This window comes from Borostomias antarcticus (genome assembly GCF_949987555.1).
Source record: "Borostomias antarcticus genome assembly, chromosome: 15".
NCBI classification, from domain to species: domain Eukaryota; kingdom Metazoa; phylum Chordata; class Actinopteri; order Stomiiformes; family Stomiidae; genus Borostomias; species Borostomias antarcticus.
The window spans coordinates 13,892,122-14,036,300 of record NC_140248.1 but is presented as its reverse complement, the minus strand read 5'-3'; the positions used below and the strand labels follow the sequence as shown (position 1 = coordinate 14,036,300).

Here is a 144,179-nt window from a genome sequence, read left to right as displayed (position 1 = left end):
ATGTACAATGCAGTAGCCAATCACATCCTGGAAACACTGTACCTTTGTTTGGACTGTACATAAGCCACAGCTAGAAGAGGCTGACTGCACTTCTCTGACTTAACCACCCTTGCTGTGTTTTGCAGGAAGTCCTTGCGCAAGTATTGTGTTTCACAATAAATCAGACTTAACCTTTTGAACGAATCTTGGTAAATCCTTTAAAATCCACTACAGTTTGGCGACGCGGATGATCTGGGAGGACTACCTGCGTGTTGCCGGGATTCCAGTGGATGAACTGATCGACAGACGTGTCGGTCCATATGGGCTTGGAAAATCAATTTTCTCTCTTGCGCCAGAGGGCTAGCCGAGATTATTTCCTCAGTTCTGCCACTGGCTTCCTGAGGCTCACAGGTACGTTTAAACGAACCCTCTTATGGTTTTGAGTTGTATTTGCCTTGATTTGGTTCAGCTTGTTGGTCTGGATTGTTTGAAAACAGGAACCCCAGCGTGGGTATTTAGTCCTACCGAGGGTAGGAAGAGCATGGTTGATGTTTCGTTTCAAGAACGATACCAACTAGCTTAAGCCTCATTGTTGATGTTTCGTTTCAAGAACGATACCAACTAGCTTAAGCCCCGTTGTTGATGTTCGTGTTAGCACGATTGCCAACTAGCTTCGAAGTGATTGTTGATGTTCGTGTTAGCACGATTGCCAACTAGCTTCGAAGTGATTGTTGATGTTCGTTGAAGAACGATTACCAACGAGATAGTAGCTACAGGGAGTGATTGGTGTTTCCAATCCGCGTTTCTTGGAGAAACGTTTTCCCATTTGTTCCTGGGTGACTTGGTAAACCTAACGAGCGTTAGTTTTCACCAAGTGGCTGTACATATTTGGTAGGATCTAGACATCATGGTTTAGCCTGGACCAAATTGCTAGTGCAGCCGAGAATGATTGTTGTAAACGTGGGCCTTTTGTTTCATGTTTGTGTGTTAAGTCGTATATTAGTCGTTTTTGGTCGTCGTTTGGTCGTCCTTTGTTTGCGTTCCCGTGTGTCTGCTACGTTCTCTCTTGCATGTGCACGGGGGGTTGGTCGTCTTATGTGTTCACTGTTTGAGCCTCGGCTTTTGATTATTGTTTGTTATGCGCGCCATGGATCCAGGTAAAGTATTGTTTTGTACATTTTTTACACTGTTAAAAATTCTGCTAGATTCCCAGTAGGCTAGCTAACTGGTTGCCTAGGAGACGCAGGAAAACTCTCGCGGTGTTCCGCCATTGAGCCAGACGAGAACAAAGCACTTCGCTGACTGGGTGAGTACTAAGCGAATTTTAATGTGTCTTTGTTTCCTTCGAAATTGTATTCTTTCCCGCCGGATTCGAACCCACGCGTGCAGAGCACAATGGATTAGCAGTCCATCGCCTTAACCACTCGGCCACCTCGTCTGGCGTTGTCGGCAGGATTTCGTTATGTGCTAAAGCATTTTCGATTTCTTACATCCACATCTGACATTTTAGTGTTACATTTTTAGCTAAGATTCGGGCTCAGCTAGAGGTGGTTGAGATGATTAGGTTAAGGGAAAAGCCTGTTAATTCTGTAGACTGGTCTGTTTTTAAGATTTGGGAGAGAGTAGCACGAGAGCGGGTTTTTAGGTCAGGAAGGAAAGATAATGAGGTTCAGCAAACAGTCTCTCCGCCATTTCCCCAGCAGACTAACTCTGATTTAAAATTAGATTTCCCCCCCCCCTCGACTCGATGCTCCGTGCTCACACCCAACCAGGCTGTTGCTGCTCCCGCATTTAGCCACGCCCCTTCTCTCTCCCCTCTACAATACGAGTTAAGCGCGCCCCTTTCTACGAGGTATTCGGCCGAGCAAAAGCAGGACAGGAAGAAAGAATTGGCTGGAGCCATATCTGAGGCTAAGTTAAAGTTGGAACAACTACAAATAGCTAGTAATAGTCTGGAGGAACCGCAACTCCTAGCCCCAATGGTACGATGCCCGAACCCTAATCCCCGACCGTCTCAAACAGATGATGAAGAGGGCCACGCGGCCTGGACCCCTGAAATCAGGGTGTACAGACCGTGGCGTTCAGACGAACTCCGTGATGTTGCTAAAACCTTGCCCGATCCAACCAAAGACATGAACGAGTTCGAGAATCTTTTTAACAGTTTAGTTCGAATGTATGAGCCTCACGCCGAGGAAATCGCCATGATCATGCGACAAGTACTTGGGTTAAAATGGATCGAAGTAAAAGACCCGTTTGATATAACGTTGCCTTTTTCTCATGTCGATTTTACTGCACAAAACACTGCGCTGTTGAACAGAATCAAAACTCGATTCCCTAAAAAGATGGATTGGGACCGTATCACGTATTGTAAACAAAATTCCGATGAGCAGTTCGAGAAATTTTGGGAAAGACTGGAATCAGTCTTCGCGTCACACAGTGGCATGGACAAAGCGAACGCCGATTATAAAAAGATTTTGAAACAACAGTTAATGAATAACTCTCTCTCCTCTTTGTCTGACCAAGTGAGGATGATATGCCACACCTGGGAATCAACTTCTCTCGGGGAAGTTGTTGATCATTTCCGGTATTCCGAACGCCTCCGACATTACATTGAACAACGGAATTTGAAAAAAGTCAAGGATGGTGCCGCTAGACTTCAGGCTGCTCAATTGAGACAATTAGACATTCAAAATAAAGGTGCAGGTCTGAAACAAAAACGGGGACGGCGACAAAGGGAGAATAGGCAACGTAGCAGTAGGTCTAAGCATGTTCACAGGTACAGACAGAGTGGGAAAGATGAGGCATGTTTTCATTGTGGTCAATATGGTCACTGGATTGAACAGTGTCACAGTTACCGCAAGCTAAATGAAAGGGAAGAGCCTCCGTTTTGGGGTCGAGCGCCACCTGCTGGACTTCCCTTGAACAACCCATAAGGGAGATTTAAACTAGCCAAGATAGAGAGATTTTTTTTGACAGGGTTTTGAATAGGTGTTTGATTCAGGAGTTTTGTTTCAATAGTCAATGAATGGCCATAAGCTGTTCGGTTTATGCATTTCTACTGTATGAATTTCATTCATATAATGATGTGTTTTTTGAGGAGTTGGCATTAGGCCTTCCCCTCTGCTATTGAACCCAGTCTGTGTTTGAGTCTTATTTTTCAGGTGCTATAAACCCTGGGCGGCAGATCTTTGAGGAGCCCTGATCATGCCTTCCTGGGGACTGCTTGGAACCTGCTGTTTAACTGTTGTTTGTTTTGTCTCTCTTTCTGATATGTAGCTTAAGACATAAGCGTTGTGCATAATAGTGGGGGGAATAGATAAGGGTTGCTAGTGTCTTAATCTGAATGCAGCATCTCATAACCCAATTATATATTTTTAAATGGTTATGTTAAATATCTCATGTTTATAGTTTGAGGCACATTCATCGGGCCTGAGTGTTTTTTCTGAGTGTTTTTTACAGACAACTATCGTTCCGGGAGTGATGGGTGAATGCCGAACCAGGAGACGGGCACAGGACACCGGAGGTGGAGATGGAGGTTACTGGCCTGTTTCCCTACAGATGGGCAATCTGGGGTTCGTAAGATACAAGGCCAACGCCATGTCACCAACTCACTGTGAGCGACAGATAAGTATGAAACAGAGAAGAGACCATTTTGTCCGAGGCAGTGCCCAAATACTCTGTCCTCAAATGCAGAAGAGGGAGGGTTTTAGAGATACAAATTTTAGCTATACAAATGAAGCTTTGATGGAGTTTTTGATTAGTTAATTGTAAATGAAGCCAATACATTTTAGTGTCATTTTCTTTGCCTCATCTCTATTTTTATCCTGACTTCAGGAAATTTTTGCTTTCACCCTTAGAGGGTGTTGTTTTGTTGAGACGAGAATATGGGTTATTTTCTTTTCATAAAATCGCAAGAGAACTGCTAGAGCCAAATCCAATTGCCTTGATCATGACTGGGGACTGGGCGTGTTGAAGTCATTCTAACACTGCCCCTGATCACTGTAGGCTACTGCAGACTGGCTCTAAATGACACTTGAACAGTCACCCTGTTTAAGTTTTCCTGACAGAATAACAACATTTTTTCCCCAAAGCAGGAGCTTGCGCTTAACCATGTTTCTGAGTATCTCCTACAGACTGTTGAATAACCGTTCCTGACCAAAGAAGGGAACAGGGAGACCAGACCAGAGGACTCTTTTTTGCTCTTCTGTTTTGTCTCTGTTTGTCTCTCTCATCTGTGGATCCACAGACGGAGCACTTCATCAGCCTGTGCTGGAGGCGGGAGCGCCGAGGTGAGCCCTCCAGCAGCACGACCCGGGCCGGCCCTAAGTGGAGCAGTACAGGGATGGACCGGGTTCAGTTCAAGAGCCTGTATGTGCTGCTGGCGCCCTGGCTGTGTGGTGTCCCACCGCACCTTCACCCTGCTGAACCAGGACAGAAACTCCCTCCTCACCCTCCGAGAGCTCGCTGCAAAAGCTGCAGCTGTCTCTGCTTCCTCCCCTGTGCTTTCTATACTCTCTGTAACATCCACAGACCCTGACAAGATTCCTCCACTGTCCCTGGCAGACATTTCTGACCTACAAGCATCTGCTCCACCTGCGGAGAAAAAGAAATGAAGGACTAAGTGCACATTTCCACCACCAAACTAACCTGTATCTAGGGCCTAATGCAAACCTGTACTACCTCGTTCATGTTTTCATTATGCTTTCAAACTAGCCCACGGGCCAGATCATGTTTCAAAAACAGGGGTGGCGGAGGATGTTAACAGATGTCTCCAACAGAGTGAGGACCGCCATTTCCTGAGGCTAAGGAGGGGTTCCTGCATCACATCTCTCCTGGGGATTGGGTCCTGGTCCACGACCACAGACGAAGGAGCTGGAACTCGACGAGGTGGCTCGGGCCGTACCAGTTTCTACTCATCACGCAGACAGCGATCTGAGAGGACTTCGTGGACCCATGCAAGCCATTGCCGACGGGTCCAAGCAGCAGAGGACGGTCCACCAAGGGATAGCAAACACCAGGAGATCAGAATGCAGCTGAACCAGAGGGCTCAGAGGCCAAAACCATGGGCCATCACACTGTCCTCTCCTCTGACGAGGAATCGGAGGAAAAATGACCTTGCTGGTCACCTCCTCACAAGATGCACCACACACGCACACACACCTGCACACACTAACATTGAACATAACTGATTTCAAGCAACGCGACATCGAAGTTGCGATCTAGAAGAGAAGACGCCTTGCATTCCCCAGATGACATTCTCCTCTGATGAGCAATCGGACTGCACCTCTGATCGCACACACTGGAACCTACATTAAACATTCAGCGACGCACACATGGAATCTATGTTCCATAGGACATCACATGCAATTATTCACAAGAGTGAATGAACTTTGAAATAATCTGGAAAATATCATATTTGTTTACAAGAGTTGCAATGGTTGAAACATGAGTTGATAAATAAGTTTGGGTTTTTCCTCTAAATTGACCAAGAGGTTTTTTGCCCCTCTTACACTGGTAACCATTTTATCTTTTTTTTGCCTTGTTAAATCAAGTTTGTTTTTTGGTGAATGGTTGTCCACTCTTAGACTATAAATAGTATATAATCATGTCATTTTTTTTATCTTGTTTCCTGTCAAATTTCTGAAGCAAGGGGTTTTGGTGTGTGATTTTGCACGTTGAGAGAAAATAATTAAAAAAAAAAAAAGAAAAAAAAAAAGAGATTTTTTTTTTTTTTTTTGCTCCACCTAGTGGAGAGATTATTTCCTTTCCACATGTATAGCATAGCTGACTGTTTACACTGTGTTTGGATTTTATATTTTATTTTTGTGTGCCTGTTCAGGCACAAATGAGGGATTGTCCAGGAATTTACATCCAAACACCTTAAACCTTTGTCCTGGTAATTATCACCTCCCCCCCAAGTCCCCTGCAAACCCCAAACACCTTAAACCTTTGTCCTGGTAATTATCACCTCCCCCCCAAGTCCCCTGCAAACCCCAGTTTCAGTCTAATGTAAAACACCAACTCTCCCCCCTTTGTAATTGTAAACACACTCTGCATAGCTCTTCCTCATCTCTTTGTTTAAGTCAGAAGGGCCCCACCTTAGTCTTCCTCGTCCTGATTCAGACCTTTGTTTTCTTTGTTTTCTCATGTCACATGTCTTTACTCTTGGCCACGCCTGCCATTCATGTACAATGCAGTAGCCAATCACATCCTGGAAACACTGTACCTTTGTTTGGACTGTACATAAGCCACAGCTAGAAGAGGCTGACTGCACTTCTCTGACTTAACCACCCTTGCTGTGTTTTGCAGGAAGTCCTTGCGCAAGTATTGTGTTTCACAATAAATCAGACTTAACCTTTTGAACGAATCTTGGTAAATCCTTTAAAATCCACTACAGCGGTATCCTTGGATTGAGAATATTCCAGCCAAGGATGCTCTTTATACCACTCACTGTGGAAAGATCTTCTTGCCCCTCCCCATAATGTTTGTGGAAGGGCGTTCAGATGTGGCTGCATCGGTCCATCAGTTTTATATTTCGATACTTCTGAAATGAGAGAAAAGAAGCAATTAGGGCAATTAATTTACTACTGTATCAGTACTTACTAAACAATTCAACTGTCTCACTCAAATCCCATTCCCCACTCACAGCCTAGTGTGAAGCACCTTGCATTAACTTCAACACCAGCCTAAACCATGCACAATTCTGAACATGTAGGCTACAGTAAGAACCCAACTCCACAGGCTACACTAGCCAATATCCGAGAACATGAAAGCCATGTTGTTGTATAGAAATCTGTTAACAGTGAACTAATATAGGCCTACTGTACCATGAAGTCCAGCTGGACTTGTAGTATGGATCTGAGTGCCACTGCTCCTGTCGGTCTGTCCATCATTGTCCCTCTCTTCATCACTGTTCTGCTCTCCCCCTCTTTCTGATTCACTTTCTTCTCTCTCAATGGCTCTGTCTGCTTCTTTCAACCTATCCCCATCTCACTATGACAGCCTCATTATTGTCTCACTTGTTAACGTAACACACCTACTGTGCTACTGACTGCTAGCTACACAACTTTGCGTTGCAACTTGTTTCTGTGAGCTCCTACATTCCTTTTGTAACGTTTATTGACAACAGCGCGCGCTGAGGAAAACCATGATGGTCTCATTTCATTAGTGCTAGCTAATCGTTTAGCAGGCTACCATTTGACAACAGCGCACGCTGAGGGAAACAATTGTCTCATTTCTAGCTAGCAAACGTTGATGTGAAGCTAGACCCCCCCCCCCCCTCCCCGCTTCAGTAGGCCTACGCCAAAGAGTTTAGAATAACTACACCAGATATGTGGTTGAGCTCTATCACATATTTCACATTGTCAAACTTGACAGAACATTTTAACATTTTAAACATAGAACAACAAACAAATGATAGCTTGCTTACCTGACTGTCACTCTGTAAATATCCTGTGGTAGTGAGGATCGCTCCAGTCACCACGTAACGTTACGTTAGCTTGGTATTGTTGTGGTTTCGGCAGGTCAGTCAGGTGGGCGGGTCACGGGTGCAACCATTTTTTTCTTTATTTAGGAGGGGGGCAAAGCGGGCAAAGTTAATTGTAAACTGGTGAGTAAAACGTTTACATGAACTACGGAGAAATATCACCAACATTTATAATCAACATACAATAATATTATTAATAGATTTATTGCCTACAGTTAGGGTGGCAACTGGGGTGGCAAGGCATTTTTCAGAGGTGGCACCTGCCACCCTGTGCCACCCCGTAGAACCGCCACTGCCACTACATCACCGCAGACCCCTTTAAATGGGAACTTAAAAAAGCCTAGTTGGGGAAAAAAACATAAAATGCAATTCTAGATCTTGCAGCATGATCTTGGTTAAAACAACCTGATTTAATTAAAATTTAGTTGAGTTTCAACCCTGTACTGTGCATTCATCCATCACTTGTGCAGTGCATTCTTCCATCCAATGCACAGCTAATTCCTAGCATCCTGCACACCGAGAGGGCTGTGGAATCTATTTAAGTTCTACTCACAAATAGATTAAGCCAAAAAAAAAAAACATTAAAAAAATGTATTAGAACAGTTTGTCTGCATGTCTGCTTATGACAAAACAAAATGTTTATATTTATGTCTGTTTATGACAAGGTAAATACAGTTGGTATAAATAACCCCAAAATTCCCAGTATATTCCCGTTAATTCCCATAAATTCCCCTTAATTCCCATGGAAAGTTAACAACTGTGAATATTCCCTGAGTTTTGCAACCCTAATTGCTAGTAATTATGTCACCAGCACATTAATTGATTGGTGTAACATTAATTTATTTTTCAGTTTAATACTTGTTAGGCTGAAAATGAAAGCAAAATTATCTTACACCAAAATCCTGTTTATGGCGTTAATTGCAAACAATTGGAAAATACCCATTCATGTAAGGGATATATGACACATAGAAGAGGCCTTTACAAAATATATTTTGCCATATGGTAGGCTACATATTTTTAATTGATGAATAGGCCTATGTGACTGCTTAGATGCCAGTCAGAATCAGTTTCATGACAATTATCAAACTTGCGTACACGGTCTGAAACTTGCCTTGAGATTTGGTCACAGTCTCCGCTCACATCCAAATTTATGAATGCCGAAATTGGTGTAGAAATGACTATATGCCCAGTTTTCTTTCTTACAATCGCCTAGTAAATGAGGGCCTGTATCTTCTAGAAAAAGGGGTTGGTCTGATTGGAAACAAACTCAAATGATTGGTCACTCATTCTAGGGCAGGAGGGCTTTCTTACTCCCCCTCCCGGGATCAATGAAGACTGACCTCCAGTTTTCCGAATTTCGCCCCAATCATTTAATCCCTGAATATTTGATACCATTCACAACACATTAGGCAGAAATCGGGGTACACGGCATATTCATATACAGTACGTTAGACAGAGTAACCAAGAGAGGTCCAAACATGCCATCTTTAATCACCCAAGCATGCTGGATTCACAATGAAACATTTCACACAAGACCATTCTGTCCCCAGGACAATGTTACCCGTACCGATAGACTTCACAGTATGCACTCAATAGTTACACATAATTCAGTCCCATCATGGAATTAGCAGTTTAAAACCAGATTTCATTTGTACTCAGTAACATCTGTGTTCTGGAATGTCACTGTGAAAAGGGGGGAGGGGGGGGGGCAGAGAGGGAGCAGGGCAGGTAATACATTTCACTCTCCAGCCTTCTGATCTGAAGGGAGCTCTGATAGTCCCACTCAGATCTTTGATGCTCCCCACAAAGAATTTGGATAATCCTTTCACCCGGTCATAAAGTACTCTCTTCCTGGTCTCAAGGGTCTGGTTGTTGACACAGAAAGAAAATATCTGATTGCTTTGACTTTTGGCCTAATGGGCCAGCACAGAGGAAAGGGTGGTGAATGAATGGCTAACAGTGAGCTGTTTGCAACCTTTTCTGTGACCCCCCTGGGGTTCGGGGGTCACAGCTCCAAACCTGATGGCTTGGTCTGGCACATCTTCTCACTGGTAGAACCATATTCGTCATGTCCCATCTGCTACAATTTGACATAAAATAGTATGGAAAATACAATGGAATATACAGTTATAGTTCTAAAAACAATTAAAATCATGTAAAAATAATAATAATAATAATAATAAAAAACATCTTGTGGCAGGCAGACCGTTGGAACAGACCGTTGTATCCCCCCCCCAAAAAAAGATTTACAAAAGTGCCATCCTATCAGGCCTCCATCCTGAAATGGGAGAGGCAAAAACTGGTATTGCTGGGTCTTCAGCAGCACGTAACTACAACAGTACTTCAGCACTTTGAAAAAGTCACTTGATGTTATGCAATGTTCCTTGGCAAGAATTTATTCAAGGCTTGAACAGATACAATTATGGTAATTAAGTCCCAGTGACCTGATAACAGAGGAAGCAATTTAATCTTTGACATTTAGTCTACCCTATAACTCAGATTTGCTTTGTTTGCTTTGTTTGCTTTGTTTTATGCTCAGCAGTTCCACTTCAAAAATTAGAGTGGCACCTCCTGGTGGAAGGAAGTAGTAATAGACAAAATATTGTCAGCAACACATATCTACTTTTATCTTCAGTTGGGTGCTGGAGATACATTTACTGTATATTGAAGAAAATTGTATGAAAATAGTGAGAAAATATAAATTAACGGGTTACAAAATGCAAAACATGTAAGATACTGAATTACCTGGGATGCTAGGAGGTACTCCCTTGTCTCCATATGCTTCAAATGAACCAACACATTTAAATTAACAGACATCAATGGTTTGAAGTGATGCACATGGTTTTAGGCAATATGGTGATCTACCATTTTACCGTCATTAATTAGGCAGTGAGGAGGGACAGGGAAAGTGAGAACATTAAAATTATGACATTTTAGTTATAAAAGTGCAAACTCACCAAGATCTGGGGGAATGACAAGTGCCCTCTTCTCACCTTTGCACATTCTGATAAGAGGTAGGAAAAAGGAAAATGAGAAATGTAGAAATCAATGAACCCTGAATATAAAACATTTCCACTCTCCCTTCTGTCTTTCATGTACTGTACATAAAACGAGCAAAAAGGCACGAACCCCGTCAGGCCCTCGTCCCAGCCTCTGATGACCTTCCCTGCCCCCAGCTTAAATTTGAAAGGCTTGTTCTTTGAAATGCTGCTGTCAAACTCTGTTCCATCCTCCAGTGTTCCCTACAGAGAAATACACAAAGCCACCATGATCATAGTAGTGTCTCCTGGCATGTGCACCTTGTTTTTAGTTGGGGTTGTGTGTTACTCACTGTATAGTGAATTTTCACCGTATCGCCTTTACGGGACTTGACGTTGCAGCTGTGTACACCTGACTTGTCAATTTCTACTTGCAGCATCTGCTTTTCTTCGCCTCTCACTGCCGGTGCGAGGCTCACCAGTGTGACCGCAACAAGTAAATACAGCCTCATTCCTAAGGAGCAAACAGAGAGGGAAAATTAAAGAACTGCTTAGTACTATGGCAGATATACTCCATCATCTCTGGCTAGATCCACCATGCACCACCATCTTGCTTTCTTTACAATTTCCCTGTCAACCCCTAGCTTAGCCCCTTGTGCCAGCAGAGACAGAAAATTCTCTGCCAGCTCTATAGGGGTTGCCTAGACCTGTATCAGCTCAGTGATATTATACAGAGCCCTGTGCACCACATGCTTCTTTTACAAGTAACACCTGCTACACGATTATCAATTCCCACATGGCCAGCCCCTGTACCACTCGGTGCACGCCCAGTCCAAACCCCTTGTTGCTCAAAGCTTTGTTTTATGTCAAGGATCTGCACCGTGATTTGGATCCACTCCAAAATATTATGGGTTCCGCCACCGAGTTTCATGAAAATCTGTCTGGTGGTTTTTGCGTAATCCTGCTGACAAACCAATGGACGGATGGACAAACAAACCCCCTGCTCTTGCTGGGGCGGAGGTAATAATCATCTAGATATTTCTATATTAAAGGTAGTTCTATATTAAAGGTAGACAGTTAAATTGCCAGCATTGAGTTGTGATGATTAAAACCTTACCTGGTTTCAGATGATCAAATTGTAGTCAGTCAACTCTAGGCCTAAATGTTCTTTTCAGAGAGGAGGAGGAAGTGATTGATTAAATGAATAGATGCTGAATGACTTTGGATCTAGTGATGGGACACGTTTTATATGTCTGTGTCGCCAATGTAAAGCACACTGTTTCAGAACAGTGTGTCGGAGCTTGGATCAAATTACGCTTACGGGATTGATGATGATCTTTGAACGTCACTGAACTACCAGGAAATGTTTGAGAGTTTTGGCGCAACCACTACAGATCGCCCACAAGGAAACTGAGTTCATTGTGTCTGCATATTGGCATTGTTTCAAAGGGGGAGATAACATCACCTTTTTATTTTTATAAATCCATCCTTGGATTGCTTGCCATAGCCTATGCTCCCAGGACTTAATCACTGTCACCATCCCCTCAGAATTTGGTAAGAAGGCCTTCTCCTACTCCGCCCCCTCAACTTGGAACACATTACAGCAAGAACTGAGGCTGTCCAGCTTGATTCCCTTAGGGGGTTTTAAGGGATTGAACCAGTACACTTTCATCGCCTTCTTCAAATATAATTATCCCTCACACGGTTATCCATCTCTATACTAATAAAAGACTTACAACTAAAGAAATACAGAACACAGTAGCTGGCGGCTAGGCTAAGGTTACGTTATGTTTGTATACAGCTTTACATTTTGAACCAGAATTTACCTGACCTGTCCTGACTAGGCTGTTCAAGACTACCCTCCAGTGACGGTTGCAGGCGGAATTTTGACGGTATCCCAACTGAGTTCCACCATGGGAAAAGGGACAGGGGAGGGCGTGCCATGGGCGCTTGCTGTCTGGGTATAGTCCCATAAAATCATGAACCCCGATGTCCCTGGTGGGAGTCCAATACTTTCACCGCTACTCTACTTGTGCAGTGGAGATTACTTTCACTGCTTCTCTACTTTTGCAGTGGAGATCGGCAGGTTGATTTTGGTGTCCTTTATTTTGGTGTGCTGGGACTACTGCCAGTGACAAGGGCAATCATCATCAACCGACAAGGCAGTGATCTTTCAGATATACAGTATATTATCAGACATAGATACTTACACAATGGCTCTGTCTCAATGTTTTCGAGACGAGCAGCCGCCTCTCTCAATAACTCGGATACCGACCAACGTTCCAACATCTCTCATCTCATTACTAGCTATCATTGCAATCTGGCTCCGCCGAATCACCCGCTCTGGGCTTGATTGAAGTGTCTGAATGTAAGCCACACCCCCTCATTATCATATGGACGAAGAAATCAAGAAATTAATAAATAAATAAATAAATATACAGTAGAAATAAATGTTAAAGGAAATAAATATAAATAAATAAATACAGAAATAAAATTAAAAAATAAATATATACAGAAACAAATACATGTATAAATACACATTTATTTATTAATTGAGTCATTTATTTATTTATCAAGTCATTTATTTATGCATTTATTTATTTTTAATTGTGTTACTTTTGGTCTTCCATATCAAACATGTATCCTGGGCCCAAATGTAAAATATTACATCTCTCTTACAACAAACTTGTGGTCCCACATATAAAAGTACAGATGGGACTGGAGATGGTAAATGGACTGCACTTATACAGAGCTTTTATCCAAAGCACTTTGCAATGGTCTTTCATTCACCCATTCACACACACACACTCACACACCAATGGCGGCAGCTGCCATACAAGGTGCTAGCCTCCTCATTAGGAACAGTTTGGGGTTCAGTGTCTTGCCCAATGACACTTCGATGTGTGGACAGGAGGAGAGGTCCTCAGGGTCCTCTGGGGGTGCTGGGCCCGCTCCCATTGCTGGTGCCATCTGAGGGTGGAACAGACTCAGCAGCAGCTGGTGAAGGGTCCTTAAAAATATACACAAATACTAGACAGGGTGCTTAGAGAGCACAGGCCTCCGCGCATTATTGCAACTCCATTGAAGTGGTTAAAATCACACCTCAAGTTTATATTTAATAGCTTACCACAGGATCCAGGCTAAGAAAATGTCATTTTTGTGCATGTCTGTAAGCCAGCACACCATAGATAGCATTTGTCGGGCTGTCACTCCCTCCCTCCTCCCCTCTTTCCCTCCGTCCTGTTGTTGACCTGCATTTCTATGTTGTCACCACAAGAGGCAGTGGTCCCAGCACACCAAAATGCATATGACATCCTGCACTTTCAAGTTCCTTGGAAGTGTAGTGGAAGAAGCGTTCGATTCCCATGCGGAAGATCATGGGTTCGATTCCCGGTTGAGCAAGAGCCTGTTTGATTTTTAACTTTAGCCAGAACCTTTCTTCCTTTCCTCTCTGACCCCTTTTTTCAGACGGACGGGAGAGATCCCATGGGAACAAAAGATTTTTTTTAAGGAAATGTACAGTCTGTTTTGCAGAATAATTAACTGTGTCAAACTGATTGCAGAAACTGGGTGACCAATTAAGTGACCAATTACAAGTCACATTGATATACTAGACTTGTAGACTTGCTTACTGTTGTTTCTCTGTGTATGCAACGCTGTGTTTTGTTTTCTGCTCCTCCTGTTCCCAGCACACCAAAATAAAAACACTATGACATCCCGCTGTTCCAAGTTCCTCGGTAGTGTAGTGGATAAAGCGCCTGACTCCGACTCCCATGCGGGAGATCAGGGCCCCATACTACGAAGCTTGTTCAACATATCCAGGATAACTTTTCACGAGCTTGCGCGAGTAAACCGGAAAACCGCAGTCACAGATAAATGGTACTACGACGGTGGCTATCAACTCGTTAAGTCTACGCAGCTGGTCCGGTAAAAGGGGAGGTATGTGCTCGAAATGACCAATCGCATACCTTAGTATGGGTATTCGGATACGGCCATGGACAAGGCAAACAATATGCATAACTAGGTTCCGTTCACCAGCAGTCCATCACCAAAGACCTGGATTCCCTGCCCCCCACAGAGACCTGGCATAGTGACATTTATACTATATATATATATTTATATATATTCTATAAACAAACTTAACCCACCTGAATATGCTCTTCAGTGAATTATCTCCCACCGCACCCCTATTACAATAAGGAAACAGTCAGGTGATTCTAATGTGAAAAACCTGATATCCGTTCCAGTGAATATGCCATCCAGGCCTACCAGTCAGGCAAGCCAGTCCCTCTCTCCGGAAGCGATTTCAATGGCGATCCTGAATGGCAGGTCCCTACCAGGCAAAACTTTTCTCATTAATGATCTTATATGAGAACATAAATTAGACTGTATGTTCCTAACTGAAACCTGGCTAAATATAAATGGATCAGCAGCCCTCATTGAAGCTTCTCCTCCCAACTACAGTTTTTTTTCAATCTGACAGAAGCGTGAAAAAAGGTGGAGGAACAGCCGCAATAGCTACAGATGCTCTGAGCTGCAGGACCATCTCCTTTGATGATTTTACCTCCTTTGAATACAATGCTATTGTCCTAAAATGCCAGCCCCCAGTTATTGCAGTAACCGTGTATAGGCCTCCCAAACAATGCCCTGCCTTCTCTACAGAATTTTCTGAACTCCTGTCCATCATCCATAAAAACTATGATAAGATTATTATCATTGGAGATTTCAACATACACGTGGATAGTGAGGTGGACTCGAAAGCTACACCCTTGATCTAGTGATTACAAAGGGTTGTCTCCTCTATCAGTGACATCGCTCTCTCTGACCATTTCTGTATCGTCTTCACTGCATTGGTTCCTAAAGTCAAAAGTAGTACTGAACGCATTGTCAATAAATTTTATTTTAACTAAAGCTGTTTATTAGCATTTTTAGCAACTCTTAGGAGTATGGCACGCGCATCCCCATAAATCTGTGCGTATGTCATTGTGGCGCCATGCATCTCCGGATACGGATTCATTAATTACTTTATCTTCTCTATTTGTTGATGGGCAGCAGTTCCACTTCGAAAATTAAGGTGGTACCACCTGGTGAAAGGAAAATATTTTAAGTGGAGAGCAACATGAAGGTACTTATATTGTAAGTGTAAAATTGTAAGTTGGCAGCAACATGGAGGCAAGTGTTGCATCATCCGCGTCATGCTCTGAAATGACGTAGTCTACACTTAAATATAGGACTCGAGGACTTGAGCCTGCAGCAAAAGATGGGCACTGACTCAAGTCAAGTCAAGTCAAGTAACACTTTATTGTCTTTACAGAGATTTTGCTTGGGCTACCTACCCGCGCTGCCAGCCAAACATTTAACATCAAAACAGACAGAGATATACAATAAATAAAAAGTGTATAATACAGCAGCAGGAATAAGTACAATCATATGAACAGTGTAGTTATTTCACTTCGTTCAGAGGTTTTATGGACTCTGCTGTCCTGACGTCAGTGGGCAGTTCATTCCACTACTGCGGGGCCAGGACAGAGAAGAGCCGTGACAATCGACCACAGGTGCCTCATAGTGACGGGGCAACCAGTCGCCCCGATGTAGCAGAGCTTAGTGGTCTGGAGGGTTTGACTATGGCCTGGAGGTAGGAGGGAGCTGTTCCTTTCATTGCCCTGTAGGCTAGTACCACTGTTTTAAACTGGGTGTGAGCTTCTACATGGACCCAGTGTAAGGAACGGAGAAGGGACGTTCAATCAATCAATCAAAGCTTTATTTATATAGCGCATTTCATACCCAGAGGCAACACAATGCGCTTTACAGAGAACAAGGGAGGTGGGCAGACATCCCACCCCTACATATTCCAGAGGGAAGCAAAAAAACAGTAATCACCCGGGGGCCAGATAAGTGAGCTGTAAAAATTCTTCCCTGACCCCTCTCAGCGAGGCGATCGAGCAAGCTCCTGGAGTATGTTTGTCTACCGGCTAAGAACATTTATAGAGCAATAAATAACATTAAATTACATTTTCAAAGTAAGAGAGGCTAATAACATCATAGGAGAGACATGGCAAACATTGGTGTATGTCTGTGTGTGCATAAATGTGCCTGGGCCCAGATAGAGGCAGGGGTTGGGGTAGGGTGGGGGGTAGGAAAAGGATACAGACCCGGGTTAGGGTGAGGGGAAGGGGATCTGAGCCCAGGACTGGTGTCTGTCAGTGTGTGTGTGAGTGTGCCTGGGTCCAGGTAGAGGCAGGGGTCAGGGGTAGGGTGGGGGTAGGAAGAGGATACGGACCCGGGGTAGGGTGAGGGGAAGGGGGTACTGGACCCAGGCCTAAGGCCGGAAGTGGACTGTTGTATGTCTGTGTGTGCGTGTGTGTGTGTTAACTAATTTGCTACGACATCTGCAGCAGACACAGGGGTATCTATCGGACTCAGGGTGGTCTACTGGTGACAGTGGGGCATCCACTGGACCTGGTTAGAAGATAGGAGGGAGAGAGAGACGCACTAGGGAGAGGGGAGGCAGAACAGGGTTAGTAGCACACGGAGCCATATATAGAGCAATACATTACGTCAAACTACATTTTCAGAGCAAGAAAGGCTAAGAGCATCATGGGAGAGGTGTGGCAAACACTAATGTGTGTGTGTGTGTGTGCGTGCCTGGGCCCAGATAGAGGCAGGGGTTGGGGTAGGGTGGGGGGTAGGAAAAGGATACGGACCCGGGTTAGGGTGAGGGGAAGGGGATCTGAGCCCAGGACTGGTGTCTGTCAGTGTGTGTGTGAGTGAGTGTGAGTGTGCCTGGGTCCAGGTAGAGGCAGGGGTCAGGGGTAGGATGGGGGTAGGAAGAGGATACGGACCCGGGGTAGGGTGAGGGGAAGGGGGTACTGGACCCAGGCCTAAGGCCGGAAGTGGGCTGTTGTATGTCTGTGTGTGCGTGTGTGTGTGTTAACTAATTTGCTACGACATCTGCAGCAGACACAGGGGTATCTATCGGACTCAGGGTGGTCTACTGGTGACAGTGGGGCATCCACTGGACCTGGTTAGAAGATAGGAGGGAGAGAGAGAGGCACTAGGGAGAGGGGAGGCAGAACAGGGTTAGTTGCTCACAGAGCCATATATAGAGCAGTACATTACATTAAACTACATTTTTAGAGCAAGAAAGGATAAGAGCATCATGGGAGAGGTGTGGCAAACCCTGATGTGTGTCTGTGTGTGTGTGCGTGCCTGGGCCCAGATAGAGGCAGGGGTTGGGGTAGGGTGGGGGGTAGGAAAAGGATACGGACCCGGGTTAGGGTGAGGGGGAGGGGATCTGAGCCCAGGACTGGTGTATGTCTGTATGTGTGTGAGCGTGAGTGTAGGTGTGCCTGGGTCCAGTTAGAGGCAGGGGTCGGGGGTAGGGTTGGGGGTGGGAAAAGGATACGGACCCGGGGTAGGGTGAGGGGAAAGTATGGAAGAACTTGGGGTGGTTGAACACCAGGTGAGCAGAAACTTTCTGGACAAGTTCCAGGGGTTTAATGGCTGAAGCTGGGGCCCCAGCATGGAGGGAGTTGCAGTAGTCCAGGCAGGAGATGACAAAGGCCTGGATGACCACCTGTGCCATTTCGTCAGTGAGTTTCCAGCATGGAGATATATATATGTATTAATATATATATATATATATATATATATATATATATATATATATATATATATATATATATATAGGCCTATACGAAATCCATCCATGGAAAGATCCCAGAAAACCATCTTGCATTTTACAATTTTATTTTAAGGGGTCAGAGCTGGGCAACTTCCTTGTTTAATGTTGCCAAAAATCCCAAAATCATTGTACATTGCTGTCAATTTGATGATTTTTATTATTAATAATAATAATAATAATAATAATAATAATTTTAATAATAATAATTTAAAATAAATATATTTTACCTTCCATACAGAAAAATGTATTATTGTTACAATAAAATACATGGTAACAAAATCTCAAATTAGAACTAACACCTGTGTTAATGTACTTATCCTATTTCAACCAGTAGACCTACTGTATAGAAACGGGTGCGCGTCAGGTTAATAGCCTACCTCGCTCGCCCACTCCCCTCACCTTGGCTGAACGATAGGATGTGCATAGGTCTTCAACAGTACATGGCATTACCAATATAACTGTCAAAGCTCTTATTTAAATACATGTAAGTAGCTGAAGCCTACCCATTGGTTTTCATTTGTTAATTTTGATTGCGAGTAATAATGTCACCAGGATATTGATTGGAAAATAGCCGTTTATGTTAGGGATATATGACACGTAGAAGAGGCCTTTACAAAATATATTTTGCCATAGGGTAAGCTATGCTGTGTATTTCAAAAGCATAATCTTCATGTGGAACAGAACTTCAAGGAGGCCAAAACCGTCGAATCAACAATGTATTGAGCATGCCTAATATAACACAGGGGCCAGAACTTCGGCAATACTGGCGTTCTCATGGAGGTGCCGAGCTTTTAACCTGGCTTCAAGCCAGGAATCACATGACAAAAAAATTTGCATACAAGGAATGTTCATTTAACACAGATATGGTCACAAAACGGTCAACTGATCTTCTTGAATGGTCTTTGCATCAGCTGAGCTTTTGCCCCGCCTTCAGACACAGGGGCTGCTTGGGTCCTCCTAGGATAATGTTACAAGATTGTTTTAGAAGTGACCATTTTCTATAGACAAAGGATCATGCTGACTCAGGGACAAAGGCCATCTGTTGTACTCACATGTTAAACTCCTTAATTAACACAGTTCCAACTAAAGTGAAGTTTATTCATTATTCTAATAAAATGATTACTACACAAGAGTAATACAGATGTGATTAATGTAATATAGTATAATACAGTATAAAAATATACTACAGCTACATATTTTGAAGTGATGAATAGGCCTATGTGACTGTGCTTAGATGTCAGGCAGAATCAGTCTCATGACAATTCTCAAACTTGCGTACAAGGTCTGAGACTTGGTGTGAGATTTGGTCGCAGTCTTCGCTCACGTCCAAAATGATAAATTCTGAACTTGACATGGAAATTATCATACGCCCAGTTTTCTGTCTTACAATCGCTTAGTAAATGAGGACTGGCATGTTCTAGAAAAAGGGGTTGGTCCAATTGGAAACAAACCCAAATGATTGGTCACTCACTCTAGAGCAGGAGGGCTTTCTTACTCCCCCTCACAGGATCAATGGAGACTGACCTCCAGTTATCAGAATTTTCGCCCTAATCATTTCATCCCTGAATATTTTATACCAATCACGACACATTAGGCAGACATCGGGGTACATGGCATATTCATTTACAGTATGTTAGATGAGTTAATAAAGTCCAAACATGCCATCTTTAATCACACAAGCATGATGGATACAAAATTAAATAATTTCAGACCATTCTGTCCCCAGGACAATGTTACCCGCACTGATAGACTTCACAGTATGCATTCAATAGTTACACTTGGCATAAATCAGTCCCATCATTGAATCAGCAGTTTAAAACCAGATTTCATTTGTACTCAGTAACGTTCTGAAATGTCACTGCAAAAAGGGCGGGGGGGAAGGGCAGAGAGGGAGCATGGCAGGTTATACATTTCACACTCCAGCCCTCTGACCCAGGAAGGGAGGTCTGATAGAGTCTCGCTCAGGTCTTTGATGCTCCCAACAAAGAATTTGGATAATCCTTTCATCCAGTCATAAAGGACTGTCTTCTGGGTCTCACGGGGTTGGCTGTTGACACAGGAGTCCTGAAAATGTCTGATTGCATTACGTTTTGGCCTAATGGACCAGCAGAGAGGAAGGGGTGGTTAATGAATGGCTGACAGTGAGCAGTTTGCGCCCTTTTCTGTGACCACCCTGGGGTCCCGGGATCACAGCTCAGCACCTGATGGCTTGGTCTGGCACATTGTCTCACTGGTAGGACCATATTCGTTATGTCCCATCCGCTACAATTGGACATCAAATATTATGGAATATACAGTGGAATATACAGTTATAGTTATAAAAACAATAAAAATTATGTAGAAAAATTAAATAAAATGAACATCAACAACAAAAAAAACTCTAAAAAATGAGTTTACAGCAGATATTGCTAGGTCTTCAGCAGCACGTTACTACAACAGTACTTCATCACTTTTAAAAAGTCACTTGATGTTATGCAATGTTCCTTGGCAAGTATTTATTCAAGCCTTGAACAGATACAATTATGATAATTAGGTCCTAGTGACTTGGGAACAGAAGAAACAATTTAATCTTTGACATTAAATTGACCCTATAATAAGTGTAAGTAAAAGTTAAATTGGGATTTGTGGGGGCCCTGTGTTAGCGGGGTTGGCAAGGGTGCGCAGGGGTGCAGGCGGGCAGTGGCAGCAGTAATACTGTGCAGTACTACTTCATAAATAGCAAATATCAAGTGTTTAATGATCTAGCTATCTTAAATAAAGTATTCTTGATTAAATACAATTCTAACACTTTGCTTCTCAACCCTATTTACTGCTGGGTTTGGTAACTCAATCCTAGAATATAAAACACTGTACAGTTGATCAAACTCAGCCTATGATAGATCAAGCCATGGTCAGATTACCTAAGGCTAATAGCTAAAATAATAACTTCTACATTCCTTAAGCATCTGTATGTTTTCTCATTTTAACTCCACCCTGTCTCATTTCTGTTTTAGCTATGAAAATAATGTAATTTATGAAATAATTAATTTCTGCATTGATGAGTAGGACCAAAACATTGAATAATTTAGCCAGCTTCCTAACGGTAAACTATACTACAGTACATAGGTAATGTAGCTAGCTAATGTGGCTAATGTAATACTGTAGCTTGCCATGTTAGGTGGCTTGATTTAGCTAATGTATACTCTATCTAGCTGGCTAAAGTTAGCTAACTGGATAGCTTGCCAGCGATTCCTGGCAGAGTAAAATCTCGGTCTTGGTAGAGAAAACATTGTTTAATCTGAGTATCAGATGAACTCCAAGGTATACTCACTCATAAAATAATAAGGGCTCCCTACCCCATGCCACGAGTGTACAGCACTTCTAATCTGACAACTGACTGACTGACAAGCAGAGCGAAAGTGAAGAGTACCCAAGCTAGTGAAAGTGGCGACGCAACATCATTTTAAACTTGAAAAAACACTAACTAAAATGAATTGTGATTTATTTTAATGGTGAACATGAAATGGCTACATACTTTTAACAAGAAAGACCGAGAAAAAAAGTAAAAAATAAATTAAATGTTGATGATAGATGGGGTTGGCCTCCGGCTGATGACATTTGGGAACCTATGTGCCGGGGCTGAGCCCCAGATAGCCCCGGCCCAATTTAAGCCCTGCCTATAAATCAGATCTTTGTTCCATGCTCAGCATTTCCACTTCAAAAGTTAGTGTGGCACCACCTGGTGGAAGGAAGTAGTAATAGACAAAATATTGTAAGTGGTCAACAACATGGATGTACTTTTATCTCCAGTTGGTTTCTGTATATTGTTCTGTATAATGTACTGTGTATTGAAGAAGATTGTATGAAAATAGTGAGACAATATGAATTAAAGGGTTACAAAATGAAAAATATGTAAGATACTGAATTACCTGGAATGTTAGGAGGTACTCCCTTGGCCCCATATGCTTCAAATGAACCAACACATTTAAATTAACAGATATCAATGGTTAGCAGTGATGCACAGGGTTTATCTTTATCCCAAGATAGAAACGGACATTAATTAGGCAGTGAGGACAGGGACAGTGAGAACATTAAAATTATGATTTTTTTTTGTTCTAAAAGTGCAAACTCACCAAGCTCTGGGGGAATGACAAGTTCCCTTATCTCACCTTCACACATTCTGATGAGAGGTAAGGAAAATGAGAAATGTAGAAATCAATGAACCATGAATATAAAACATTTCCACTCTCCCTTCTGTCTTTCATGTATCTAAAAGGAGCAAAAAGGCACGAACCCCGCTATGCCCTCGTCCCAGCCTCTGATGACCTTCCCTGCCCCCAGCTTAAAGGTGAAAGGTTGGTCCTGAATGTTGCTGTCAAACACTGTTCCATCCTCTAGTTTTCCCTACAGAGAAACACACAAAGCCATCACAATCATAATAGTGTCTCCTGTCATGCGCACCTTGTTTTTAGGTGGTGTAGTGTTACTCACCGTGTAGTTAATTGTCACCGTATCACCTTTACTGGACTTGACGTGGCAATTGTTTATAGCTTTCTTGACGTCAACTAACATTTCCAGTACCCGTTTTTCCCCGCCTCTCACTGCCGGTGCGAGGCTCACCAGTGTGACTGCAACAAGTAAATACAGCCTCATTCCTAAGGAGCAAACAGAGAAGGAAAATGAAAGAACTGCTTAGTACTATGGCAGATATACTCCATCATCTCTGGCTAGATCCACCATGCACCACCACCTTGCTTTCTTTACAATTTCCCTGTCAACCCCTAGCTTAGCCCCTTGTGCCAGCAGAGACTGGATATACCTGGGTTGGATATACCTGTATCAGCTCAATGATATTATACAGAGCCCCGTGCACCCACCACCTACCTTTTACAAGTAGCACCTGCTACACAATTACCAATTCCCACATGGTCAGCCCCTGTACCATTCGGTGCACCCCCATCTCAAACCCGTTGTCTCTAGCGCCCCCACACAGGGAGCTGGCTTCGCTCAACGTTTTGTTTTAAGTCGTGGATCTGCCCGATGATTTCGCTCCAAAATATTATGGGTTCTAAGTTGGCCCATGCCACACTCCGCCTCCGAGTTTCATGAAAATCTGTCTGGTAGTTTTTGTATAATCCTGCTGACAAACTAACAGACAGATGAACAAACCCCCTTCTCTCGCTGGGGGGGAGGTAATAATCAACTAGATATATCTATATTAAAGGTAGCTTTATAATAAATGTAGACAGTTTAAATGCTAGCAATGAGTTGCAACAATTAAAACCTTACCTGGCTTCAGATGAACAAGTTGTAGTTAGTCAACTGTAGGACTAAATGTTCTTTTCAAAGCAGAGGAGGAAGTGATTCATTAAATGAACAGACTCTGACTGACTTTGGATCTAGTGATGGGACAGGTTTTATATGTCTGTGTTGCCAATGTGAAGCGCACTGTTTTGGAACAAGGTATCGGAGCTTGGGTTAAATTACACTTACATGATTGATGACGATCTTTGAGCGTCACTGAACTACCAGGAAAGATTTGAGAGTTTTGGCGCAACCACTACAGATCGCCCACAAGGAAACTGAGTTGATGTGATGAGTTGATGATGTCTGCATACTGGCATTGTTTCAAAGGGGGAGATAATATCGCCTTTTTATTTTTTATAAATCCATCCTTGGATTGCTGCCCACTTATCAATACACTTTACATGTCATGTAAACAATCTTGCCATAGCTTATGCTCCCAGGACTTCATCACTGTCACCATCCCCTCAGAATTTGGTAAGAAGGCCTTCTCCTACTCCGCCCCCTCAACCTGGAACACACTACAGCAGGAACTGAAGCTGTCCAACTTGATTCCCCTAGGGGATTTTAAACTACTTTTAGGGAAATTGGAGAGAGTGTATGTGGGGGTTTGCCCTTGTACTTAATATAATATGTCTTTCACTTTGGCCCTTATGCATTTTATTTGTGTTTTATTTTGTTTCTGTATTGAATGCCCTGTCTTTACCTTACATTACATTACAGTCATTTAGCAGATGCTTTTCTCCAAAGCAACTAACAATAATTGCATTTAAAGGACAATGCTAGTTTTTGACAACCTGGACCTTATTTACGACATATTATAAGACGTTTGACTCACCGAGATCACTTTGGTGTAGTTCGGAGGCTTGTAGAAGAAATTTAAAATCCAGCGCGAGCCAGTATATCCATGTAATGGCGGTGGTCGGGGCACTTAGAATGCAGTTTCTAAAAATCTATTTTCTGCCGCGAAACGGTTGTTTTCATCAATCTGTCTTGATGAATCGCTAGTTGTGCTTACATAGAGCATATAGGCCTGTTGTGGTATTTCACATGCCTCTGTAATATGATCTTTAGAAACGTCTTTAGACAGGAAATAGCTTCCTCACTTGCTCCAGCACGCATGCGCACAGCGTGCTGGAGCAACGATTGTTAGTTTTGTAAACACACAAAACAGTTTTAGTTAGTTATCGTTTTTTGTAAAGCCTAGTTTTTATTTTTATTTCATTTAACTAAAATGTTTTTTCCCACTTAGTTTTCGTTTTTTAGTTAGTCTCTGAAGCAGCTCTCACTAAAGTTCCAAGTAAATCCTGTCCACCCTTTTCAGTGAGCTCCTGGGCTATTTTGTGCACTCTGGACGTCTCATGTCATTGAATCTTGTTTCTTAATGAGGCCAGAGATGTTGATCTGTTTGCGCTTGTTGAGGACTGTATTTTAAAGGACACCCACTCCTCAGACATGGACACTAATTTTTCTCTGAGGACGCCAGTTGATTTTGTAGCGCTCCAAACACCCTACTAACACACGCAGGTTGCGCAAACGTTCTACATACGGCCGCTATAGGTGACGATTCATCTGCGCCTCATGCGGAAATTACACGGCCATTTACGGAAACGCGAGATCTGCCGTTTAGTAGACGCTACGTTAGAACGACACGTCATTCCGAAGTTGCGGCCGCGTGCAAAGAACGCACGTGATCACGTGGGCAGGAACCTCCGTTATAAACTCACTTGGCTGACACTAGATTAACAGGTATTTATATGACTTGGTCTGCACGTCTTTTTCGCACGGTGCAAATATGGTGCGGCCGCGTGCAAAAAACGTGGGCAGGAACTTCCGTAATAAACTCACTTGGCTGACACTAGATTTACAGGTATTTATATGACTTGGTCTGCACGTCTTTTTCGCACGGTGCAAATATGGTCACTTACTGACCACTGGCTATATTTAGCATTTGCAGTACCACTGGCTATATTTAGCATTTGCAGTACCACTGGCTATATTTAGCATTTACCAGTACAAAAACGAATTAATGCTATATGGGGATATAGCAGCAAGCATTATGATACAAACCAATATAAGACTGAACAGTTTAGAACATTTTATTACACAAAGTACATTACAAATTAAAAGTATACATATTTACAAGGATGAGGTTTACGGTCTGTCACATTACGCATAGCCAGAAAAGCAAAAAAAAGCATGTACAAGCTCTGGCTAGCAACCCATTATCTGACAATTGCAAAAGTTCTAAAAACAAAAATGAAACAGTGCGCATTCTGTGGCAGGCAGACCGGGAACAGACCGTTGTATCCCACAAAAAAAAGGTTAAAATTTACAAAAACTATTTACAAAAAAGGCATCCATCCTGGCAGGCTGGAAAGGCAGGTTTAGGGAGACGGGCTGGGGGTCACCCACATCTGAATCGAGGGTCTGGGCAGAAGAGGTCATCCTCATCTGAATACTCCACTGTGGTCAGGGCTGGAGCTGCGGTCAGGGGCTGGGCTGGGGAGGTCAGCTGGGCTGGAGCAGATGCCTAAGGACATAATGAAATGGCTGTAAAAGCAAGTCGCATACGTTCATTGGAAGCGTGCCATGTCACTGGATACGAGAAAATTAACTGCCTGACATCACATACCTTTTTGCATCGAGCAGGGGCATGTTTCAGCATCTCCTGCAGCTGGGCAGACACCTCCGTCACAGTGGTGCTTGGCTTACAGGCCATAACTGCACCTTTTAACCAAAAAGGGAATGGTTTCAATGCACATGGCATGAAGCAAAGACAATGTATTATTTTGCGAAAATATGAACAATCCCTTACGTAATATGACATTGTAGAGGGTCATATTCTTCAGAGGCTTCTTCCCCCTCTTCCCATGGACGCTGTAGACACCACACTCTGTGTATGGCAATGGCTGACAGCACCCGCCGGACCACATCTGGCAGATCTTTGCCGCCAATGGAACTCAGATATCGTGTCTGCAAAACATAAAGACAATCATTTACTTTTACATTTCCTTAACACTTCCCTGCAAAAATAAGGAACAAAGTTCTGCCCTGAAGTTACTCACCATCTTCCTTTGATGATCCTTGTCCTTCAGCTGCTCCTCCAAGACCAGCAGCTCCTCCTCCGTTTTAGCAGGGTGCAGGTCATCCAGTACTGCTCCCCGATAGCTGTCTGCAGACTCGCCGGACAGTCTCTGCTCCAGTCTCTGCTCCAGCCTCATCATTGTCTGTGCCATCTCCCTCAGACTCTGCATGACGCTGGAGAACTGCTGACGCATCATCCTCTGGAAGTCTGGATATTAAACACAGATGTGGCTATAAGTAATTGTACGGTCCCATAATGGATATTCAGCTCAAAGTATATCCCTACATGCAGCATGAAGTAGTTCACAAAATTCAGCATACCAGCATCTGCAGAGCTTGATGGCAACACTGCTGGAGCTGTTGGTCTCACAGGCGATGGCATCAGAGAACTACCTGAAAACCAGAGGATAAAGGGATGAGCAGGAAACTATGGTGCTGGCGGCGTAGTGATTCTGGCATAAGGGGAAGAATCAACTCGACATGAGACATGTCAGACCCTGACCTGGTCTGGCCGGGGTGCTAATCGCTGATGCATGCTGCTCGTGCCTGGACGTCTGAAGGGCTGAAGGGCCTGGGCTCACAGCGCCTTGGCTCAAAGGACCCGGGCGATGAACATCTACTGCCGAGTAGTGAGATGTGAGATGAGCGAATTAGTGAACTGAGTACATGAGTCTTCAGAAAGTCCTGAGTTAACTGTAAGTGTGCAAATATGCATAGACATTTCACCAACACAAACATGCATGGATACCTGCATTGATAACTGGCAGAGCAGGCCTTCCGGCTCTGGCACCTGGCATAGCTGGTCTGGTCTGAGTTCTGCCGACCGGCTGCCTGGGCACTGGAACATATAGTAGAGGTAAATTAGCTCAGATTAGTCAACTCAAGTAGTACTCTTTTGGGACTGTTGAATGCACTTTATTATATTACCTTCGTCACTGGAGTCATAGCGTGTGTTGCGCTGTCTCTTCCTTGTGTCTTGGGAGTTAATCCATTGATGACTGCTGCTCAAACACCTTCGCCAAGGCACTGGCTACTTCATAATGCTCTGTGTGTTCCTCAGCAGAGACAGAGGTTGTCATGGCTCCTCTTGATGTGCTTGTGGAGGTAGATCTGGGAGGTATAGGAGAATGGGCACTCAGAGCAGGAGAACACCCAAGTCTTGCACAACTCTAACATCACAGCTAGGAGAGCGAATGAGAGAGACCATTAAAAAGGATTATCTCACCTGTAGTACAAGTTCAAATATAGAGTGATTATACGTCATTGTAAATGAGAGCTTACTCTCAATTGATTCACGAGGTTAAATAAAGATTGAATGAATATGTAGCTAGTGGGGGGTTACAACCACACAACTGTGGAGAGAGAATGAGACACTTGGTTCCCTCCTCTACTGGTGTTCATGGCCATGGCCACACACCTGGAATACTCCAACCCTGATTTAAAGGCATAAAAGTGGGGAACACATTCTTGAGACGGTTCCTAAAACTGGAGGGAAAAAAAACGGGAAAATGATCTTCCCTCTCCTCATCACTCACTTCTGCATGGGGCTGAGCTCTACCCTGTCAGCAGTGGCAATACATGGGATAGCGGCTCAGCACACAGGAGAACTGCACAGAGAGGAAGGAGGAGAGAGAAAACCAACAACAAAAAAGGCAAGAAGGGTTAATAACTGAGCGAATCTTGCAAGTTTGCACTACAGGGAAGCAATTGCTCAATTCCCCTGATATTGTGGCGTCACTGGCATCAGTGATGCGTCTTATGAATCTCACATGTCTACCGCTAACATTAACTCAATATCAATATCCCCATTTGTTTATCCCATCTATGGAAACGTATGTGCATTTGTACTTACGTGTGCCTGCCTTTATTGATGATCAGGTGTTTCTCCACCTAAGGGCTGGCCAGACAGAACCATCAGAGACCATTGGGCTGAGCTGAGGAGAGAGCGACATGTTAGAGTGTATGTGTGCATATGTATATGGTGCTCTTCTGTTAATACTCATGAGGGCATTCAACTGAACAAGACTCACAGAGCCTGTGGTGCAGTCCCAGGACTGCCCCTGGCCACGCCTGTCCCCGTCTTAGCGCCTCTATTAGTCCACATCATGAGTACCTATTATGCAAAATTTGGATTTGTATGTGAGTGAAAACGTAGTACACAATTCTTTACCCGTTTGACAGAATGAGCAACCATTTCAACAGTTAAGAGTAACATGAAATCCACCAAGATGGCTGCTGTAACCAAATGAGCCAAGATGGCTGCTATAACAAATCCTGCTAGCTAGCCTAGCTCCGTTGTTGGGGCTTCTAGTATTCTGTTAACGTTAACTTCGGAAAAATGAATGCCTAAAAACAAACACATACTAACGGTGTCATGGGTTAATGCGAAATCAATGAGTAAGCTAATTATCGCATTTTATTCCAAGCGATGAAACAGTACGAACGTGCAGGAGCTCGCGCGAGCCTGCTAGACTCGAGAAGACTCCACCATTGCCCGAAAAAGGCTAATCACGTTAGTTGGCTAGCTAGTTAGCTAACATTGGAAAGAGAGCATCTGCATATAGATAATCATTACAAAAGGGTAGCTTGCACATAACGTTGGTGTTTTATCTGGGACGATACCAAAATACATAGTATGTATGTATACATACTAATGTATACATTGAAATTGAGATACTTACAGGATCTGTGTTGTCGCGGGGACAAAGACAGCGTGTTGGTCTTTCTCAATCGCTTCTGTTTCAAACGGGGCGGAAGTTTAACCCGTCCTCGTTCTTCTTCTCCTTCGCTGGGTTTAGTGGCGGATCGCAAACAACTTTAATGTGCATACAGCCACCTACTGGCACAGAGTGTGTAACTTGTTTGTCTAGTTCTTCAATTGTGTCACCTAAGAAAGTAGCCCAATGCCTTGCATTCTACGTTCACTGCTCAGCGTTCATTGCTCACATTTAGGTTGCAAAATTAGGACTTTATTCATAGGCATATTTTTTATCATTATTTTTATTAGGCCTAGACTGCAAATCTTTAGTGTTAATATTAACTGTAAATGAGAAATTACACACAAAACAGACATGCAGGATTTCTCCTCATTATTACAATTCTGTAACTGTATGACTTCAAAATTTATTTTAAAACCTAAGTAATTTACAAATGTTCTGACCCACTGTGACACATTTCCAATAAAGTCAGATTGGGACTGTGATCTAACCACATTGTCACGTTATTTAATTACATCGTAGTTACGGATTTAAGCAGCAGTGGCGGCTACGTTCCCTTACAGTGTCCTTGAGGACGGCTATTTTGGTTATTTTGCGACTGAAAAGGCAAGTGTCAGCTAGGTGTCAGCTAGGTCCGCTGCTGGTGACGTCGCAAAGTTACCACAATTACACCAATGTGTCCCGTCAGTTTTACGTACTGTGTTAGTAGGGAAACAGCACAACCTGGAAGTAAAAAAAACATGACTATCTAGCATCATCATAAAAGCAAAAAAAAGCTATACAGGGCCAAAATTTACTCCAAAGTATTTAATAAACTGTTTATGAAGCAGACTAAAGGAGGTGAGTGTTCTACTTTCAATAGCTAATTATTTGACAACAGTGATAACTAACAAGTAATGGTGTAGCACATCTTAAAATAATGCACATTTAAGATGACCATGAATTAACTCTCATTTGCCAAGTCATTGTTTTTATGAATTTCAATTGTTTATGTGTGCTGATATTTAACGTTACCAAGCTTTCTGTTCCTCCACTCTAGCCAAGGATGCCTGTTTTTGATGTATCATGCAACTCAATAATATAAGTAAATTAGTAGATTAATGATAATGCTAGGCCAGCTCATGGAGGTATAATATAACTGGAGACGGCATTGAAAATGGCTGCCTATTCATTTCAATGAAAGTTGCTCACCGGCGCATGAAGCCATTTGACGTAGTGGCCAAAGCCCGGTATTGCAAGTCATGTCACGGCATGCGGCCCAAGAACCCTTATTTCCCATGTTAGTGGATGATGATAGATAGGGCTAGAAAAGGAAAACAAAATTTTTCTGGGTATCATTCAGCATCAGAGACCAATCTTATCAATATAAACTTTTAATTCAAAAAGTTTTGGGGTTTTTGAAGCCACCAATACCTGTATCGAGCCATTTAAACATGTGCTGTGCACGAGCCTCGGGGACGCGCTGGTCGCGCGTTCGTGAGTCCTGCGAACTCGGGAAAGCACGTGACCATAGGAAGACCCGCCCTACTCTGCCTCTGATTGGATAGGAAGTCATGTAATGACGTCGCTAACATTTGCTATGCTTTAGCAATGAAGCTTATGATCATGCTAATCAGAACGTATGTCTATGATGCAAATGATCATGACATGTGGTTACTTTAGGACATCGTTGGAAAAGATCTAGAGGGTAAGTGGGTCAATGTTGAATAACTTAGCTAACATTATCTAATGTTACATTTCTTTATATTAACATCAACTATATTGATAGGCTAGGGAGCTATGCTAACGGTAGCTAATGCTAACGGCTTAGGGTTAACGTTAGTGAATGCTAACGTTACGTTCGGAGGTCTCAGATGTATTTCAATTTTAACAATGTTGAGCATGATCAATGTGACATTGTTCATACATTGATTACAGTCTGTAATCTTGTCTGGCATTATTTAGCTATAGTGGGCTGATGCTTGCTGCTGCTACTATAGCATTTGCCACATTATACATCAAATTAATCAAGCATAGTGTTATTACCTGAAGGCATTATTACCATTGCAAGTAAGCATGCCATGTATATGCCATGCCTGGAAATCAAATTAATAGTGTAATTATTCCCCATCATAGCTCATTGTACACTGATATAATCATTCTCCTTGCCTTTGCTAATACTCATCTCTTTTATCAAACTTTGTGCTAGGAAAGAAATCTGGCTGTGATTCGTCGCTAGTGCTCATCCAGGCTGTTGTCATCTCCCGCCTGGACTCCTGCAACTCCCTACTTGCTGCCATCCTGCAGCGTTGGCCATCAGACTCCTGGAGAAAGCTGCTGCTGACCTGGTGTTCAACAGCCCCATGCTCTTCCACAAAACTTCCCTACTCTGTTCTCTGCACTGGCTCCCTGCGCTGTCCCATCCAGTTTAGGACTGTGGTTCAAGCCTACAGGGCAAATGAACAGCTCCCTCCGACCTCCAGGCTGTGGTCAAGCTCTGCTGCCTTGAGGTGATTGGTTCCCCAGTTGCTCCAAGCCCCCCTACGGCAGATTGTAACGGCCATGGCTTTTTTCTGTCCTGGCCTCACAGTGGTGGAATGAACTGTGCACTGATGTCAGAACAGAGCCAATAATACACACTGTTCATAGTGAGCCTAGTTATTATTGATTAACTTGGACTGTTTCCTCTCTCCTTGTCAGTCATTAAAATATGTTCAGTGTTTCACAATACTGATGTATAACATTTCATTATTTTGTCTCAGACCATTTCTGAAACAATCATCAGTGTCAGTATACATTTCCCTCCAATGTTATTGCTTGCCCATTTTTAACCATGTAACTACTAGACTGTACAAACGAATTGCACAACTATAGTATTTTCTAGGTATAGCCTACTTCTCCACTTTCTCTTAATGTTGGTATGAAATGGCAGTCAAACTATGCAATGATGTTCCACACTGTTTCCACCCAAATTCCCAACAAATGTGGCCACCACACTGTTCAGGACATTCACAGGTCTTGCTCTCAGGGATCGGTAAAAGAAAGGGACATGGTTCCTCCATAATGTGCTAAGGCTCTGCTTAGATCAAAGGCTTGGTCATCAGAAAATATCACAAAGACAGTGATCACAAAACAATTAAAAACATGTCACCAGTGTATGCCTTAACCCTAGTCAAATTTCTAGTATGTGTGAACCATATACATGGCAGTAAACAGATCTTGAGTCATACAAACTGGAGGATGCTTGACCCATACAAACTACTTTAACTCAATTTCAATAAACAACTCCAAAATATGGCAGACAGAAGAGCTGAGCAGACTTGGTAGATGACTGGATGATCTTACAGAGAACCAAGGGAAATTGACTGGTATTAATGCTAAGAGTAATGAGGGATGAGGTGCAGCTGGGCAGAGTGGAGACAGGTGGCAGGTGATGCAGGAGATGGGAAGGTGAGTAGGCAACAACCAAGCATGAACAGGAACTGGACCACTGGCTCCCCTTGACTGTCCAACCCATCCATCAGCGCCAGCAGAGTGGACACGATAGAGCCAGAGAGAGAGAGACAAATGCAACGCAAGGTTAGTTTAGTTCCAATCGCCCATGTGCAACATCAATCAAGTACGCAGCCAAGCTGAAGAACCGAGTTACATCAGAGGCGGAGCGAGGCGGTGGCTCCGTGACAGACAGGCCTCACCTGTGTATCTGGTCCTGTCTGCTGGAGCATACTGGGGCCAGCCGGTCTATCTTGTGGAAGAAGATGAAGGAGGGTCTCATTAGGTTGACCTTGGGAGAGACCAACAAACAGCCATCACAAGCTCTCAGTCAACACTGAGGATGATGGTCAGGTGTCCTGTCCAATAATTATACCCCCCTCCCCCCACCGCCACAGTTGCCCCATTGGCTAACCTGGTCAAAGAGAAGGCAGAGCTGATTATGTGTTCTGATTCACCAACCCACTTGCTAAGGCAGTCAGCTCCTTTCCTTATAGACACCTTTGTGTTTCCCTGCCTACACTCGTTAGTCTGCACCCGCGCCACTGGGGTCTTGCCTGTACTTGGGGGACTGTAGATCAGAGCACTACACATCTGTAGGTGGGGGGGGGGGGTTGGGGGGAGTATGTGAAAAACAGGGACTTCACAAGACAGCTCAAATTAGACAAGACAGCTTAAATACGGCTGGGTCTTCATATGTTTACTGGAGCAACGTACTGTAGTGTGGTCTCACCTAGGAGGTTCTTCTATCAGGTGATCGAACAGAGAGGGGTTGCTCTGCTTCCTGTTCACTGACTGAAAAAGCAATCACAGTGGGATTTAGTGACATCATTATGCACATCAGGAATTCATTATCTCATCTAGTCAGTCAAAAAATGATTTTGTCCTCACCAATAGGTGGCGCCTCATATCACTGCATTTATCTTTTAAAACAGCAAACACTATGTGTAAATAAGGTTTTAAACTTCATCAACATCATTATAAATAATCAGCCCCTATGGCTGGATACAGGCGCAGCAGAAGTGGAGGGTGACAGTACTAGGTTTTTTAGCTGGCAGGTGCCTGTCAGGCTCAGTGAATATCTGGTTGAACTGGTTTAAACTCTGTCCTCAGTATTAGTACTGCCCATGTGCACAATTGATTCGCTAGCTTTTCATTGGGATAGCTGGTGGCAGTGTTCTAGAAAGGTGGTCATGTGCGTTCCTAAGTCAGAGGACCCGGGTTTGAACCCAGTGTGGGCAAGTGTGGTGGAATCAATACACCTGTTACAATCGCAGGAATTTTATGGGAAGGAAGGGGCTTCTTTTTTCTTTCTTTTTTTAAAGGTTTTGTACCTTCAATATTAGACACTTAAGCAAACAGAAAAACACAAAACACAACTATAAAAGGCCTGGCTTGGTTTAAAGCCCACTCACCACGTCAAGGTGCAGGCCAAGAGTGGGGACACGACAATCACTAACAGACAAACCCTGACAAATACACATGTAAAGACATGTAAAGAAACACGTAAAAACATATAGACTATACATATAGGAGTAGGGAAGTTGTGTGGAAGAGCATGGGGCCGTTGAACACGGGATTAGCAGCAGCTTTCTACAGGAGTCTGATGGCCAACGCTGCAGGATGGCAGCAAGTAGGGAGTTGCAGGAGTCCAGGCGGGAGATGACAACAGCCTGGATGAGCACTAGTGACGAATCACAGCCAGATTTCTTTCCTAGCACAAAGTTTGATAAAAGAGATGAGTATTAGCAAAGGCAAGGAGAATGATTATATCAGTGTACAATGAGCTATGATGGGGAATAATTACACTATTAATTTGATTTCCAGGCATGGCATATACATGGCATGCTTACTTGCAATGGTAATAATGCCTTCAGGTAATAACACTATGCTTGATTAATTTGATGTATAATGTGGCAAATGCTATAGTAGCAGCAGCAAGCATCAGCCCACTATAGCTAAATAATGCCAGACAAGATTACAGACTGTAATCAATGTATGAACAATGTCACATTGATCATGCTCAACATTGTTAAAATTGAAATACATCTGAGACCTCCGAACGTAACGTTAGCATTCACTAACGTTAACCCTAAGCCGTTAGCATTAGCTACCGTTAGCATAGCTCCCTAGCCTATCAATATAGTTGATGTTAATATAAAGAAATGTAACATTAGATAATGTTAGCTAAGTTATTCAACATTGACCCACTTACCCTCTAGATCTTTTCCAACGATGTCCTAAAGTAACCACATGTCATGATCATTTGCATCATAGACATACGTTCTGATTAGCATGATCATAAGCTTCATTGCTAAAGCATAGCAAATGTTAGCGACGTCATTACATGACTTCCTATCCAATCAGAGGCAGAGTAGGGCGGGTCTTCCTATGGTCACGTGCTTTCCCGAGTTCGCAGGACTCACGAACGCGCGACCAGCGCGTCCCCGAGGCTCGTGCACAGCACGTTTAAATGGCTCGATACAGGTATTGGTGGCTTCAAAAACCCCAAAACTTTTTGAATTAAAAGTTTATATTGATAAGATTGGTCTCTGATGCTGAATGATACCCAGAAAAATTTTGTTTTCCTTTTCTAGCCCTATCTATCATCATCCACTAACATGGGAAATAAGGGTTCTTGGGCCGCATGCCGTGACATGACTTGCAATACCGGGCTTGGCCTGAAAGCCCATGGTGGCTTCAATGCGCCAAGCTGATCCTGGGGGCTTGGGCCAGCTACTATCTTACAACGTTGTTAGAATAGCATCAGCCTCGTTTTCTGCACTGCATTGTAGTAGCAGCCAGCGCCGTTGTTTATCGGTGAAAGGTGATGATGATTAGGGCCCACAAGCAAGCAGGGCCCACAAAAAAACAAAAGGTCCCTCTTTCTATGACGAAATTATTCTGCATGTAGATCAGTCACACTAATGCTGCATCAGAATTCAAATTAAGCCACAAATAATGCAATACAGATTTAAAAAGTTTAATTTCCTGAGCAATATTCCCCTTCTTAAATGGTTTGGTCCATGCCATATGGTTCATGCTGGCAAGTCTCAACTCTTTAACTTCAATATACCGGCGGGCTGTCAAATACTAGCACTAATAGCCTAACGTTAAATCATAAACATCATGCCCAAACATAAATCCTGGCACCAGAAAAGAGTGGAGAGAGAGGCCAGGAGAAAAGGCAGCAGAGCGGGAGCCCAGTATATAAACAATTTTTTCCACAAGAAAGGTGAGAGTAGCTATGTTGCTAGCTGAGACGGTCGGTCAGTTGCCTGCGGTCTCACATTAACCATGACAACGAGAGCCGTTAGCCTAGTGTGTGAAGAAAGTGCTAAGCTAGGTAGCTAACATTAGCTAGTAAGCTTACGTTTTGGTAAAACTCGATCTGGTTAGCTAGCTGCTAGCTAACGTTAGCTACCATTAACTAGACAGCTAGCTACAGTTCTAGCAACCAGCCAACTACTGTCCTGGTAAGCTAGTTGCTAGATAACGTTAGCTACCATTAACTAGACAGCTAGCTACAGTGTTAGCAACCAGCCAACTACTGTTCTGGTAAGATAGCTGCTAGATAACGTTAGCTACCATTAACTAGACAGCTACTACAGTTCTAGTAAACTAAATGTTCTCTAGCCAGCCTCAACCACTGCACTGTTCTAGTGAGGTGGCTACTGTTAGCTAGCTTGCCAGCTGGCACACTTGCAAATACTTCCTGTCCAAATAAATACATAAAAGTCCAGTAGCAGCAGCCAGGACACGTTTCCATTCTCATGAATGCTTAAATTATAATGTGCTATATGCTAGCTAGCCGGGCCTGTTGACATGTCTTTTTAAAACCTTTATGTGCTGCTACTCACAGAATCAGCTGTGGCCCCCTCTGATCTAGACACCCACCCCCAGCCCCCAGAAGATGTTTTAGATGGTGAGTGAGTGACTGGTAGACACTGGTTGGATATCAAACTTATTACTAAACTACTGTACTGCTATGAATAGCAAAATGTAAATGTAAGTTAACCCAGGTTAAGATAGCCTACATATGAACAAGTTACATTACATAAAGGAATTTATGGTTAATAAATAAATAAATAGCGTTAAGTTAATTAATAGAAATTCATATAGAGTTGATTTCTTTGTAAAACCTTTATGTCCTGCTACTCACAGAATCAGCTGTGGCCTCGTCTGACCTAGACACCCACCCCCAGCCCCCAGAAGATGCTTTAGATGGTGAGTGAGTGAGGTAGACACTGGTTGGCTAGTTAAACTTATTACTGAACTACTGTACTGAATAGCAACATGTAGATGTAATCCATGTTAAGATAGCCTACATATGAAACAGTTACATAAAGAAATTCATGGTTAATAAATAAATTGTGTTGTTAATTCATAGAAATTCATATAGAATTGATTTCAGTTTAAATGCTGATTTGTTCAGTTCATTTTTGTTATTTTAGAGAGGGTATTTGCTCTTGAAATAAGAGATGCGTTTATTAGCCAATCAACAGCCGCCTAGCCAGCTTCCTGTAAACTCTACAGTGCTACATAGATTTATTCCCAAGTCTTAAGAAGACACTGTTCTGTTCTTACTGTCTACAGAGCCAGGTCATAACCAGTTAGAAACAGAGAGTGAAGGGAGTGAAGAGGCTCATAGTAGTTCCAGTCATGAAACTGCTGCAGACAGAGACAGTCCAAGCACAGATAATACACAATGCATAATTTATTTATATAATTATACACAGTGTCTATGGAGAGGTTAATTTGAAAAAGAACAGAGAAACAGAAAAATAATTACAAAATGATACATAATAAAAAATAATAAAAAAAGGGGTCGAAAAAAGCGGTGACGAAAAGTTGGAGGGGTAGGGGCCCACACCAATATTCTTTAAGGGGGCCCAGAATTCCTAGCAGCGGCCCTGGTAGCAGCACACAGCTCATCAGTAACGTTAGTTTCTGTCATGTCACTGTCACTTGCTGCAGATCTGTCATCCGAAGGCTTTCGAAAACACTCAGAGTGTTGTTTGCTTGCGTTTCATATCTAAACCTGGGATCTAAACGAGTTTCGAGATTGAACGAGCTTCTCGGCGCGAAAACGTTAGGCTACTAGTGTACCAAAAACTGGAGCGCTGTAATGCTGTGTTCAGACCGGGCGCGGCGGGCCACCCAGTTCGCCTGAATCTCGCTGCTGGATCCAGTGACACAACTGAAGGGGTTGCCGCCCGGCGAATTCGCCATGCGGCGAATCCTGGCCGCCGCGTGGCGGTTCGCCTGATTCGCGCCGCCCGCCGCTCAGTTTGCGTGAATTGTATTGACTTTCTATGTAAACTCGCCGTGCGAACGGGAAAATTTGCACCCGTTCTGAACACAACATTAAATGGGAAACAGGCTTCTCATGACGTCAGACGGCACAGGCCGCGGAAGGCTCAATGGTCCAAAAGTCAGTGATTTGTTACACAGACAGTGTGAATTTAGAGTGACGGCCTGTTGTGGTTGGTTGTGGTTGTTCACATGCCTCTGTAATATGATCTTTAGAAACGTCTTTCGAAATGAAATAGCTTCCCCACTTGCTCCAGCACGCATGCGCACAGCGCGCAATCGTTGCTCCAGCACGCTGTGCGCATGCGTGCTGGAGCAAGTGAGGAAGCTATTTCGTGTCTAAAGATGTTTCTAAAGATCATATTACAGAGGCATGTGAAAAAACACAACAGGCCTACGCTCTATGTAAGCACAACTAGCGATTCATCAAGACAGATTGATGAAAACAACCGTTTCGCGGCAGAAAATAGATTTTTAGAAACTGCATTCTCGGTGCCCCCACCACCGCCATTACATGCATATACTGGCTCGCGCTGGATTTTACATTTCTTCTACATGCCTCCGAAGTACACCAAAGTGATCTCGGTGAGTCAAACTTCTTATAATATGTCGTAAATAAGGTCCAGGTTGTCAAAAACAAGCATTGTCCTTTAACAGGTCCAAGAAGAGCGTATGGTGCGGTCATGAAGCTCCGCTTATGCCAATAGGAACTTGCCCTGTGGGGTGGAGCTCCACAAAATAGAACGACGGTTACTTATTGTAACAATAGTTCTATGAGTGGAGCGTAACCTCACAGGGCACAAACTTTGCTGTACCCCAGTCTGCTCGCTGAAAGTTTCGGCTAGGAGCAGATGTGTGGGCGAGGCCCACTTATACAGCGGTGCACCAGACCTTGTTGGCCACAGGTGCATGTATGTTTTTTTTCTTCAGACAATGTAGCTGGCTAGGGTTTCTCAAGCCAATAGGAGCTTGCCCTTTGCGGCTATGCTCCACTTATAGAACTAGGGTTACAATACGTAGCCGTCAATTTAACATCACACACTCACATCACAAACATACACAAACTCACATAAACATTACACTTTGCGCACTCAGTGCCAGCGACGGAGACAGGTCTGGCTGGACATATTACCATTCTGCAATAGGGGAGGAAAAAACGCAGTATTTCTTTAAAACAATTACAGTCGTCCGCGACTACGCGCCGACAGGACTTCAGGACGGATTTTCTCCACTGCATCTCCCTTCTCGCTACTGGACGAGGGTTTGAGTTTTTCAGAGTTTCCAAGGATAAGTGAGTACTGAGAAAATACTTTTCTTGAGTATTCACATGAGCTCCAACATGCGCGCCAACGTTTGGTACCATAACTGACTTATAAAAACCCTGGGTATTATTATTTTGTTTTATTTTCATTAATGGATCCAAGGGTAACTTTAAAGGGTAATTACCCTGTTTTTTTTGTTAATAAATATTTCATATGGTAACATTGAAATATTTGTGTTTGATGCATATTCATGTTGCAGTTTTTTACGCCCAGCTCTGCATCAGGTGATCACATCTGAACTTGGAAGTCGACCCTCAATAGCCCTGTTTCCATGTTAATCCTAAATGGAGAAAACTGTCTATATCCAACTCTATCTGTCATGTTTCTCCTCAACGGGTTGATTGAACATATAGACAGGGACTGACGGAGCTGATTTTTAAATTTGTCCTAAATTACACTCTATTATATGAGCATTTGCAAGCATTTTGGTTAAGTCTGTGCGGAGTTGTATTTAGCGTGCGCATCCCTGGAGCGCGCCCTAGAGGCTAATTGTATAGTCGCTGGGATTTTTTTCATCTGTCTGCTACTTCTATGCGAAAATCACTAGGCCTACACCTGATTAAAAGACAAAAACTACATTGGCCATTGCTTTGCGCATAATTTACGTCTACTTTGTTGTTTCCACAATACCAAGGACACTGTTGATCATCTGATAGACCTAACAAAAAAACGTATGCCAAGATTTGCAAGTCTCACACATTAACGTCAATATTTGAAGGGGATTTCATCTGCATGCTACCATGGAATACCCAGCTGGCACACGGCCGACCTTCAACTTTGAAATATAGTTGGATTAATGTCAGTCGTCGTTTCAACCTTGAAACAATCTAATCTAATGCTCAATGGTTGAAAAAGGTTGATAAAATACTTAGAAATCAACGTTGAAATTCTGTTGAAGATCTGTACGTTGATGTACAACAACGTCAACATGATGTCTTCAACCTGCCTTATAACCCTTATATGCACAATATGGGTAAAAAGTGGCCCAACAAAGGTTTTGCATAATATATCTTTGCAATAAATACATTTTATTGGTCACAAATCCTTATTTTGCGCTTGCACAAAGAATGAGATTCGAATTTCCTTTCGTGCACATCCGAGGATGTCCTATTATGGACACATGGTGCATCGTGTGTAATGTTTGTCTCGCACTAGCTGGACGTAGCTAGTATCTACTTATATACAAGCTGAGCAATGTGCCAGTCATTCCCTTGTTGTCCAACTTTTGCCTCTACTTGTAGATTGTAAAATTAATATATTGTTTAGCTTGCTAACTAAGTTGGTTTTGCTTTTGCGTTTTAACATAGGCTACATCCTGGGTTGTATTGTGCTGCAGAGGTTGTATAGAAAGCTAAAAGCTGTTACCAGCCGGCAGATTGAATGTGAATGCCTTTTTCTGTAGCATTGCTGTATACTGTAGAAGTATGTCACAAAATGTTTGTGTGTGTGCATGCCAGTGCCACAAACACTTATTTTTCACATTATTGTTGGATTGATGTTGTTGCTATTTGCACAGTTGTCAGTGTTGCAACCCCATTCACTGTTGTAGGCCTACATGTGCATCTTGATTCTAATGTAAAATAAAATTGGAAAAGGTTCACGCCTTTGTTCTCTGTGGCTACATGATTAAGAAGTTGAAACAAAGTTGCAGTTTCAACAGTGATGCAAAGTTGACTCAAAGACCTTAATTTACCCATGTTGAAAAGTAAGCCGTTGAAACAAAGTTTTCAAAGTTGATTCACCTTTCAAATTCAACACCTATTCAGCAGTAATTTTAATACCTTAATTCACCCATGTTGAAGAGTAAGATGTTGGAACAACATTGCGATATCAACGTTAATTCACCTTTCAAAATCAAAACCTAATCCAACGTTGATTCACATAGTCACATGACGTTGAATAACCCGTGAATCAACGTTGAAATGCCAGCTTGGTATATAAAGTAATAGTAAGCAGAAACATTTGAGGATGATTAAAGCTGTTTATTAGCATTTACGCGCATGCCCAAAAATCTGCACGTATGTCATTGTGGTGCCACGCATCTCCGGGTACGGATTCATGAATAATTTTATCTTCTTCTCTATTCATTGATGCGCAGCAGTTCCACTTCGAAAAATAGGGTGGCACCACCTGGTGAAAGGAAAATATTGTAAGTGGAGAGCAACATTAAAGTATTTTTTATCTCCACTTAGGCTCTGCAGATACATGTTTACTACATGTAAATACACTAGGCTAGATACATGTAAATACAAGTAGGCTAGATACACTACTGTATATTGAAGAAAATTGTATGGAAGTAGTGAGAATATATGAATTAAAGGGTTACAAAATGCAAACTATGGAAGATATTGAATTACCTGGGATTACAGGAGGTATTCCCTTGTCTCCATACGCTTCAAATGAACCAACACATTTAAATTAACAGTTAACAAATTAACAATAAATTAATTAATTTTTTTTGCAGTGATGCACATGGTTTTAGGCAATATGGTGAGCTACCATTTTACCTTTACCCAAAGCTAGAAATTGTCAATAATTCGGCAGTGAGGACAGTGACAGTGAGAACATTAAAATTTGGAAATTTTAGTTATAAAAGTGCAAACTCACCAAGCCTTGGGGGAATGACAAGTGTCCTCTTCTCACCTTCACACATTCTGATGAGAGGTAAGGAAAATGAGAGATGTAGAAATTAATGAACCATGAATATAAATAATTTCCACTCTCCCTTCTGTCTTTTATGTATCTAAAAGGAGCAAAAAGGCACAAACCCCGTCAGGCCCTCATCCCAGCCTCTGATGACCTCCCCTTTCCCCAGCTTAAAGGTGAAAGGATCCTTCCTTGGACGGCTGCTGTCAAACACTTTTCCATCCTCCAGTGATCCCTACAGAGAAACACACAAAGCCACCACGATCATAATAATAGTGTCTCCTGTCATGTGCACCTTGTTTTTAGGTGGGGTTGTGTGTTACTCACCGTGTAGTGCACTTTCACCTTATCGCCTTTACGGGACTTGACATTGCAGCTGTGTACACCTGTCTTGTCAACTTCTATTAGGAGCTTCTCATCCTCGCCTCTCACTGCCGATGCGAGGCTCACCAGTGTGAGCGCAACAAGTAAATACAGCCTCATCCTTAAGGAGCGAACAGAGAGGGAAAATGAAAGAACTGCTTAGTACTATGGCAGATATACTCCATCATCTCTGGCTAGATCCACCATGCACCACCACCTTGCTTTCTTTACAATTTCCCTGTCAACTCCTAGCTTAGCCCTGTGTGCCAGCAGAGACAGAAAAGTATCTGCCAGCAGTGCACTATAGGGGTTAGCTAGATCTGTATCAGCTCAGTGATTTTAAACACCTGCTTTTCAAAGGCAGATAAATTTCACTGCAAAACAGACGTGCACTTTACCCTGCACATTCAACGGAATACTAATCACTCTCTTTGCGCATAAGGTATATTCCAGGGTTTCTGTTAGCCGGTAATTACCGTTTTTTGTCCGGAAAAATCTGTTGAAGTCCGATATATTAAAATCTCTCCGGTCATAATGTCCGGACAAAATAATTCCCCCTAATTGTATTAGGCCTACAATAGGCTAAAATTAAATTTCCATATATTATGATTCCTTTTGAATATAAAAAAACAAATAGGCCAATTCATTTTGTTCCGTTAATGTGTAGGCTATTGGCTAGTAGGCCTATGCGATGAAAAAACAGCCGTAAGATAAACCTGCTTATAGGCTAGCGGGCCACCATAGCAAGCAAGAGGGAGCCTGATCGAGGTACAGAGCGCAGAGAGTGGATTTCTTCCACGTGCGAGCAGGAAATCCACTCGAGCAAAATTCGGACTCGCGAGGAGCTTTCTTATCTGCGCGTGGTCGAAACATGGTTTTCTCCTCGCAGAGGATCCGTGCGCGCGCGTGCCACTTTTACTTACGCGAGCAGAGATTCTGCGCTCGCGGGGATCACATTTATGCTCATGAACTTTTACTGCTCGAGTAAGTAGACAAATTGCACAGAATCTTTGTCCACGCGGATCTAATTTCTGCTCTCGAATTATGGCACTGATTTGCCGCAACTTCTGCGCTCCTGCGCCAGAAAAAATGTGGTTTGACCCATCTGTTCGTACATACCATACCATGTTGTCAGGCACACATTGAGATGAAATGACACCAAAAACGGGCACTAACATGTTTGTACATCTGCCCCTAATACTTAATTTCAAATGACAAATTTACAAGTTACAATTTTCTACATTACAATTATACAAATTAACACAATTTACAGAATAGGCACCTTTTCTATAAGTATAGAATTAGCTGGGATGGGATAAGAAAGGGTACTTATTGTGTAATTTGTAAAGTTTTAATTTTTGTAAATTGTAAATTTGTATCCTGTAAATTTGTAATTTGGAAATTAAGTATTAGAGTTTATCTGGATTTGATTGGATAGTCTTTATTATCCCCAAGGGGCAATTTGATTTGCATCAGTAATAGTAGCATACATGACAATATACAATAAAGACAAATTCATTAAAACATACAATAAATCATCATAAAGACTGCAATCACGTATAAATAAGAACACAGAGTACATATTGTTAAAGTGTATGCAGTAGCAGCTAAGCCTAAAGCTTATTTAAGAATCCAACAGCTGAGGGAACAAATTATCTCAAATATCTATTTGATTTGGCCCTCCTATGGGAAGTATACCTCCATCCTGAAGGCAAGATTTGAAACTGCATAGAGAGGGTGCTGAGGGTCCGCTAGAATCGCCTCTGCCTTCTCAGTGGCTCTCACTTGATAAACATGAATAAGATCATTCAAATGAATGCCGATGGTCTTCCGGCATACTTTAACGATGCCTCCCAGCCTATTTTATTAGCCATGCTGAGGTTGCCAAACCAATAAATCATTGCAAAAGTTAAAATAGACTCAATAAAAGAAGAATAGAACATTTTCATCAGTGACCTATCGACATGGAAGCCCCTAGACATTCTTTAAAAAAAAGATGTACAGATGTAATCAGTGTTGGCATCGAAAGTCATTTTGTCATCTAAAATGGTACCCAAGTACTTACACTGACTTACAGTCTCCACGGCTATACCATCAATAAGAGTGGGTGCCGTGACGAAGAGGTTTTTGGCGAAAGTCAATAAGCATCTCTTTTGTTTTTGAGACGTTGAGTTTTAAGTGAGAAAGTCACACCATTTTACAAAATTGTCCAGAACAGGACCATGATCCACCTTGTGGTTCTGCAGGAGGCTGACTATTACAGTCATCTGCATACTGACTGAAATCTGTAGCATAATCTTGGAGCCGGCAACAACATTTCACTGTGACTGTACACCGTAGATTACATGTGACGAATAAAAGGAATCTTGAATCTTTCAATCCTCCCCATTGACAATGAATGGGGTGAATTTTTCGCTGCTGAGCCCAAGTCCAAAAATTTAATCGGCTCGGTGGAGTCCAGGGCTTCCCCCAGTCCAAACCCCTTGTTTCTAGCAACCCCTGACAAACCAACGGACGGACGGACAAACAAATCCCCAACTCTCAGAGGTAATAATCAGCTAGATATCTCTCTATATTAAAGGTAGCTCTATATTTAAAGTAGACAGTTAAAATGCCAGCAATGAGTTGCAACGATTAAAACCTTACCTGGCTTCAGATGACCAAATTGTAGTTAGTCAACTCTCGGCTTAAATAGTCTTTTCAGAGCGGAGGAGGAAGTGATTGATTAAATTAACACAGGATACGTTTTATGTGTCTGTGCCGCCAATGTGAAGGAACAGTGTCGGAGCTTGTGTCAAATTACGGTTACGTGATTTATGACAACCTTTGAACGTCACTGAACTACTTGGAAAGGTTTGAGAGTGTTGGCGGAACCACCACAGATCGCCCACAAGGTGCTTTCTCCCCCCTCCTACCCAGACCTGTTTCAGGTGGCCACACAGTACAGTGCCATGCACACCAGCATCATTGCCATGTGAGAGGATCTTCTCTAAGCCTGGCTGGCAGAGAATAAGCTGTCACAGCACAGTTGCAGTGACACCCAGCACAATGGAGCTGTTCTATAAAAACCTGTTAAAACGTGCAGGTGTTAAACAATAAATATGCTAAAAGATTAGATGCTGTACTAATATACCTCAATGAGCATAATACAGCAGGTTTAGGATGTTTCCAAAAATGCAAGACATGGAGCGCTGCCCAACAATTTGTTTTGCTATCCTGTTTCGTCTGGTCCTGTGTTTTAAATAAAGGAGTATTTGTATATTACGCAAGTTGTCTGACTGGTTACTTTAAAGAGGCCCCGACCTGCATCTGCCCTTATGGTTACAAAAGAGTTTAGTAGACTACTCGAAATGTGTTGCAACGTGCATAGTCTGCATGTAGAGGCTACTAATTAAACGGGTACTTGACTATTTTGGACCCTATTTGTAGTCTATCTACCATGAACCTGGCATGTAGAGACCATAATTTTACTGATCAATTTTTTTTACATGCTTGGCATGGCTTGGACATTCCCCTGGTGCTTGTTTGCGCTGCTCCAAACAGCACAGTGACTACTTTTCACCCTTTAAATAGGCAGACTGACTGATTACAAGTTTGAAGACACCTGTGATGCTAATTAGAGGACACACCTTAGTTTAACATGTCCCTATGGTCAAATTATTTTCAATCTTTTCTAGGGGTACCATCATTTTTGTCCAGGCTAGTTTCATTTGTGTGTTTTTTTTATGATTCTGTTGAACCACAATTCAAAAGCAATGGCTGATTTTCATAAATTAATTTTCCGTAATTTTTTGTTTATTATTACGTTTGTCAGTTTCAAATTATTTCAGTGACCATTGTGGGTTTTTCTTTGTTTAACGGAAGGGTACCAACAATTTTGTCCATGTCTGTACAGTATGTGCAAGCCATGTCAAGCATGTAAAAATATTAGAATTGCGATACATTTTATAGGAGAGCATACTGAGACTGGTAATGCCGCGTTCCAGATAGGATTTTGGGCCCGTAAGTTACGACTTCAAGTCACGACTCACGACTTCATAGCATTCCAGGTGAACTGTCTGAGTGCGTGGAATTCTGGATAAATGTAAACAAGCCAATATGGCAAAAGCTTGACATTTGGCACATTGTCAGAGCTGTCAAGCTAAACATTGTCCGCCTAATTTCGCTATGCTAAGAAATCTTACGTTACATAATTGTATTTATTGACATGATCGACTTTTGGCCATTTGCATGGTCAAGTTCAGGTTTACCTTAACATTAGCTAGCTAGCGCTGGCTAGCACTAGCTATCTCTTGTCAACATATTTGGGCATCATTACATACACATAGCAGATTGTAGTGCATAATTGTTTGTATTATTTTGATTACAATGTACAAATTTACTTTACGTTTCCCTAAAGTTATCTTTGTCGCCGTACCCATGTGGGCTGCCATCTTGTTTAGAAGGCTGTGTGACGTCAGAGAGCGCAACTGGGAGTACAGCGATCTGGTACGAGTTCACGGGTGGGAAGTTACGGGTTTGACTGCCATTCCAGTGCATTTTCACGTGTAGAAGGTCGGAAAAACACGAGTTATGGGTTGCCTGGAACGCGCCATAAGATATACCCTGTGCTTCCCGTCTCGGAAAAGCATGTTTATCATAGTTTTTCCTATGTATTTACGTATGCCCCATTGACTTTCATTATAGCCCAGTGAGAGCCTGCAGAAAAACTGCAGCTAGCTCAATACTGGAATGATCAGTGAAATTATGGTCTCTGCGTGTCAGGTTCAAGGTAGACAGGAAGACAGAATCCGCACACTAGATATGCTCCCACTAGACAGACTACAAATAGAGTCTAAGGTCCAAAATAGTGAACTACCCTTTAAGCCTGTGTGTGATCCAAAGTCTGGCCTAATGTTTTACTCTACAGGGGCTTCCCTCTTAATTTCTTTATACAATTTACCAACAAGCTGAATTGTTGCTAGAATAAATTCTATTTTTGAAATTTTTATTTGGACTGTCCAAATCATAATCAGTCGATTTTTACTCACTATTATCACCAGGAAATAATGAGAGAAAGGTATGTGGAGAGAAAATCAATGACTATATGATAAATTGAACAAATTGTTATATTACACTGTTGTTATACAACTGTACTATTGAATAAGGAATTTGTTAATCTGTTGTTAAAGTCTCTGTGTGCAGCAGAAATAAAATTGGAACCAGACCAGTCGCGCAGCAATGGAGGTCAGGATACCAACATGAACGTCTGTATGGTAATTAAGAATTAAGCGCAATCAATTATCATCAATATCAGTACCAGTGAGATTGTTGTATTTTTACTTTCATCTTAGCCGTGTACTAACAAAGTATTATACTGTGGTGTTAATTTGTGTGGTTTTTAATTAAATCCAAAGGAAGATAGAGCAACATGGCAGAACCAAAACAGAGCAATACACTAATGCCAAGACAAGTGTTGAGCACACATGCGGAAATTGTCCTGGAAGAAAGGAAACTAGATCTCTTTCTAGCCTGCATTTACCACTGGATAAAAGCCAAGTGTGATTGTTGAACAATGTTGTCTCTCTCTCCATTACAGAGAGGGGGCGGGGTCAAGGCAGTAGTGAATGGAGACAGGCCACAGCTACAGGAAGCAGGTAGAGTAGAGAGCGTCAGAAATTATCGACTGTTCATTGTTTGTGAAATCTCATCATACCCCAAAGGCCAGGTGTGACCATGAGACATGCTGAGGTCATCGCCCAAAAGAATGTGTACCCCAACGAGGCTGGCGGGACCCTATTGTATTTGCCTATGTTATTATTATTATTCATCTTCCACTGAAGTCTAACTTCTCGTGGACAACACATCAGGGCGAAATTGTCATAAAGGATAGATGTAGTGTGATTTCTTTCAGAATTTTATCTCAAAAATTGGATTTTTGGAAAATGTTTAATTCTGTCCTCTGAAACCAACACTACATTACCCACAATCCAACGCAAGCTCCACCAATCGGAGACATCGCTGTTGGCAACCATACCTAGCCCCTGCCGAGGATTACAATGACTGAATTCATTGATTGGCCAAACTGAGCGACTGCTGCTGAAGTAAATGTTAAATTATGAAGAAAAGCAAACAAACTGGCTACATTAGATCTTCAGACTGTCATTCACAAACTCATTGACCAGATTGTCATTAAAATTGAGCAACAATGCATCAAAATGTTTTACAATACACAGTACTGACAACAGCCGTCTCTTTAATTTGTTGAATATATTATGAGACGCTGATCACTTAAGCCACTCATCCACAGTTCAAAGAGCAGACCATCATTATATGATGCAATGTCTATTGTTGTATCCTTTGTTTCAGTGTATACTTTAATCAACAACGATATTTCATGGGCTATTGCATATACCACACGTTCAGTGTTTTATGATGACACAGACGGCTTAGTCTATTTGTAAAACCAAACGTCAGTTGTTGTTAATTAGCTCAGTGAGATAGAGGATGTTGCTTGGTGTCAGAAGTTACAAGTTCAATCCTCAACTGATGCAAAATGGACATTTGCCTTCATATTCTCTTGCTCATTGCTCCAAAACTTGCCTGAAATTGCCTGGCCACGCCTCATCGTTGCGTAGCAACTTTAGGTGTGGTTTGATTTTGGCAAAGGTTTATTTAAACTCAAGTTAAAGTTTTAAATAAGTTTTATTTTAATACCAACCAAGCAGCAAGTTTAAGTTAATGTACAGACAAGGCGCTGGTCCGAAATTTATCTGCACAACAATTTTATTAGAAATGTATAATAACGTTAATTTTTAATTGGAACAAGAAAATTGCAAATGTTTTTGCTGATAAGGAAAAGGAGTAAATGTGGTTGGAATTGTACCCTAACTCCTACGCTATGCTGAGTTCCAGTCTCCCCTCTACCCAAAAGTGAATGTGGACATCTGTAACCTCTGCATGGTTCCAGTAAAAAAGGAACAAAGTGAGCCAAAGACCATCAAGGAAAGGCGTCTATGGAGTGCCAGTCTACCCAGTCTCCTCTACACTCTACTGGACTGATCGGACATAGGACACTCCTATGCCAGGAAGTGTGGGTGTTAAGGATCAGACGGGTGGTAAAGGACATTCCTATGGATGCCATCAGACGAGTGGCAGAGGATTTGACGGTGACCATCAGACGGGTGGCAAAAGACTGGACGTGTGCCAATGGATCAGACGGGGGAGGAGAACGAAGGACCTCAACGGACATCGCGAGGAGGCAGAAGAAATGGCCGTGAGAATGACTTGTCTTAATGAATAATCACTAATATATACATATTGTCATTAGTTATCTGTAACAGGACAAAGCAGATTATTTATCTGTCAATGTACGAATTTTTGTTTGTTTTGTTTAACAGTCTTAAAAGTGTTTAACCGTTTTATGTTTCAAGTTTAAAAAAAAAAAAGAAAAAAAAAAAAGAAAATGGTTAAGAACTGTGACTAAAATGCGGGTTTCCTCTCCACATGTGTTCGAGAAACTCTCTCTCGCGAGATGGCTTGGCTGTGGGATGTGGACAAGGCAGTGGAGACTGGCGCCAACTGTCCCCTGAAAATTGAGGGCAAAAACGCAGGACTCCGCTCCCTACTCCAACCTACAGACAAAGCTAATGTTTTCTGAATAACAAACACAATTCTTTTGAAAATTGACTGTGTTTTTGAGTTAGCATCTATTGTCTAAAGTTATTGTTTAATGTTAATTGTTGTTTTATTGACATTTTTGAGTTAAGCTAGCAGCCGATGGTGAAGTGTTCACTGTGACAGTCTTTAGACTGCCAGACGGGGGTCTGAGGTGGTTTCTGTAAGGGTTTTTGAGACAGAATGCCACCAGTTTCACTAATTTCATTTCTGTCCTTATAAAGCTAGTTCAGGCTACAGCGACTCTGATACCAGTGTATATTTAGATAAGCTGCCCAACGTTGTGACCAAATAGGTCATAGAAGTTGAGGAAAGGTCAGAGGGGTCTCAATTGACTTGGTCAGCAAAGAGCCGTCAACAACAGCTGTAAAGTTGCTTAATCCGGACATTAGATATAGTTCAGTTTCCCTAGCAGGTCTAATCTTGAACTGGTTTTGTGCCATCATTGCTTCTCACCATAACTAAAGAGTTGTCAGGTGACCAGCCTCTACTAAGCACCCCCACTAAACAGTATAAAAGAAGAACCACTGGAATGGAGGGGTGCGCTTAACCTCGTAGCTCATGTTGGCTTAAACTATCTTACGCTGGCTTTAGCTTAGCATGCTAGCTCACATCTGTTGCCAACGTCCTGCTCGTCTGCTGTCACGGTATGGTAAAATGTCTATTCCTGTTACATAACTGTTTTGTAATAAGCTATGTGTCAAATCTATATTGGACCATGCCTAAAGCTTGATTGCTGTATTGTGTTTTGATATATGCTTATTCTCTGTTAAATAAACATCAGAAAGATTTCTCTTCTCAACATTCATTGATCAGTAAGGTTTTAATCAAGGTTCCTCACATCAACCCACTTATCACCGGGTCAAAGACCCAGGGTGACGGGGCTCATGACTACCAGTCAGATTACATTTCATTCAGGAAAATAAGTATAGGCAAACATTTTCACACAAATTTACAGAGCAGATAAGATTGCATCAACATGAAACATAGGCTTTAATAGATTACATTTTGTTCAATTTGGTAGAAATGTAGTTCCCTACCGTCTTTATTCCACCAGGTGGTGCATTGAGTAATATGTAATATGGTGAACTGGATGGAGAGGATGGCAGGATGTATTACCTGAATATGCATAGAGGACTGCTGAATGGAAATACAATGTTCATTATCACTTAAAGTCCCAGTTAACCAAAATCAGAGATTTGCTTGAAAACACATTCTATGTGTTAGTGATGCATTGCTGATAACATGTAAAAATGGGATGAACCATGTGTAGTACTGAATTGTGAAGTTAGACCAGTTTTGTGTTTTTGACCAGTTTTGATTTCTGGATTTTCTGGGCGGGCTTAAAACGGTACCGGATGACGTAGAGCGGTGTTCTTACCATATCCCCACCCTAACACTATATAAAGCTAGAATGGATTTGAATCTTCGGTTCTCCTGCTCAATCTAGTCTAGAATTAGCTAGTTTTAACCAACAGTCTAGAATTAGCTAGTTTTTCTTAGTTAGCAATGCCTATGCATAAAACTAAACGAAAATGCATCCTTCCTGGATGCCAGCAGGAATGGGATGATAAGGTCTCCTTCTTTCACTCCCGAGTAAAGCTGAAATGAGAAGCAAACGGTTAGCATTTTTGAAGAGCCATGGTGTTACAGAGGTGTCACCGCTAGCGCCCGCCTCTGCAGCAAACATTTCACTCCCGAAAGCTTCTGCAATTATAATATGAGGCTTTTGGGTTTCACGGACTCACGACTGGTCCTGGTGAATTCGACGGAGCCAACCATCTCCCTCCCCGGCCTCCATTCTCCTCCTGTCAACCATCTCCCTCCCCGGCCTCCATTCTCCTCCTGTCGCATCAACCTTTGGTGCCGACACCGCTGCCTTGTGTGCTTATAGCTAATTAACGTTATACCGTTAGCTAGGTAATGTAAGCAATAGGAAAATACACTGCTACGTTAATCTACAAAATGTGTCTTGACATTTATGTGGTAATGTCAGCTATGATGAATTATATGTAATCTTAGGAGGAATTATAGCTAACATTAGCTATGTAGCTTGTTGCAGATGGGAGTGTGTATATAACCTTAGTCTAGCTAACATAGCTAGCAGCACCGACCAGGCGACCACCCACCAAATAACGTTACGGATGATATATTATGACTATAAGCGTTAACTATACAGAAACTGCCTGCCATATTTGTGGCACCTGATGTGCGTATGGGTTCACCGGTAATGGTTACAGTATATTTCTCCAGCGGGAGACTGGGAGGCGGGAGCGAGGGGGATGGTTAGGTAGACCAGCTGCAGCTGGAGAAAGACGCACCCTCTCCCAGTGAAGCGGTGCTCGGCGGCTACTGGCTGAACATTCCAGTTCTGTTGGATATGAGAGGGAAAGTTGAAGCCGAGTGCTCGTTATTCTCACACATAACATTGCCAACGAGAGTGGATGAGTCTGTCCCGATTATCAACTCCGGTAGTACGCTTCTTCGCGCTATCAGCGCTGTTCAAGCCAGTGACTAAAAGGGACATTTGAACATTTAAACGACTTTTTCCATTGATCCCAAGGGACGACAGGATCGCCTGGGAGGGATAGGAATGGGTCCGGAGGTGGCAGGGAGAAAATAGGGACAGACTCATACATTCCTCGTTGCCTGTTTTGGTATTTTGCATCTAAGGGCAGTAACACTGGCGCGTTGGTATAGAGTAGCTACAGTTTTACCTGTGTTGTTTGTTAGGAGGAAGCATCTGTGCGTTTGACTCATTAGATAAGTGTAATTTCAACTCCTCTCTGTTTTCACAAAGCTGTGCCTTCCTACCACAAAAGAGACGGCGTGCCAGTGTGACAATATGCAGACCAGAGAACGGTACTATTTGACAGGTTCTTCCCTCCACACCCCCTCCCCACGCAATTGGGTGTGGCTTCGGTGCCTTCAGCAGACACGCCCCCACAGTCTCAGACCAGAGAATGCTGCTGATTTTTAACCGATTTTGAAGCCTTATTTTATATACTTAGCGACATTTTTAATCACTCAGATTTGGCTGGGTGGTTAATGACATGTTTTCCTGTGGTGTGTGAAGCTCATAACAAAAATTTGAACTGGGTTAACCTGGACTTTAACAAAGAGTTTTTAGTATGGGATAATTATTAATTAGTATGGGAGAGAGAGAAAGATAGTTTGTTGCTTTGGAGCACCAAAGACAGGCAATCTAAAAATGTGCTTGTTAATTAAGATCCCTGCAGCTTTCCAAAAATAATTACAGCTATACCTATTACGCTGACATTACAGTAGCTGTATATGTTTAGGCTACAGTACAGTCTATGAATAATTTAGAGTTAAAGGTGGACTGACTCACTAGAGGCTTTGCAGTCGCATTAAAGCACATACTGTAGAAACCACACCCAGCAATAATAAAATATAAAGGCTTTTAGTGATACTAGCGTTTTGGCACTGGAACACCTTTGCTTCTTTATTCATACAGACGAGTAGGTCCAATGGGAGGATAACAGGTGTAATTGATCAAATCATTTAAGGTCCCAATTTATTCAGTGTGTCACAGCCATTCCAGTGAGCCAGCATGCACAATATCAGGGCCCTGCCCCACCTAAATCCTAAATGGAACAGGGTTAGGGTTAGGGTTTTTAATTACACCTGTGTTTGTTTACCCTGCAATGTCATGTCTGATCATTCTGCATGAGTTAGATGCTGTGTGTATCCTATAGTGCATGTTTATATATTCAAATGTGTGTTGTTTATGTGGCTCTGCATGCTACTAACCCTGTCTTCCTCTCTCCTCCCTAGTGTCTCTCCTCTTACTGTATATTCTAACCACGTCCTGTGGATGCCCCCCTGTCATCTGCAGGCCACCCTGTGCCCGGTAGAAATCCATCGCTGTAGAGGTCCAGTGCGGCTACTAACCCTGTCTTCCTCTCTCCACCCTTATATCTCTCCCTCTTGCACTATACCCAGGTCCTAGAAAGTCCTCCTCAACCCCCTGTTCCCAGACTAGGTCCTCCTAAGGTCCCCATGGCTACCGAAGCGGCCCCCTGCCTCGTGTCCAGCCCCATCCCACTATGTGTCGCCAGCTGTCCCTAACGAGTCATCAACCCCCCTTTCCCTTTCTTGGCTCTCTGCATTTTGTTTCCCCACTTCTGCTTAGCTGCTATACCTAGTTTACTACCTAAGTCCTCACTGAGCCTTATTATGAGATATACGTATATATCCTATTATGGATTTCAGGGATAGCTAACACATAATGGCCTACCATGTAGGTAACATCTCTGTAACTATTTATCTGCTCTACTGTACTTATAGTCATGCTTCTTATTATGAAGTATTTAGCCCATGTTTAGTGCTCTGTAAAATGTTCCTAGCCAATAGACATTTTCCATGAGTTTGCTCGATCGTCTCATTGAGAGAGGTGAGGGAAGAATTTTTACAGCTCACCTACAGTATTTTGGCCCTCTGGGTGTACTGTTTTTTTGCTTCCCTCTGGAAAATGTAGGGGTAGGATCTATGTCCATCCCCCCTTTGCTCTCGGTAAAGCGCATTGTGTTGCCTCTGTATGAAATGCGCTATACAAATAAAGTTTGATTTGATGTCAAAATGGCTGCTTGGAAAAGGGTCTATTGGGCTAATGCTGCATTCCAGTTGCCTGGGAAGTAAGAATTTGTTGTTTGGATTGATGTCACACCCGAGGACACCGCGTTCTCATGGTCAATTAACCCACACCAATTGTCTATGAGGCGAGCCAGCTCCACGCAGTATCCTGCTCAGCCCTCCACTCCGTACCTCCCACTGAGACCTAATAAAATAAATATAAATAACTACAAGACAAGACCAACAACAGACAAACAAACAAGAAAGTAATGAGAGGATTAAAACTTCCCTCTGGAACAAGAGCGACCCTCCCCTGGGGTCTGCGCTTGGCACTGCGTCGACTCCTATGACCCATTATATTGTGCTTAAACCAAGGGTAGCGTATCTGTCAAGCAGAAAATGTCTATCAGAAAAGCAAGTGGAACGCTCTGCACATGTCAGGTCATTCTGAGATGTAGGTCTGTCAGAACACCTACACCGGCCATATGATTACGAGGCCTGACCCGCTGACTGTCCCTTCCCTTCTTCATCCCTACTCGCTGAGTCGGTGTCTGAGGTCGTCCAACCAGGGCCTCCTGGCGGTGCCCCGGACCAGACTAAAAACAAAGGGTGATAGAGCCTTTGAGGCGGTGGCCCCAAGGCTCTGGAATGCTCTTCCCCAGGACCTGAGAGTTGCACCTTCTGAACGTATATTCAGTAACGCATTTGGGGGCAAAAAGATTATTTCCCATAGACATTCATGAGGAATGAAACGACTAGGTAAAGAAACAAACATTTTGTTTGTTTTGCTGTTTCTTTGCCCATGTATGTCTATGGTAGCAACGCACTGGTCTATGGGAAAGAGGGATAGGCGGGACCAAGAAAAACAGTACTGCGTAGTGTCGAAGTAATTCGGTCTCTTGAGCCTCGTCCCCATGAGTCTCCTCCTAGACCTCGTGAGGACAGGAGAGTGCTACCTCCTGTGGCCCAAGAGGTCAGGGGGGTCAAACCAGAGGCCGGTGAGGGATGAAGGAAGTCTTCACCTGATCCTAAAAGAATGAAATCTCCTGAAACTGTGCTTGGGGCACCTATGGGGTCCCCAGTTCTTCCGCATGATGTACCATGTGAACCCCTTGAAATCCAGCTAGCACAACTTGGACCGAATAATTCTGAAGATTGCGGTAAAGCTGCCGGGTCAGCAGAAACCACAATTTCCCTGAGGGCTGGAATTTAGTTAATTTTAAAAAGGTCATTCCGCAAGGGCCGGAATGACCAGTTCTTCAGAAAATACAGGGGGTAAAATGGTTGCACCAAGAGGACTTAAGATTCTGTTGTATGAGGATCGACAGGTCCTGGATGACACCCCAATTGAGGAGGCTTTTGGGTCATACTCTGAGGATTATTTTAGGGATATCTGAGCAGTAAAGTAACAAAGTGATGTCTAGATTAATTGAAATGAAATAACATTAAATGCTAGCAGTTAACCTAATGTCTTTTTATTTTTGAAGTAGATATATTTATCTTGTACTAATCACATTAATAAAAGTTAGTATCTTTAAGAGTAGAATGTAACTAACATTTCTGACTTTATTTTGAACTCTGTAACTGAATCAAAAGAGTAGGGACGAGCCTGAACATGATCAAGATCAAGATGACCCTCATGTGATTATTCGTAGACAACTACAACTTACTGTATCTGCATAGTGTTCATTTGGAATGGACTAGAGGGATTTTGATAGATGTCAGGATGACTTTGCAACAATGAAGCGTGATGAAATATGTATCACGAGGAGTTGGTGAGCATGTGATTGGTTGATGATTGGTTGAACAATGAACATGTGACAACCATGAGATGATCACTCTATGAGGTTATGATGTGTGCCTTGGATTGGTTGAAATTGATTTAATGTTTTAAGAGATGGAGGAGTTCTTACTTTGATTCGTTGAAATTGATGTAGCGCATGATGTGATGGGAGGAGAGAGAGGTGAGAGAAAAAGTATACAAGCTAGAGAGCAAGAATACTCCGGGGAACTCTCTGAACTGGGGGCTATGGCCTGCAACCCAGAAGGAGATTTGGAACCAGAGTCCCCCAGACTATAACTAGAAATTGAGCTCCTGATTCTACAAGAAAGAAACTCTCCAATCTGAACTGAAAGAAAAGAAGCTTCAGAAAGAAGAGAAGACTCCTTGAGCTTGAGTCGTCGCTACAAGGGGGTGTCGAAGAGAGTGGCTGCAATTGGCTGATAAGAAAGAAGAGGCTGAGCCAAAGAGGCCTATTTGGTTAATCTCTCTCTCTCTGTCCAAGATTACATATTTATGATTTTATTTTACTTATCACTATTCATTTAATAACTATTGTCATTCATTTATTATTTTTTGCTTTCGCTTACTGCCCTGATAAGCAGTTAGTTAATAAAAATTGCATTTAAAGGTACAGTTCTATTGTCACTTTACTCTTCCTAGAGATGGGCTCAGATAGGGAAGCATATAGCTCTCTTGTATTTGTAAGTAAAGTAAAAGTTAGTTTTATGCATGGTAAGAATCTGACAGGTTACCTAGAATTAGATAAGATATATAAACATTTCCCTAGAGTAAAAGTATACTTACTGATCAATTTAATTTAGCAACCACACCAACAGACATCTCACATGAGTAGAGCCACAGTTAACCTGTGTGGTTTCAGAATGTGTATCCAATCTACCAGGTCACAGGAGGTCGACAGTGGGCGAGGCGCAGGGAAGTATGTGGCTAGAGGCTATACCAATCTACTCGATCCCAGCTTAAGAATTATTTATTAGAATCCCAGTGAGGGTGAGACCCTGTGTGCTGAAGAATTAAGACCCGTTAGAGGAAAGCTGGAGCTGAGCCCTTGTACTGGATGTCTGGTAGACACTACTACTACTAAATAATTTCTTGATCCCGATTTAATTGTGCCAGGACCATCACATGATGTTTGTCAATTTAAAAACATAAATTTGACTAATCTCTCTGAACTGGCAAGTAAGCTTATATTAGCTAACCAACATTACACTCGTTTAACACTTACCAAAACCTTGTAGGCTAAAGACGATCTTGCAAGCCAGCTCTTACAGAACTGACTAACTCTCCTTTTGCATTCCTGCAGCTCTCAACTTAGCCAGACTAATAGTGGTTTTCACCTCTTTACATCATTTTAAACTCGTTCTGGAATATATGCTTTACAGTATTGTGACAAAATGCAACTTTCTTGACTTAAAAATAATGTTTTAAATTAACAAACATCATGTGTATGGTCATGGCACAATTCAAATGGTAGCCTATCAAGAAATAATTTGTCTATCACCATTGACTACCGTACATTTTTTTCTGAATTAAGGTCCCATGGGAAGGCTCTTCCTACTTCTGCTTAGGCACTCTATATGAAAACTACAAATCATCTGTGGAAAAAACTAAACCAGTACATGTCCATAGCTTGCCTTTCACCGGTTCCCCAAAGATTCTGACAGGTAATTGTTTGTTTAACATGTTCACAAAAGTGTAGAAATTGAAAGGTATCTTTGGTACCTCTGTACTTTTAGGGTACTTTGATGGATAATTTACGTTTTTTTTTTTACAGAATAAACTGTGTATCCATTACATTGAAAATAACCCAAAAACATAAAACACAATGTGTTTTATTACCCATCAAGAAGAGACAATTGACTGTTCCATCACCCTCTAGTAAACCTGAGAGTGTGATTCAGGCGTTACACTTGCCTGGCTCAGGACAAGGTAGCAAAAAGTGAAACCTGGAGAACAATAATTTAACAACAATAACACTTTTATTCCAGATCACAGGAACATAGTGGTCGATGATCAGCCCAGACAGGAATGAAAGTCACATGTGGGAAAAGACAAAAGACACAACCCATGCATTATCAATTTTGTTAGACTTACTGACATGAAAAGCAGACACTACCATTGCTTAAAAATATGTACACTGTATAAACTTGTGATCATGATAATGATGCTGAGTCCAGTTTCTTAAGTGAGAGGAGAGCATACTTGCGCTTGTTGCACGCAAGCTTTCCTCAGTATTGTGACAATATTACTACTTTTTAAACCCTTAAGCATTATTTGACCTTTCAATTGTCTTCACTTACATAAACAGACAGTGAGTGTGTGGTCTCTGAAATAATAAAGAAATAAAATATATAACTAACAGAAATTCTTGCACAAATAACTATATAGCCTAACTCAAATACTCATTGAATTGCTGAAACTGAACAACGAACAGTCTATCTAAGCCTGTTGCTGCCCTCCTGTGGCCGAAAACTGTAAATGCAGTCTATTACCGATAATACACGTTTGTAGCCAACTAACAAGAATGTGGACTAAATCATACTTGCACAAAAGAACATAATGAACATAAAAATCAAACAAAGTACAGTTACTCTTAGCTACCAATAACCTATAACCAGAGATTACATAATAGTATGAATAAGCTATCAAAATCCCTACCAAAGCCATAGCAACATAGGGCTAATGCTAATATAGCTAGCAACATAGGGCTAACACTAATCTACCAGGCATTTCTATGCAATGATAAAACATTGTGGTAGAATCTCACCATTAAGGGATTGAACCAGTACACTTTCATCACCTTGCTCAAATATAATTATCCCTCACACTGTTATCCATCTCTATACTAACTCACTTATCTGGCCCCTGGGTGATACTGTTTTTTTGCTTCCCTCTGGAATATGTAGGGATGGGACGTATGCCCACCTCCCTTGTTCTCTGTAAAGCACATTGTGTTGCCTCTGGGTATGAAATGCGCTATACAAATAAAGCTTTGATTGATTGAGTGATTGATAATAAAATACTTACAAATAAAGAGCTACAACACAGTAGTTGGCAGAGCTACCAACATAGGGCTAACGCTAATATAGCTAGCAACATAGGGCTAACACTAATCTACCAGGAATTTCTAAGCAATGATAAAACATTGTGGTAGAATCTCACCATTAAGGGATTGAACCAGTACACTTTGATCACCTTGATCAAATATAATTATCCCTCACACTGTTATCCATCTCTAACTAATAAAATACTTACAACTAAAGAGCTACAACCCTGCCTGTGCTTATCTTAGTTTATGGCAGGATAACCTCTCCAGGGGCTGGATTAAAACAACACCTCCGTTTATGATCCTAGTGTTTATTAAACTGTGGTCTCCCATTGTGTCATTGTCTTTCCAGAACCATTTGATCATATCACTCTGTTGTACCACGTGTTGAACTTTCGACCCTGTTAGTTAGCCATTGTTGATGTGTTCGCTATTGTTGATGACGTGTAAATGATGGATTAGCCAATCAGATCCTAGAAATGTTATATCCGGGCCTACATTTGAATTTAAGACCGTGCAGAAGGCAATTCTTCAGTTCTTGGGTGAAGCGCTGTTTTGTGTTCCATTCAAGAGCCCAATTGCAACTGTATGTATTTTTGGAATAAATAACCAGTCTTTGAATGGTTGGATTGAACCTCGACAAAACTTTTTACTCTTTATTAATTTCTACATAATCCAAATTAAATCTAGCATTCACACTAACTAGTTAGCTAACTTAAATGTGTCAGCTAGCTAAGATAGCTGCCGTAAAGTGAAGTAGCGTTAATATTTGAGTAGCTAAGTAATGCTTAGTAATGCTCCCTCAATACACCGGACATTTTTAAAAACATGTTTTAGGTGATGTTTGTGTACAGCTTTACATTTTGAACCAGAATTTACCTGACCTGTCCGGGGCGTCGTGTTGAGCTGGTCGTCAGTGACTAGGTTGTTCAAGACTACCCTCCAGTGACGGTTGCAAGCGGAATTTTGACGGTATCCCAACCGAGTTCCACCATGGGAAAAGGGACAGGGGATGGCGTGCCATGCAAGCAGAATTCCGACGGTATCCACATGAGTTTTACCATCAGAAAAGCGACAGGGCAGGGCGTCAGCGCATGCGAATGTGAGTGGAATTCCGCTCAGAGACCGCTAATACTTTCACCGCTACTCTACTTGTGCAGTGGAGATTGGCGGGTTAATTTTGGTGTCCTTTTTTATTTTGGTGTGCCGGGACTACTGCCTCTTCTGGTGCCAACAGAGAAATTCAGGTCAACATTGACTGGAGGGAGGGAGGGAGGGAGTGACAACCGGACAAACGCTATCCTAGGTACAGCCACGCACAAAAACAAGGTCACAGGCCAAAAAGGGGAACAGCGCCACCCTCAGGTCCACAAAAGAAACGTAACACAGGGTGGTCAGGGAGAGTGCTCAGCTGCAGCCAGGAGAAGCTATCCATGATATTTGGTGAGAGAAGTGCCAATTATGACTTAAGACTAGCACCCTGAGGATCCTCTACAGCAGGGCTATTCAGCTCAGGCACTCCTGTTGGTGCTATCGTTCATTTCACTTGTAATCGATTAATTTGTAAAAGTTGTAGCGATATGTTGAATCTTGACTTGATTTGTATGTATTTTGTTATTTTAGAGCAGTGATGCTGTGCAGCTGTCTCATGTTAACCCCAATGAGGGTGTCCTTCCACAACGTGTGCTGGACTTGCTGAGAGTGATGACGACCGATATCAGCACCTAATTGACCATGATGGCAACGTACTAGTTTATATAGCTGAGTATATAGGTAGAGAAGTATAGTCACTGTGAAGAGTGTAATAGATGTCCCTGACCACGGTACACATTTCTGAGTTACAAACAGTACGCTGCTCTCAACCTAAGAAAAGGGCCTTAAAGTCGCACAGAAATGAAAAAAGCATTCTGTCCCAATTTGGTTCACATAATTGGTCATAGTGTTCACCTATTCAACGATGTATGCCAAAAAAAGGACACAATTCTACTTTTGTTGTAATCTTATATCAAAGTATATCATTTCTTATTCCCTGGAAAATGGCAGGTCACGTGTAATTACGACACCAGGTACCTTAGATTTTAGGCCAATAATATCACGATATCCACCCTGTCAATCAAAATGTCAACTACTCTGCAAGTGTTGAATATTTCACCCACTCGATAACGTTCCAATGAAATTAATCTAAACGTATGTCCAGCCCTTGCAGTCCGTTTCAGGCGGAAATACGTCAAAGTACGTAAGCAAGATGTTCTCCAACGTCCCTTTCGGTGTATCTTTAAAGTGCCAAACCTGGCACAGGTTGATCTAATCACAGCCATGGAGAATAACTTTTAAAAAAACATGACCTCAGTTACACACACAGATGGCTTAGGGAGGAAGTTGTTTACCAGTAGGCTAGTATTAAGGTTCTGAGTGAGTGCAGCAGAGTGGTGTGTGACAGGAAGAAGTACCAAGAGGCTCTCATCTACATGCTCAACTTAATGTTACGCATCAGAATCCATCACATTGTGCAGGAGGAAAACCGACGTATCTTTCAAACCAGAAGAGAAACAACATTTCTCAAAATCAGTCATCAATAAAGCAAACATGTATTAGTGTACTGTAGCTTTGTTGTAAGATAAGAGGCTATTTAAGAAAAACTCTATTGTCCATTAAATGTACATGTGATGAAAATTTGTCTTTGGCTTTCTGGCAACAGTATAAAACTGACAATAAAAAATAAAAGCGCATAAAAAACAAACAAAATTAATCTATTCAGTGTTCTGTGTTCCTCGGCTTTGGGGGCGAGACTTATTATATTATAGTATGTCCTTGTTTAGAATGGCCACAGCAGAGGGCACAAATTATTTTTTTCATCCATTCTTCCTGGCTAGTGGGACCTTGAATCCCCTGCCAGATGGAAACAGCTGCAATGATGGGTGGGTGGGGCGGGTTCCCAATACCAGGAGACAATGTTGAAGGTGAGAACATTCAGTGAGTGACCTGTAGACCATGGTCAGGGTGTGTTTACTGGCATTGAAGCTCCTCAGTCTCCTGAGAAAAAAGAGATGCTGCCTTGCCTTTTCATAGATGTAGTCTGTGTTGGTCTGAAAGGTGAGTTTATTGTCAATGATTGTTACCAAGTATTTAAAGTGAGTGGCCTGTTCCACTTCTTGATAGTAGGCTTGAAGGCAGGCCCTATGCTACTGTTGGTAATTTCTGATAGCACAAAACTCCACAGGAGTCCCAAGTCGTTCAGCCTATTCGGGTATTTATTACTGGAACACACTCAATACAGCTTCACAATTCTGATGTACAGCCCCCAGCTGTCAACTGTCACTCGCGTCAATTTCCGCGTCCAATTCAAAACCAATGGAGAGCGTTTGCCGGAAGGTGGAGTTCTGCCATCAAATCACGATTCTGTCAAATATATCGTTTCGAAAAAATATTTATTTATCCAGGCATCTTAGTTTTAACAGTTTCATTATAGCGGAGCAGGTTATATTTGCTCTTATGTGGTATTCATTTTGTTCACAAGTTCGCGATCGTACAGCCAGGCTACAGAACTCCAGGAACCCCTATGCCAAGCCGAGCTGCATCACATTCTGGGCCGGCCACAAACGCAGCCTCTGTCTGTTGTAGGCTAGAGTCCCTGGCCGAGCATGAGTCACATGTGTTGGCATCTAGCACAATTAGTCCTAGTAGGCCAGGTGATTAGGCCCTATCATCAAATAAATTAGTCACAACAGGATCACACTAGTCACTGCCTTAACGTTTGTTTTTCCTTTGCTGAATTTGAAACATGTAGGCTCTTATTAAGCATGAAATTTACAAACTTACAAAAGTGAGTAATAAGGCTTCTAATTTCTCCTGCGAAGTCATTTTTCCTGCTACATCCTGCATACCCCTCTGCCCCCTGTCGCTGCACATCAACCATCACATCGCCACATTCAGCACCCTCAGATATTCCGATGCACACGGAGCCATCAATCAACGCCCACAAACATCACGCCCCCATTTCTCCTACAAACGAGCGCCGAGGTCCGTCATCCATCACTGCAGTAATGTCATAATAGTATGCTGCTGAATGTGAGATTACAAGTACGAGTTGCAGGGGGAAATCTGAAATGAGGCATAACTGATAAACTCTCAATATTGAGGTGAAGTGTCAGCCTTGGAAACATGATAGCCATGCCAGGTAAGGACAGACACAGACCAGACTAGGTCACATGGTTTAGTTAGGAGGATCAGTATTTAGTACTGTAGGCTATTGTTTCCAACAGAGGGGGGCGCAAGGACTGGTCCTCTGTATTTTAAACCAAACTACAGTATTCAATCATACTGTAGATATTACTTCAACTGTTGCAATGTTACATATGGTTTTTTAATAAACTGATAAACTGCTCTGTTTGGAAGGAGCTATGCATCATTGCCCACAAAATTATCAAAACAAAGGGCTAAACAAATCTATTACCATATACTTCTTTATTATTTTCTGTTTGTCACATTATAAAGAACATGAGATTATGGTTAATTAGGCTACTATTTGCATATCTTAAAACTGATGTTATTAAAACATGTCAAAAACAGGCCTACGTCTCTCAAAAGATGAACAAAGACAATTTCCGACCCCCAACATGACATTTAAGTACATAAAAGTATACATATGCCATTGCTATAATTAATCTAATCTCAATGTTGCAGCTTCCATCTCATTTGCCCACTTATCTCACCAACATTCTTCTGTCTTATCCTCCGCATCTCAAATCAATTTCTTCCGTTGAATATTCTATGCAGTCACTAGAAAGCTTGTCATCTATCTACTTAATATTTCTAGGTTTACTGTAGGTCTATTGCACTTACAATTATGAGACAAACTGGTCATGACTGGTTGATACTTTTTTTTTTTTTTTTTTTACATTCTAGGGGAGATCACAGTGAAAAATCAGTTTAGTAGTAGTAGTGTGGTGAAAAACATTTTCAGATTTCAAATAATTTGTTTCACTACTTGATTCTCTAGATGTATCAAAATCCAACATCAATCAATGACCTTCCCCATTTTGCTGTGTGCTTATGATCATCAACACGCTAGGTGGTTACCATGACAGCCATTGTAGAACTAGAACAAAATAATACCAACACCAGTGAAGTATTGACTAGACTCTGCACCAGAATGTACAGTCATGCCAGATACAGCAGTAAACTTTCATCACACATTTCTTGAGCTGCACTGAAAAAATGGCCCGAGATGATTTTATGATACATTTAGATCTTCTTAGATGGAGGGTCACACTTCATGGGGGGCAAGAACAACACCACCACAAAAGACAACCAAATCACATGAAGAAAGGTAAGAAAAAATTGATGGTCAGGAACGTTGAACAGTAAACTTGTATTCTACTAACAATAACTAAGGCCCCTTAGTGATCTACTACCACATACCACAGAACATTCAACTACCACCTTCACAACAATATTTCCATTTAAACCAGATTAATTCAAGATTAATATATGTTCACATCCAGAGGGCAGAATAGATGGAGTCTCAAGTACAGTATAAGCATTTATGTACAAGGCAGTTGGTCCAAAATATCTCTTTTTTGTCTAAAAGGAGGGCGTTGGTCGATTAAGTAATGTTCTGCAGTACTACATAAGAGCCTCTAGACACAAAGAAAATCTATGGGAGATCATGATCATACATTTTCAAGCAGGTTAGGCAAGACGAATGACAGTATTGAGAAAAGAACATCTCTGCCAGTAACAATATGGAGGATGAAGGGAGGAGGCTGCAAGATAAAGTGCATGCAATTCTCTATTAACATTTTTAAGAAACTATTTCTAATCTGCTTCTGGGATGATTGTATGGTCTGATCTGTGCAAGTAAATACCATGGTAAAACAAGATTAAGACTTCATTACATAACATTGTACCTGAATGTCAATTGCTCATCCATCACTTCTTCCTTTGCATAAATGGTTTTCAAGAAATTGACATAGCCACTGCAATTGAACACTTCAGGCAAGTGCACAAATTAGTAAAATTAACACTTTGGAAACGTTAAGGAAACTAAGATGATGAATGATTGTTATTCTCTCTCTTAAAGTGACAGTAGATTAGACGTCATACAAGTGCAATGATCAGGAAATCTCTCAGACATTAGTTTCAACATAGCCAAAATCATCTTAGCACTTACTATAAGTACGTTAATTAACACTTAAGTTAATTAACATTATAATAGCATCACATAATTTCAAAAATAGATCTTTCTCTCCCGTTGCCTCCCTCTTCTCTGCAGAGTTAGACTAATTCTAGTGATGTTGGTGTTTGGTTAAGGGCTGGGGTAGTGCTTGGGTGGGTTGTTCCTCCAGCCCTCATATTTCCTCTCCTACTCCGTGATCTCCAGGATGAGGTCGTCTCCCTCCAGGCTGCTGTCCGTGGTGACGTAGATCTTGGCCACGGTGCCGGAGAGGGGAGAGTTAACCACCGTCTCCATCTTCATGGCGCTGAGGACGCAGAGAGGCTGCCCCTTCTCCACCTGCTGGCCCTGCTTCACCCTCACCTCCACCACCTTCCCTGGCATGGGCGCCCCCACCTGGCCACGCACGTCCTTCAGGGCCTTGGGGTGGAAGTGCATCTCCTGGCGGGCGAAGGGCAGAGAGGAAGAAGGGTTACAGGTTGGACCTTGAGGGGTTGAACATCTTCTGTGGTCATCAATCTTACTGTGCGCTGCAGATAGCAACCTAATGTGGATAGGCTGGACGTAACTTATCAGTGTTACGTGTTATCATGATTCACAGTGTTACTGGACAGACATCTGGTGGAGTTGCCGTGTCAGCTAGACCAGAGGCCTGGACATGGAGACCGGAGCTACTAGAGGCTACTGTACATTAGTTAGCATTGGAAACATTGAAACTGATGTGTCCAGGTGACAAGACCCATCTTAAAGGGGAACGCTGCCGTCATAGCAAGTTTAGCTCAAATGTCGCTTTGTCCTCAATGAAACCGATCCGTACACACCAACATTTAACCGATCTGTGCAGTAGTAAGCTAGCTCCTTTTTCCTCTGTGCGTGCACCCCCTTTATAATGGAGGTCTATGGGCCTCTGCTAAAAACTATGATAAACATGCATTTTCAAGGCAGGAAGCGCAGTGTGTGATCTTACCGGTGTCATTATGCTGTCATGTGAAATATATCGCATTCTCAAGCCGAATATTGAAACAAAAGCTCCATTTGAGCCAGAACCATTTAGCTGAAAGCACTACACCATACCTTTCGCACTGTAAACCTCCGCCGCACGTGGTAAAGCTAGACGATTGTTTACATCCTCCTAGCCATGCCTAACACGTCAACACATGGGGATGGCGATTCATTTCACAAGGCAACATTCTACTGAGACCGGTAAGGGGCTTCCTGGTGCTTCCTGCCTTGAAAATGCATGTTTATCATAGTTTTTAGCAGAGGCCCATAGACCTTCATTATAAAGGCGCACAGAGGAAAAAGGAGCTAGCTTACTACTGCACGGATCGGTTAAATGTTGGTGTGTATAGATCGGTTTCATTGAGGACAAAGCGACATTTGAGCTAAACTTGCTATGAAAACGGTAGCCCAGTTTTCCCATTATCAGTTTCTGTATATAAAAGCAAGCCAGTGATATTTTATAGGTACTGGCCTGGGGAATACAGCAGAGAGATTTAGCGTTTGCGACTAGAACAACAAGGTCATTTAGATAGTCTTAGGCTTGCTAACACTCTCACCACCTGGGCTAGATCTCACAACAGCCTGTGGCACATGGTGTCTTTGCTACGTGCCAAGAGCAAACACGTAATTTCAAGAGCAGTGCAGAGGAGGCCTGTAATCTAGTACAGGGCGAGATTGCTCGACTGGTGTGCTACATTTACCTTCATGGCCACCGTATCCCTGACCAGGACGGACCTCAGCTGCCCGTTCAGCTCAAAGAACACCTCCCTCTGACCAGCCTTGTTCAGATCTCCCAGAGCCAAGGCCTTGATGTGCAGGATCTTCCCTCGCTCCAGCTCCACCTGACCACAGGCAGAGAAGAGAGGGAGGAGCAAACAAGAAAAAAATGATAACTGCAATAAACAACACAACACCTTTTTTTGGTATAATATATTGTAATAAACTGGTAATATGTAGAGGTGGAGAGAGACCTCAAATTCCTCTGCGATTTTGGGCCCGTCGAGGAACAGGCGGGTGTTCAGGCAGTCCACGGGCCCGAAGGTGGTGGTGAATTCCTTGAACTCCTGGAAGACCTTGGGGTACATGGCTGCTGACATCACGTCCTCGGGAGTGATGTCATCACCGTGCGCTTCTCGCAGCTGCTTCTCCAGGGCTTCGAAGTCCATGGGGGGCAGCGAGGCGCCCGGGCGGCCCTCCACACGCGGCAGCGACTTCAGCACCTGGCAGCGGAGGTCAGAGGTCAGGGAGGTCAGACGTGAATAGCATAGCGGGCTAGACCGTCTGTAATTAGACATTAAACAGTTCAGACAGACTGGGATTCTCACATCAAAGCAGGCCCTTGACAATATGTTAAAAATAACAGAGGCTATAGCAAGTGTTTGAAGCTCCCCAGCAAACAGCAGCCTGATAATGAACAGATAATGCCGCACATCTCTGGACGGAAATGAGAAATTGCTGCTTGGTAATAATGGCTGCACCGCTCCGTTGTTATACATGATGTATGCTGAGCAGATGGCCTATTTATTTTTAACTGATCTGCAAAATAGACAACATAAGTGCCACCATGTGTCTGATGTAAAACAAAGCAAAAACCTGCATTGTGTGCTGGTGATGTAACGCACAAATCCAGTCCTAGAAAACAATTGATGTTCTGGAGGAAATTCCTCTGAGCAATTGGGGATTTCTTAAAGAGATGGCAAAACAATACCATTTCTGAAAATCTCATATGATACTGTATAAAATACTGTTGGACCTCCAGGGATCATACAGACGATACTGGAAAAAACGGACGTTGCAATATTCTTTTTTTCTGTGATACTGTATATAGTGCGATATGAAAAAATACATTAATTTTCACCAGATGACTGAATAATGACGAATGATTGTGATGGTGGTATGCTGTGCATGCAGAGCCTGCATGTCTGAATAAATTGTTATAGTAGCAGCAGAGAAATGCACGCACATCAAACAAAGTGCGACAGGTGCTCGACAAAAATGAATAACCTTAATACAGAGAGAATGTCCGCACACTGTATGTAGCTCCCATGGTGAGTTTTAATAAATAGGGCACAACGTTTTGGCCAAAATGGCCTTCTTCAGGTGCAATACTGAACATGTGAGGGGGCAGGGTGTATATATACCATATATATATATACAAGGGTAAAAGGAAGTGGGTGTGTCCATAGTGGGGTCAAAGTTTAACCAGGCCAGGTCCAGCCTGGCTGATGTGCGTGTTTCTGTTCAGGACTTGTAGAACGGAAGCTAGTCATGCCACTGAAATAGCTGTGAATTGAAATTACATGAAATAATGTCTGATAAATTAAGATAGGTCTTGTCGCCTGGACACATCAGTTCCAATGCTTCCAATGCTAATCCTGCACAATAAGCGAGTGAGATAGACAGTTAGCTCATGAGCTCACAACAACTAGCAGCAGTTTCCATAACATTAATAGTAGCGGTCAGTGGCTAAAGCAGTTACACTGATGATTCCTGTAACGCTAGCTATTTTGCTGCAATTGGTTCAACTTCTGTTTCTGGACAAAGGTAAGGGATAAAAAGATTGGAGTGGAAGGAGGAACATGTGGAGGTTTGGGGTATAGTCCCATAAAGTCATTCCCACCAGGGCCTTGAACCCCGATCTCCCGGGTGGGAGGTCAATGCTTTCACCGCTATTCTACTTGTGCAGTGGAGATTGGCAGGTTGATTTTGGTGTCCTTCTTCCAGTCCCTAGTGTGGGTTGGGGTTAGAATAAGGGTTGGGGTTGGGACAGGATCAGGATCCTCCCGGGTGGGAGTCCTTTCACTCCGACCTTTACCCCTTGCCTTATAGGTCAGATCGTGTCCCAACCCCAACCTTTATTGGGAAACACTTGAGGATTTTCATAGATATTGTCTGTGTTAATGAGCATTTGAGTTTCACTCTTGAATCAAGTTGTACCAGTATTAGCTTTTTGGATGTTCTGGTCATGAAGGAAGGTAACTCACATGAAGGAAGGTAACACAGACTTATTCACAAAATCCATCTATCCATCCATCCATCGTCATCCGCTTATCCGGGGTCGGATCGCGGAGGCAGCAGTTCCAGCAGGGGGCCCCAGACATCCCTTTCCCTAGCAGCATCAACCAGCTCTGCCTAGGGAATCTTTAGCTGCTCCCAGACCAGTGCGAAGATGTAGTCCCGCCACCTGGTCCTGGGTCTACCCCATGGCCTCCTCCCAGCCGGACACGCCTGGAACACCTTCCTAGGGAGACGCCCAGGAGGCATCCTTACTAGATGCCCGAACCACCTCAACTGGCTCCTTTCGACGCAAAGGAGCAGCGGCTCTACTCCAAGTCTCTACCGGATGACTGAACTTCTCTCAGGGAGACCCCAGCCACCCTCCAGAGAAAATTCATTTCGGCCGCTTTTATCCGTGATCTTGTTCTTTCGGTCATGACCCATCCTTCATGAACATAGGTGAGGGTGGGGACGAAGATAGACCGGTAGATCGATATCAAGGCCATTCAATTACCTACAGTCTATCCTCGTGACACTAGATGTCTCCAGCCTCTACACCTACATTACATTACATTACAGTCATTTAGCAGACGCTTTTATCCAAAGCGACTAACAATAATTGCATTTAACGTAGGAAAAACCAATGTACTACTACTTGCCAGAACTCACAAGTGCATCTTCTTTCCAAAACAAGTGATTAAGAGCATCATCTAGTGCTGAAGGCAAAGTGCAAGAATAGCAATCTAAAGTACAGTGCAATACAATACAATACAATACAGCCTGCGACGAAAGATGGGCAGCGACTCTACTGTCCTGACATCAGTGGGCCGTTCATTCCACCACTGCGGGGCCAGGACAGAGAAGAGCCATGACCGTGTCGATCGACCGCAGGTAGCAGAGTGTAGCGGTCGGGAGGGGGTGTAGGGTTTGACCATGGCCTGGAGGTAGGAGGGGGCTGTTCCTTTCATTAACCGGTGCTTCTTTTTCTTCGAATCTGCGCGCATAACTTTTTTTTTTTTTTTTAAATAAACATAGCTCATTTACCCACTTACCTAAAAAGAAAAGAATACATTTCACACCATTATATAATATAATTGCTGTAGCATATTAACCATGATCTAATAATACAATTACAACAATAATAGCCTACCAATAGCCTGCTTATGAATACAGGTTAATAAATATCATGATAGCGCGTTATATAGCCTATTCTAGGTATCTCCACAACCCGGTTATAGTCAACCCCGGAGATGAGCTCTTCGCTATGCCCTCCAGATCTATGCTACTGAAGACGGCACTCAGTCTGTTCGAGCGACTTTTTGTCCAACCACCACCAGATCAGGGAACGGAAATCAACCGAACAGAGTCAAACCACCCTAAGCCTACAGGCTGAACTGCAGCAAGCAATCGATGTGTGCATGAAAAGTCCCGAGCCAAAGGAGAAGTGTGGGAATGACCTGGCTGCAGAATATCCTGTCAAAGGAATATGCGCTCTTCAAGGCAACACAAGTGCGCCCCAAAAATCTGCAGCTTCTCTACGCGGCTCTTGGCACTATTCAGCCAACGTTTGTAGAAGCCGAGTGAGCCGTCTCAGTGTGCGGACAGTTCGTCACTAAGCTTAGAAACCGGCTGAGCGACCGCTCCATCAATGCTCTTTGCTTCCTCAAGTCCCACTTTATCAAACAGAGGAAAGTGAAATAGCCTAATCGAGATTGGATAGGAATTTGGTTTATTTAAATGTTTAGGCTTAGGCCTAGTGTAGCCTACAATGTAAGCACAAGGGATTTTTTTTTCACATAGCCTACTTTTATTTATAGCGAATTTGAGCTCTTTTTCGTTTTCACATGTTGATTTTTATAAATAAAACGTTTAATGTGATACATTATTATACACTATCACTATTATGTTGCATTTATTTGTCTACATAGCATAAATCCAATTTTAAAAAGCACTTCCAATTTCTACGGGAAATCCCGGGATGACCCGGGAAGAGGTCAGAATATTCCCGGGAATTAAAATTGGCTACATCCGGGAAAATCTGACATCTAGTGGAGATGTCATAAAGGAGGGGACCAGGACAGATCCCTGGGGGACACCGTTCTTAAAGGTGTATTCTAGAATTTTTGAACTAGGGCCTCATTTTTGACCTATGTTTTTTGACTGATGGAGAATTCCATGCTGTAGATAGCTTTGGGTCGTTCCAATTTCATCTGGTGGCTAATGCTAGTGCAACACATTGAAGTCATGTTAGCCTGTCCAAAAAAACACCCCCAAACACCCAAAGCGCACCCCAAAACAAATTAAATATGAGTCAAGTCTCTCAGGGATTCTTTTGTGTCTATTTACCATATATTTTGAATTCAAATCGTGTAATCCGTTCTCCGGTGCACAGTAGTGCAATACAAGTTCAAAATTACCTGCTCCACGACAGGCTCGCTGTAACAGTGGAGCCCCCCCGGCGTCTCAAGTCGAGACACCCTTTAGTGCCTGCCGCACATGTAATGCAGAGATCTTAACATCAGTGAGGCAGGATGGGCGGACTACACCTGGTGTGCGGAGTGGGAGGCGAACACCTCCAGACTCTGTGTTTTCATCACGGCCGCTGGTCCTTCCCCTACCGGGATGCAGGCCGGCGTGGGTGAGGCTTGACCATCTCCAGACCAGCGTCCGACGCTTCTGCTTATCACTGCACAGATGGGGCTTGGCATCCTGTGTGGCGTGCGAGTGTGGCGCCGAGGAACAAACCGTAGACCACGTCATCCAGGACTGTCCGATATATCGGACACCCAACGGGATGCATGGCCTGATGGTCGTGGATGACGAAACGGTGAAGTGGCTCCTGGAGGTGTGCCCGGATATATAGCCTGGGTGACCTCCTCACCCAGGCTCGGGGTGGTAAAAGGATAGCCCTTCAACCCCGAGCCTGGGGGGAGAGGACCGCACCAACTAACCCAAATGACGAAGAAGAAGAACTTCTCTTGGAAAATGAGAACTGTACACGTATTCCTTTTGTATCAAGTAGCAAAAAAAGTTGTAGCGTGACTAGCTAGCTTTGAGTTTATTTTCCTTACTTGACATTGCATGTCCTAAAATATATATTTATATATATTGTACATTCTGCGATGTGACCATTGCACATTGCGATGACAATACTGTATTTTGGAATACAGGTCCTGCCATTATGGATGGCTGTAACAGGTTTCTGCACAGACACTCAATACCCACTCCCACAAGGCCAAGCTATTGATTACTAAAAGCTGCACTTTGAGAGATGCAGATTGCAATTCCCGGCTGTCGAATTGAAAGCATCCATAGCATGCTAAAAGGAGCAAATGGAATTTCCAATATCACTGCGAGATGAAAAGGCAAAACTGTCTGGGGAACTGAACCTTCGACCTGCTGGGAATGCATGGGTGTGTACTGTATGTGTGTGTGTCCCTAAGAGAAGGGTCAAGCAGTTAGTAAGGTACTTCTCAGTTTCAGCCATTATTGGGAGCAACTCAATATGGAGGAGGCGCTGTTTTCTACGATACTGTGTCCTTTTGACCTGTCACTGTCATCCTGTGTGTACTTAGTCTGGAATAGAACAGGGAGAAGCCAGCGCCTACCTTTCAAATCCATTTTTCCAGCTGCATTTGAACATATTTCATCGGGAGAGTATAGTCGGGACTAAATGAAAAACTCATCTAGCCTAAAAAAGAAGAAAATTGTAGCTTGCCAACTCCATGTTAACGGAGGAAGAATGTCCAAGTAGCCTAAATCACACTGTATGTGCCAGAGCTGTGGTCGGTGACCAATCAGAGGCCAAATCAGCCTCCCCACACAGCCCACTATCTGCGCGGGCCAATCATCCTTCGTGCACAAAATCCATCTTCCCAGTCTTCCAGCCACAGTGAGAGCTTCTGGGTACTCAGATTAGTGTGTACTGTAACAATGTGATTGCCAACCAGGGGCCTCATTTATAAACGTTGCGTAAGTACAACACCGTGCGTAACCCATGCTGAGCAACTTTCTACGCAACTTTCGGTATTTATAAAAAACGAGCTTAACGATAAGTTGGCGGAAGGAGTGCGTAACTCTACGCACACTCCGACCCTCCCGTAACTATGATAAGCACGTTTCTGGAGAAAGGGGAAAACGCGACTCCGATGGCAGAGGGATGAAACTCGGGAAAGTCTGCGAAACGCATGACATATTGAATAATAAATACATCGGTCGCTGCAAGAAACCCTCCAATGTGTCACACAGTTTAAACGGAATCAATCGCCACCGTAGCCAAATCACTAAATAATGTCTGCATTGCTTTGGATGTGTCTGTGAATGGACTCATTTGTGTCATAATATAATGTTATGTTGTAGGCCTATTCATTTATAGGCTATCCAGTGAAGCATCACAGGCAGTAGCCTATGAATAAAAGCCACATTACGTTGATAACACAACACGACACGAGCCTAGGCTTATCATAGTAATGATTCCGTATGTTGATGGCCTACAACTATAATAAGGCCTATACCGCACCAAACAAATGTTGCATTCGGCGTTGAAGTATATTAATTTAGTTAATCATTTATTTAGTTAATTATTCGTATGTTTAATTATCCACCTATTCATTCGTTAATGTATTTATGTATTTATAGCCTATATTTGATTAGGCTTTTATGTAAACCCGAATGACCACTGAGGCAAGCCGCAATTACAATGATGTTGAGCAACGGTGAATGGAAATGTCCTACTTGAGGCAACTGTAGGCTACATTAGGCTATATTGTACATCATCATATATCCTCATATTGCCATATGATTGTCATTTAGCAGGCATGCGAGGAATGTGGGCCTAAAAACGCATGTCATCCCAATGCTCACATGCCGCTTTGGTAGAATGAGTTGTGCGCAAAACAGCGCATGGAGGTGATGCGTCTCCAAGTTGTAAGAACACAAGGGAGCAAGTTAGATTTGCCGAATCGTCATGTGTGTAGCTATAATTACGCTTTATAGAATCAGATGAAACTCATCCATGGACCCCATATATTTACCAGACCTCAATACAGGCACTGATATAGCTGGATTATAGTAGGTCATGACGCACGGGGCCTTGGATATGCCGGGACTTGGCACAGATGTTCTAATATGTGCTTGGCTATCCCGCAACATCCATTCGAACACGCAGCTTCTATAGGCATACAGAATGTTTTGAGAAAGTATGTGAAATGCATGATATCCCAGAAAATACACAAATTGGCTGCTGCAAAGAACCCTCAGATCTGTCGTACAGTTAAATTGGGGATACTTGCCTTAAGTAGTCATAGGCCTACATGTTTGCATTGTTATGGATGTCATTGTTAATTGACCCGTTTATACGTTGATAAGTTAGGCCTTTTATTCATGGGCCACCCTGTGAAGCATTAGGCTATGTGCAATATAGATCCAAACCCCATTACCCATGCAACAACACTATAGACTTATAATGATTATCAGTATATAATATAGCCTGCATGATAGATAATTCATTATGATCTAAATGGTACCACTCAGGCCTAACAGGTGCTCTTATCAGTCGTGCACATGTGAAATCATCGTTCTGAAAAGATCCTTTTGCGGCGTCTCTACCTCATTGACCAATACCTCCACCTCGCACTCAGTAAAATGTCTCTTTCTCTTTCTGCCTTTTGCACTCGGCTCCATTGTCGTTGTATATGTATTAGGGGTGTATCACTGACCATTTATCAGCAATTGTGGGCGTTAATTGGGGTGTGATCAGAATGCGCGTTCACGTGCGCCAAGTTAAGTGTTGATTGTGATTTATAAAGGGCAGCTGGCGTTGGCGTGTCCTAAGTGAACATGGGTTGTGATACGCAGCGTTTTATAAATCAGAGATTTTTTGTGCGTATATTTTCGTACTTACTTAGCTAAGCAAACTTAGTTACGTGGATTCTACGCAACGTTTATAAATGAGGCCCCAGGCACTTATGTAACTGACTAACTCATAATGTCTGAGAGCATTTTGAGTGTTAATATCCTTTGTATTTCTATTTATGTGGACATAGATAAATTATTCAAATCTGTGTGTGTGTGTGTGTGTGTTACCTTGGACCTAAAGGGCTCCGGGAAGCCACCGTGAGGGATGCCGATGTGTCCCTGCAGGAACTCCACCACAGAGAGGGGGAAGGACAGCTCGTCCGCACGCTCCTCCACCTCCGCCCGCGTCAGGGAGTTCTGCACCATGAACTGGGCCAGGTCGCCCACGATCTTGGAGGAGGGAGTCACCTGGGGGCAGCAGAGGGAGACTCCCTTCACTCACAGCACTCAACTGTTGTTCCATGCCGCTCGAAATGGCAAATCTGCCGTGGAAATGGGCAGGGCCGTGGCAGAGTTGGGAGCGGAGGGAGAAATCCGGGGTTGTTTCAGAGATTAGTTATTTTCACATTCAGCTCACAGCAGGTACAGTGAGAAGACGTGACAAGAAAGAGGCAGAATGGAGAGAGAGAGAGAGAGAGAGAGAACAGAATAGAGAAACATAATGAAAACAGAGTAAGCATGTCCTCTATCGAACAGGCACTCTGACCGATTCAGTGTCCGTGATATGGACAATATTAGACAACAAGAGGAAACAGGAGGAGAAGAACAGAAAGTCAGCTATCGCTGATCATTTAATTACACTCTAGGAAATGAAAACCAGCAAGGCGAGACAGGAACGCAAGAAGATACAATTGATAAGCTTTGCTCAAGGCTCCTCGGATGATCTGACTTCAGGCCGAGGAAAGCAGCCAGATTAGCAGCGCCACTCTCCTCAAACTGATTTCTCTTCCGTTTTAGGTTGTTTTGTAGGCAGAATGGAGAAATACACTCACAGTTAAGACAGCCTCTCTCGGAAGGATGATGAGGGTATAACAATAAGTGGAGAAATTAATTCAGAAACTAAACAAGACGTTAATTCTCCAAATATGAGAGGACGTTTAATTACCAGATCAAACATCAGAGAACAATTACATGACACACACAGATATGTTGCTACTGTACATCAGAAGTAGTCAAAGGGCTGACATTGCGCTAAGTGGTCGTCTCACCTTGATGAGGTCACCCAGCAGCTTGTTGGCCTCGGTGTAGGCCTTTTTCACCTCCTTGAACTTGTGACCCAGGCCCATACTGTGAGCCTGGAAGTGCAGGTTGGTGTACTGGCCTCCAGGGATCTCGTTCTCGTACACGTCTGCGTTGCCAGACTTCATGGTGGCCGTGCAGTCAAAGGGTGCGTAGAGACCACGAGCAACCTCCCAGTACTCGCTGTAGTCGAACACCTTCTCCAGAGTGATACCTGACAGAGGAAACGTTAAGGGACCAGTCAGTCACACACACCTTCTCCAGAGTGATACCTGACAGGGGAGGCGTTAAGGGACCAGTCAGTCACACATACCTACTCCAGTGCGATACCTGACAGGGGAAGCGTTAAGGGACCAGTCAGTCACACATACCTACTCCAGTGCGATATCTGACAGGGGAAGCGTTAAGGGACCAGTCAGTCACACATACCTACTCCAGTGCGATATCTGACAGGGGAAGCGTTAAGGGACCAGTCAGTCATACACATCTACTCCAGAGCGATACCTGACAGGGGAAGCGTTAAGGGGTCAGTCAGTCACACACAGATTGACACAGTAACTGACAACTGTGGGCTGCTTGTCTTGGCAGGTCTGTATTGAAAAATATAAAAAATATAGAAAAATATTATTTTTAATCTCATCTCACTGAAATCAAGGTTAAATAAAATGTTTAATACAAAAAACAACAAAAAACGTATGTACTATACTGTAGATGCATTGCAAAACAAATCTTGCACATCCAACTATGTATGTTTTTTAACATGGTGTTAATGGGAGACAAGCCGGACAAACCAGTTTATCCGATGGCTCATGGTGTTCATAGGCTCCCAAAGCAGCAACATCAATCAAGGCTCTCTCTCTCTCTGTCTCTCTGTCACCGCTCATTTAATTCACAGGACCCATCAGATCGGTGTCCGGGTAATCATTACAATTAGCTCCATAACAACAAACATGCACGCACGCACACACACACATGCACACATACACGCACACATGTCTATTCTGGACAATCCCTCCCATGCCCTCTATGATGAGCTGTGGCAGATGGAGAGCACTTTCATCCCACACAGGATTAGTAGGATTAATGACAAATATAAAATATGAAAATAAAATAAATCTAATAATAATAATATTAATAATAATAATAATAATTTGTGCCTGCGGCAATCAGAATCTAAAGCCTGAGCGCTCCTGAGTGTTGTGGAGGTGTGCATGTATGTATGTACAGTATATATGTGTATTACTAGACATATAGATTCCTGGACATATCTATTTATACAGACTGGACGTACAGTATGTATGTACATATTCTATTCTATACTCTACTCATGCTGTACGTTTGTATGTTTTTTGTGCGTTGGCTGTAAGCCAGCGCACCTAGAAGAGCGAATGTCCCTCCCCTTTGTTGACCTGCAGTCTGTTGTTGACCTGCAGTTCTATGTTGCTACCACAAGAGGCAGTGGTCCCAGAACATCAAAACAAAAAGACTCCACAGATTTCCCAGGTCAGCGGTGGCCGAGTGGATAGTGCTCTGCCTAGCACCGCGAAGATTGTGAGGAAGACTAGTATTTTATATACCATCAAGATGTCTGGCTGTTGCGTCTACGGGTGTACAAATCGGCGCTCAATGTACTCAATAAAGATTTTCAACTTGAATATTTCGTTCATCGAGATCATGTTCCGTTAATTTCTTTGAGCAGTGTGCATGCATGCATACATACGAGTGGTGGCTGGTGACTCAAAAAACTGAGGAGGACAGGAGGAAGAGAGGCGAACCGCCCATGGGCGCCGGGGGGCACTTTCCCTCAGTCAGTTATTATTTGAAATATCAGCTTTAAAATGTGGATTTATGCCGCGTTCCAGATAGGATTTTGAGCCTGTAAGTTATGACTTCAAGTCGCGACTCACGACTTCATAGCTTTCCAGGCAAACTGTCTGAGTGCATGGAATTCTGGATAAATGTAAACAAGCCAATATGGCAAAAGCTTGAGATCTGGCTACCTGTCCGAGCTGGCAAGCTAAACGTTACATAATTAAGTTATGATATTCCCACTATTTCTTTTTCTTTCTTTCTTTCTTTCTTTCTTTCTTTCTTTCTTTCTTTCTTTCTTTCTTTCTTTCTTTCTTTCTTTCTTTCTTTCTTTCTTTCTTTCTTATTATTCTCTCCAGTTTTTGTCTCCACTTCTTCATATTTTGTGCTAGAAACTTCATTCAAACTTTAAAATGTTCATAATGTTTAGCTCTTTAACGGATCCATTCAGATTTTTTATAGTTTTTTAGAAATTTAACTTTTAAAACTATTTTTTGTCCCATTGAAACTGAAACTGCTTGAAATGTTCAGAAACTTTATGTTTTTAGAGTGGTGGCAGCAGTTGCTCTGAAAATATTCACACATTTTGTAAACTGCTGGCACTCCTAAAATTTTGAGAGCTCACACACATATTATATATCAAAATGTTCACAAAACTGTGCTGATTCGTACAATGTAAGTATCTAAGCTGTGACTTACCGTTTTTGATGTATGGCGATTTGTTCGGCAACTGCGCTCCACATTGAAACATGGTGCCGCACTAACTTTTGAGCTGCTAATTTTGCATTTTTAACCTTTTTCTAACTTGTCGCCATGCTTACAGTGTTTAAGCTATACAGACATATTATACATAGAAATGTTCTGCAAGTTCTCAGGATTCCTATGGTGTCAATATATAAGTTGTTACATTTATAGTTTTCGCGATAGAGCTGTCTGAAGTGGACCATGTCTAATATCAGAGTGTCAGTTGGGATTAGAGTGGTGGCAGCTGTTGCTTTTTTTGAATTTGTGTGCATGTGCAGCCTCTCTTAAAGGTACAGGCACCCTTTTATAACTAATGTGGTAGCACAGAACTCAGCCAAAGTGGAATAGAGACACATGATCTTCACTGGTGGGGGCCGGTGGGTAGCCCGGAGAGGAGTACTACATCCCTGACTGGCTATGACCAAAAGGGGCGGAGCCTCCCCACCACGCCAATATTCACGCCACAGAACCCACTTTTCAGCCCCTGAGTGGGCTAGAGACACACAGTCTTCAATGGTGGTTGCATGGAAATTGCCCGGAGGTCACTGTACTGTCCCCGACTAGCTGTGACCCAAGGGGGCGGAGCTTAACCAGCTATCCACGCCACGGGCCCCACAACTCAGCCCCTGAGTGGGCTAGAGACACAGTCTTCACCGATGGAGTCAGGTAGGTGGCCCGGAGAGGGGTACACTGTCCCTTACCAGCTCTGACCTGAGGGGGCGGAGTCTCGCCACCACGCCACTGTCCACGCCATGGACTCCACAATTCAGCCTCTGAGTGGGCTAGAGACGCACAGTGGGTGCGTGGAGATTGCCCGGTCCGTAGTAGTACTAGCAGTAGCTGTTACATACAGCTGCAGCAGCTAGCCCACCTCACATTTTCTCCAGGAAATGTACTTTCTAGTTTTATTTATTGATATCATCGAGATTTCGCCGTTTGCATGGTCAAGTTCAGGTTTACCTTAACGTTAGCTAGCTAGCGCTAGCTAGCACTAGTTATCTCTTGTCATCAACATATTTGGGCATCATTACATACACATAGCAGATTGTAGTGAATAATCGTTTGTATTATTTTAATTACAACGTACAAATTTACTTACGTTGCCCTCAAGTTATCTTTGTCGCCGTACCCATGTGGGCTGCCATCTTGTTTAGAGGGCTGTGTGACGTCAAAAAGCCAACTGGGAGTACATCGATCTGGTACGAGTTCACGGGTGGGAAGTTACAGGTTTGACTGCCATTCCAGTGCATTTTCACATGTATAAGGTTGGAAAAACACGGGTTACGAGTTGCCTGGAACGCGGCATTACAGTCAATTTTAGCATATGAAACTGAATAACACTTTATTTAACTAATGCAGCATTTATTTATCATATTCATGATAAAATATTACAAAACAACAAAACATTGTAAGCAATAGTTATTGTAATGGATTGTACTCTTCTCTAAAGAGAGAAAATAATTGATATTGGTGAGGTGCTGGAGAGGTTAGGTGATATATGAAAAAAGTTTTTGATTAGGGGACACTGAGGTCTGCTGGCTCTATTAATACATCCATGGCTGGCTCTCAAACAGTTTGTTGGCAAATAGATTTAACAAATGGACAATGGAATACGTTGCACATCAAATGCAGTATCCAATAGTTCGCTCATGGCTAGCTAGCAATGGTACAACTATGGGATTAGCTCATTTGGGTTGCCACTCTTATGTTGCTAAAGCCTACAATTATCAGAACATAGATGAGGAATAAGCAACACAAAGCGATCAATTCTCACGCAAGCAGGAGCCAGGCTGTTCAGTGCATTTCCGGTGTTGCAACCCAGTCTCTAGACATGTTTTGGACGAGTTGCCGACAGTTTGCGCCTCCAGCCAATCTGCGCGCCTGCCTATGCCGTAGCCTGACGTGCACCTCGTAGCCCCCGTAGCTCACGTTACCGGCTATAGCCTGCCAGTGGAACTGTTGTGTTCAGACGGCTCTAGCTCAAAAAGTATTTATGTCAGCTTAGATATTTAGATGGCTAGAATCAAGACAAATAGACGAACAGTTTGATGTATAATATGTCCCATAATACTTTCAGATGTATTATATTATGGAGCTACGAACACACAAAAAGTCTCCAATGGCACAGGGAAGAGAAACACAGACATCAACGCCGACTCAATCGGCCTTCACTGTGGTAAATCTGGAATCTGGAATGTGATTGGACTAACAAAATGTCAATATCTCAATCCTGTTCAGACAGGGCCGGAGGACTGTCCTCCCTTGCGGTAATTTTTCAGCGTTTTGGACAATCACAAATTAGCATGAAAAAATTGCATTACATTGATTTAATATAAAAGAACCCGCCCTAAAGGAGGCTAGCTATCTATGGAAGCTCCAGCTGCATGTTATAGATGTCACTGTTGGAGCTTTAGAATTTCAACAATGGGTTTTTATCCATAGGGAAAACCTGATGTATGAACAAAACTGAGATAATATTAAATATTAATTATAAATAAATGCATATATTTATATTTTAATCCCTCTCTTCTCTCCAAAAACTGAAGAGGACTGTCCTCCCCCAATGGATGAGCCTCCTCTGATACATACATACTTACATACATACTTTACACACATCAGTTGGCAGCATAAGAGACAGAGCAACAGAGAGAGAGGGAGAGCGAGAGAATAATTAAAGAAACCAATAAAGAGAGGTGGACAGAGACAGACAGAGGCAGACAGACAGTAACAGACAGACAGACAGACAGACAGACAGTAACAGAGTTCCAGTCTCACAGGGCCAGGGCTGACTTAAGTATGATCTATAGTGATGATCATGGTGGAGAAGTATGATCTATAGTGATCATGGTAGAGAAGTATGATCTATAGTGATCATGGTAGAGAAGTATGATCTATGGTAGAGAAGTAGAATAGATAAGTACAGTAGGACCTACTGTATAACAGGGGTCATCAACTACATTTGTATGAGTGCCAGATTTTCATAAATCATTTTTTTTATTGTTTAATATTTTCACTTTCTTGTGAAAGTAACTAACTAATTACTAATTTTCAGCAACTTGCCCAACACTGGTGTGAACAGACTAAGTTCAGTTCTGTTTAGGACTAGGTGATACAATCCCTAAATGTTAGCACGTACCTTGAGACCTGCTGTGAGTGGGGATAATGACATCGCAGGGTTTTCAAGTGGGCGCCCTCCATCCTTAGTGTTTCACTGATGAGCCCACTACACCTCCAGAGGGTTCAGCGATGAGACCTGGCGTCCCAGGCTCACTCCCCTTGACGTCATCTTGATGTTAACTTGTCACGGTCTCGTTCCTGATGTTATTTTGGGGCCCAGGTTTTTGATCCAGATCCACTGTCTTGCCATTTCGGCGGCATCGGAAAAGGCTTTGATGGCTAGACGTTGGGCCTGGCCTCGACTTCTCATGTCTGTGAGGAACCTGGTGGTTGTTGTGCCCACGAAGCCTCTGCAGCCAACTTCCACAGGGCAGACCTCGGCTCTCCAGCCGTGTTGTTCAGCGTCGGCCGCCAGCTCAGCATACCTTATGCCGGGCTCAGACTACAGGATTTTTGGGCCGATTTATCCCCGATTCACCCCTCCCGACAATCGGAGGAGAAATCTGGTCTGGAACGTTGGTCGGGGCCGATGATCGGTCCAGATTATCTTGTAATGTGTGATGAGACGTTATTTTCAAATGTTGCTGTGTGTGCTCGTATGAGATGCGCAAGAAGAATATCTGTCAAGATTCTCCTTATGTGCGTGATGTAACCCGATTTCGAAATTGGTTAGGATTTTAAATATCCTGTAGTGTGAGCCCGGCATTAGGCGCTTGCGTTCGTAGGCCTCCTCCACGGCGTCCTCTCAAGGCACTGTAAGCTCTATGATGTAGACAGTTCGTAGTGAGGTGGACCAAAGCACGAGATCTGGTCTAAGGTTGGTCGTTGCGATCTCTGGTGGAAAGCAAAGCTTCTGTCCCAGGTCTGCCAGCAGCTTCCAGTCCCGTGCTGCTCCCAATTGGCCCATCGGTGTCTTTGGAGCACAGGCCTTGGGTAGCTGTGCACCTTCAGGGACAGACTGACATGTACCCGCCGGATGGGATGACGTGGGAGGCAGGGCATTGATGGTTGCCCGTGTGCTCTCCAGCATAGCTGCTAGACACTTCAGTACCTAGTTATGCCTCCAGGTGTACCGGCCTTGTGTGAGGCTCGTCTTGCAGCTAACCAGGATGTGCTTCAGGTTGGCTGGAGATGGACAGAGGGGGCACGTAGGATCTTCGCCATATCATTGGCTGAGGTTCTTAGGAGATGGCAGGACGTCATACGTTGTCCGTATGATGAAGCTGGTTTGAAACGCCTCCATGTCCCATAACTCCTTCCAAGAGAGCTTCCTTTTCTCAACTCCTTCCCACCTCATCCACTGCCCCTGCCTTGCCTGAGAGACCTATACTGCACCCCAGTGCTTAATTTGTAAATCAGCCGGTCCCAGAACACAGCCTATACTGTATGTGTGCACGTGCGCACACACACAAACTCTGTGAAGCGCAAATCATGCCCACAACAATGGGACTTGAGTTTTCATAATAGCCACTCATCATTTCACCATTTCACAGCACAAACACCCACTTGCTTAGCTGTGGGGCTTACAGTAATGTAATAATTATGCTAAAATGACAACAACAAGCTTTTAACCCCAGGCCAGTATACTGTACTACCTGTAAATTCCCCCATCCAAGTCTCCTTACCAACTCCGTAGCCTACTTGCGTCCTTACCGATCTGGTAGAGAAGTATGACCTATAGTGATCATGGTAGAGAAGTATGATCTATAGTGATGATCACTGTAGAGAAGTATGATCTATACTGGTCATGATAGAGAAGCATAATCTATAGTGATCATGTAGAGAAGCACTGTATGACCTATAGTGATGATCATGATAGAGAACAATGATCTATGGTGATCATAGTAGAGAAGTATGACCTGGATGGATGGAAAGATTAAAGGAATGAAAAGGTATGACTGTATGAAGTAAAAAGAAAGTGTCTGAGAAGAGGAACGCATTGAAGATGCCCTAGACCAAGATAAGACAAGGAACTTGACAATAAGCAAGTTACAGTAATATTTAGTGAGTAAATAAAAATAAGAACTATGTCTGCTATAATAAAACAGAGAAAGCGTTGGGGAGTCCTGACGGGAGTGAACTATAAGTTAGTCACATCATTGAGTTTGAGTTTAATCATTCTGCCTCACAATCTTTACAAATTGAATTGTGCAGAATATACAAAATACAGAGATGCATAAAACACAAACGCAGACACATATAAAAACATAAATATCATATGATCAAATATCATCCCATCACATGCATGGGTGAACAGCATTACTGGAAATGGAAGTTATTTTAAATCACGTGTATAGCCACTAAAACCTACTACACTGAACCCCAACTTGAAGAATGGTTTGCTGATATTTCAGCGTTACTTGGGCAACCTCAATTTTGACTTAAAAGGTGAGACACAGAGACTTTCGGAAAAAAAGATCTAGAATTATGCGTGCAGTCTCCTTGTAAGAATTCTAATGAGTTTCTGACTGAACAGTGAAATATGTGTTCAAGCACGTTTGTGTGGCTACACAAACAAACCCTCAGGATCCTCTATTGGATTCAAATAATGTCAGGAAAGAATTAGAGGAAATGCAATACAGAGGTTTGAAGCTCTGAGACAAATTGCTCCTAAGTCTGTCAAGGTTTCTTGCATCTAAAGTTTGCCTCTTATTTTTTCCATTTTGAAAATCATTCAGTTTCACAGTATTGACTGTGAATATCTATAGTATCCTTTTAAAACATATTGGATTGAGAGACCATGAGCTGCCTGCTACATGCCATATCCCCCTGTTTACATGACAATACATCACATACTGTTAAAACAGCTGCTGTTTGCATAGTCCAGCTAGACAGACAGACAGGCAGAAAGACAGAGACAAACTTTATCCCTGAGGGGAAATTGTTGAGTAACAACTATGATGGTTCTCCCTCTATATTTCATTCAAGTGTCTCTTAATTCAAAGCACATGGCAGCAACCTATTATTTCGGAGTGCTTTATCGCCAATGGTACACAGCACCAATTAAGGGCTTTCTAAAAGCTTATCAAAGTTGCAGATGTAACAGATTAATGGGGGTGCGAAGCACTTCTATGGCTTTTGTTGGAGAAATTTACATTTCATTCGACTCAGTGAATGATGCTTCAGTGCCACCAGATAACACCGCGCACGCTTCACTAGTCTAGTACGAATGCGGGGCCTGCACCTCCCGCCCCTGGCCCCCTGAATCCCTTGGAGCCCCGTCCAGTCCTGTTCCGTTCTGGCAATTAACACTATAATAACGCCGGCCTGCCAGAGGATCCTGCACCTGACACCATTCCAGAACACGGGGGGGGCTATGGGCTGACATCACAACTGTTCCCTTGGCAACAGCGTGGCAGCAGCTAGAGAACTTCCAGGCAGCATCCCTGCAACCTCGGTAGACGGGTAGAGTAGTGAGCAGGTCGTTACATGGAGCTTATCCTGGACTGGAGTAATGTCTCAATTAAATAAAGGTCACCGGTGGTGATGAGTGAGCTGAGAAAAGACAGCTGTGTAGGTCAGGTGACCTTCGCTGTGCTCTTTCTCTCCGCATCCAGCCTCCAGAATCCCCCCCCATCTTTGCAACAAACCGCATGGTTCAGTCCCACGCTTCCGCATTACAGCGAGTAAACTGCATAATTTGGCATCTGTTCCCAATTTTTTGGGGTTACTCATTAGCGTGTTGATTGTTTTTCCTCACCATCGTTGAGGTTAGGAGACTAAGCAGAATGGGAATGCGTTTAAACACAGTGTAATTAAATTGCCAGTGATTGTAGGCTTAGCAGACAGTCCAGGGAAAACATTTTCCAGAGCAAATTTGCATTTGAGAACTGAGTCAGAATTGAATGCAGCCCTTGTTGGTGGCTGGGTGACTGTTGTTGTGGCAGCTCACCTGTGTTGAGTTTGGTCCCATTGGTGCAGGCGACGATGGCTCCCATGCTGGGCTGTGACGTCATCCCGGCCATGGAGTCGACGGCCACGTCTACGATGTCCGCCCCGGCCTCGGCGCACGCCAGCATCGCCGCTACGCCCGCTCCTGCCGTGTCATGGGTGTGAACGTGGATGGGCATCTCGGGAAACCGGTCCCTCAGAGCTCCGATGAGCAGTCGGCTGCTCTCTGGCTTCAGCAGGCCGGCCATGTCCTACAGAGGATTGGAGTGGGGGAAGGGTGCAGGGTACATTCAACAACAGGATTCACCTGGAGTGGCACATTGATCATCTTAAAGTCACATTGACACCTATAAAACGTGTGCGACTGAGATAACGCACGCCAGCGGAGCTGTCAGAGAGCTGGTTCTGTCAGAGAGTTGGTTCTGTCAGAGCTGGTTCTGTCAGAGAGCTGGTTCTGTTCCCACCTTAATGGCCAGGATGTGCGTGCCGGCCTTCACCAGCTCGTCGGCCAGGTTGAGGTAGTAGTCGAGCGAGTACTTCTGCCTCATGGGGTCAGACACGTCTCCGGTGTAGGAGATGGAGGCCTCCACCACGCCCCCTGCTGCTCCCGCCGCCTCCATGCCCAGGATCATGTTAGGAAGGTAGTTCAGGGAGTCAAAGATGCGGAAGATGTCCATGCCGTTCTCCTTGGCCACCTCACAGAACCTGGGATGGGAAGGTGGAGAAAAGGATGTTTGAGTTAAAAAGAGCTGAACTAACAGGTCTACTGCACAATTTAGCAGTCTCGTGGACAGGTGGGTAGGAGAGAAATACGTAGAAAAGTCATGAAAGGAAGAAGGCTCCCACTTGCACATTAATACATCTTCTATAACTTAGCTCGAATGTTTCAGTGACAGTGATATTTCAATACAGTGACATTACTCAGACATCCAAGTGCCGAAAACGGAAGCAGTATCTTTTGCATGCTGTGTCTTAAGTAGTGTATTATGCGTTTATACGGAAATGTATTGAGAATGTATGAGTTTTATGTTTCAGTGCCTGTGCAGACCATTGCTGTAACAGACGAGGACCACAATGGAAATAAGTCTCGGACTTCATTGTGTGTCAATTCCTCAACAATGTGATACAGTACATGTGATCGCTGTGGCCAAATGGGCTTTATAAATCTGTGTATTTTAACATCTGTTACATAAATTAACTCATTTGTTCATTCAATGTTGCAGCAATAAAGAAGCATGTCGAGTTAGGAGCTAAACGATGGCAGGTCTTATACAGTACAAGTACAGAGGGGTCAGAGTTGAAGGTAAGTGCACTGACTTGAACACGGCGTTGTCAGGATAGTTTGTGTAGCCGACAGCGTTGGCCCCTCTCAGCAGCATCTGGAAAGGCACGTTGGGCAGCAGCGCCCGCAGCTCCTGGAGCCGCCGCCACGGGCACTCACACAGGAAGCGCATCGCCACATCAAATGTAGCGCCTAGGCACACAGAGGAGGGAATTAAACACCACTCAGTCGACGGTAAGAGTCTGTGAGCTTCGCCACCATCATTGCCTCTGTCTAATATCAAATGTGACTGTCACACAAAGCCGGCTTTTTGAAGGAATAGGGTGAGATAGGTCTCACATTGTAAGTTAAATGCATTTGATACATCACTTAGCAACAGAGGGAAAAAGGTGCCACTCCATCTTTACTTAGAAGGGAGCTGCCAGTCGGCTCATATCAGCCCTCCAGCATGTGTCCTCCTTTCCTTCAGCGACACAGCAGAGAGCTCTCTCAACTGCCCAAAATAACCTGCCCTACTGAATGACGCAAGCCTAGCCCTGGAGTGCTTTCATATCTTCATTTACCATGCAGTTCATTCTACATTGACCATTTAACACCAACTGTGACCTTTTAAGGCCTAACATAGCAAATGAGAACACTGGTTTGGCAAGAGGAACACTGGGAGCTGGCAAAGGAGTGACAAACAGAGAGATACCATCCTCACCTCCCCAATTCTCAACGCTGAAGAGGTTGTTGAAGTTGTGCGCCACAAAGGGGGCGATCAGTTTGAGGTCGTGGGTGCGCACGCGGGTGGCCAGCAGGGACTGGTGGGCGTCTCTGAAGGTGGTGTCCATAAGCAGCAGGCCCTGGTGGGCGCGTACCGCCTTGGCAAAGCCCTCTGGACCCTCCCTTAACAAGACGTCACGGAAACCAACCGGGGGCTCGCCTAATCGGGGGAAGAAAAACCATCCACAAATCACCCCATTTTCATAACAGATGGCAAAGAGTAATAGGCACTGAGCTGGTTGCAGCCTCACCCATAGATATAGGCGGGACCACAGGATCAATGGAGGAGGGCTTGGCCTTTACTGGGATGGGAGTTGTTGGACCGTTCACCATGACATGGCCTGAGACAGGGAGCAGAAACAAACAGTAAGTCATTTGAGTTAGCATCATTCCCTAGCTACACAGTGATCTCTGAGCAAAGCAACCATTAAACTAATTGTTCATATCGGGAGTGTATTGTGTGTACTATCGTAGGTAGTCAGAGCACAATACTCCCATCTCAAAAACTCGAAAAACCTACTTTAATGGTAGGAAATGGTTCAATGGTTGCGCCAACAGGCATTAGTTCCAGCCACGCATGAATTTAGCCAATTAGCTCACCCCTTGATCTAGGGAGGGAACCGTTCAATTAATCAAGATCACTAGCTCCATTTTACTGATTAAATCTACTACCCCTTAAATTCAACCTTTAGTGCAGCAAAAGCAGACGCATTGTCTTTGATTCGAACACAATCTCTGTTAAGGACACATCTGTCCAAGATACGGTGGAGTGTGTCAGAGACGTCCTTTTACCCAGGTAGTGTAGCAGCTTTTGGGCTCGGTTCTGCACTGGCTTGAGGTTGAAGAGCTCTTGGTTCTCGTCTATGAACTGGGTGTCCACGGTACCATACAGGAACTGATCGTTACTCAGGACGTTCTGGAGGAAGGGGATATTGGTCTGTGTAGAGGTAGAGAGAGAAAGAGAGAGAGAGATAAAAGAAGAGCAAAAAAACAAGTGAGTGAGTGGGAAATGAAATATCGAGAACTGGCCTGCCTGAGCTATGACACTGGGGACAGATTGAGAGAGCAGATATTCTGCTCAGATCAACAGAAGGCTGATGTGCAAATGGTCTTTAAGGTCTGTGTGTGAGGTCATTCCGTGCCCAGTCCCAAATCAATGGCACTCAATAGTGCCACTCCATCATAACACATCCCCATGCTTGCGAGCGCTATCAGGGAAAAACACACCCAGAGAGAATACAGAATACAGTACACACTGGGCAAAAGTCTCAGGAATCCTGCTAATCCCCCACGTGTGCCTGTATGTCCCCCTGGGCCAGGCTTCCCATCTGTCTGTGCACTGGGATACACAGAGCCGAAGAGATCGTGTGTGTGTGTGTGTGTGTGTGTGTGTGTGTGTGTGTGTGTGTAAGAGAGAGAGAGGGAGAGAGAGAGAGAGAGAGAGATCGAGTGTGTGTGTGTGCATGCGTGTGTATGGGAGAGAGGGAGAAGGAGAGAGAGAGAGGGGGGAGTGAGAGATGAGTGGGGGAATGTTCTGCTGGTGTTCCAACTCCCCTTAGTCCATTTCATGGTCCACCTATACATTTCCAAGCAGCTGCATGCATAGAAAGCACTACAGCAGAGACACGTGGGAGCGAAATGGCCCAGATTGCTACAGTATACACACAAGCCAAACTGCAGGTGTTTTGGAATCAACCCTCCCCTAAAAGACAAATAATTAATAATGGCGCAAGTAAATAATACAGGAAGTCTATTTATACATTTTCAGTGATAACAATTGAATAACAACCGAATTAGAATTAGTTTATTGTTGGTGACCCCAATCTGTCAGTATGATAAGAGTGCTGTAGTACTGTAGCATTTCATATACCAAGCAGAGAACCCACATACAGTAAACAGTTCTGAGGTCAAACATACACCATCATTCCTGTCTGTCATCTTCCAGCTATATTCGGGTAGAGATAGAGAAGCGGGGGTAAACAAACTTTTATTGGTAAACAACAAGCAATGTGTTCTGCTTTTACTAGCCCCTCGGAGTGCCATGCAGGTGGAATTTGCTGGGAAACCATGAAATTACGGCTACCTATAACCCAGTTTTTTAAAGCACAACTTTCATAATGACTGTCAAGTGGGCGGGAGGAGGATAAACAACAAAACAAGCCTTTGAGCATCAATACATCTGGGATACGCTTCAAGGCTGCTTCTTTCTAGAGCGAATGATCAATTATGCACCCACGATGATGATCTTCCAAATTAGCCATTCATGATTTTTTTTTACGGAAAAAGACCATGTGCTTAAAATATTGGCCAATTTGTCTACTGGCAGGACTTCTGTGATGAGGATGGCCGAGCTCGCAGGTTTCGGTTGTGGTCCCGGATCTGTGACCATCACAGTGTGGAGCTGCCAGGCTGAGAGTGCTCCTGAAAGCTCCTCTCTGCCATTGGCCACACCTGTGCCATTGTCTGCGAGGAATAGTTGCATATTAAATGAAATCCCATTTTCCCTGCTTCTCCAGATATGTAATTGCTTCTCTCTGTATGCAATGCACTGTATGCTGTTGTGGCATCCCCCACGATAAGGGGAAACCAGCTAAGACACAGACCTGTGAGCTCATTAATTCCAATTCATTTAGAAAACTATGTGGAGGATTCAAGGAAAAAGGTGGTGTACGTACAAAAATCCGAAAAAATATGCATAAAAATGTTCAGATTTATAACATGCATTGCATATACGCATGTACCACGCCAGTTTCACTATTAACTCCAAACTTGGCACACGAGCGTGTCTTGTACCGCCCTTTTTAACACCCATAATTGTCTATAAATGCTCAGTGAAACGCCCCTTTCATCCATACCAACTGCATAATGACATGACAGTGTTACCCAGTGTGAAACAGAAGGTCTTGTAGGGATGATTGGTGGCCAAGTGGTGTCACTCTCCGAAATCGAAGATCATTTGTTCAATCCCCATCCGTGCCATTGTGATAACAATATTATGAAACTGTGCACTCATATTTGCCTGCCTGCCTGACTGAGGCGTCGAAAACGGCATCAGTTTAAACTGAATTTGTCCAACTGTTCACATTATTTATGAGAATGAATGTCATAACATGCAAGCATTGTGTAAATAATTTAGCTAGGCTAAATTATCATCCTGTTTGTCCATCCTGAGCCAACGTAGGCCTGTACGTGTGTTGGTGGCTGTAGTCAACTTGCTCGAGGACTGTCTAGTTCTGTCATGCAAGTATGACTCAAGATTTTGCTCGCACAGGTTTTGTATTTCTGATTAAACCCAGCGGGATGTGTTCCAAGTCCATGTGATCATTGACTTATACAAAACATTTATAAATGAGGCCCTAGGAGACAACTTTGTGGTAGACCGTTGAGCAGCTTTTTAATATAAACTTATCAAATTACAAAAACAAGTTGTATCTAACAAAACACTAATCTAACACTAAACTAATTTAGACTTTTACACCAAAACATGTGGCAGGAGGTCCATTGCAGCTCATCTAGCCGCCTGTCTTCCTCCCAGAGCTCTTCTGGACAGGTTTTAATCATTCAATTCTTGTCCATGGCTGATTGTAATGCATCTCAGGTGTGATCAATCAACTCAGATTGATCACTCTAAAGACCCACAGTCCCGAGGGGTCATGGGAGGCGGGGTTCATGGGTCCATCTTGTGGAGCTAAGGCGTCCATCTTCTGGAGTCATCCCTTGAGATGGCACACACCCTTCCTCCTTTAAGCTCAACTGTGGAGGGTGTGGTACACCCAACCATCCCTGTGGGGTCATAGACCATGACCTCGAGGACCACTCGCAGTCTAGGGTTCTCCCTTTCCTCGACTTGGGGAGCTTGCCTGTGGACACACTTCAGAGGAGAAGTGAGTTTGAATGGTTGGCCCCCCCAGATCGTACACTTTGTGGCCAAGTTGTGGCCAAGTTGTGGCCAAGGTGACCGGTCCTCATTCAGGTCCTCGTTTCCCATTTGGGCCTAAGCCGAGACTTCCAAGCCACCTTCACAACTGGTTGCCCCATCCTTCGAAGGGGACGTCACAGGTCACTGATTCTGGTAGCCTGGATCCAGATGTTCCAGACTCCCAAAGAGGAGTAATAACAATGGCTGTTCAATGGCGATTAAAAGTCTCAATTACTCTGAAATATCTTCTTTGAAGGTGTTCATTGAAATTAGAATGTTTTTTTCATTCTCATTTTCGACTTAAAAGTATGTTAGATTCAGGCAGATATGTTAGTCTCTAGTAATTGGTTAGGGAAAATCGAATCTCCCTCCCCCACGGAAATCACACATTGCACAATTAGTGGAAGCAATGTCAGACTGAAGATCAACGGAGTGTAACAAGTTGACAATTCTGTCTGATGGGCTAAGATCCCAGCTTCTATGGGGAACACTGACTGACAGGCATTAGTAAAGGATATTTGTACTGACCCGTTTTTCCCCTTCGTCCTGAGGCTCCGTCACTTCCCGTTCCTGCACAACGGCGTGATAAAGCTTGACCTTCAGGTCTTGAATTCTGAGGCTAAGGTAAAATCTCCCTGCTCGGTCGTCTCGTTCTCTTGTAACTGACCGGAGGACATGTTTTTCCTTCAGCCTTACTGCAAGGTCTGAGATATTATCTTCCAACTATTTTGTCTCTCAAGTCCAAAGCCCTCTGTTGTCTGTTGTAGAAGCCTCTCCGTCGCTTCTGTCTTTGACCCAAGTTCATCATGGTCTGACAGTAGCTCATTCCTCATCTCCTGAAGGAAAGTAAAGTGCCTCGGTGTATCTTTCCTCAAAGCCAGTAAGGCTACTCTGAAGTTCTACTTTCCCCTGTTTAAAGTTTGCAGGAGCTCAATTAATTTCAAGCTCTTTCTTCTCATACTGGAATAAAAGCTTGTCTTTGGTATCAAGGTTCTCCTGAAGCCTATTGTGAAAATCATTCACACACACGCACGCACGCACGCACACACAAACATTAGGCTTGGCTTCAACTTCTCCCTTTAAAGGGCGGCCCTCCCTTTGGAGTCCAGACTCCACACAATCCCAGCAGTAGGGAGCTCCCTGCTGTTGCTGGGCCTGTTCCTCTTCCCAGGCCTCCCGAAGACAGTCCATCAAAGCACTGGCCACAGCGTCCAGGCTTGACATGAGGAACCTATCCACTGCTTTCCACTGAGCTACGTATGAAGCCTGAAGAAAAAAAAAAAAAACTTCTGTTACCTGCTTTGACAGGTGTCTGTGGCCGTCCCACTGACACCAGGTTACTGTTAAAGGGCTCTTCAGACACCCAAGCAGCGGCAAGTCCGTCTTTCTTCCTTCTTGTGACCCTGCCTCCACATCCAAAGTGAAACTGCAGAAACATGGTCTCTAAAATCCTATACGTGGTTAGTGGTGCCCGCATTCTCCACCATTATGTGTCATTGCCGGGGATAGGGGAGACCAACATGCCTCTCGAACAGCAGCAGCAGGCAAGAGACTAGGGGACAGCTTTGTGCTACGCCGTTGAGTGGCTCTTTAATATAAACTTCTCAAATTTCATATCAAACTTCTATGAAACAAAACACTTCAAAAAAAAATCAGCCACTCTTAACATTTATCAGGAGGCCCATTGCTCCTCTAGATCTCCTCCCAGAGCTCTGCTGGCCTGGTTTTAATAGACCATTTTTCCCAGCAGCCATTTTGATATGTAATTGCAGGGTAAACGCATGTAATTAATAATATTAATTACAGCCCTGTTCCATTTAGGATTTAGGTGGGCCAGGGGGGCCTGATATTGTAGCTAACTGGAATGGCTGAGACACATTGAATAGATCGGGACCTTAATCAATTTAATCAATTATACCTTTGTTTATCCTGCTATGACATGTCAAAATGGTTGCTGGGAAAAGGGTCTATTGTCCACTTCTTGGCCCTGGCTGAATGCTCAGGAGCGACCAATCAACTCACATGCGATCACTCTCAAGAACCACAGCCCTGAGGGGGCTATGGGAGGCGTCCATCTTGTGGAGCAAAGGCGTCCATCTTGTGGAGCAAAAGCATCCATCTTGCATAGCTGTCTCTGGGGATGCCACACTATACTGATTCATACAGTGGATTACGGTTAAACTGACTGGATGCATCTTAGATATACTACATGTAAATACTCAAATTTAGCGGTGTGTTGGAAAAGATGCACAAAAAAACGTTGGACATGTTCAGAGAAGCCAGGTTTACTGTGTGTCAGGATGCTCGAATAAATGTACAGTGAATGCTTGGCTCCAACCCTTCTCTTGTCGGATGCATGTTACACTGAGCTGCGTGCCCCAACACGGCCCTCTAAATATAGACTAAAGCGCGAGTCTGGCAGACAATGAGTCATTCCTCCTCACCTAAAACAGAGGGATGGCAGGAACTAGGGGATGAGAACGACTACAGAAAAGGGGACTACCTCCACCCCTCCCACTGTTGTCCTGTCCTAAAAACTTTACCCAGCAGCCATTCTGACATGTCTTAGCAGGGTAAACACAGGTGTAATTGATAAACATTAATTAAAGTCTATTTTAGTGTGTCACAGCCATTCCAGTGGGCCAGCATGCACAATATCAGGGCCCTGGCCCACCTAAATCCTAAATGTGATTAAATACATCTGTGTTTACCCTGCTTTAACATCAATATGGCTGCTGGGAAAAGGGTCTATTGAAATGCCATGGGTGGTAAAAACAAACAAACACATCTCATCTGTTTGAGTTGTCAAACTGAGCCATTCACCAAGTTTTAGCGACTCTCACTCTCTCTCTCATCCATACATTATGGATATCTTTCTTGACGAGTGTTTAGCTACAGCGGCCTCTGCAATCAAGCACACTCAGTACAGTAAAGCCCCATAATCAGGTCCATTCATCCACCAGAGAAGTCAACTGCTGAATAATCAAATGTTTCCCTGTAACGACTTAAGATTCTGCACAGCACACGTTGGAGGAGCATTACGGACGGAGTTGCATGCATCCATCTATAATTTATAGAAAAGAATGGTTTAAAGACACATTTTGGCAATTTACTTTAATAGGCCTTCTGGCAGTCGCTGTACAGATTTTTTTACTGTAGTATCCATTTCAGATGCCTCAGCACAGCCCTACAATCTTCCCCCACCTAATTACAGTGTCTCTTTGACATATTGTACTATGGCAACATTGCGCTGCTCTGAAGCTGAGGATACAACTGTAGACTATAGACAGAGTGTTGTATAGTGGAGGTGCAGAATGCCCTGTTTCACACAGCTGTTTGGATAATACATGATAGTAAGGCTGGTGGCTCAACCACCTCCGAGACCTCCTACACCCTGCAGTGCCTCTTCTCATTTCAACTCCTTTCATCCTCCGCTCATTTTCAGCATTTTCCTCCCAACTATCCTCCATTCCAATTCCTTTCCTTTTCCCCTTGTAGCCTACTGTATAGAGGGCCAAGACTGCTTCTGGCTCCCCCCTCACACCCCCCTCTGTCTCCTCTCTGTAACGAACACATTGCAGTCTTGCTCTGCATCTCTCTCTCTCTCTCTCTCTCTCTCTCTCACACACACACACACACACAAGCGCGCACACACAGACACGCTCTCCCTGCACCAAAACCCACAAATCACACATTCGCACAGAACAGCGCGGCAGAAGAGGAGAGCGACGGCAGAACGAGCGACTGATTCGAGCTGAGAGAAACCCTGACCGCAGAGGTGAAACATGCGATCGTTACTCGTCATTTAAATCAGCGGTGGAGAGCCGGCCTCCGTCACCAATGCGGATACATTCTCTGCCTTATCATCTGGGGTAAATAATAACTGAGGCTGGGGTGACGGCAGGAGCCGGGGACTAAGAAAATATCGTTACCCTTCCACACAGTAGGGAAACGGAGCCGTAGATTTAGGAGGGGACGAAGAGGGATAGACGGAGGGGGGAGGGTGGTTGGTGTCTGAGAGGGCTCAGGCAGCTCCAAGATAACACAGGCTGGGGATGTTGTAGACAGCCTCGTTGCTCCTACTACGGACAGATGCAAAGGGAAACGGGAGGGAAGGCGCTGAATACAAATAACCACGGGATAAAGAGAGAAAAAGACTGGCGGGAACGCTGCCCAAGGAGTGGGCTTAAAATCCGAGAATTAGTGAAAGCCTAAGGAGGATATGGAGGAAGATAAACGCTGCGAAGGAAGACAAATGTTCCACACATTTTATGAATCTTTTAAAGTCAAACTCGTGTCTAAATCCTCAGGGATCATGCATGAGAAACTAATCGGATTATTTCAATCCATGCTCCAGTTATCATAAAGAATCAATGGATGTGGTATCCTCAACAGCAAGACCAGCAACTTCAGTAAGTTTTCCTTCTCTGTTCAGGGGTAATGAAGTGTAGTTCTTGTTTTGTGGTGAGAGGCCAGGAGCTGCAGTCTGGTCATATTATATTTTATTTATTAAATAACTGTCCCTCTGCTGGCCCTTGCACTCTTGCACATTTTGGGAAATGTAAAAGTCCTGACCTAGCAACAACTTGCCTGAGAAAACGGCAAAATAAATGTCGAGAGACAAACGGAAGCACAAGCGTATCCGCTTGTTGATTGGGGTGTGCGCGTGAGATGGATGCAACAACGGAAAGGGTGAAATGCCCATTCTTTGTTAAACCGTCAGCTCAGTACTGTTGAAGCCAAGATAACAGGTTGAAGGGGACTCAGACTTGGAAAGTCAGTCATCCTTACAGACAGTTCATCGGTCTTTGAAATAAATCATCAACCTTATAAATTTACATTAAAAAAAAACTCCCCCTCATTCTGCACTTCAGCTGAGGGTAGGCTACACTCCACGGTAATTGTGACAGCAGGAATGTCCTTCAGTCCTTCATCCAGCTCAGACAGACAGAAACCGGGGTTTTGGTGGGTCTATTGTCACGCCGGCTCTGTTGCCGTGCATAATTCCCTTCCTCCCTCTCTGTTATAGGTGGACTCCACCGGCTACACAGTGGTTGCTAGAAGAAAGATTAACACACTCACTAATCAACTAATCAATCAAACATATATATTCTCAGTGGTCCTTAACAAATGCAAAAGTCCATGCTTAATACGATAAAAAACTGCTTACACACATGGCTATTTATGGATGGTGTCATTATTCCCCCGGTGTCCTCCTCATCTCATACTCTCATTCCCTCTCATAGACAACGTCAAACTGTGCTTTGAGAGCATGACAGCAGTAGCCTTACTGCTAGTAGGCTCAAACAAGCACAAATTAAATATTCCAAACCTGGGGGAAAGCAGTTGCCGTGGCGAGGCAGAACAGTGTCACATTAATCATCAGCCCTGTAACATAGCTCTAACAATTCAGGCATCAGGGCCTCCACTCACAGCCCATTTCAACATAATGACCTAAACTGAATGGCCTTAACTCACACTACCAAACCCACAATTCAACTTCATGAGGACAATACTTTTCTAGACTGGTTTTCAGCCCCATGTCATTTCTTCTCATTAGCTGGTACATGTCCATGACATATATGCTTCAATGGTGAATGCGCTTGAATGGTGAATGTGCACGCACGTATGTGCGCCCACACACGCATGTACGCACACACACAAACACACACACACAATACATCAGGTTGGAGCGATCACTCTTGTGAGAACAAACAGAAGGATACAGTACTTGGCCTCAGTAAACAGAGTATCTCAGTGCACAGCATCAACCAGTGAACGGTGTCTGTCTGGTCAGAGGAAAATATTCCCAGCCTGGAGGCTGGTGTGAAACTGTCCCTGTTCCCTCGCTTCAAATCCCCCGCAAGGAAACACACAACATGATGCTTAGTTGAGAGCAGGAGCAGGGAACATGTAGTCTGGAAGCCAGACTTTCTCAAAAAAAACAAAAAACAATTTTGTTATACAATCTGGACTTCTAGCCGCCCAGAACGATTTCAGTGGGCGGGAGTACTTGCCTTGATAGACAAACGCCTTAAGCCAATCAGCATAACAAAATGTTTGCCAGTCTGAAGAATAGCGAAAATGTATTTTCCGCTCAGAGACTCCACTAGAGCATACCCCTATTCTACTAACGCTAATGTTACCGTTCTTTGCTTCGCGGTACTCGCCTCAACTATTTTGTCAAGGGCTTGTACTTCAATGTCGTCAACTACGGAACCCAATCAGGGGCTGCGTCCAACTGGGTTAGTTAGGATGCAGTTAGGATGCGATCCTGGATTGGCCCGGTAACATTGTAATTTCTAAAAACTGATATGGAGGGGAAGAAGTCCAGACTAATGGAAAGCAGAATGCGAGCTCACGTGATCAGGATGCCAGGATGGGGAACATTTTGGGACAATATAACAATTGGTGGTACTTGATAAATATGGTGCACTATACGTTTGACTTGTAATCGCTTATTTGGCCAAAACCTATGGAAAAAGCAGAAGCTAACAATATCCCTTTCTTTGTTTCTGCAGATGTGTGAATAACCGGCTCAACAATGCCTACATCCAAAACCCAGCCCCCCTCTTTGCTGCTTCGACTCTTTCACATGATACAATCCTTCCTGGCCCCGGCCCACACCTCGGCAACGTCCTCCCGGTGCAACTCTCCAAAGCGACACTCGGCTCCGACAGGTTCACGCTCCGCAGAAACACTCCCCTCGCCCGCTAGACTCAAGCTAAAGCGGAACGCCTTCTCGGCGAGGCCCCCGGCCCGCCCTCTGGCCCTGCGGGCTGCGTGGGCGTGGCTGGCTGTGGTGGCCTGCTCCTGCGTGTTGCCAGCCCTGCTGGGGCCCGGCCCGGGCGTCTCGGCGGGGGAGACCTGGGGCATGGTCTCCATCTGCCCCTTCCACTGCGTGTGCCGGAACCTCTCGGAGTCCCTGAGCACGCTCTGCGTCAACAAGGGCCTGCTGTTCGTCCCGCCCGACATCGACCGGCGCACCGTGGAGCTGCGGCTGGCCGACAACTTCATCCTGGAGGTGGGCAGGGTGGACTTCGCCAACATGACCGGCCTGGTGGAGCTGACGCTGTCCAGGAACACCATCCACGCCCTGCGGCCGCTGGCCTTCGCCGACCTGGAGAGCCTGCGCTCGCTGCACCTGGACACCAACCGGCTGACGGCCGTGGGGCCGCGCGACCTGTCAGGCCTCCTCAACCTGCAGCACCTCATCGTCAACAACAACCAGCTGACCCTCATTTCCGCCGCCGCCTTCGATGACTTCCTGCCCACGCTGGAGGACCTGGACCTGTCGTACAACAACCTGCGCCGGGTGCCCTGGGACGCCATCCAGAACATGGCCAGCCTGCACACGCTCAACCTGGACCACAACCTCATCGACCACATCGCCGAGGGCTCCTTCGGTGAGCTCTACAAGCTGGCCCGCCTGGACATGACGTCCAACCGGCTGCAGACGCTCCCGCCGGACCCGCTGTTCTCCCGCTCCCAGACGGGCGTGGTCAGCCCCACCCCTTACAACCCCTTCATCAGCCTGAGCTTCGGCGGGAACCCACTGCACTGCAACTGCGAGCTGTTGTGGCTGCGGCGCCTGGTCCGCGGCGACGACATGGAGACGTGCGCCACGCCCGCCCACCTGGCCGGCCGCTACTTCTGGTCCGTGCCCGAGGAGGAGTTCACCTGTGAGCCGCCCCTCATCACGCGCCACTCCAACCAGCTGCGGGTGCTGGAGGGCCAGCGGGCCACCCTGCGCTGCCGCGCCATTGGCGACCCAGAGCCCGTCGTCCACTGGATCGCGCCGGACGACCGCATCGTGGCCAACACCAGCCGCGTGCGCTCCTACCACAACGGCACGCTGGAGGTGCTGGTAACGCGGGCCCGTGACGACGGCACCTACACCTGCATCGCCATCAACGCGGCGGGCGAGGCCACAGCCCTGCTCAGCCTCAAGATCATCCCCCTCCCCCACCGGGGGAACAACACCGTGCCCCTTGCCGCTGCCGACCCCAGGGGGGGCGACGACCCCGGCTCCTCAGACATCTCCAGCGGTAGGGCGGGCAGAAATGGGATGGCTAGCGGCGGCGGAGGAGCGGTGACCGGCAGGAACGCGACGGGAGGAGAAGGGGAGAGTGGAGAGAGGGGGGCGGACGGAGAAAGCGGTGGCGCCGGCGAACGTCTGGTCGGGGTCCTGGGCGTGACTGCCAACTCGGCGCAGGTGCGCTGGCACATGGGCGGTGCCTCGGGGCCGTACCTGGTGTGGATGTACCAGATCCAGTACAACTGCACAGCAGACGACGCGCTGGTGTACAGGTGGGCATCATTCACCTCCCTTCACTCAGACTACAGCACAGACGGAGGAAAGCATGTATGAGATGGTATAGTATGTATAAATGTATTTTGCACTGTCCTGTCTTTGCACTGTCCTGTCTAGTCCTTGCACCGTCTATTGTTGTCTATCCATCAGTGTTATGCACCAGCTGATCAGAACAAATTCCTATTATGTGAAAAAGTAGTAGTAGCAGCAGAAGTAGTAGTAGTAGTAATAGTAGTAGAAGTAGTAGTAGCAGAAGTAGTAGTAGTAGTAGTAGTAGTAGAAAGAGTAGAGTAGTAGTAGTAGTAGTAGTAGTAGTAGCAGAAGTAGTAGTAGTAGTAATAGTAGAAGTAGTATTAGTAGTAGTAGTAGTAGTGGTGGTAGTAGTAGTAGTAGTAGTAGTAGTAGTAGTAGTAGTAGTAGTAGTAGTAGACCAGTAGTACTAGTAGTACTACTAGTAGTGGTATTAGTAGTAGTAGACCAGTAGTACTAGTAGTAGTAGTAGTAGTAGTAGTAGTAGTAGACCAGTAGTACTACTAGTAGTGGTATTAGTAGTAGTAGACCAGTAGTACTAGTAGTAGTACTAGTAGTGGTATTAGTAGTAGTAGTAGTAGTAGTAGTAGTAGTAGTAGTAGTAGTAGTAGTAGTAGGCTGTGTGTGTGTGGGCTTTGGAACAATGTAAACTACAGTACCAAAATGCTTAACAGATTTGCCGCTTGCAGAGTTCTTGAGTTAAAAGATCGAAGAGAAAGATGAACACAAATGTGTAGCCTTGAAGAGTGCAGGAGTTAGAGAGAGGCCTCACAGCAACGCGAGAGGGTGAGGTATTTATTGAGGGATGTGGAGGGAGATGGGCTAGCAGAGTGAGAGAGACTTCAAGGCTCAGGGGAGGGCAAGGATGAACTCCTTGCAAAACCTGCCGAGCTGAGGGCAGTGTCACATCCGATCCCGCTGACTGGAATGGCGATGGAGAAGGAGAGAGAGGGTCTGGGGGAATACAGAGAAGTGTTTAACTTCCAGCTCCCGCAGCCAGAAGATCCTAAATAGAGATGAACCGTTTGTACCAAACACTTGCGCGCGGCTGAAGGACCTGTCAGGTTATCGTGTAAGAAAGTCTATTCTGCCAGAATGAAAAGCAACATTCCTTCCCAATCTGCGATTTCCAGCAGTGCCACCACCCGCCTGCTTGTTTGTACAGCCTCCCTCTCTCCTTATCTTGGAGAAAACGGCATCGCCAGGCTGCCGCCAGCCTCCAAGCCATCAAGAAATAGCTACACTTGCTGCTGCCAACCTCACACACTGACACGTTTGAATCTGGGTTAGGTGCAGACGTGAACCCAGTGTGAGAAGAGAGTGAGAGAAAACGGGCAGATACAGAGGAGAGGTGTGGGGAGATGAAGCATTACAGTAATGAAGAGGCTGAGTGAAGTCTGGCGCTGGCTCCTTTCTTCTCTTCATCTTACACAATACGGTGCTGCAGGGAAGATGGCGCTTTGCTTGATCCTACATTCACGGCTCATGGTACTGTACCACATAGTTCCCTTGACGACCAAACCCTTGGCGTACAGTATGACACATGAGCGATACTCGTGTCCAGACTTCAAGGTAAAGGTCATCTGATCAAGTTAGGGGTACAGTGGCTTTTATTCCCAGCGGCGCCATTTACAAATGGATGACAAACACACATTCATACAGGCCCTAAATCGCAACCTTCACTCGTGACTTTTTATTAGGGCATATAATGTGTAAACCACTCACTGAATATTTAACAAAGCCTGCTGGGATAATAGCTTGCACACAAAGTTAATGTAGCGGATGAAGCCATCATTATCATTATCATTACAATCCCTGCATGCAATGAAAATCACGACAAACAACAACAAAGTAATAAGTAGCCCAAAACGGGGGGCAATTTGGAGTGAAGAGTGCAGGAATGAGGATGAGCAGCACAAGGGCAGAGGGAAGGATATCTGACAACCAGACAAGATTAGAAAATGCCCAGGCCTCCCTCCGAGCGCTCGTAATTATCTCTATAGTAAACACCAGCAGTCTTCATTTGCTGTATAAGCGGCCCAATACATTTTCATTATGTCTGTACACCTGCATACACATCACCAGAATCAATACAACAAGCAGCAGCATAACTAAACAGCTCCAGTATAAGAGAAGGACATGGAGGACAGAGTTAAATGCTTCCTAGCAAAGACAGTTGGGGGACGGTGATGGTGGTGTGAGGATCTGTGGGTAAGATGTTTTTTCCCCCTGTCCATGTACCTAGTGCCAATAGAGTAAGAACAATTCACCATAACTAAGCATTAATGCCCTAGTCTTGGCATCAGGCCTAACAGAGCCCGCTAACAGTAGCGTAAGGTGACAGATCACACCCTCTTTGAGCACAATCCATCCTTTTCATATGTATTTATCTAGTAATTACTATTTAATTACAGGCCATAACTAAAGCAAAATGATGAGTACCAACATGTCATTGCCTTAGAGTTGTCTCGAGTACCTCATTTCCCTCACAGCCTCGACAATCACTCCCTCTACAGCAGAGTGTTATTGATTAAGGCCATTTCAATAACAAAAGAGCAGATTCGAGCACCTCTCCTCTTCCTTTCTTAGCGAATGCCCATTAGCATCATTAGGCCTGGGCAGTACTGCTGCAGCCTATTGCATTTCACTGGATTCATCTTCCGCTCCTGTTCGCTCCAAGATATCCTCTTTCTCTGCTCAGCAAATGACTCATCAATATTCCTTGTTCTCTCATTACCCCGGCCTACCAGGATCCTGCCCCCTACGAGCACCGCGTTCCTGCTGAAGAACCTGGTGTCCGGGGCTGACTACAGCCTCTGCGTCCTGGCCATCTTCGACGACGGCGTCTCCTCCCTGGCCACCACCATGGTCCTGGGCTGCGCGCAGTTCAGCACCAAGGAGGACTTCCCAGAGTGCCGCTCCCTGCAGGCTCAGTTCCTGGGTGGCACCCTGACCGTCATGGTGGGCGGCGTGATCGTGGTGACCCTGCTGGTGTTCACCGTGGCCATGATGGTGCGGCACCGCGTCTGCGGAGACTGCCGGGACGAGGGCCACTACCCCGCCGACCACCACGACGACTTCCTCCCCGCCAAGGCGGGGGCCGGTGTGGACGTGTACGCCCAGACCAACGGGAACGGCAGCGTGATGATGGTGGCCCTGCCCAACGGGATCCTGGGCCAGCAGCCTAAAGCACAGCTGTCCAAAACTAAACCGCGGGTCAAGACCAAGTCCAGGACGCTGCCGAAGAGCAGAGCTGAGCCGGATAGGCAGGGTGTGGAAGGCAGAGGTCTGGAGGTGGCTGTGCGGGAGAAGAGTTTGCCTCCGTTCACACCCGAGAGTGAGAAAGTGACTCTGTACTATTCCCCAGCAAACACCTCCCACACGCTACCCAACCCGCGAGCGCATAAGGCCCTGATGCAGTCAGCTAGGCTCAAACAGTGGCGCTTCGAGGAGCGGCAGACGGATTTGGATAAGATGTTTGGCTCCAGATACAGTCTCACCTCGGAGGCTCCGGGATTCAAGAAGAAGGGCTCCGCAACAGACTGGAGGAGGGGGGAGCGCCCCCCGGTGGGACCGACGCGCAGCTGCTCCTTTGATGTGGGCGAGATCACCACCACCGCGTGCTACGGCTACGCCAAGCGGCTGAGCGTGATATGGACCAGGCGGAGCCAGTCACTGCACGGCATGCTGGTCCAGTGCGCCTCGACGACAAGCTCGGTGAGCAGTACGGGCGGCGAGCCGCACCAGGCCGCCCACGCCATCGCACGCGGGTACCTGCACGCCTACAACAACACCTCCAACTCCAACTCCAGTGTGACGGCCATCGCTGGAGACCTGGAGGAGAGTGTCGTGTAGAGCAAAGCAACTCGAGTATAAAGTGGACTAGGAATAGTGCTGCATTTCACAACACGTAAAAGCCATTTGGCTTGACAAGGGACAATGATTGAACATTCTGAACAAAGTAATGATTAATGTAGCTTACTGTGTGGATAATTCAATACAAAGAATGTGTTAAAAGCATCACAAAACCTGGACAACGTGAGCGAGACAATGCTTTAATGGCTATATTTAATTGGTTGAAAACGCCCCGAAAAATGCACTTCTGTTTTTAACGAGATGAATCAATCAATGGTGATTTACTAGCGTAAATAAAACAGTAGCTACTCGACGTCAGCGTGTCAGACTCTGAATGTCAAACGGCAGAGCGGTGCACACAAGAGACTCATCTCAGCACCGCGACAATGGGTCGCCAACTGGGAATAGCTTGCATGTTTGAGGAGAGCAGGATGCAGCCTATCTGCGAATGCAGCGCTGTTTGTTTGAAAAGACAGCAGGAGAGAAGGGCAGGGAGGGGGTGCGGGGGGGGGATTGATGACGTGAGGGAGGGGTTCTGAGATTAAGAGTGTGCGGGGAAAGGGAACACACTAACGTTACACATCTATTGGTGCCATTTGTCATATTAAGTGCTTTGTGGAGGTATGGTATTACTACATTTATACTCACACAGTCCCTGAGTTCAATTAGCGCAAGCCGTGTGATGGAAAATGTGATACATATATTCACATTTATAACAGTGAATAGAGAGAGAGGGGGTAGTGTGAGAAAGAAGTGCATGCAGTCATTTTATCCATTTGCCAGTCGCAAACTGCTTCCTTACCTGGCCCAATTAAAAATATACTGATCGCGTAAGCACAGCAGTGCTGCATGTATGTACATGTACTGAACACTGACCAGCAATTCTTCGTGCTTTGTTCAGATCACAGAACACAGTATGTCAAGTTCTGCCAACAAATGACGTTTACATGACATTTACACAGGGTTGTTGTATAGCTACATACTGTAAGAATACATCCTCCTACAAGACTTGACACCATCTACGCTGTACATAAATACACATAATGAGACTACTAGTAGTTCAATGTTTTTGTTTCTGACAGCCATAATATGCTGGATAAGGAACGAGAAACAAGTCTCCTTAACCAGTCCTGATTTTCTTTAGCATCAAACCATCCAATTAATTCCATCTGGCTGGCTACATTCCGCCTGTGTATTCTAAAGCCCTACTTTGCAAGTTTCCATCTTGAGGAGGATTTAAGCGAGTGTTTTGACTCTCACCTCACTCACTTTCTCACCACGCTCAGATGAGGGGGCCAGGGTGTTCCCATTCCCTCATGACCTTCCAGAGACAACATTCTGGGTAATGTAAAAGGACAGGACATCCACGGCTAGCGTCTCTCCCAACCAATTGAATGCTTGAATAGTAATCTCTGCCCTCCAGCTCAATCATTGGCAGTAAGTACCTAGTGTGAGTGAAGCTCTCACTCCAACACTTTCTCCCAAATTCGCACAAAACTAGTGTCATGAATCCAAATGGTCTAGTATGCCTCCTCTAGTGTATATAGAGAATATTAGAATTCAGGTCACAGCCTTTGTTCCTGAAGGCAATTTGTACCAATAGCTACAGCAAAAAAACTATAGAGGTATCATGCACACTGCACCATTAACACAATACAGAGAGAAAGAGAATATGAGGAAGAAAGAGAGAGACAGAGAGAGGACCAGCATTATGCAGATTAGTCGTGTACATGCATGTTTAAGTGGTCATTAAGAGTCTGCTGCACACAGCATAAATTCCTTGTTTTTTTGGTGCTTTGGTCACACCTTGGTCTCCTGAACACACATGCTGATATAGTACAGTGTATGATATAGTACAGTCTGGTGTATGTCAGTATGAATGGCAAAACAGAGGGGAGAATATTATGACATTGAGTTGCCACAGCTGTGAAATCTTTAGATCCTTATTGCCCATCGCTAATTCACTCCCCCGCTCTGAGGGAGTACGCCAAAGCTTTTAAAGATTAAAAAAAGATCTATACATAATAATCAGCTGCATAACCAGTTATCTGAGAAAGATGGGAAATATGAAGACAATCTGTCTCCATCCCATCTGCTCAGCAGATCTGCCTCTTCGCTTTTAAGTATCTTCCCACTTATCTCAATTTCAAGAAGCTCCACTCCCCATCTCCCTGCTCTGCACTTTACACAGTCGCCCAAAGTCAAGTTACACCTCTCAGCACCATTAAGAAGAGATTAGACCTAAGAAGAGAGAAAAGCCCTTTCAAAAACCTACTCGCGTGCGTGATCACACTTCAGCACATTCCTGGTTCTAAGGTAGATGTAGATGTAAAGAGCGGTAGTTTGCCGCTACGTGTGTGTACGGTGTGGCTGCAAACGAGGGGCCACACTCCACTTAACGTCATCACACAGAACAGACACGGCTAAAGAGTACGCCAAGAGAAGGGAGGAAAAAGCTGGCTGACTTTGGAAGTACCACGACCAGTTCAGGCACTCTCGCTGGCCAAAAACATCTCTGCACACGTAAGCCTCTGTAAGTCTCTGTTCTCGCATAACACCACATGGCCGGGGCTTAGCAGGGGGAATAACTTAGCTTTGCTCTTACTTGAACAGGCAATTAAATCTCGTGGTGTCAGTACTAAATAAATTGTCCATCTGAAGGCGCTTATTAATAAAAGAGGCCTAGTATCTCCCGCGTCTACGGAGAATGACTGGCTTCTACCTTGCTGGGAGGAACAGCTTGGGTGGGGCCACGCAGGAGTAGGTAAGGTGTGGGAGAAAAGGGGGGTTTAGTTTGGGAAGGGAGGACGATTAATCAGACATGTAAGGAAACAGAGGGAGGGAATTGAGCTACTGACATGCTCTGAACCTGAGCTCACCCGTCCTGAAGTGATAATCAGTCATCATTAGAAGCACATGACAGCGAGCCTGTTAATGCTCCGGCGGAGGAGAGAGAGGGGGACAAAATCCAGGGCGGCGTTAATGTCTTTGATATTTTGGAGTGCTGCCTTTGCAAATCATTGCGCCAACAAAATACCTTGGGGGGGGGGGGGGGGGGGGAGCAAAGAGCGCGTTAGCTGGAGAGGGGTGGCGGAGGGACATGCAGAGGGGTTTACAGTGGGAAGAGAAACAGAGAGAAAGAAACAGTGTGAGAGATAAGAGTAAGTATCAACACCACACGTTTGAAACCACTGCATATAGAAGACTAGCAGATAACAAGGCAGACGAGGTACAGTCAAAGGAAGACGGGTGGGGAACGAAAATGTTTTCGTCTTTTTACAAAATCCTACCTCAGTTCAATCAGTGCATCAAAGCAGGCTCCTGTCTGCGTGTTTCATTTCATACCTCATCAAACGCGTACGCAGGAGTCATCCCGTCTCCTGTATAATCAGCCTCCAGTTCCCAATGCTGCTAAATTATTGGCCCCCTTCAAATAGTTTTATTCAAGAGATGTGCGTCAAGCAAGGAAGATGAAAAAAGTAATTTCTGCTCTTCTATCTATGTACTGGTTTGTCATACTGTGCACAACATCTCTTAACGGATCAAAGATGTTCATCTGAAGGAGTGATGCACACAGCGACCAGAGTTGAACAAGCATCATACTCGTCAGAAAGGCAACAATGCCACGAAGTCCTGGCCTTAGTGGGCCCTCTTTACTTCCTCCTCACGGTTCACTTAGCCCGTTCTGTCACCCCTTCGATGTGCTCTCCACCTCCAGACTTGCCATTTTCAGCACATTTTAGCTCTACGACTTTCCCCTTACTAAGGAGCTTCTGCTTAATTCCTTTTTCCCCCGCCCACCATAATGGCACCTACTGTACAGAGGGGTTTAGGTCAGGCTAACATTTAGCTTTGTCCAAAAGTGCACATTAAGCACATTTTTAAAAGGTTACCATTTATAAGTCCTAAATTCTTGATGACTGGATTAAGTGGGGACTGAAGCCTTACTTCCTCCGTCATTCATCATATTGCTGTCATCGGAGGGGGTAAAGGATGAGACAAACTTGGTTATTCTACCGCCCTGACGATTACACGGACCAACCACCCTGGAGTAACGCACGCACCTTGACCCCTCGGACGCGAAACTCGGCCAGCGCCCGGCTCATCTTGGCGGCGGCAGCCGGCAGGTCCTTCCCGCTGGAGATGACCTTGACCAGCAGGGAGTCGTAGTGCGGCGAGATGACGGCGCCCTGGAAGGCGGAGGCGCTGTCCAGCCGGATGCCCATGCCCTCGCCACTCCTGAACACCTGCACAGAGGGAGGAGAGGATGAGAGGGGAGAAACACACACGGGGGGTGAGTCAAACACTTGAAACAAAATGCACCGATATTGAGTCCTCATGCTGGTCCCAGCTTCCCCGCTGGCTCGGTCACAGCTGATCCGCAGTAGCACCGACTGCGGCACTGCAGATGTTTTAATTAGCTGATATCTATTATCCGCCACCATTTCCTGGTCCAATTAAGATTCTGAGGCTCATTTCATTTGAAAGCACATTTGATTGAGGCTCTTTTTGATTAAATACAGTAACATGACAGGATGTCGGTAAACGAAGGGCTCCAAATGGCAAGGCTGATTGAAAAGGCGCAGGGAGTTTCAGCAGTCACTGTTAAATATACTGTAAGGCGATCAAAGAGATGAGATATCAGCAGATAAGCCTACATTCACCGTAGACTGACAGTGGGGGCTTCCTTCCATTAATACTAAAACATTCAGCTACTGAACCGGGGTTTGAATACACCATGTTGATAAAAAAGCAAATCCCAGTAACGGTAGGTCCGCGAAAGGTCAGTTTCTCATCCTACAGCCTCCGTTCATCTCCCTCTGCTGCTCGGGGGGTTTAAAGCACGGTTACCCGTTCTCTCTGTGTGTGTGATTGACAGCGCGGGGAGGACTGGGATCTCACATGAAACCGAGCAGCAGCCAAGCCTCACGCAGCAGAAATAAATGTCGCCCGCAGAGAGAGCGTCCCACACCCAGCAGATGTGGCGCGGAGCGGCTGGAGGGGCCCATCTCATCCGTCTCTCTGCTGCTCGGCTCCCTCCACTGGCACTCTTAAGGTCCAGGGATGTTCCTCACAGCGAGCTGAGAAATGAAATGACAACCCTTTCTGCGATAACTGACACGTGCTGAAGGTGGTAATTATCATTCAGTCGGAAGCCTGACAGTGAGCCGGGCATATAGAGACCTAATGAGTGTGATGTAACTGTAACGGGGGGAAAATCTTCCACATCTGTGTTGCTAACTGATGAATCGGGCGTTGGCAGGCGACAGTTATTACGCTAGTTTATCTCCTAGCACTGAGGGATGGAGACCAAAGCAACAGTTTCAGGCTGCAGTAATACGGTGTCAGGGAAACAAACATGTCTGGTCTCTTAAGCCACGGGGTGATGTCATACCTCTGACACTAGAGACACACTGGAAGATGTCTAGTGACATTTCCACAACACAGTGACTAATGCCTTTGGGACTCTTCCTTCAGAGTGTGTGTGTGTGCGTGCGTGCGTGCGTGCGTGCTGCTGTGGTCTGGGACCGCGGGCTCCATGGGAGGGAGGAACATGCAGCAAGCACTTGCTCCCATCGGGATCCAAGTCTGACGCTTCAACCTTTGTCGCCAAGGCAACAGGGTGGATAAAGATGGCTGCCTGCCAATCCATTCATCCCTCTCTCCCTCCCCCTCTCCCTCCCCTCCCCTCCCCTCCTCTCCCCTAACCTCCCTCATTAGACACAGTACCCTTTTTTTTTTTTACAAAAATAGGTTGCAACACCCTCCACTCATACCCCCAAAGCCTGAGACCTCACTGTCAGATGTGGCAGAGCATCTTCACCACACTTAACCTCCAAAACCCCTCCACGTATCGATCAGCTAACTGTCAAGCTCAACAAAGCCTTCACAGCTCCCTCGCCCAAGGGTGCCCAGCATCTCTCCTCCCCTCCAGACTCTCTTGCTCACGCAACACTTCAAACACGCTGTCAGTTCACTGAGTTGAACCGGTCCGTGGGATTGACGTCTTGAAGCTACAGAGAACAGAAAAGCGCACACGCAGAGCTGTGATCCGGACACGCTGGGGCTCTCGCGGGGAGGGTAAAATGTACAATGGTAAAAAGATTGCACTTATATAGCGCTTTTATCCAAAGTGTTTTACAACAAAGGCCTCTCATTCACCCATTCACACACACATTCACACACCAATGGCGGCAGCTGCCATGCAAGGTGCTAGCCTGCTCATTGGGAGCAATTTGGAGTTCAGTGTCTTGCCCAAGGAGGGGCCGGGATTCGAACTGCCGACCCTGCGGTCACTGGACGACCCGCTGTACCTCCTGAGCCACAGCCGCTCCATCGGTAGTGAATGATGATTATTTCAGCTGCGTTTAAAAAACCCAAAGCAACAACAAAAACAAGTCTTAATATAATCTATGACCTCTCTTTTGCACTTTGGTGTCAAATTAAATGATACGTCCTTCTAGGTCACTGTACAGTAGCAGTAGTAAACACATCGGACAAGTCCTGGCGAAAAAAATCAAGCTTTAAAACGTGGCCATTTCTCTTTCTGCCACGTCTCCCATCAGTCTTTACCGCCAGCCCTGAAAAATGGACTGTTCCATCTCCACATCTTAATGGATGGAACAAATCACAGTGACATGGCAGCAAAGCACCACAAGCTGCTGTTCAGCAATTAGGACAACAGGAGAAATACTCTTATCCCTCCACTCCAATCACCCATCACACTCCATCTCTTAAATAACACGCACACACACACCTCTCACTGGACACCTTTTACAAAACACAAGACGTATGACTTTCAATGCTGGCACTGTCTAGTGTGAGACCAGACTCGATACTAACTGACGGATATTTGTAGAATGATGAACACGCAGACAGAGAATCAAGAGTCAAGGATCAGTAGCTGTGGGGCCAGTGCAGGGTTCAGATATTAGCGCTAATTACGCATGTTCTCCGTCGAGACAGAGAGAGGGTCAGTGGGAGGGGACAGGGAGGTGAGGCGGGATGGAGGGAATGGTTATGAAGCGATGATCCCTGGAATACGGAATGAAGGAAAGCGTACTGAGGAACATTGCACATCAGTCACGCAGTCTCATTAGGCTAGCCTGTTAGAGGGTCAGAGGGGGGGGGGTAGTGGCTCTGGGTCACAACGAGGGGGCTGAATACTGGTGGAGGAGGACAGAGATGTGAGGGGACAGGAGGACACCGGGAGACGTGTCATCTAAAGGAACACAGCGGAGCGGCTGTAGGGAAATCAGACCGATGAGAGCAAACAGAGAGAAGACAGTGAGATCTGTGGAGGAGGGGAGCGAACAGCATTAGAAAAGAAACGCGTCAAAGCGGGAGGAGATATTGCAGAGTTGGAGAAAAAGCCATAGAACTGAGAGGACAAAAACAATGCATCAGGGAAGCAATGCGTCGGCGATGGCTGGGGGAGACAGAGAGAGACTGGAAGAGGATAATGAAGTCACGAAGAGTGGAGGGGCAGAGCTGAATCATTTCAGGAGAGCAAAGCCAAATTGAAAATTTGAATCTGCAAACACAACTGGACAATGATAGGGGGAGGAATTGAAGAGCAATGGGACTGAGAGAAAAGGAGGGATGTGGGTAAACAGAGGACGGGGAGGAGGAGTGGGAGCTATGGAGGGAAAAGCACAGTTAAATGGGTATGGGTTGCAGTACAAACCGGAGGAGAGACAGCTATGATTTTATTACCTCAGAGACTGCAAAACAGGGACATTTTTCTTAATGTATAGAATGTCCATCTTGATTACAGCAGAGTATGTTTTATTAGGTGAAGAGCCAGGGGTGAAGGAGAGATGTGCATTGATATCCATTCCAACATATCAGCAAATGTGAAATTTTCAATTTCAGGTCGCAAGGACTGATTCCGTTCCTGGGAGGGCAGGCTATAGGGTTTCTGCTCTGCAACAGATGGGGCTTGCCTCCAGTGCACAGCACTCCGCTTGTTTAAATGGGGCAGACTTCTGCCCATGTGTGTATGATAAATACTGTGTACATAGAATCAAAATGAGACGTAACTCATTAAAAATACATTCAGTTGACTTATAGAAGTTGGCCTAGGCTAATAACCAGGGAATTAAACTAGGTCGTTTCAGAACCAAACTGAATGAGATTCAAATTGCATACTTATTGCAGTGTTTTGAGAACACTACTTAGCTGAACTTACTATTTATTCTCTTGTAGAACTATTGTGTCATCTGAGGCGCAGCTGTAACTTCACGTTAAGAGCAACAGAGAAGAAACATACATCCTCCTTCACAGAGACAGTATCAATATTACAACAACAGCCAAACTCAAGCACATAAACATTTCACTTCCATCATTTCTTTTTCTAGCTTGAAGTCAGCTGTTCCCACAGCACTTTGTCAAATGGAAGAAATTGCACTAACCGCTCCATCTTAGGAGGAAAGCAATACCATACATAAAGTGGCTTCCTGCTCCGAGACGACATTTGAGGAATAAATATCTACAGTGGAGAAAAAAAAACATGCATTTCGAATCTGACAACCTTTCTGCATAAATCCTTCTGCAATGACAAGAATGTGATAAAGCAGCCAGAGTAAATGTGTGAGGGCAGGACCATGAGTAATTCAGAGGTCATGCTCCATTCAGGAAGACACAGCCCAGCCCGCAGCTTCTCGAGCCAGATAGCTTCCTTGCACTGCTTAGTACACTGGCATCTCAGAGAATGCCCTCTCTAAAATAACAATGAGGAGGGGTTCTTATCCAGAGAGCAACACGGGAGGTGACCTCCGTTGCGGTCTGTGTCAGTGGACAGCACAGCACTGGAAGCAGGGTGTCTACTTCCACAATAATGTCAGTCAGCTAAATAAAGGAAGCACAAAAAACTGTCCTAATTAAGTCAGTGTATAAAAGGCAGCATATTAAAATAGTAATGTAAGCACAGTCAGATTTGGAGGCTGGTACACAGAGCAGAATTCTAGTGGCGATGAAATGCCCTGAGGAGTACTAGACCAACAACAACAGAGTGACAGTCACAAAGAACCTACTTTGCATGTTTATAGGATAAGTAATCCCGTTCCTTGTCTGGAATACATAAACATGCTCCTAGTCACTTCTAGAGTGTTTTCTTTGGGAACGTCTTGGCATTTGTCACAAACATGTTCTTGTGAACAAAGAGACTAAACAGGAGTTAATATAAAATCCACTGTAAAGGCCAGTATAGATATACTGTATGCAATAAAAGCTAATGGTGTAATTTGCTCATGATGAATATGCCCACAGAGCTCATACAGTACGAGCTGCCAAACACTAAACATCAGTCAGTCAAATACAATCAGCTCATGTAATAGTATGGCCTTGCACCAGATAATACTGTGTGTCCCTGGTTTGGTATGTAATGTCCTTCTACTGCTCTAGGAGAATACAGTAGCTAATGAAAAGGTATGACTAAGGTATTTTCTACTGAGAGGAGGAAAAACAACCTCTCCTCAAAGGCTCATCACCAGTAGAATGTCTCAAATATCAAACAGAATGGGAATTAAATTCTTCACTACATTATCATAATTGTGTTGATCGTAACCATAATGATAATTATGCTGATAATTACTGTATAATGACACTATGTAGATCAGAGCACCAGTGCTGGTCAATGTTAAAACTCTTAATTTTCTTGGCAGATGGATTCTCCCCTGTCTATTAAGAAATGGTTGTCCTATTTTCTACCAACTTCATTTACCACTTGCATAGTTAGGAAGATAGGAACACAACATCAGCCATATCAAAATAATATACCCTTTTCCCAGCAGCCATTTTGTCATAACAGGGTATACGGGTGTAAATGATCAAATTAATTAAGGTGTAATTGATTAAATTAAGTAAGGTCCCATTCTATTTAGTGTGTCACAGACAGCCATTCCAGTGAACCAGCACGCACAATATCAGTCAGTCAGTCAGTCAGTCAGTCAGTCGTATTTGTATAGCACTTCTCACAGAGAGGACTTACAAAGTGCTTCACAGTTCAGACAGGTTCAAATGCATAAAAAGAATCAATAAAAGTAAACACAGGAAACAGGACCACAGTCAGTTACAGTCATAGAAATACAGTCAAACTGATTTGGCAAACGCCTGTCTAAACAGAAGCGTCTTTAACTGCTCCTTGAAAATTTCCACAGAGGGCGCAGCTCTCAAGTCCTGAGGAAGAGCATTCCACAATCTAGGAGAGTGGACTCAGACATATGCAGGGTTTTTCCTGGCTCTGAAAGGGTATTTGGGGGGTGATATGCACACAATTTTGTGGGTAAACCTTTTTTTTTTTGCCGAGTACCCTTCCAGCATATATAGGCCTATATTCTTCGCTGTCGTTCTGACAGAGCTCATTTTTCACAATCAAATACAAAATGTTTAAGATGCTGATAACCTGTCTATTAATTATCTTGATTACTTGTGGTCCAAACCATGGACAATGCAAGAAAGAGGGATGGGCTGCACTTGAAACAAGCTATCAAATACATTTGGAGAGGATTTGAATTTATATTTTTATTCTCAATTTTTTGCATTTTGGCACTGGTGATTATCCTTTGGTTCTGGCTAAAATCTCTTTGGGGGGCACCAAAAATATGCAGGAAAAACCCTGCCTATGGAGCCCAACAGCCACAGAGAAATTTCTACCTGAGAGATACGCGGCAAACCAGTCAAGGGCGCTCCCTGAGACACCCTCCCACTCTCTAAGCCTGTCTAACAAGATGTGGTGATCCACAGTATCGAAAGCTACACTGAGATCAAGCAGCACCAGGATAGAACATTTGGCAGCATCAGAGGACATCATGATATCGTTGGAGACTCTAAAAAGAGCTGTCTCTGTAGCATGTTTCTGACAAAATCCAGACTAGGATTTGTCAAAAATACTGTGGTTATTTAAGGCAACAGTGAGCTGGTTAGCAACATCTTTTTCTAAAATCTTTGAAATAAAAGGCAGCTTAGAAATAGTCTGATAGTTGCTACAGTAGGTAGAGAGGGGTCCAGGTTAGGCTTTTTAAGGACAGGCCGAACAACAGCCTGTTTAAAATAGGAGGGGATACAACCAGAAACCAGCGAGCTATTACTTATAGAGAGCATACAGGGGTCAATGGAGAAGATTACACCTTTCAGCAAAGACGTTGGTAAGATGTCTAAAGGGCTGGTGGATATTTTCATACTGCCCACTAGCTCAGTTAAATCTTGCAGGGAGATGGGCAAGAAACATCCAAGAATTGACTGCCGGTTAGGACAGACCGGAAGGGGGGAGGTGGAAAAAAACAAACAAAAAAAACTTTATTTAAGCTTGACACTGAGGTTACCCTCATTTACAGTGGCGACAAGCAACTTTGGAAGGGATTATGCTATATCGAACACTGGCAACCTTGTCCACAAACAACAAAAGAAAATTACTGCTGTCATTATCAGAGCCCTGGCCCACCTAAATCCTAAATGGAACAGAGCCATAATTAATGTCATTAATAACCCGTGTTTACCCTACAATGACATCTCAAAATGGCTGCTGGGAAAAGGGTCTATTGAGAAGGAGTGCACAACCTAAAACAGAGAATACCAGCACCATTACAGTGTTTTCTTTACATCACAGGCATAAATGCTCCTCTTCCTCCCAACTAGATGACCATGCTCTCCACGTGTGCCTGTAATCAGACCATTCTGCACTTCAATCTCACCTTTCAGCTGAGTTTCTGAAGACTCTGAATAGCAGGGAAGATTTCGGATCATTCCGGGCGCCCTACTTTCCTACTTTCAATGTCCCATTCTGTACACACTGAAGTCATGTTGCTTTCATTCTATTTGCCACAAGCGTTCTTATTTTTCCCTTATTGCTGGAGAGGAAAACGCTTTGACACAGATTCAGAGGGGGAAGACCAATCAGCGAGCCTGCATCCAGACAAGCACTGTAGACTGAAGAAGGAGAACCTCAGTCTAAAGTCTCTGTCTGACTACAGTCGGTCAGTTCACAGAAAATGCATCCATCTTTCTGCTCCTGGAGTCACCACTCTCAGCCCACTGCGACAGCGTTAATATCTCCCTATTTTCTCCTGGGAAATAAGTATGGCCACACATTTGGCTCTGCAGAGGATGTCATGACCACTTCTATTCTCCATCTCCCTCCCTCCCTCTCTCTCTCTTTCCATCTCCCTCTCTCTCACTGGATTCAGACAAGAGGTCCAGAGGGCTTGTGGAAGTCTTTGATGCCATATTAATTGAAAAAGCGAACTCTGATTGTGATTTATCCTTTTCTGTCAGAGCTGTCAGGCAAAAACTTTCTATCAGAACTTTCCTCTTGCCTCAACGCCAGGGCTGTTTGTGTTTATTTACTACACTCCATTTCATGCACGACACCGGCATCAAAGGATGATAAAATGTCATTATCATTTTGAGAACATGAATCAGAAATCACAAAGCATTAATTTTGATTGGATGTTCGGGACAGTGATTCCACAGAACATAAAGCATGGCAGTGTGCGTGTGTGTTATCTAACTACTCTGCTGGTTTCATGTTCCTCATCTCTTCTTCAGTCTCCTCTTAAAAAATACAGCTTTTCATTTCGGCAGCAGTTACAACCAAATGACTCTGCTGCAGACGTGACCTGACGACCCCCCTCTGACCCACCTGGATCCAGAACCAATGTCCAAGACGAGAGGCAATGAGAGTCATGCGACCAGTAAGAGGCTGAGCTGAGGCAGACTGACCTCAGGGCAGGTAATTGCATGGCTGTCTGCTCAAGTAGACACTTCCCTTGGGTCCGTCTCAGTGCATCTCAGAGCATTAGCTAGCTCCTACCTTGTCCAGAGAGCATCCTGCTCACGGTCCACCAGGGAAATTGGAGTAACATGCAGTAGGGGACCAGAGGCGGGTATTTTCAGTTGATCCATTTAAGGTTTATGTGATGGATCACGCATGACCAGAAAGAATTTAAATTATTCATCCACAAAAGCAGCTGTGCCCAGGTAGATATTCAGTGCCGGAATGGGTGCTCCTAAGAAAAATAATGCTCGTCTCCAGCATATTACAAGACAAATGTTTATGTAAAACAACACTATGATAGACGCATCAAGGGTCGAGAGCTAAACAGTTACTGCTCTCTTAGCCGACTGTGTCTTGTGTTTACTGACACTGAAACTGAAAACTTCTCGGCGACTTCAACATCCAGAGTGAGAAAGTGGAACCTCTTGTCTCTTTCCTCTCCTGTTTCAATCTTCACCTCTCTTCTTTTCCTCCTACTCACAAAGCCGGCAACCAGCTGGATCTCATCTTCACTAGACACTGTTCCACCACTAACCTCTCTGTCACTCCCCTCCATCTCTCTGATCACTATTTAATGTCCTACTCCCTCTCCTCTTCCACAATAATTCCTCCTCCTATCCACATGGTTACTACCTGTAGCTACCTCCGCTCGCTCTCCCCTACTGACCTTTCCTCTGCCATTACCTCTGCCCTCCCTGCCCCTGAATCCTTCCCTCTCCTCTCTACTCTTTCATCCTCTCTGGACAATCTCTGTCCCCTAACCTCCAGGCCAGCACGCCCAACTCCACCTGCCCCATGGCTGTCGGACTCAGTGCGTACTGATAGACAGAGCCTGAGAATAGCTGAGCGTAAATGGAGAAAAAGCAGAATCCCAGAGGACCTTCTTAATTTCCAATCTCTTCTTTCCACATTCTCCTCCTCCTCTGCTGCTAAAGCTGCTTTCTTCCGCTCTAAGATTCTAACCTCTGCTTCCAATCCTAAAAAACTCTTTGAAACCTTCTCTTCACTACTCCAGCCCCCACCTCCTACTCCCAACTCCTCCCTGACAATTTCACCAACTTCTTTGACAAGAAAGTTAACGATATCAGATCCTCTTTCCCCCATCCCCGGGTCAACGCTCCGTGCACCAACCTCACCTCCCCACCCCCACCCTCTCTTCCCTCTCCACTCCCCCCCTCCTCTCCACGTCCCACCTTATCCCACTTTTCTCCCCTCCCCCAACGAGGTCCTCAACCTTGTAACATCTAACCGCCCCACCACGTGCTCCCTAGACCCTGTTCTCTGTTACTGCTTCAGTCTGTTGCACCCGAACTCCTTCCCTTCCTAACCAGGGCTCAATGCTAAGGTTTTTTTTCACTTGCCCAATCGGGCAAGTGGGTCAGAAATCTACTGGCCCAAAGTCATTTTTTTACTGTCCCGAACTCATATTTCGCATTCGCCTCCATGTTGGCATGTTGTCTGACTCTGTGAGAAAGACTGTCACCACTACACGTCACATACTCTGTAGGCCAGTGTTTCCTGTGGAATTGATCTCTTGGTGTGGTGGTGCCAAGCTCAAGACCAACAAAATAGGGAGGATTTCTATCCCAAAGCAGGGATCTGGGTGTCCTCCCCCAGAAAAAAAAGTTTCAGAGACCTAGTTTCCTGTATTCTGGTGACTTTCAAAGAATATCATGAGACATATAATTGAAAAGTATACTGAAACAGCATATTTAGCCTACATGAAATATGCTTTCTTTAATTTTGAGTTATGGGTTGAGAGTAATAGATTAATAAATAATAGAAGAATTGTGATTTTTAATAGAAGAATTTGTGGTTCACAAATAAATTCTTGTTTCACAAATGTTTAAGTGATTCACAAATTCTTGTTTCACAAATGTTTAAGTGATTCACAAATTCTTGTTTCACAAATGTATTTTTGTGGTTCACAAATACATTTCAAACTCACAAACATGTGCAAGGCTTGTATTTACTTGCACCCGAGACACGAATCATGAAACTGCTGACACAAATCAAAATTGATTTTGAAACAGATCTACCGTCAACCCTATGATAGTTATTTTTTATAATGTTTACAAATATATTTGTGTGATTCACAAATACATTTGTGTGATTCACAAATAAATTATTGTTTCACAAATGTATTTTTGTGGTTCACAAATAGATTTCAAACTCACAAACATGTGTACCGCTTGTATTTACTTGCACCCGAGACACGAACCAGAAATCTATTATGAAACAAATCTACCGTGCCTCATCTCCAGCCAATCAGATTACAAGGCAGCTCCGACCAATCAGTGTGCGCGGTCTTGTAAACAGCGCCGTCTCAGAATCACTTCGAGGACAGCAAGCGAACGAGAAGATCTGCGACCAGTGCAAGCTAACAACTTTAAGGTAAGTTCACGAGTACTTTTTTGTGCTGGTTCGCCCGACGTTGTGTAAGAAAAACTAAAGCCACTTGCATTTGCTACCTGAGATCTCTTTCATGCTAACGTTAGCTAGTTAGCTTGTCACGCTACCATCGTGTGTCCGTCGTATATTTAATGTTATCCGACTTAATAATTCAGTGTTCCCTCGGTGGAATCAAACACATTTTCAGGAATTGTAGCTAGCTAACGTTAGCAATTAGCATTATCCAGGCGGAATGAGTTCCCCAAGCTGCTAGCCAGCTTGATGGCAAGTGGCTACAAGAGGAAAATAATTAAAACGGGCAAGTTCGGTAGCCTGAAATCCAGCCTGCTCGCTCCGTTCACCGTTTTTTTTCTCTCTGCTTCACAAGTGAAGTGGAAAAGTAACTTTAAGTCCTCTGAACTGAGCGAGTCTGGATTCCAGGCTACCGAATTTGCCCGTTTTAATTATTTTCGTTTTCTAGGCAGTCTATATTCTTCGGCATTCTTGCATGTGTGTCTGACCTAATCCAGCTTCTTTCAGAATTGTACTTGCTGGTAACATGCTTTTCTCTCATTCTCTCACTCTGAAGACTGCAGAGCCCGCACGTTATTTGTGTTTGTATGGATTGCATTTCTGTCCCCTTTTGGTCCAGGCAATCCTCCACATTCGCAGATTTGACTACCGCGTGACCTGGCTGGTGGTGGCCAAAGGCTCCAGGAGGAGTATCTACTTGGAGACAACTTGGGTGGGTCAGAACATCAGCACCAAAGTGCACAAGTGGCGCATCATCACCGACACCTGCAAGCGCAAAGGTCAGTACACGCGCACACACCAATGTTCTGTTAGCCTTCAGTCTTCTTGCATGTCTGTACATGCAGCTACATCGTCTCGACTGCCATTTGCGTCAGTAGATGCCTTGACCTCCTTACCCACCAACCTTGCTTAATGTCTCGTCACCAGGCACCACGGAACCCAGTACACCCCAGGTGCCAGGTCGAGTGGAGATGAAGCTGGAGGTAGAAGGCAGCAAGTCTCAGAACTGAAGAGACACTGGGACATTGAACAGAAAAGATATGAATGAAATAAAATGCGTACCAAGTTCCTGTTCTGTTTCTCAATGGTAAAAGTGCCTATTTATGCCCTCACTGTCTCCTGTGGTTAAAAACGAATCGATTGTCATAGATGCCATAGGGTACACCTTTCAGTGCTATAAAGTGGAGTAATTAAGGGTTAGTCTAGGGTGAGTCTTCCGAAGGTTACCTTGTAATAAGCAGCTGGTGAAAATGGACACATGTCCTTTCATACCCTCCTGTTGTACCTCATCACTTATGGGGTGCACACAACCTGCTGAATTGGCCTGTCAACTAAGAATAATTAAACTTGCAGTAAGAAAGACAAGTACCGTCCCCCACAACATGGTGTCCCCACATCCTTTAAATTACTTGACTGAGTGACTGACCTTGTCAGTTATAGACCATGGCTAGCCTGCTGTGCTGTGGTAAAAAAAAAAGAGGACACCGTTTTATAACATTGCTTGTTTATGCAGTAAAATATAAATGCATTTTTCTGGGTAGCACTTCATATCATGGTAGGTTCTCTAGTAACACCTGCAAATCTTAGTATGAACAAGTCAACACACCATCCATTCCTCAACTGCACTCTGCAACCCTGGAGGACAACATCACAGGTGAGACCACAAGCATGGTGTTCCTCACAATAAAATGCTTCTGTGGTAAACCTAAACGGGGAGGAGTTGTGTTGAGGCTCAGGCTCCCCAAATTAGACTGATAAACCGCACCTGTGCCCGCCCATGGACTCTGAGACTCTGGTAACATAAATAGACAGAGCCGGGAGCTGAGCAGGCCTCTTGGGGAGCGGCTAGCGGGACAGATACCTGTACAGAACCAGATCTTCCTACCTGACAGGCCGCTCCTACCAGGTGACATGGAGAGGGTCGATATCTGAACCGCGTAGTCTGACTACGGGGGTTCCACAAGGGTCTGTCCTGGGTCCTCTCCTGTTTTCCCTCTACACTACATCTCTGGGCTCTGTCATTCGCTTGCATTGCTTCTCCCATCACTGCTATGCCGATGACACCCAACTGGTCCTGTCATTTCCCCCTTCTGATACACAATTACAGACACGCATAGCTGGGTGCTTGGCTGACATCTACAGTACATGACATCTATATCTACATATTTGAAGAGATCAAAATGCATCTCTTCAAGTACTACAACGATCCTCCCTCTTCAGCACCTGTATTTAGTATTTTATACTGTACTGTTATTTTAGATTGCTATTCTTGCACTTTGCCCTCAACACTAGATTATGCTCTTAGTCACTTGTTTTAGAAAGTAGATGTACTTGTGAGTTCTGGCAAGTAGTAGTACATAGTTAAATGCAATTATTGTTAGATGTTAGTTGCTTTGGAGAAAAGTGTCCGCTAAATGACTAATGTAAAATGTATTGAAACAGACAGCTGCAACATCGACCTGCGAGTTTGAGCAGCTGAGGCTGCTGACTTCACTCTCCGCCGCCGAGCAGCGATGAGGAACAATAGCAGTTTGTTTCTCCGCTGCTTATTATGGGACTGCATGTTCAGAGCGTGGGAGTGACCATGGGAGACCGGGACAGTTCCCTGCATCCTCCTTCCCTACAGCCGCCTCCTCACAGCTGTTAAAGAACCTGGTTGTTTACCTCGAGTCGCCCAGTGTCCGGCTGGAACCCGCGAGCTGGGTCCTCGGTGGTCACCCGGCACTGGATGGCGTAGCCGTTGATCCGGATCTTGTCCTGTTTGAGGCCCAGCTCTGGGAGGCTGCGGCCTTCGCACACATGCAGCTGAGCATGAACCAAGTCCACACTGGGGGAGAGAGGGAGATAGAGATCACATTACTACTGTGCAGAAATGTACATGAATACAGATTCACATTCAGTGTTACCACACTACGTTCATGACCTGACATCTAACAAACTCACCACGAAAGGAAAACCTTATGACAATTCAAAACAGAATGATTACGTATAGAACATTCAGAGAGGAGTTCACAGTCCAACACCTTTCACACTCCCCAAAAATCTCATATTGGATTCAAGACACACTTTAAAAAAAAAAAAAAAACTCTAAAGACAAAGGGAGGGACTGAGGTGGGATAGGCTGGTTCAATCTGAGGGGAACGCAGTGAGGAGGTCTCCGGGGTGAAGGAGATAACTGATATCTACACAGAACTGACTTCAGCCAGAAACCCACAGGGACCCTGGATCTAGTTTCATCTCAGTCAGAAAAGGAGGGGAATATCAATCTAATGCTGGTCCATAAAGACTGCAATTGAATCAGTAGCCTGGATGTTGTATTTTCACAGCACCCTCACTGACTGCTTCTAATCTAATCAGACAGAATATAATGTAATTTCCATTAAATTGTTTCTCCATAAAACCATCATCATATTATAGCAAAATCAATGCATAATGTTGAACTATGTAGAAGAACTGTAGAAACATGAAAGAAAGTTCCTACCTCAATAATAGCACAATTACTATGATATTTATGATTCCAAACAAACTGTTTCAGGGCAATTCCAGCGTTATGGATGTGACATCCGCACTCAAATGACAACCAAAATGTCTCAGTAAAACTAAAGTTTTTAGAACATTAACATTTGTAATGCATATTCTCAGACCACACAATGGGGAGAACAGATGGTAAAAAAATAAAAATTCAAAAATATTTTTAAATCTAAAAAAAATTACAAAAAGGCATGCGTTATGGATGTGACAAAACAAAGACAGTCGTTTTCTGGACACTATACTTTTTTAAAAAACTGAACTTTTTAGTCTAATGCAGAAATGTTGATATCCACATGATGAAGGAGTCTTGGCTGAACATGAAAATAGCAGGATTTAAAATATTTAATAATTTATTTAGAATTGTATGAGGAATAAACAGCGTTATGGATGTGACGTTATGCCGTTATGGATGTGACGCATCTGAAATGCACATAGAAACACTTTGGGAAATCAACAATCAAACTATCACAGCACTTTTATTGACACCTAAAGTGACTCTAAATGTCAGTTTTGACATGAAGAAAACCATTTTAATTGGCTCTGAAGATTTTCAAGATGGCCGCCAAAATAGTAGGCTATTGAGGGGATTGTGTCTAAATGCATTGTTGTGCGTGGCGACGCACCAAAGATAGCAAATGTCCGGTTGTCACTCCCTCCGTCGGGTTGTTGACCTGCAGTTCTGTGTTGCTACCACAAAAGGCAGTGTGTTTTTGTGCATGGCTGTAAGCCAGCACACCTAGAATAGCGTTTGTCTGGTTATCCCTCCCTCCCTCCAGTCAATGTTGACCTGCATTTCTCTGTTGGCACCACAAGAGGCAGTAGTCCCAGAACAACAAAATAAAGAAGGACACCAAAATCAACCTGCCGATCTCCACTGCACAAGTAGAGTAGCGGTGAAAGCATAGGACTCCCACCCGGGAGACGGGGGTTCAAGGCCCTGGTGGGGATGACTTTATGAGACTATACCCCAAACCTCCACACGTTCATCTTTTCACTCCAATCTTTTTATCTCTTACCTTTATCCAGAAACATAAGTTCAACCAATTGCAGCAAAATAGCTAACGTTACAGGAATCATCAGTGTAACTGCTTTAGCCACTGGCCGCTAGGGCTGTCGCGGTTACCACAATATTGCACGACCACGGTACTGTGAAACAAAACGCGCTACTCCTCAGACGACCGCATCAACCGCGGTAACTAAAGTTTTTTCATTTTGTTCTTATGTTTCATGAGGCTTTTCCCATTAGAGATGTCAAATAAATATCAGGTATGGACTTACTTTTTTCTCACTTAGCCTACCCTAAACAAACACACCATTCCGACAGGCCGTGTCTTCAGCATTACACGGAGTTCAGACAGATATTCGAAATTTGTTAATCAATTTCCAAAGCATTTATTTCCATTTGTAAATCAATTTCCGAAGCATGTATTTACAATCAGGCCTAACACTTGTCAGTAGGCTGTGTAGATAAGTGACAAAATAAATGGGACATGCATATTGTTTTTTTGCCCAATAGACGCAATTTCGCTTCCAATCCATGTTGAGGTATTTATGATTCCGTGCGTAATAATTCTGAACAGATTTAGGTTCATAACGTATTTCAGAAGTCTGATTGTTAATTCCTTTTGTCAATTATGATTTTTATCACCAGTGAATCAAAGGTTAGCCTACTATTTGAAATGTAAGGGTTTTCGCATGCCTTCTATGGCACCTGCAGGTAGGCCTACTACACTTTGCGAGTCCATTGCGAGAGGAAGGCTATATGGAAGAAGATCTAGCACGTAGCATAGTTCTGTCATCCAAACAACTCGGAATGAATGAGTTACTTATAAACAGCCAATTTAGAAAGAAAATGTCGGGTTTTAATTGGGCTCAAAAAATAGCGCAATAATACCGCATAAAAAGCCACCCTTTGAAAGCCACCCTTTTGTATCGCTGGAGAAATTTCTTCACCGCGACAGCCCTACTGACCGCTACCATTAATGTTATGGAAGCTGCTGCTAGTTGTTGCGATTTCATGAGCTAATTGGCTATCATGCTCTTATTGTGCTGGATTAGCATTGGAAGCATTGGAACTGATGTGTCCAGGCGACAAGACCTATCTTAATTTATCAGACATTATTTCATGTAATTTCAATTCACAGCTATTTCAGTGGCATGACTAGCTTCCGTTCCGTTCGACCAGTCCTGAACAGAAAAAAGCCAGCCACGCACATAAGCCAGGCTGGACCTGGCCTGGTTTTAACAATGCAATGGACCTTATAATCGTAGCCATTAATCGTAGCCTACATTTTGGTAAATGGGAGCTTCTATAAATGCTTCATGGACATCGCGGTGGGAATTCTTAAATGTAACATTTCTTCTAACAAATGCTTCATGATAGACAATGATCTCAAATTTGACATTCACTTGAAATAAATCATAATAATTTACTTAACTGATGTCGACTGCATGCCAGCCAGAATGTGTAATAAGCTATAACAGGACTGGCAATTTGGTTATTTGCGATTCTAACGGGAAAGCTGCGCTCAGCAATGTTGGGGTTTATGTCACGTCCATAACGGTCACATCCGTAACGCGGAAAATACACATTTAGAAAGAGATTAGAACAACTATATGATGCATATATGACATCAGTGAAAGTTAGCTTTGCACAGAAAGTTTGGGCAATATTGCATGTAAAATGTATTTTTTATAACGACTTTTGCTGAAAAACGTTACGGACGTGACATTGGCTGTCCTGTAAAAGCGCGTCATCTTGACATGGCTCAACCGTTAAAGGGATGAACTCAAATGACCCAATATTATACATATTGCATTACAAGCCCCTTATCTCCACATGAGAGGCGGTGGAACCCGTGTGAGTGGAAAAAATAGGCCCTTATGCCCTTTCAACAACTCATACAATTAGGTTAACTGAAAATGTTATTTTTTAATTACTCTGATACCTGTTGTAATGGGTGGAAATATGCAATTTCTTAAATGATCTGATCAGATGAATTCAGTACACCAAAATATAGACCTTGATGATATATTTTAAAGTGATTTTGTTATGTATAGTATAACTTTATTTTTTCATGATGAGGTTGACATTTACATGGAATTGCCCTTCAGTGCCCAGGGGCTGCAAGAACAGCACCACACCATTAGGAGGGTGGAGGAATTGAGTTGCTTTAATGTTAAACATCAATAATTAAGGGAATAATTTGTCTGAGCTGCTTTTTGCATAACGGCTCACTATATTTTCACTAAGGTAGAGGCAGAGACAGATACACAAAATGTTGTGTAATGATGACATGACAAGGATGTGACGGAACATCTTTCAGAGAACTCCACCGTACCGGCATTCTCATCAGACAACTTCCATAACGTAGTGAAGAATCTAGGGAGAAATGTCTATAACATCTACAGAGTCTTACTGCTATGTATTTGATTTCATGTGTTTGTTTGTTTTCACATGGACACTGTGTATTCGATAGAGTGAGGGAGACAGCTGATGCTGCTGCTGCTGTGGCCGTTCGGGGTAGTGGGTATCAAGAGGTCACACTTAGGCCACAGGGGGGCCTCTCCTCTGAGGTATCATCTCTATGGGACACTATAAACAGACACAACCCAGACTGACAACGAATGGTGATTAAGGTATCATGTTAGGGTGACAGGCGACACATCTGTATGGTAACTCCTCCACCAATCTAGCTTCACTAGGCCCTAAACGGGCAGGCCTAGGCGTGGGGGGTGGGCTGAGAGAGCACTATTTAACGTCCCAACCAAACCTTGAGACTTCGATTTGGAAACACTTAGGCAACTCAGCCGGACAGATTCGCTGCTCCCTGCAGGCAGACACGCTGATAACACTATGCGGGGAGAAGTCTAAGGCCTTGACTTCGCGCCACAGCCGCAGCCAGCAGAGAAGCAGGGAGAGAGACTAGGGAAACATCCGAGTGTTCCATGTGATTGTATCTTTGTACAATAAATCTATCATCTGTCGCCGCCTCCAATCCCGTGTTGGTTGATTTCATCAATGACTATCACAACAAGAAAGGCAATTAACATTGTGGTTCATAATTAGATGGTGCTGCAACTCTTATCAAGGCTTATAAACAAATTACACAATGCAGGGCAACAGAAGAAAAGACCTCAAAAGCCAACAGTAGCCTAACCATGATTGTACACCATGTTGTAAATTATTGATGAAAACTTTCCAGTACAAAGTATAGATCATATTTTGGTATATTTGTATGTCAGACAAGTGTGATTAACCCTCTTCAGAGACAAAGCTCATGAAGAATAAGCACTAAACTAAAACTAAACTGGAATAGATGCAATGGCCTTTAATTCTTTAAATGACCCATTTTCAGTTGACACACCAGCTACATTTGAAAAGAAAAAACAACAACTTTATACTACAGTATATACTCTAGACAACCTTTTCAAATGAAATATTGCGACCTGCCATTATAAATGTTAACATGTCTGAATCTAATGTTATAAATGTTCACGTATGTCTGAATCTGCTGTTATAAATGTTAACGTGTGTCTGAACCTGCTGTTATGAATGTTAATGTGTGTCTGAACCTGCCGTTATGAATGTTAATGTGTGTCTGAACCTGCCGTTATGAATGTTAATGTGTGTCTGATGAAACAGTTCATATTTATGTGGGAGGATAACAGGAAGTAGTGTTATGCAGCAAATTTCGACTAATTAATTAAAGTAGACAAATCAATGCACAAACGAGTACAAACTCGAGATAAAATCCCTTTGAAGTGGGTCCTTCATCAATTTCAGCATTTCATAATTCACAGACACTGGCTTTGCCAATATCTTGGTACAATGTGGAAAACATGCGCAGGCAGTAACCAACCCCTTTGAACACGTCACACACTGAACTGTATTGTATCGTATTTTGGGTTTAAAGACATCACACAAAAAACAAACAGTCCCTGCTTGTCGCTCTGTTCTTACTGTAGCTCCAACACAGTTTCTCGACCGGTCCCCACTGTTCTAAGGGGTGAAAGAAGAGAGGGGAAAAGGAGGACAAGTGTTGAGGCAGAGGAGACTGCACTGCACAAAACCAGAGGATGAGTGAGAGGGAGGGAGGGAGGGAGCAAGAGAGGCTGAGACATTCAGTCTGATTTCCTATTCCACTTTAATTGCTGATGCCAGGCGGCAAACGCGGTGCCGACGTGTGGCAGAACACGATGCCCCTCCATCTCCTCAGAAGCCCCTTCCATCCATCCACTGACAACCTCCCTCCATCTCCTCAGAAGCCCCGTCCATTCATCCACTGACAACCTCCCTCTCCCTATTAACGTGGTCTCTGAATGGCCGACATCCAGGTCATCTTCGAACCGGCCTCACAGCCTATTAACCTCCCAGCCTACTGACCACCCAACTTCCCACCACCACCCACATCCTTCTGTGCCGGTTTAGAACTCAACTCTGATTCCCTCTGGTAATTTTTTTGCAAAGAAAATAAACAAATACACAGCTGCAATCTAGCCATAACTCGGTGATTAGAAACTCCTTACAGGTTTCTCATGCACACGCACAGACAGACGCACACTATTCCCCTCTCCAGTAATAGACTCTATGAAGATACCTGAAGCCCTACAAGGCAAAACCAAGTTAGACATTTACAGTTGTCTCCTCTCAGCCCCCCATCTGTCTCTCCCTCTATTCCTCCAGGCCAAGGATTGTCCATTCCAGTCCAGTCAGACTGTCCCATGCAAGCGCCTCTGAAATCAAACACTCCAGAAACATCAAAAATAGAAACTAAGCTAATTGGAGCCCCACATGTTATACCCCCCAAGCATTTTGGATCAAATGGACAACCATGAACTGTCTGACTGACACGCACGCACGCACAAACGCACACACAGTACTGGGGAATGGCAGTGATGGAGCACTGGGGTGGTGAAAATGCTGAGAGCAGAGAAGAGTAACGGTCATTCATTTTAATGACTTCACTAAAATTACCGATGAAGAAAAATAAGGAACCATGTCGGCAGGGCAGCTTTCAATAGACGTGTGTCATAAGCTGAAATTGTACATGAGCTGAAATTTAAAAAGTGCATTAGGCTCCATGTGAGAGTAGCTCGAGGGAGGGATACTGGAAGAGCATGGAGGTTACAGAGATGAATGTACAGTATGGATATATGACCGGGTTACTCTGTGAGCCTTTACCAGCCCAGCATGCTTCCATTTCTTATTATATTTCAGAAGAAGATACTGTTAACTGTGACAAATTGAAAGTCATGACACAAGAGACGCCGAAAGCCAGACAGAACTTTGGGCCAACACGTCCTGGAGCGAAATTCAGGCTTGTGACTCAAACACAAAAAACACTTCAACACAAAAAAAGGTGAAATAAATTGGCTGGTGTCTGGCTCACATGCCCCTTCAGCAAGTTCCTCAATGAGAATCAAGTGGATTATAGTCATATGCATTTCCAGACCCAATCACTCAGAACAGTGCTTCTGCAGAATGCCAATTGCCACCTGACAAGTTCATTTTCATGCAACACGATGGACATTTATAATGAATGAAGCTACATTTCCTTCCACATGAGCAGACATGCCCGAAGAGAGAAGTCTGTGCTAGGAGTTACAACTTACAACCTGTGTGCACACATGCCCAAACCATTCCCCGGGCGCCGCTGATGAGGACTGATGAGGCTGCCCACTGCTCATGGCTGCCCCTGGAGGAGGACAGCTTGGATGGGAGATTCGCAGAAGATAAATTCCACCTGCAACCACAGATGTGCGTGTGTGCGTGCGTGTGTTGTGTGTAGCCGCTCCTTCACATATATATTTATGTATCACTTGCCGTGTGGCTAATAAAAGACCCTCGAGGTCCTGTAATTAAAATTATATTACAATAGAAGGGCAATCAATGATAAGAATGAATAAATTACTTCTGTTGCATCTGGGAGGGCCCATGTAATGATACACACCTGCACAGCTGATCCGACATTACTTATCCTCACAGATCAATTACTACCAGAGATCTTGAAATGCAAACAATGAACTGTATGGACTGGGCACTCCCAGCACACAGTAATTCATTCACATTCCGGTGGAAAAGGGAATCGCAGGAGTCATTTTAAGTGATTATTACTTGTGTGGATATGTGTGCATACCGTACACACAGAGATTGATATGTTAGGTTTCTCTCTTTTTTTTCTTAATATGAGCATCTACTTGTGCAGATGGAAGAAGGAATGTGAGGTTTATTCAGTTGGATGGGTGGTTCCCCTCTCCAGCAGTATCTGATTATACCAAGTCCTACATCAGTATCTGATTATACCAAGTCCTACAGCAGTATCTGATTATACCAAGTCCTACAGCAGTATCTGATTACACCAAGTCCTACATCAGTATCTGATTATACCAAGTCCTACACCAGTATCTGATTACACCAAGTCCTACATCAGTATCTGATTATACCAAGTCCTACACCAGTATCTGATTATACCAAGTCCTACATCAGTATCTGATTATACCAAGTCCTACACCAGTATCTGATTACACCAAGTCCTACATCAGTATCTGATTATACCAAGTCCTACATCAGTATCTGATTATACCAAGTCCTACATCAGTATCTGATTATACCAAGTCCTACAGCAGTATCTGATTATACCAAGTCCTACAGCAGTATCTGATTATACCAAGTCCTACATCAGTATCTGATTATACCAAGTCCTACACCAGTATCTGATTATACCAAGTCCTACAGCAGTATCTGATTATACCAAGTCCTACAGCAGTATCTGATTATACCAAGTCCTATAGCAGTCTCTGATTATACCAAGTCCTACAGCAGTATCTCATTATACCAAATTAGTCCTACAGCAGTATCTGATTATACCAAGTCCTACAGCAGTATCTGATTATACCAAGTCCTACATCAGTATCTGATTATACCAAGTCCTACAGCAGTATCTGATTATACCAAGTCCTACAGCAGTATCTGATTATACCAAGTCCTACAGCAGTATCTGATTACACCAAGTCCTACAGCAGTATCTGATTATACCAAGTCCTACAGCAGTATCTGATTATACCAAGTCCTACAGCAGTATCTCATTATACCAAGTCCTACAGCAGTATCTCATTATACCAAGTCCTACAGCAGTATCTGATTATACCAAGTCCTACAGCAGTATCTGATTATACCATATTATACAACGGTATAGATTCGGTCCATTGTCTCTATAGGTCAGTTTGCATTCCAGCCGTCTGTCCATTGCTCTATTCCCCCAGCCAGGCTACTAAGAGTCCAGTTAGTTAAGAGGCTACTAAGAGTTCAGTCTCCCATACTGTATCATACAACCATCTAAAAGGAAACACAAACACTGAAAACAGAAATATGGAAATTACGTTTTCTAGCAAGGAAACTACAAACGACATGTTACCTTCCCAAGCATTTTGGATCACAGGTGATGTCATCAAACACAGACAGGTAAGACGGCCGTACAGGTCGACAGCGAGGTCTCAAGGTAATGGCAGGTAACAGCTGTCACTCACTCAGTGATTTGCTCGGTAACCGTGTGCTCCACTTGTAGGCGTGAGTTGACCTCGATGAAGTAGTGCTTTCCATGCTTATCCACCAGGAACTCCACCGTACCTGCGTTCTCATAGTTCACCTATACACAGAGAAAAACAAATCCCTCGTTCACAAATAACGCTCTCATCTCATCTGGAAGAAAAACCTGATGATAAATGATATCATGGTTTATGTACCTATCTGATACAATTACAAAAGAAAATATTAATTTCTAATGACAAAGCCCACATTTTTGTTACCGAACCTGACTGAATTTCAGTGTGTTTTGGGTGTTCTTAAATATCCTCATCTTCTCTCCCAATTAAGTTTTAAATGTTGCATGGCTGAAATGCATGCTCCATATTGACCAAATTTTAAGTGTACTGTACTATTCTTTATCAACCAAATTATTGCTGTTATCCGAAATAACCGAAACATCTACAAATAGAAATTCAGCAACAATGAACGACAGTAAACACCTACAGTGCAAAGAAAAGAGTGTGCTAGCTCTTAACTTTGATCATAGCCATCAATGCCAGTGTTATTTGTAGAAATTGCAAAGCTAGTAGAGCTCAATCAAGGAACCAACACCATTTCCTCCTCCACAGAACTGCAGGGACTGCACACAGAGCCAACAAAAATGTACTGAAATCCTGTCCAATCTATCACTGAAATTCATCTGTGGCTCCAAAACCCATCTCTGCCAAGCAGACAGGTGTTCTCATCCATTCTCAAACCCGTGTGGATCAGTGTGGACTGTGGATCAGGGAAGAACAGACATACGAGTACATGGCTCACTCCACACTACACAGACCGCACAGCATAGTAGTATATTGGAATCAAGTTAGGAGCACGCACTGTTCCACCAAAAAGGACTTGAAGGAAATTGCTACAACTGGTTGATTACAGGTGCATCCCCCCAAAAAATAATATTGTGAAAAAGTTCATTATTTTCCATAATTTAATACAATTTATTCTAGATCTATTACACAAAGTGAAATATTTCAAGCCTTTTTTGTTTTATTCTTTATGATTGTACAGTATGCTCAGCATGTTCATTTATATACTCAATACTTGGTCGGGGCTCTTTTTGCACAAATTACTGCATCAATGTGGAGCGTGGCATGGAGGCAATCAGCCTTGAAATATTTCACTTCATGTGTAATGAATCTATTATGAAAGTTTCACTTTTTGAATTTAATTACGGAAAAAAATGAACTTTCCACAATATTCTAGTTTTCTGAGATGCACCTTTAAGTCCAGGTGATTTGTCAAGACATCTAGAAACCTTGCCTGGCCTGCTTGGCTATATATTCTCCTCAAAATAAAGCAATTTTCTTTTCATACTGATTTAATCCATATATCTACTTGCCTGCACACTGCTCCAACCAAATGCCAACCAACTCCCGAGACCAAACATTCCGAAGTTGGCAGTTATTGTTAGAATGTTAGAAATTGAAAATTCTGCTGCAAAATCCATCCAACAACACCAACATCAATAAACATAGCACACCACATCAAGCATTGCCGTTTGTTGGCGTTGGTTGGGGAAGTGTGCAGACACCTTTACGGTAAACTGTGATGTAGTACTAGGAATAAGCAAAGCCCAGGGGAGCAGGTGTTCAGGACAACCACAGTCTAGTGAGTCATATGGTACATCAGTGCAGGCGGCCTTGTGAATAGACGTTTGATTAGAAAGGGAGGGGGCACAGTTGGAACAGCACATGGGTGAAGAGAACATGAACCTAAGGGGAGGAAATCACAGAAAAACAAAATACACTGTGTTCAAAACCCAAATACGTACAGTACTGTGCAAAAGTCTTAGGCCGCCACCAGTGTTTAAAGCTACTGTATTTATCTGGGCAGTAAGTCTTTATTTCCTTGTAAAAACTATATAAAACATTGGAATAAACACAAATAAACATTAATACAAAAAAGTAATACAAATATATTAGGAATAAAAAACAACAGTCCATGGTGTAGGTTGGCAGTCTGAACAGAAGCAGAGGCACTGTGTGAATAAAAATAAAGAAAAACTTTATTGAATCATGGACCAAAATATGAATTGCGTGTTTCTAAAGGATAAACATGCTGGTTCAATGTAACACTTTCCAGATATCTTTAAACAAACATGCCTTCTATCTAGCTATTTAATCACAGCTGTGCGATGAAAGTGACGGCGTCTGTGACATTAGAAAGTTTGGTAGGTGCAAGACACCCCTGTCCGACAAAAAAGTGTTGAAAGTGACGTCATTTGTCTGTCGACACTTTCAAAAGTGTTGTACGACGAAATGGCCTTAAAGGTATAATATGTAATATGTGCATTATTTCCCCCATTAAGTGTCTAAAGATGAGAACTGCAACAACACAATGTATTGGTTGCCAAAATGCCAGAGAAAGCACTGTTTCAGTCATACTGTGATAAGATATTCACTCCAAGAGGAACTTAACGTTACACTAATCAGTAATCACAATCAAGTATTTCAGAGTGCCATGTAATAAGTTATGTTAGATGCTGTAGTGTGGAGATAACGTTAGGTCTGGCTATGCAGATTCCAAGAAAGATAACGATACCTACAGTAGTTAGCTAGCTTACCGGTCTAGTAGAAAAGTAGCCATGTCACCATGCGAATTTATCCCATGAAACTCCATAAACTCCGTCCAACGAGCAAAGGCTGACCCGATATCTATACGACTTTTGCTCCTTCTTCGGTCACTGAGCTTTTGAGATTCGTATCGCACGGTTCGCCGGGGCTCAGGCGGAGAAGCAGGACGACAAAACTTTTACCAAACGTTTAGCTGAAAAGAGTGAGCGGAATGGACGGAAAAGCTGCCGTTTTATAGCACACACATTAACCAACATCTATAATGCTGCCAATTCATGAAAGTATAATGTTAGCTGGCTACTGCTAATCTCACAGTGGTGAAGCTAGAATAGTACCTGGCAACCCAGCGCGCAGTACCAACGCTGTAATACTATTGGCTGGTATGATATCAACAGAGTGTCATTGTCGGGCCGTCAAAATGTCATAATGTAATAATTTCAGACAAAATATATTTTTTATGGAAAAGCAATACTTTTACTCTGCAGCCTTCGCAAGCCCTATGGATATTTTAATCCACATATTACATATTATACCTTTAAGACTTTAAGGCATATAACAGTATGTTAAGTATGTAATTCTGAAGCACAAGTAAGAAAAATAATCTGTTTTCAAAGTGGATAGAGCACATGTGGGAAGAACAAGAGAAGCAGTAGGAGACATCAAGGCTGTGAACCCTACCTGCCTTTCAAAGTCTCTGGGCAGAACTGCTCGTCCCCATGGTTACCACTGTCAGAAATTATTGTAACAGCTACGATATGGTTGGTCTATTTGTCCATTTGAATTCTTATTTTATTTTCTGATGATCTTTTTTCTAATTAACCCCTCTTTTAGCTTCCCTGACCCCTTCAATCCAATCACTGAGACATTGAAGACTTTTCTCCCTTGAGCTCAGCATGGATGTTATAAAATCATCTCTGAAAGTATACTAGTTCCAGCACTCAACACGGGCATGGTATTTGGGTATAAACATGTTAGTATTGTGGAAACTATAGACACAGCAGGGGTTTCTAATAGGCCAATAGGCCCCTATCTGATTCAAAACGTTCAGTCAGGTCAACTTAGCTCACCTGCACTTCCATCTGCCATATGACTGAACAGATAGAGAATACTCAATTCTCTACCTCCCTCACACCATTTTCTTTCTCTCTCCATCCTCTATCTCTTGCACGCACGCACACAGTTGAATGCTAATGTCCTCATATTTTTCAGTCTGTTCAACTATTGACATGGCAGATGGAGTGGGGTCACAGTGGTGTGTCTGAGAGTGACAGTGGATAGATAAATGGCTCTGTACTGCAGATTGGTTCAGTGGGTTCTCCATGATGGACATCTTCCAATTCCTCTCTCTTCTCTCCAAACACACAATAACATTTCCACCCATACGCAAATCACTAAACACAAGAGAGCTAGTGCGCACATAACAGCCCCCCCACCCCAGCTATACTCACTTTAGCCAGCTTATCAAAATGGATGGAGATGCTATAGACACTTTTTTAGGTAATCATGTGCATATCTTACTTGGTGCTGGGTCGACTTGAAACAAAGAATAAAAGGATTATTTGAAGCAGAGTGCGGGTTCTATAATGATACTATAGACACTATGGTAAATGGACTGCACTTATAGCACTTTTGTCCAAAGCGCTTTACAATGGCCTCTATGGCGGGATTCGAACCGCCGACCCTTCGGTCTTTGGACAACACACTATACCTCCTGAGCCACAGCTGCCACTACCAATTTATAAATATATATATATATAATTTCCAAGAAACAAACAGAATGCCAACTTGATTGCAATCAAGAAAGACCGCAGCTGCTTATTAACATGGCACCGCTATCATTACTGGGTGTGGGAGTGTCAGTCTGAAAGGTCTGCCTGCTAGTAGCCTGCCCTGCCTGGGCAGTTGAAGAAGACTGCCATCTAGTGTTCCTGTTCCTGTTCTTGAAATTCACCAGCACTGCAACTTTAATTACAGCTCCAGTCTTGCTTTGATCCAGTCTTCCTCCCGATTTACTTCCTCTAAATCAGCCATTTCCCACAATTATCAAAATGCCTTTCTTACATTTGTAACATTCCCTTCTCTTTACACCCCTCTTGTGGGCTCGTTCATAGCATCTTAGTGCACAGTAGCATGAGACTGAGACAGGAGGTTCAGAGATGAAAAGTTACTTGAAGCACATTAATCTGTGATGGCCCTGCCTTTCCTGCCTTTTTTCTGTTCAAACAAACACAAGAACAAAGAGTCTCAAGGCCACAGACTATGAAAATTAAGAATTGAACGGAAGGGGAGAAGTTTGTTTGCCACAATAGTGTCAAACAATCTGTCAAACAAACACAGAATGTTTTACAACTGCAACAATAATTGTCCTAATGGTGTTTATTCTGAGGGGCACTAAACACTGGGTCTTTTCACAGCAGGCCCATTCGAGTTCTCGAGCTGTAGTTACACTTAGCGCTTTCACACCGCCATACTTTTCCCCGCGAACTACGGACCTTTGTAGGTAACTCGCCGTGTTCACACAAAGGGGGCCGGGGTCTATGGGCGGGTTCCTGTAGGACTTTCGACCCCCCAAAAAGACCCTGCTCACGAAGTAGTACTCTTGCTGGGGGAAAATAATTTTGTGGGTGGGGCGGCAACACTCACATTTCTGATTGGCTGAGAAGGGATGTCGTTTTATTTCAGTGGTGCCATGTTTAAATTCATTGCGCAAAAAAGCTACCGTGTTTAGCGATCAAGTTGATTTTCCAAATTGAACTTGACAGAAGAAATCCCACACACGAAACTGCTTTCCTTGTTCAATATTGTTCTAAGACATCTGATGGAAAAAAAAAAATCACATTGACAGATGAGGTTTATAAGTCTGTGATGACAACCAAAGCACTTGTGTTTACTGCAGAGCATCGCACAAATTTCAAACTAAACTACATAAATACCATATTGTAAACACAAAACTGCTTTCCTAATTCAATCTTGTTGTAACCAAGATATCTGCTAGAAAAAATATTTTTTAACATTGACAGAATCCCGAGAATAACCCTCCGAGAGTTATTTTCTCTTTGGCAACTGCTTTGATATAGCAGTCTATAAAGCAGGCAAGTCCCTTGTCTCCTCTGTGCGTGGGAGGAGGGAGCTTCTACCCCGCTGTCTGAACACGATATACATGAAGAGTTCTAGGGAATAGAGAGTTCTAGGGGATTTTCCCCCAAGGGAAAAGTAAAGGGGGCTTTCTGGTGGGAAATGCCTCATGCCTGTCATTCAGTAATACCTGTCTGGCTAGGTTGACAGAGTCGGCCGTGAGTCTGTCTCGAAGATGGGGGTCCAGTTGTGTCGCCGGGGCGATCTCCACTACTTTCTGGTGCCTCCTCTGAATGGAGCAGTCCCTCTCATACAGGTGGATAACATTACCAAACTTATCCCCTGGAGGAGCAAGGCCAGAGAAGGGAAGGTGAGGACAGAGCAGGGGCAGCAGGATAAAGACACAGACAAGCCATTAGACCAATGCATTCCCCTCGAAGGTACAGTACATTGCTGGAGTAAAACATGTTTTTTCATCTTGTTTTGATTCAAACACTATAGTCCGATGAAATTGAGCGGGGTATATTAATTTGACCCCTGTACGTGCAAACTGGAGAAACTGTGCTTTTGCCGATGAAAAAAACCTCCTGTCTGTATCTAAAAACTTTTTTTGTTTTTGAACAAAACAAACTCACCCAAGATTTGCACCTCAATGTGTCTGGGTTTCTCTATGTACTTCTCCACAAACAGGGCACCATTTCCAAATGCTGTCAGGGCCTCAGAGTAGGCCCGCTGGTAGTTCTCCTCAAGCTCCTGGAAACATCAACAAATGCTGGATCAATGCTTCGGCCATGGCAAAGCAAAACACTAATTAAGAAAAAGTCTCACACATCCACAGACCTTCAAGGCAGGTGCAGGACATGAGCAAAAGAGAGTCTGCACACTGTAGCTCCCATGTGCTTATTTATTCTAGAGTGATGTTTCGAGCTCGCCCCTCTCTTCTTCAGACATGTCTCACCTGAAGAAGAGCGACCAGCTCGAAATGTCACTCTAGAATAAATAAGCAAACCGGAGCTACAGCGCGCGCAGACTATTTATTTTATTCAAAGTAATACACTGACAAAGTAATGCCCTCTACTCACATGACAGCATTTCTCCTCACCTCATATTCTTTGACCACTCTCATTCCTCTGCCCCCGCCGCCAAAGGCGGCCTTGAAGATGATGGGGAAGCCGTAAGTTTTGGCGAACTCATTGGCCTCGTGAAGGCTCGCGATGGGTGCATTCGTTCCAGGTACCACTGGCACTCCTGGGTGAATGTTCAAACAGTAAGTATAGAAAAGTACACGGCCAGTGGCTACCTGTATTTGCACTGTATCCTAAATTCCAAATTGGTTCCCAAATTGTATTCAACTGCCCGTGGTGCTCAAGGTTATCATTTAAGATGAGGACTGAGCTGTGCAGATAAAGAATGTACAGTTAGGTCATTTGAGGGAGAATCCTGCTCACCAGCACGGATGGCGATGGCTCTGGCCTCCACTTTGTCCCCCATTTTGCGCACCACCTCTGGGGTGGGGCCAATGAAGCGAACTCCCGCGTCGACACACGCTTGGGCGAAGTCCGATCTCTCAGACAAGAAGCCGTACCCAGGATGGATGGCGTCAACGTCATTCTCCTAAGAGTTAAACAGGATTAGAAAAGCAATGTCAACACTTACAGGAAAAAACTAAAATAACAACAAATATGCTGAAAATGACACCTGCTCTCTTCTCTGACCTTAGCCACTCGGATGATGTCAGGAATGTCCAGGTAAGCAGCCACGGGCGGCAGACCCTTCCCTATGAGGTAGGCCTCGTCCGCCTTCTGCCTGTGCATCTGTCCCGTGTCCTGTTCAGAGTAGACGGCCACCGTCCGGATGCCCAGCTCAGTGCAGGCCCGGAACACGCGGATGGCGATCTCACCTGAGGAGGAGGAGGGAGACAACACTGAGCTCCGCAGAGACTGATCCATGGGGGAAACAGCGTACATCATGGGAAGCAGAGGTTGACCGATTAATCGGAGCTGATAGGACGTTTGTAAAACTATTATCGGCTGAAGTGGGCTCCGATAGTGGCCGATGGCTGCGCAACCTCTGCCCATTTTAAATAGACCATATTCAAACGATGTAGGCCTAATCCAACAAATCACACTTAAAGATGTTCTGCCACATACTTTTTTCTTCTTTTTTTTTTTTAAAGAAGCTATTAGCTATATTGAATGAATAAAGGATCGGGACCACAGCCACCCAGCAACTGACGAGAAGGAGTACTTCATTTGAACTTGAATGAAGACAAAAATAAAGAAAAGGGAGAAGTTTAACAAAATGTCCTGGATATAGCCTTCTACTCTTGGGTGTGAGGAAGATTGTTAGAGATTCTCCTCAGTGAAACACAACCATTCATAGAGGAAATAAATAGTGAAGGAAATATGTTATGCCGTGTTGGACATTTAGGCCTAACAGGTGACAGAAGGCAGGTGTGTGCAGGTACAGTAGTACAGGCTTAAACGCCTGAGGCAAGAAACATGACAAGTACAGTAGGCCTGATCCCTCTGAGTTTTTGTTACTCTTTAATTTTAGCCTATGTTGAGTTGAATGATCCAGATTTATTTATTAAGGTATTTTAATTTCTTTGACAGTGGTAATTTTTTTCCTTTTTTTTTGTTGCCATCGGCCAATTAATCGACTATCGTATTTTTCTACTAATCGGTCAACCTCTAATGAAAAGCATGGAAGAAAAGGTTATAGGATCACGGAACACAAAATAATGATTTTGCTCAGTGTCATTTTGCAGAGGTAAAACATTGGAGCTCTGTATCTAAAACTGCAGGTAGGAGATCTGAAGGACTGTACCTCTGTTGGCCACCATAACCTTCTTGATGGGCTTGTACACAGGCTGTGGGCGGGAGTGGGAGGAGCGGGACAGACAGCACACTCTCCGGACAGCCAGCAGCCCCGGCGCACACCGCATACTCCCCACTTGCAGTATCATCTGTCCCAAGAACACAAGTGTGTGTGTGTGTGTGTGTGTGTGCGTGTGCGCGAGGAGGGGAGGGGGAGACAGAAGAGGAAAGAACAAGGTGAGTTTAGGGAGTAGCACACAGACTGTGAGCCTACACTTAGAACAATACAACCTCTACCGTCCATGGCAGCTCTGATTGTGCACTGACTATAAAAGTCAGTCTTATCATTAAGAGATGACCTATAACCTACAAGACGTACAGTCAGTAGCTGTACAGTAGCTCAGTGTTCTGATTAGATAAAAGACCTCCCTTTAAAGGAGTCAGCATAAAAGATATGATATGTTTAGGTATGGATTGCAACCACAGTCAATAAAGCAATCATTATTACAAGAAGCAACCCAGCCCATCAACTTACTCACTCAGTTTCAAAGACGTTTTTCATAGGGACAGACAGGGAAGTGTTTTCTATTCCTTCTGGCAGAGGGCAAAAGCTTGGTACAGGTACAAAAGCGGTGGTACAGGTACACTCAAAAGCTTTTGCTCTATCTATGACGTCTGTTCTCAGGAAACGAGATACCGATTAGCCTAGGCCATGTACTACAGTAATGTCCATGAAAGAAGAAGGGAAAAAGGGAAAACATTTCACATCTGAACAAACAGTGCATGTGGTTGAACACAGCGCGAGCAAGAGATCAATTACAGACAGTCAAAGGGAAGAGAACATCCCAATACTGAGACTTGGGGGGGATCTGTCTGGGAAGCTGTTGTTAGTGAAGCTCAAAATAAGACAATCATTAAAAAGTATGAGGAGAATCAAAACAGACTTCAATTTTAAAACAAGAATTGCTTAAATAAAGGATAGCATGCAGTGCCCAATTTGCCTTCTGCTACATCACCACCCCAGCCTACAATTCAAACCCCTATATATAGCCTATCCAAATATCCAAAGATGGTGCTGGCAGTGGACAGTGTGGGACAGATCGTGCGACAGGCCAGCAAATCTTCTTGACAAACAATAAAGACGAAGAACTCGTACCCAGATTACCAACATGGGGTCAGGACAAGACCTCAGGACAGGTCACATGACTGAACGATTAAACGTATGAAATAGTTGTCTGTAAGCTATTTTATAGCAGGAGACGGACAGATAGAGAGGGGGCGTGTAGGCTACGGTGGTCACTGCATGGTCAGGGGAAGTTGAGACAAAGATGCATGTCCTCCTTTATACTCCAACGTAAATGTCACACTTTACCAAAAGAAAATTAACTCATTCCTAACTTAATTTCCAAACTGAAGATGAGAGTGAAATTTACATTCTAAAATATTAGTAGGAGATGGCGAGACATCCCCCCCCCCCCATCCCCCAAATAGCCCAGTATCACTACCGGTGAGATACCAAGTGATCACATACCACTATGGTGCAATATTTTTGTCTGTCCAATATCTTATATTAATTACCATCAATAATTATATTGCCTAAATTGTTATTTTTCCCTTTTTGTCCTGTTTCAAGATGTGTAGCCTAACTGTTGCCTTGGTAATATTTATAAAAAGTAGCCTCTTTCATGCCAATAAAGCCAATTGAATTTAATTCAAGTGACAAAGCCAAACTAGGTTGAATATTGATGTAAAGAGAGCATTCAGGCAAAATGGAACAATACAGGATCCCAACCACAGACTGTGTAGACTAGATGTCCAAAATGATCATCAACAGAAACAGGCAAAACTAAACAAGAAATTGCACAAGTGATCAGTGCAAAAACACTCAAAGGGATCAAAGGTCTTAACCAGACTGAATGCAAAGAGCATGGTGCAGTGGTGCTCCATTGATGTAGCCTAGGCCTAGATCTAGAGACTTTATTAAAAACATTCCCAGCATCGTAGTATGACCTGCTGCTCTGGTGATAGAGAAGAGGAGCACTGGAACCAGTTTACCATTTTCCAACTTAAATTTCTACAGTTAACGGAGCAGCCTGAAGGATAACAGGCCTTGAATCAACTTGCGAGAACCTGTTTTGGAAAATGTTGCCTTAAATAAGCATGACTGGACAGGTAAACACCTGGCTGGACCAACAAACCCTACTGACCCCAAGTAAAGAGAAGAACTTTGTCTTCTCATTTCTATCAACTCAAAAACATTACAATGAACGTAAACAAGAATATCCCAACTATGCCACTCATGCAGAGATTGTAATAGGAGTGTAACTGTAGCCACTGAAGTTTGTTGTTGGAACCATTTCCCCTACAGGTATAAACACTGGGATTGTGTTGAGACTTGTCTGTTAACACTGATCACTGCAGATTAAACCACACCTTACACGTGTCATTCTACATAGCTGAGAAATATAATAATGTTCTAGATATTTCCTCAGGTACAGTGACCTTTGACTTAAGCTACAACAAACAAGCTTTTGGCTATTTAGTAGAGGTAAGCAAGCTGAACAGGTTTCCTGGTCAACTCCTGCTCACTGGAGAACATGCTAGTCCGAATGTCAGCCCATCTGTTTAATTTCTGTTTTCAAAAGCATCTTTAAATCTAAATTTTCCTCCCAAGACAGTCCCAATGAATTATTGACTAGTCTACACAACTATCTCCAAGGGGCCTACAAACACACAACCTTAACACAGATCAAACAAACCTTGATGATAGCTCATGTTAACCAGAACAGTAGCATGCATAGTTGTGCAGTGCAGCTATCAAACAATACCAATGGCAATATTTCTGGGTATCAATGTAATCTAACTTAGCTGTGTTTTCAGAAAGGGACATGTTGAGAATGCATGAAAATAATTAGGCTACAGAATAATTACAGTTACCAAACTTTAGCTAGGTAGTTTTAGGTCTATATATGGAATAAATGAGAGCTAACCAGCTTGATGATACAGCCAGAACTTCCTCGCTAGCAGCACAAGTTTGTAGCTAATGTCCTACTGTAAAGCCTGAGCCTCTGCTAGCTCTGCTATTGTAGCTAGCTAGCTAAACTAGAGCCACGATGGGGATAGCAAACTACCGTTTTATCAACATATTATAATATTAGCTAACGTTAGTGCATATAGTGGTTTTGTCAACCCATGGATGTTTGGAGCTTCGTTAGGCTGTTTTTCTCCATACTCTAAAATGCACATTCCTTACCTTTATTTCCAGCCACGTCAAGTGCCCAGCTAGCTAGGAAACAGCCGATTCGGTGATAATGTATTGAGTTGATGAAGTGGTCTTATTGTTGGCCTAGTAATATCAACCCCGGGACCCTTACGTCCACCTGTCTGCACGTTAAACTAGTCAGCTACTAGGTATCTACTGACTGCCACCAAGACACGGAGATGATCTGGAGACACTTGGCTATAGGCGTATCTATGGGCACCTACGTTTTTGAAACTAGTACAGTCCGAGTGTGTGGGGGGGCTAGTTCATTAGTGCAAAATCCGACAACGTCGTCCATTCAAGCTACGCCGGAGTATAAAACGTGTTGACCCTCCTTTACAGCAAAGCCGGGGGAGATAGCACTACAAGTTGGGCGAAGATACTGAATTCAGAATATTTCTCTCCCGCGAAGAAATATGTTCAAATCTGTTGGCAGACTCGGCTGTGAGTAAAGAATACAGAAACAAAATGTATTTATGATTTATGACACAATTATCTCTCTCTCTCTCTCTCTCTCTCTCTCTCTCTATCAATAATGTTTCCCTCGCCAATCATTTACACTACTTTAGCTACCATGTAGGCTATTAGGTAAGTATTAACCCACTGTCTGACTACCGCCTGACCACATGGCACCCTGTGGTCATCTAAATCAGCCTGGCTAGCTCTGAAAATTGTAGGCTATTTAATTTAAACTATCCACAATATTTTTAATCGAT

At 43.8% G+C, this 144,179-nt stretch overlaps 2 protein-coding genes across 2 annotated transcripts; one reads left to right on the top strand and one right to left on the bottom strand.

Annotated features, from left to right (window-relative positions):
* Positions 1–64,215: 64,215 nt before the first annotated feature.
* pcxa (pyruvate carboxylase a) lies at positions 64,216–143,653 on the bottom strand. Its single transcript, XM_084450034.1, has 21 exons — positions 143,455–143,653; positions 140,212–140,350; positions 139,098–139,282; positions 138,831–138,996; positions 138,485–138,630; positions 138,018–138,135; positions 137,573–137,724; positions 131,683–131,801; positions 122,287–122,449; positions 108,488–108,670; positions 89,098–89,242; positions 88,557–88,646; positions 88,244–88,465; positions 87,576–87,732; positions 86,723–86,963; positions 86,260–86,509; positions 76,667–76,911; positions 75,687–75,866; positions 67,577–67,825; positions 67,307–67,447; positions 64,216–66,044 (listed from the first exon to the last, which is right to left on the bottom strand). Exons 2-21 carry the CDS (start codon positions 140,348–140,350, stop codon positions 65,793–65,795), a joined length of 3,543 nt encoding a protein of 1,180 aa, XP_084306160.1. The 5' UTR covers positions 143,455–143,653; the 3' UTR covers positions 64,216–65,792.
* On the top strand, positions 98,769–104,423 carry lrfn4a (leucine rich repeat and fibronectin type III domain containing 4a; the record flags this gene model as incomplete). Its single annotated transcript, XM_084449795.1, has 2 exons — positions 98,769–100,534; positions 103,319–104,423. 2 exons carry the CDS (start codon positions 98,769–98,771, stop codon positions 104,421–104,423), a joined length of 2,871 nt encoding a protein of 956 aa, XP_084305921.1.
* Positions 143,654–144,179: the final 526 nt, after the last annotated feature.

Excerpts from the sequence above, each read along its gene's own strand:
- pcxa (XM_084450034.1), bottom strand. The coding sequence starts at position 140,350 with ATGATACTGCAAGTGGGGAGTATGCGGTGTGCGCCGGGGCTGCTGGCT. Across the intron at positions 138,136-138,484 it reads GAGTGGTCAAAGAATATGAG|GAGCTTGAGGAGAACTACCA; the intron begins GTGAGGAGAAAT and ends TGATGTTTCCAG. Across the intron at positions 75,867-76,666 it reads TGCTGGGTGACCTCATCAAG|GTGACTCCCTCCTCCAAGAT; the intron begins GTGAGACGACCA and ends TGCTGCCCCCAG.